The sequence below is a fragment of the Vombatus ursinus genome, unplaced genomic scaffold (assembly GCF_900497805.2).
Source record: "Vombatus ursinus unplaced genomic scaffold, bare-nosed wombat genome assembly UNPS02015255.1, whole genome shotgun sequence".
Classification (NCBI taxonomy): domain Eukaryota; kingdom Metazoa; phylum Chordata; class Mammalia; order Diprotodontia; family Vombatidae; genus Vombatus; species Vombatus ursinus.
In genome coordinates this window covers 22,834,856-22,979,034 of record NW_020955033.1, presented here as the reverse complement: position 1 = coordinate 22,979,034, position 144,179 = coordinate 22,834,856, and the positions used below count along the sequence as shown (strand labels likewise).

The 144,179-nt window shown below is 37.5% G+C and overlaps 1 protein-coding gene across 4 annotated transcripts; it reads left to right on the top strand.

Moving 5' to 3' along the window:
- Positions 1 to 28,232: 28,232 nt before the first annotated feature.
- LOC114031700 (tetratricopeptide repeat protein 39C) lies at positions 28,233 to 140,650 on the top strand. Of its 4 annotated transcripts, none has more exons than XM_027846853.1 (14): positions 28,233 to 28,737; positions 61,691 to 61,739; positions 64,242 to 64,370; positions 73,146 to 73,260; positions 79,925 to 80,273; positions 83,508 to 83,676; positions 118,964 to 119,057; positions 121,217 to 121,324; positions 122,970 to 123,079; positions 125,693 to 125,816; positions 131,759 to 131,856; positions 137,407 to 137,511; positions 138,963 to 139,001; positions 139,899 to 140,650. In XM_027846853.1, the coding sequence occupies exons 1-14, from the start codon at positions 28,571 to 28,573 to the stop codon at positions 139,986 to 139,988; spliced, it is 1,746 nt and encodes a 581-aa protein (XP_027702654.1). In that variant the 5' UTR covers positions 28,233 to 28,570; the 3' UTR covers positions 139,989 to 140,650. The 4 variants fall into 4 exon arrangements, with proteins under 4 accessions (XP_027702654.1, XP_027702655.1, XP_027702656.1 ...); XM_027846854.1 differs by lacking the exon at positions 28,233 to 28,737 and adding an exon at positions 31,757 to 31,791; XM_027846855.1 differs by lacking the exon at positions 28,233 to 28,737 and adding an exon at positions 61,327 to 61,355.
- The last annotated feature ends 3,529 nt before the right edge of the window (positions 140,651 to 144,179 follow it).

Sequence of the window (144,179 nt, the reverse complement as noted above, 5' to 3'; positions counted from 1 at the left end):
TGATAAACAGAAAGCACAACTCCAGTGTAATCCTCAGTGCTCAGTAGATACTCAATAACGGCTGCAAAATGTATTGAAGGCGAGGGGAAGCCTGCCAGACATGAAGCTCAGAATTTCACTATATCTTAGAGCAGCTATTAGAGAAATGACAGCTCGAAGTTCATTGTCCATAAATATTTAATCAGTGCCACAATAAGCAATGACATTCTGGATGGCTGCAGGGTGTCTGAGTGATATTGTAAGGCATGAAACCAAAGGCTGACTAATTATAGAAAAGTAATTACTACAATAATCCACTTAAAATATACCTTTCAGATCATCAGGACTTCAGAGCATGAGCTGGAACAGCCATGGAAGGTTGCTTGACATTCTATGACATCATCAACATCCAACCAGAATGCTTCCTATCCATCTTAAATTCTAATGAGCAGTTATAATTAACAAAGCATTCATGTTTACAGCTCAACTATGGCAGCTACAGAAATTTTGTTCTTTGCATTATTTTTTAAAAGTATTTTAAATTTTACTATTAAATTTTAAAGTGTTAGGGAATACAAATCTCCAAAGAGAAAATCCAATACTCAGAAACAAATGAAGGCTATGGTATAAAAAAGTAGGATACTGAATTAAGTTTTAAAAAGTAGTGTCAACATGGCTAATATGGAAATATGTTTTGCCTGGTTTCATGCATATAACTGATACATTGCTTGCCTTCTCAATGGGTAAGACAGAAATGGGAAGGAGGGAGAGAATTTGGAACTCAAAATTTTCAAAACCGAACATTTAAGCTTTTTTTACATGTAATTGGGAAATATTTAGTGAAATAAATAAAAATATATATTAAAAAGAGCAAGTAACAAAGATACTCAAAAAAGAGCAGGAGACACACATAAGCAAGGCAATGTTGGAACTGCCATGTGAAATTTAATACATCCTTTTTTAAAAAATCTATAAATAATAGAGTTTTGGGTTTTGTATAAATCTTTTTCTGTCTTTCGTATATGGAAATGTTCATGTCTTTTTTATGTTAAGTTCATCATAAAAAGAAAATAAAAATTAAAAATAAATAAAATGAGAGTTGTGCCATTCATTGGCTTTCTTTGGAATGCTGAGCAGCAGGATCCTGTCAAAGCAATCTAAAAAACATCCGCTATGTTAACTAAACACAACAACATGAAAAAGAACCAAATTTTTTGTTACTCTTGTTTTTGCCATAATCTCTTTTTATTCCCATCAGTCTTCAACTGGTTCAAATAAAAATGTTGTTTTTTAGTCACGTCCAGTTCTTCCTGACCCTAGCTGAGGTTTTCGTGGCAAAGATACTGGAATGGTTTGCCATTTCCTCCTCCAGCTCATTTTACAGATGAGGAAACTGAGGCAAAAGGGTTGAGTGTCCAGGGTCACACAACTAGTAAGTGTCTGAGGCCAGGTTTGAACTCAATAAGATGAGTTTTCCTTAGTCCAGACCCGACTCTCCATCCACTGTGCCACCTAGCTGCCCTCAAATAAAGATTACTGAGGAAAAATAATAGTGATGATAAAGGACATTACATTGAAATGATAAAAATCCTGGTCTTCAAGCCCTCAGGATCTTTTTGACAGGCGCCTTACAGATATTTATGTTGATAAGTTATAGATGAGTTGTCATCTGTCTTTATGACTTCATACATAGAACAGTGAGAGGTTTTGATTTTTTGTGGGGGGATGGGAATAAAAATGGGGACCTTTCTTACCCTGGTTTAAAACTAAATGCTCTTCCCCCCATACCCTTGCTGCCTCATCTCCAAAGCTCTGTTTTACACACTAACTGCGATTGCTAGCTTCTGTTTTCACATCTTAATTTCTGAATGGAACCCTCCCCATCTGCCACCCAAGAAGTATCCCTTGTCCCAGAAAATAAAAGTGAAAGAGAAAAAAGGCAATTCAGCAAAACTAACAAACATATGGATCAAGGGTGGCAGGATATGCCAAGTTCCACACCCACTCAAGGTGCGCTCCCTCCGCGTGTTCTCAGCTCTTCTTGAAGGCCAGGCTTGACCATTTTACTTATATAGTATTCAGTTTAGATGCTATATTTTTTTTCTTTCTTTCTCATTTACATTGTTGTTACATTAATTTATTTAACGATTCTCAAACCTCCATTAACATTGTGTGTTCGAGTTATCTGTTACAGAGGCAGTGGAATGTAATGCAAACACGGTTGGATCTGGATTCAGTGCCTAGGTTTGACTTCTTTCTCCAACACTTAGGATCATAGGAGAGTGTTGGAAGAGAGTTTAAAGATCATCTAGTACAATCTTCATTTTTCTCTTTTTTCTCCCCCTCCATTTTTTATTTGAGAAAATTGAGGCCTAGAAAGCTCAAGTGATTTATCTAAGGTCACACAGGTAGTAAGAAGTGGAATTATGTGATTATGGGTGAGTTATTGACCTTTCTGAGTTTCAGTTTCCTCATCTGTAAAATGAGGATGGGCAGCTATGTCTGGCATTGGATAGAGTGCTGGGCTTGGAATCAGGAAGACTTATCTTCCTGAGTTCAAATTCGGCTTCAGATACTTACTGGTGGTGTGACCCTGGGCAAGTCACTTAACCCTGTTTGTCTTAGTTTCCTCTGGAAAAGGAAGGAAACTGGAGAAGCTGGAGAAGGAAATGGCAAACCATTCCAGTGTCTTTGCCAAGAATGCCCCAAAAGGGGACCACGACAAGTTGGACACAACTGAAACGACTGAACGACAACACACAAAATGAGGGAAGTAGTATTAAATGGACCCTGGAGCCTCAAAGCTGCGTATGACTTTATGACTCTATGAAATGCAGATAAATTATTGAGAAGCAGTGTGGCGTAGCGGGTAAAGCTCTGGCCTTGGAAGTATGGAGGAATTGGATTTAAGTGCTCTCTTACACATGCTAGCTGTGTGACTGTAAGCAAATCATTTAACCTCTCAGCACCCCTATCAATTCTCTATGGCTATATTACAGACAGACTGAAAACCTGCAATGGTGGAGGGACATGAATGGAATCATTTCTATCTCACAGGGTTGTTTTGAGGCTCAAAGGAGAATGATGGGTGGGAAGTACTTTGCAAACCTTAAAGCACATTTCAAAGATTAGTTATTGTCCATGTTTCTGTCTTAAATCCTTGGTAGACTCTCAGCTCAAGAAGGATAGAACTATCCAAACTTTGTATTTCACCCAACACCTACCCTTATGTTGTCTATGCCATAGATGCTTAAGAAATGTTTTGTTGAATGAGTGAATAAAGGAATAAGTCAGTGAATGAAGAAATGCCTATTAAATCTAATACTGGTCTACTTTCAAATATGTATTTATTAATTGTTACTTTGCAACAGATACTAGAGATCAACGTATTGCTGCACTTCAAGACATGCTTGTTGTTTACTTTCCTACAGAGATGAAAGGTAGCAGAATCTGTGGATAAAACGACCAATTATAACAATCCTTCTAGATGGCTGTAAATAAGTTGCTGTACCCATGCTGACATTCAAATGTTGATTTAAATGTTCTGCAAATTAAATAAGACCTGAGATTTTTTTAATGTAGAAATTTGCAAATATGTTTTTATAGCATTGGATGAGCTGTTATTTTTTATTTGTGCCAATGAAATTAATGACTAAGCACTACTTTTAAACTACATTCATTTGATGCCCACTGATTGTGGAATGGCTGGATTGCGGTACATTAATTTAATGGGGAGGAAAAGAATAAGCATTTATATAGCACCTACTGCATGACAGACACTATGCTAAATGTTCTACATGTATTGTATCATTCTATCCTCCAAGCAACCCTAGAAGGGTGCTACTGTTAGCCTCATTTTACAGTTAAGGAAACTGAGGCAATCAGAGGTTAAGTGACTTCCCCAGAGTTACACAGCTATTGTGTCCAAGGCCAGATATGAATTCAGGTCTTCCTGACTCTGGGCCCAGTGCTCTATCCACTGAGCCACTTAGTTGTCTGAATAAAGGAATGCAATGAAATATTACTGTGGTGTAAAAAATGATATATGAAGAATATAGAGAAGCACAGAAAACTCTACTTGAACCAATGCAAAGTGAAGTAAGCAGAACCAAGAAAATATACAGAATGACTACAACAATATAAATGCAAAGAACCACCACGTATCAAAAAATAAAAAAATGAATGAAACAATTATAAAGATCAAGAAGGACTCAAATGAAGAAATATGAAAAGACATCCCTAATCCACTCCTTTGTGTTGGTGGGAAATCCACAGATGTTACACATTGCACATGTTTTCGATGTATTCATCAGTTGTTGCTGATTTTTTTCCTTTTTTTGTCTTTAAAAAATACTATTTTTTATATGGGGATGGCTCTCTGGGAGTAAGGGGACGGATACTGGGGTTAACTATGTTGTGGTAAAAAACAAAAGCCACCAATAAAAACTCATTTTTTAAAAATAAAAAATAAAAGCAGGAAAATATTCATTCATACATTCATTCATTCCTTCACAAATATTTATTGGGCACAGTCTAGAAATGCTCCAGATGTTCCAGATGCTCCTATTTGCAGAATATATTGCACTTACTGCATCAACCCTAGAATACTATAGAAAAGGGTTTAGCTAGAAGGTCATACAAAAACAGGCAGTGGGCTGTAGTTTACTAACCCCTTCTATAGATTCTCCTCAGAGAGCTCTACAACCATCGAAAAGATAACAGTCTTCATAGGAAAAATCAAGTACCTAGTAAGAAAAGTGCCTATTGTTTAGCCTATGGTATGCAATGGAATAGGCAACCCAGTGGGTTAGTCCATCAATACATGGTCCTTGGACAGATACTGAAGATTCAGCTCATTTTCAATTCCACAAACATTTATTGAGCACCTATACAAAGGAATGGGAGAAGATAGAATGTCACATATAGGGAACAAGAAATCAGACTCTATGGCTAGATTGTAGTATATATGAAGTGAAATAATGTGTGATTCCTCTAAAAACATAGTTTAGAGTTAGACTGTGAAGGCTTTTAAGTGCTAGACAGAGAAACTTGTATTACATCCCAGAAGAAATAGGGAGCCTTTGAAGATTGTTGAGCATGAGGATGACATGATCAGATTTTCAGAGGAAGTGGGCTCAGAATTGAATAGAAGAATGAAGGCAAACAAAATTGATTTAGAAAACTGCATAGTGATTTTAATGGTCCCAAGCTGCTCTCTAACCAAAAAAAACCTGCAGACATATAACCCCCAAAACATCCTATATATACAGATGTAAATATATGTATATGCATATATATAAATATGATTTTTTTTGTCAGGGAGCAGCTTGTGATTTTAATGGTCCCAAGCTGCTCCCTGCCCAAAAAACCCAAACAAATAATATATGCATATAGATGTACATTTGTATATGTGTATTACATATATATACATTTTTGTTTGTGTGTATATATATATATATCATATATATATGATTTTTTTTGTCAGGGAGCAGCTTGGGACCACTACACATACACACACACACACACATACACACACACACACACATACACACACACACACACATATATGCCAATAAATCAACACACCCACCCACACATACATATGACAATACTCTATTGTCATGGAGCACTATAATCCCTGAAGAATAAAAATTGTGGGTTTTAAAAGAGCAATAAATGGGTGGACAGGTGGCCTAATAGACTGTAGCAATTTACCAGTGATGACGTGTACACAAAAAAATGGACAGAAAATGAATAATTGGGAAAGAAGGCAGACTCATCATGTAATATACACAAAGGATAATGGATGGACAGCCTTCACACTGCAATGGTCCCCATGGCGTGTTAAAAGACCTAGAAAAAACTTCAATGTATTGGTTAAAACGTTCATGGAAGATGGGGCAGAGGGATACAAATGAGACCTCAAGGTGGTTAAGAAGGGATAGATGATTAGAAGGATTAAAAGAAATGTATACAAAGCACCCTACTTTCTGCATCTCTAATTATTGCTCCATTTGAATTTTGCAAACCTGATCAATTCCCTTCCATTTTACTCTACTTTATCTCATTCAATAAATATTGATACGTACCTAATGTATGTACACTATTATGATATGTCTGGGTAGAAAAGAAAAAGGTATAAGATCCAGATGCTACCTCAAGGAGCTTACCATATGTAATGGGAGAAGGGAGTGGAAGGAAGAAAGTTACATTGATAAGCTATGTGAATAAGTAAGAATGGTGCAAGGCACAATGTGGTGTAGGTAAAAGAGAGGCAGAAAAGTTACTACGAGAAATGAGAGGAGGAAGAGGTTTCTTCTGGAGAGGGATCAGAGATGAGGGAGGCTTCTTTTGAGCTGAGTTTTGTGGGGGGGTTTTGGGAGGTTTTTTTGAGCTGAGTTTTGAAAGAAGGGAGAGATTTCAGTCAGTGGATATAGTGGAAAGACAGCAGTAGTGGTAGTGAGGAGCCCGTTTTAGGCAAGGTAGATGATGTGAGCCAACCCAGGAGATGGAGGAAGGTTGTCCAACAACCGAAGACAATGATTAGCCCACTAATGGTAATCCCATTCTAAGCAGCACTGGGAGAGCTTCTTAGTAGTTCTGCACTGGATGGTTTAAAAATAATTTACTTTTTTAATTGCTACTGAGGAACTTGCAAGTATGGAGAAGAAAAGTCCACATACTTTAAACAAAACCCTGTGTCTCAGAGGTCCACAGAACAAAGCTGCCACTTTTACACAGACATTCAGGTGAAATCCCTTTTGTTTTCTAGACTATTTTTTTTTAGGCAATTAGGGTTAAGGGACTTGCCCAGGGTCACACAGCTAGTAAGTGTCAAGTGTTTGGTCTGAGACCGGATTTGAACTCAGGTCCTCCTGACTTCAGGGCCAGTGCTCTATCCACTGCACCACCTAGCTGCCCCTAGACTATTTCTTGCTAGTAACTGAAGCAGGATTTGAATCTAGGTCCTCCTGACTCCAGGACCCTTATCCATGGTATCAAACTCAAAGAGAAATACATCCCAACAGGCCTCATATTGACTTAGAAAATCACAAATTAAGATTACCTATGTTGTATTGTACTTTTATTTATTTTGTTAAACATTTCCCAACTTCATTTTAATTTGACTCCAGATTTTTGCAGTCCAGGCCTCAGTTTGGCACATTGGCCTACACCATCCTGCCTGACTTAAATTTCCTCAGAACATAAAGCAGTTTAATTTAATTAGGCATTTCACATTTCACCTGGAACCTGCAGTGTCCAAACAACTCCTGGTACATGTCTGATGGTAAGATGGCTAGGCTTAAACAAATCTTCTTCTAGGTAGCCAACCTTTCCAAGAGGTCTGGAGTCATTTTTGGGACTGCACCCCTGTGCCATCATTCATCTCTCCGTCAATGGGATCCATGATCTCTGACTCTCCTCTCACTCATAAAGTCACTTCCAAGCCTGGACAATCTAACTTGAGATAGATGCTTATTCACCTTAAGTCAGTGAAGGACAAACAGAAAAACAGGAAAAGTAGTCTGGGGCCAGGCATGAGTTCATCTATTCGCTGTTGTGGGTATGGTTGTCAGGATGTTAAAGGGATGGGGAAAAGCGACCCCTCTTCATCCCTCACTAGAAGTCTTGGCTACATTTTGTCCCCTGGAGAGTTGAAGGAAGACAGAGTCAGTCAGTTTGTCTCCTCTTTTGCCGGTCACAGTGCCCTGTCAACTGTTATGGGAGAGAGGAGGACCGAGGGAACATTCAGGATTTGTCACATCATAATGAAAAGCAGTCCTTTCAGTGCTGGGTCACCATATATAGCTGGAAGCAGCCTTCAGGAGCTCTTGCATACTTGACTGGAATGGGAAAGGACCACTCAGAACATATTCCATGGAATGGCCAATCTGACCTCTGCTACACCACAATTCACCTATTCTGATCACCCACGAGTAGCAACCACATACCATTTTGTACTTTAATATCACAATTATGGTAGGATGCTCCCAAACAGAAGGCTCCTTACATGGATTCCTGTTGCTGCTTGCTGTGGGTAACTCACAGAGCAGAATTGATGATGGTGGCTGTGGAGTTTCTTTTTAAAGACTGATGTTTTAAGGTCATAGTTTACCCTTCACTTTTCTTTCTTCATTGCTACCACTCTTCCACTGCATCTGCCACAGTAAAACATAGATTTCATCCAACTGTACAACTGAACATTCATTACAATGTGTAGGACACTAAGGGTAAACACCCTACATAGCTGAGGAGAATCATAAGTCAGTATTTCAAAGAGCCAAGATTTTGGCATGAACAAATATAGTAACCCATGAATAAAGATAGTAACCCTTCTATTATCTAGCAAATAGTCTTGGAGGGTTGCTGTGTCCAAACTATTCATCAACCTGAAAATGATACTTGGGAAAATTACAAGTACATAATCCTACATTACTCAATTATCTTGGCATAGATTTACAATTGTAAGAAAATGTTCCCAGGCATTTTCTATTGTCACTCATTTTGCAATAGAAAAGCCCCTTTCTTAGGTTTAACCCTAAGGGTCACTAATCTGTCTTCCTAATAAAAATGACCACCAGAAGGAAGATTCTAGCCTATCTAAATCTCAAGCCTACTCTGCTTTGGTCTCAAGTTGAAATGCTTCAATCTCCTGACCAGTTAATTGGGCTAGTGACTCCTAGGCTGGCCTAAAGACATTATTTTATTAGCCTCTTTCTTTGTTCTGGGCACTCAGTTTCTTGCTAAGCTATCTATCTTTAGCATGTTCAAGTTCATGTCTTTCCATCATCCTCCACACCCAGTTTTGTCTTCTCTTCCTTATTCTTGTTTTTCATTCTTTTCTAATGGGATGAATACTTTTGAATTCTTCACTCATCCTGGGTTCTCTCCCCAACCCTGAATCCACATTTATTCCAAAGCCCCCTTCACAATAACTCTTTGCAACTTGCCCCCATTATTGCCAGTCTGCTTCAATGGCTGGGAAGCCAGCTAAGTCATTAATATGTCAAAAACACCTTTACGGTTAATTAATAGTTCAAGCTCTCTGACTTCAGCCAAGCTGCTGATTTTCTAAATCCATTTGTCACAGGGTAGAGCAATGGGCAAATATAGGATGAAATTTCTTTTTATATGTTTATATTTTTACATAGTAGGTACTCATTGTCATTGAATTAGAGAATCTTAAGAACTGGAAAATTCCCTATAAAGGCTTCCTAATTATTTACTTTTTTTTTCTTTTAACAGATGAGGCCACTAAAGTTTAGACTGGGTATATGTTCTATTACAGAGTCCAGCGGGTCATATCTTAAGGACACATGACTAATACATGGAGAACCAGGACCCAAATCCCAACTCCAGCTTTTCCCCCTCACTGTGCTGTGCTCCTTCCCTAAATATTGTGGAAGAAAATACATCCTTTACCAACTAACCTTGTTTAAGGCAGCGATAAAGTTTCAACATCCCTGGGGGTTTGTTTTCATTTCCAGACTAGCAGAAGAAATGAAATTGCTCTGAGTTCAGCCATGCATTGTTCCTCCACTAGCTCTTGTGAATGAAAAAACAAGTCCCTAAGGTCCCAGGGTATTACGTTTCTCCTTCTGTGGATATAAAGTTCTTCCTCATTTCTCCCATCACACAACATTCTATAATTTCACAGTTTGTTTCCCAAAAGAGGTCACAGAATGGAGTGACTGAGGAGACATGAAGAAAGATGTTTCATTTTTTAGCTATAATATGGCTTTCCACTCTGTTCTTTATTTTACAAGTACCTATTTAATTAAATTCTCAGGGTTAGGGTTTAAATGAATTCTAAGGGCATGCTTCTCAGACTTCCTTATTTAATGAAGGCCTATTCCTTAGCCAGTGAGCAAATTCAATGTTTGAGTCACCAATGAAGAGTGAATATATCCTAAAATAGAACAGTTTGACCTTACTCCAAAATAGTGTAATGTATAAACCACTAATGAGTAAAATGCATTACTGGATGACCATTTGTTAGGAATATTATAGTGAGAATTCTATTTGGTTATGGGTATGATGGTACCCACTTAGGTCATAGAGAGGCTCCTCCAAAATCTAAAATTCTTTGATTCTGTGGTGTTCTTAAGATGTTGTATGATATATCTTTGTTTTGAAAGTCACAATAATATACATGCTGAAAATATACACAACATACACAAAAATATACATGCTGACTTTTTGTGTTCTAATTTTAAGTGATACCCTAACTTTTTATGCCAAAAGATAGTCCAATGAATCATGAATCATTTCCATTAATTCTTTTTTCTTTTATTTAAATTTATAATTGATACCTAGATCCTTCCCCTTCTTCTATCCAGAGAACTTTTCCTTGTAGGATTCAAAAAGAGAGAGAAAAAGCAGTTCAGCAAAACCCACCAACATATTTAGTACATCTGACAATACATGCAATATTCTAAACTCATAGACACCCACATCTTCATGGCAGGGAGGGAATTGCTTTTTATCAACTTTTCTCTGGGGCCAGACTCAGTCATTATAATTACACAGTATGAATATTCATTTTATTATGCCATGATATAATGATACTTTTAGACCCTGTGAGGGCAGATGTACAGAACTACTTTTTCTTTAAATTTTTTTTCAATTAACAAAAATGTATTTTCTCTCCCTCTCACTTCACTAGAAAAAAAAAACCAAAATTCTTTTAATAAATATTCAAGGTCAAAAAACCTCACAAATTTCTGCATTGCCATGTCTAAACAATATATATGTCTCGATTTACACCCTGAGTTCTTTATCCTGTCAAGAGGTATGTACCAGGTTTCACCCTAGGTCCTCTGTAATTATTTTTTTGTAGTTGTATTAGTAAGAGTTCTTAAGTAGCTGCTTGTCTTTTCAATGTTGTTGTTATTGTATGAATTGTTCTCCTGGTTTTGCTCACTTCACTCTACCTCAGTTCATATAAGTGTAATGAGACCCAGTGTTTGTAGTAAGGCCCCACATGTTGTGAGGACTGACCACCACCTGTAGCATGGGGCCATTGTGTAGCTCAAAAGGAAGCAGAATAGACATCTCTAGCCTTTTCTCCAAAGCAGATTTTCATTCTTCCCAGTAAGGGAAGCAGGAGGTGGGAGGCAGAGGCCATTGTACTCTCCTCCCCAGGCTAGAGTTAGATCTATCTGCTTCCTTAGATTTTGTTAGTTTTGGGGGTATGATTAAGTTCAATCCAACTTCTGAGTCATTATTGTGGTGGGATGAGAACCCCAACTCTATATTCAAGACTTTCCCAACAACTACCAGTTCCACAATGAAAAAACATATAACAGGTAGCCAAGAAACCCATTCATCCAAATCATTAGCATAATAGAAATCAGATGAGGTATATATAGGATGATATCTACCAGACAATACAGAGTGAAGGAGCTCTCCCATTGGGAATGAGGTAACAGTTCCACCAAGAGAGGGAGCCTCAGATGTTACCCAGGGGGAAACTCCCCACAGTCTCTACTGTAGCAATCTGGGGATAGGGACATGATGGAGCTTCCTTCACATCTTCCCACAGTCTTTTCCTTCAGCAACCTGAAGTAGGGTTGGCTTCTTCCAGCTTCCTTCTTGAATCTGTAAAATGAAAGCACCTGAATGATTCAAAGTTTAAAGAAGATTGGACGAGAATGGGGGTTTCTTGAGCTCTCTCACTCTCACCAACTCCTCCCCTCCCTAACTTGGGGCAAGGCATTCATGCCCACCAGTCAGGAGAAAGTCCCCTACCAATGGTCTTTGGGACTAGGGTTACACAAGTGTTCCTTCATTTCTCTAAAATCATTCCCTTCATCATTTCTTATGGCAGGATAGTATTCTATTACCTTTACATACTATAATTTGTTCATCCATTACTCAATTGATGGGCACCCCCTTAATTTCTAGTTTTTGTCACCACAAAAAAGATGATACAAATATATTTTACATCATGGGTCTTTTTTCCTTTTTTATCTTTTTGTGGTGCTGACCTAGTAGTGGCATTACTGGATCAAAGATTATGGACAGTTGAGTAACTTTTTGGCCACGATTTGGCTTGCTTTCCACAGTGACTGGATCAAATTCACAGCTCTACCAACAATGTATTAAGGTACTTGCTTTCCCACAGCCCAACTAATATTTGTTATTTTCTCTTTTTTTCAACTTTGCCAATCTGAAAAGTGTGATTTGGAACCTTAGGGTTGCTTTAATTTGCTTTAATTGTTAATAAGTTGCTTTAATTTCTCTAGTTATTAGTGATTTGGAGCATTTTGCATAGATAATTGATAGCTTGAATGTCTTCCTTTGAAAACTGCCTGTTCATATCCTTCATTTATCAATTGGGGATTGGCTCTTATTCTTACAAATTTGAATCAGTTCCCAATATATGTATGTATGTGTATATATGCATATGTGTATGTATATATCAATATCTATATATAAATATATCCATGCTTAATTGTAGCCTAGGTGGGTAGGAGGGAGGAAGGGGGAAAAAATAACAAAGTTGGGGCAGCTAGGTGACACAGTGGATAGAGCACCGACCCTGAAGTCAGGAGGACCTGACTTCAAATCTGGTCTCAGACCAGACCCTTGATACTTACTAGCTGTGTGACCTTGGGCAACACTTGATACCAATTACCTCCCCACCCAAAAAAAAAAAAAAAGAAGAAAAAAGAACAAAATAAAAAGTGTACAGCAGAGAACAAAAGAAAATCTACAGGGAAGCAAAGAAAAGATGGACAGTTTTCAACATAATATGTAGTGTTATAATGTTATATATAGGCTTTCTTGAAATGGAAAGTTATTGCTATATATTCTGAATCCTGTCCTATGTTCTGCTGCACATATGACATGTTTTCTTTTCTTTTCTTATTTTATATTTGTTAAATATTTAAGTTTATAATATGTTTCTTTTTTTCTTGTATATTTAAGTTTTAGTATTTGTCTAAAATAAAAAAAGAATAGGTATGATGTAGGAAATAATAGCAGTAGAGATACTTGGAAATTTATAGGAGACAATCCAATAAAGAAGACAGAAATAAAACTCATTGCTTTAGATATCAATTACTCTCTGGCCTACCTCTCCCAGAGTGAGGAAGGTTACCTTCTAGGGGTATCCCAAGGTGTTAGAATGAAATAAGCATTTATATAATGCCAGGCACCGTGCTAAACATTTATTAAAATATCTCATTTGATCTTTACAAGAACCCTGAGAGGTAGGTGCTATTTTACAGTTGAGGAAAATGAGGCTGAGAGAGGACAAGTGATTTGCCCAGGGTCACACAGCTGGTAACTGTCTGAGGCCAGAGTTGAACTCAGGCCTTCCTGACTCCAGGCCCAACACTCTATCCACTGTGCCACCAGCTATCTCAGTTGGGAGTTGGATTGGGAGTATTTTCCTCTACTGGAATTAGCTTGACCCCCAATTCCAGTGTGCCTCCCCAAATGTTAACCACTAGTTATTAATGTCCAAGTTCATTTAACCAATTCACATCAATTAGCTTTTACAAAAGTATGTTTGCTTTGAGGATATAACAAGAATAGGAGTATCAACATTTTCCCCTGACACCTGGTAGGGGAAAAGAGAGGGTGGGGCACACAGTCTCCCAGATATCACTTTGGTCCCTGGGGAAAGAATGCTCAGACTTAATAAGGTTGGTGCCTAGTACTAGGCCCACCAAGTTTCCACCCAAATATGGCACAGCCTGTGGTTGAGTTAATGTCTCAGTGACTATTGGGCCAGAGTCTGAAGGTCACTCCTTGCTCCTTGGAGCCCTGATGTTGAAACTAGTTGGGTGTAAAACTCTGCATGGAGTTTACTCCTAGACCTCCTGGTGACTCATTCTTCTGACCTCTCAAAGTTCACAAAATCATAGCCATCTTCAAACTCCTTCACCTAAAACAGGAAAGAACAAATGTCAAAGCAAAACCTGAGCTCCATATTCTCAGGCCATATTTTAGCATCAGATGGAAAGCCAAATGCCTCTCCTCTCACTGAAGAATAGCCAGGCTAGAAGGAGTCAGACCAAAGTACTGGTTCTGGCTGAGTAGGGCCTTTTTTACACATCACAATTCCGGCTACGTGGTCCCTAAGAAAGTGTTTCGTCACAAGGTTAGCATACTAGGAACCAGTAACAGAATGTTGATGCATGCTTCAGATCTCTCCAAGGTACTTCTATTATATCTCAGCATGCCTCTTTGGAAGCAGGGTCCCAACCCTCTTCCAGAGAATAGGATTACATCAGCTGAGCATATTGATGCCTGCTCACCAGCTCCCCGTTATATGTATAACAAGCACAATGTATTTGAGATTCTAATTCAAGGAGGCAAATTTAACCTCACAGGTACCCATAAAATTTAGCAGAATGAGACTCATGCCTAGAATATGACTTTGAGAGCTCATCCTATCACAAAAGGAAAACAATAGTAAAAAAGGGGGGGATGGAAAAGTCTTGTATAATAAAATTATGCATTCATATGAGGATATCCATAAGCTACCAGAAGAAGCATTGCAGAGAGCATTTGGGTAAAAATCAGGAGAGGTAGAAAAAGAAATGACATGACTGGGGGTGGGGAACCTGTGGCTTCTTAATAAAAGGATTCATTCTGTGAAGTTTGAATTCAGTCAAAGGGCTGCACTTGAGGACCTAGAGGGCCACATGTGGCCTTGAGGCTGCAGGTTCCCCACCCCTGGACATGACTATTAAAGCACAATACAGACGAGTTTGGAAACAGATCTCAAATCTAGTATAGAGGCATAATATAGATACAATGGAAGACTAAATTATTCAGATATCTGTTCAAATTCTCCCAATAATTTCTTGACTTGCATTAATGATAAATTTATCCTTCAAAAGGAAGAATAATTAGAATAGAAATTCTGGGATTGATTCTCACTAACTAACTAGGTTTTTATTTTGTTTTATTTGTTTGTTTTTGCTAGGCAATGGGATTAGGTGACTGGCTTAGGGTCACACAGCTAAGTGTTATTTGTCTGAGGCTGGATTTGAACTCAGGTCCTCCTGACTCCAGGGCCAGTGCTCTATCCACTGTGCCACCTAGCTGCCCCTGTTTTGTTTTGTTCTATTTTAGAGTGAAAATGACGGAAACCTTGGCAGGGAATGGCTACTCTATTTTAGAATTTGAAGAAACCCTTAATACTCCACCATTATCCTTGATCAGTACCTTCTTTTTGTCTGGGAAAGTCTCAATCAAGAACTCTTCTCTCTTGCCAAATGGGTAAGGCAACTGTGGGCAAAAAAAAAATGAAAATCCCATATGTTCCCTTGCGTAACTCTCTAGTACACAGTAGGTGCTTAATAAATGCTTATTGATTCATTGATGTGCCTGTGCCTCAAGGCTGCCATTAGGTTACTGTGGGTAGGTAACTGTGTATAAACAAGTACCCTGTCTACCCTCCTTCCCTACTCCCCATCTCCATCCTAGTCTGTGTTGCTATGCTCTGATTGATGCGCTAAACAAAGAACTAGTACACACTGAAAAGAGGCTGAGCAGCTCCTTCACTTTTATAGGCCTTCAGAAAGAGATAGTTCCTCCCACAGAGTCCATCTCTCAATCAGAAGAACGTTGTACATAGTAACAGCAACATTGTGCGATGACCAACCGTGATAGACTTAGCTCTTCTCGGCAATACAACGATCCAAGACAACTCCAAAAGACTCATGATGGAAAACACTATCCACATCCAGAGAAAGAACTATGAAGTCTGAATGCAGATCGAAGCATACTATTTTCACTTTTTTTTTTCATGGTTTTTCCCTTTTTTTTCTGTTTCTTCTTTTATAACATGACTAATGTGAAAATATGTGTAACATGCCTGCATATGTATAACCTATATCAGATTGTTTGCTGTCTTGGGGAGGGAGAGAGAAAAATTTGGAACTCAAAATCTTACAAAAATGAGTGTCAAAAACTATCTTTACATGTAATTGGGGGAAAAATAAAATACTATCTACTGCCCCCCCCCAAAAAGTCCATCTTTCCAAGACTCTCAGCTAACTTATTATGACCTTTGGGGTAGATGCAACTAGTCATTGAAAGCCAATCAGGGGTTGTCTTATCCTCTAAATAACTACCAAGAGGCATAGCCCTGATTCTAGAGCAGGGAAAGATATGCTAAGTAAATTGATCAGGGAACTCCCCTGATTATCCCCATTTACAGCAAACTAATTGCATGCTAAATTAAGCTATTAGGTTTAAGCTGTTTTAAAATACTTGAAGGGGTAAGAGAAATAAGATTTGTTTGGCTTGGTCTCAGTGGACAAAACTAGTAGTGATGGGTGGAAGCTTCAAAGAGGCAAAATTTATGCTTGATATTAGAAGGAAAAACTTCCTAATAAATAGAGCTATGCTATAATGGAATGTACTGTTGTCTCAGTCCTAACCAGCAGTTAAGGGACGTTGAAGATATTTCATGGATGAATCAGATGGACTGACAATGCATAAAGCAGTAAGTATTTATTATTGTTCATTTTAAGTCTCTCAAGCAGAGCTTTGTGTTCTAAGAGAAACATGGGGAGGTAGAAACATGGGGAATTGGAAGGAAATTAGGAACTATTTAGGCAAAGGAATGTCTCGGTAAGTTGCCAGAGGAGGAGTCAGTTGCCTCAGCAGGAGGAAAAAGGAGGTCAGTGATAGTTCTGAGACACCTCCTTCAGAATTGGTCCACCCAGTTCCACCAAGCTCACTGTCTGGTTGTTTCCCATGAGTGATGTCACAATCAGGGAGACACTATTGGTTGGGGTCAGGGATGGGCTGGTATAACTTTATAAATAGTACAAACATAAGTAGAACAATATAAGTAGTGAAAGGACATTTATAGAAGATGACAGGGTCAGGGAACATGTTAGGATAAGAGGGCATATCCAATGTCTAGAGCAGAGGCAGCTTGCCACAAATGAGTTTTATTGGTCTCAGAGAGGTTTATGGGGTTCCCGGTATTTGTGCTGTCTTAGCTATTTGGGGAAGAATTCTCACTAGAGGTCTTCAAGAAAGCATAAAATGGAGGTTCTTGACTTGAAGGTCTATGGGGAGATTTCAGAGAATTTGGATAAGAAAAAAAAATACATCTTTGTTTTCATTAATCTCTAGCTGAAATTTAGTATTTCCTTCCATTCTAAACGTAAGCCACAAACCACAGCAGCATTAGTAATACCAGCAACTTTAGCACCAACACAAATTATGGTTATTTTCATATGGCATTATGGTTGAAAATTCATTAGATGTCCAACATGACATGTATCGTTGCCTTATCAAGGACCACCCTACAGTTTAATGTTCTTTTTCAAGTTAAGCAACAATTTTCATATTGTTTATTTAAAAATAAAAATTTAACTTTAACATACCTATAATTTAAATGCATTATCTTGTTATTTAATGCATTAGTAAAGAAGCATATATATAATACTACATAGCAATTTTTAAAAATACTTTAACTGTATTTCAATACAGTTGGTTTCCTTTTGTAATCTTATGTACTTTATACCTTTAAAATATTATTTTGAGAAGGGGTTTATAGGCTTCAAGAGATAGCCAAAAAGGGCCACAGCATAAAAAAAAGTGAAGAACATCTGTCCCAGATTAATCTCATTTTGGGTACGTTGTTGAGGAAATTCTTGTTCATAGTCAGACCATACTAGATGTCCTCTGAAGTCTTTCCAACTCTTGAGTTCTGTGTCTATACTCAGCATCTGAATTTTAATTAGAATTGCTTCACCACTTTTTGGTAGATATTTGGAGAGTATAATATTGATAGGTAAATTATGTTTTTAATAGCAAAGTGCTTTTTGAAGCAGTATCGCTAATTGATTAGAGCACTGGCCCAGGAGTTAGGAAAACCTGACTCCATCTTTGAATCCCACTTCTGACACTTACTAGCTGTGAGACTTCGTTTTTCATTACTATAAGGAATGAATTTCCTGGTTTCATTTTATTTATTTAACCTTTTTTGTGTTTTTAAATAATATTTTAATTTTTCCCAATTACATGTTAAATCAACTTTTAACATTCATTTTTAAAAATTTTACATTCCAAATTCTTTCTCCCTTCATCTCTCCCCAAGATGGTAAGCAATTTTATATGGGTTATACATGTGCAATTATGAAAAACATAGTTTCACATTCACGTTGTAAAAGAAAAAAAAGACCAAAAAAAATCCATGAAAAAACTGAAGTAAAAAATAGTATGCTTTGAACAGCATTCAGACTCCATCAGTACTTCGGAGATGGATAGCATTTTTCATTCTGAGTTTCTTTGACATTGTCTTTGATCATTGCATTGCTGAGAATAGCTAAGTTTACTATATGTAAGACTTTTAATAAGTCATAATCTCAGTTTCTTCATTTACAAAAGGGAGACAGTGGTACCTAGCTCATAGAGCTACTGTGATACTCAAATGTATATAAAGTGCTATATAAAATCATGGTATTATTTGAATAGTTTCAAATAGTAACCTTTTTGTTCACTTATATACTATCCAAAGTCATTTTTTTTCACATTTAGAATCAAGTCCATTGGAGAATTTGAAATGCAGCATTAATGTTGATGTTGCTTCTGCACAACATCTGAATTCTATATCCCATGTGCCATGAGATCAGTTCTATTAAACTAAAACTTGCCAAATTTTAACTTCTATATATTCAGAAGCCTGAATCTGTTTCATCAAAACAGAACAGTATAAGAAGCAACTTCCACCCTCTTCTTTCTTGCAATTCTAAACATTTGCGATTCCATTCATTCAGGAACATTCAGTCATTCAGTTAACAATTCTACAATCTTTTTCTAGTCTTCGTTCTTTATGATACTTTTGCAGCTCTTGGTGTTGTTGAACAAGTCCTTCTTTAAGACATTCTCAATCCTTGGGCTTCAGTGATACTATATTGTTTTGGTTCTCTGGCTTTTTTAAGCATCCCTTCTCTGTCTTCTTTTTTTCTTGTTCCTCATCATCTTCCTTACCTCTTACAATATAGGTATCTATCAAAAGTCTCTTTTTTGTCCTTTTCTTTTCTCTTCTTCTTGTGTGTGTGTGTGTGTGTGTGTGTGTGTGTGTATCTAGCTATTTATTTATGTATATGTATATCTCACATATCTCTTCTATATCATATTCTTTGTAAGTTTCATTCATTCCCATGGATTCAATTATGACTTCTAGGCAGATAAAAACCAAATTTTTGCCCCAAGTCTTGAGTTCTCTTTCGATTTCCACAATTGTATCATCAGCTGCTTAAATGCTAATTCTACTTGAACTGGTAATACTTCAAATCACTATGTTATCTTCCTCTCTCAACCTGCTCTTCTTTCTTACTTGACTCTTTCTATTTGTGGCATCATTGTCACCTAGTCTCTCATGTTCAAAACCTTAGGGGTAACTTTGTTTCCTCTTTTTCATTTTTAACACCCAGTTACCAAATCCTATGAATTCCATCTCTACAATATCATTTGCATTCATCTTCTCCTCTCTATTTACACCACTACCAGCCTAGTACCATCTTTCAGACAGCTGGGAGAATAGTATAAAAGTTTTTCATAACACTTCACCCCCTTTTTCATTCTTCTTTTACCTTATATTCCCTCTCTATGCACTCTGAGGCCCAGAGTCACTGGCCTCTTTGCTGTTCCTCACACAAAACACTCCATTTCTCAACTCCAGGAATTTTTATTGACTGGTCTTTACCGGAATGCTCTTTCTCCCATCTCTACCTCCTGCTTTCCCTGGCTTTCTTCAAGTTGAAGCTAAAATCCCATCTTCTAATGGAAACTTTTCCTGTTTTCTCCTTAATTCTAGTGTTTTCCTTCTGTTGGTTATTTCCAATTTTTCCTGTGTATTATAGCCTATTTGCAGAAAGTTCTTTGCACATTTTCTCCCCCATTAGATTGCGAACTCCTTGAGAGCAAGGACTATCTTTTTACCTTTTGTTGTAAATACAACACTTACCTGTCTGGCACATAGTAAGTGTTTATTAAATGTTCATTGACTAACTGACCGATATAGAAATAGTCATGTCACTCCTTTGATCAACATCTTCAGTAGCTTCCTATGGCAATATCAAGTAAAGTTATATTTCATCTGACATTCAGATTCCCACATAACCTGGTGCTGTCCTATCTTTTCAGCTTATCTTATATCAACTTTCCCTATACTATGTTCTCTAGCCAAATTGGACTCTTTGCCCTGCCCCTAAATTCTGTTTCCTGTGTCTGAATCTTCTCCCTCACCATTTTTGCCCATAGAATTCCTATACATCTTAAAGTCTAACTGAAATATCATATCCTACACAAAGCCTTCCCTGATTTCCCTGGTTGATAACAATTCTTTTTGATCCTTACATATTGCTTTTCTTTAAAAAAAAAAACTTAATAGATATATCATATCACAATGAGTAGTATAAGAGCAGAGAGATAAGGGAGAGAAAGCAGACTGATATATTCTGAAGGAATGTGGGAAGAAGGTCACAGAGTTTTTTCAGAATTCTTTAGGCTAAAGAATAGTTGCTATTTCCCTAAAACAGAGAGGGGCTGCTTAAAATGAGGTTTACACAGTTTTCCTACTAGAGTGTTTTATAAAATCTTTTGTGTCTGAGAAAGTAGAGTACTGGGAAGTTTTACTTTAGTGAGAGATTTAAGAACTACTGTATAATGGGTTTCTGACAAGTTAAATGACATTTGAATCAAGAGACCCAAGAAGCAGTAGTACAAAGTTCAGAGGAAGAAAGTTGAAGATTAGCTTGAGAGTTCTAAAAGAGAAGCAATTAAGGGCAGAATACTTGAAAGAGTTCAAAGGGCACACTTGAACTTTGTCTTTATACTTTCTGGTGCAGCTAGGCTGAGAGGGCATTCCTCTTAGCCACTGGCTGAGAATGCTGAGTGAGAATAGCTGAGATTAATCTTCAGTCTGTTGTGTTTACCTCTTATATTTACATTGTTATCTACATGTTGTTATCCCCTTTTAGGAGGTGAAGTCCTTGGTGACAAAGCCAGACACTTACCCAAATATCTGGCACATAGAAATAATTTAATAAATGTATGCTGACTCACTGTAGTCTTCCCTTCAGAAGACAGTCTATTAATTACACCACCTACAAGTGAATGACGGAAGTGGCCCAAACAGCTGTCACCATAGTTTCTCTCTGTTGTACTGGGTATTAGGTGATCCTGAAAATAGCTAGAGTTGACAACCATGGGGAATGAAGAGCAATGCCTGGTGGGGAATAAAAGCAGAGACCAATGTCTGGCAGAGAGTAGATCTAGCATAAAACAGCTTTGTAATACGGGAAGTGTAAGCTGACCCTCTATGTATGTGCCCTGGTCACATGTATGCCTCCTTGAATGTACATCCCTTCACACAGGAGTCCTGTTCAACATGTTTTTCCTAGGTGTGGATTCCCTACCCCCTATCTCTATAAAGGTGCCTGTTCCCTCTTAGTTTATTTGTGGGAGAATAACTCAAGGTTTTTTTGGGGGAGATGGGGAAGGGGTTACCTTGCTAATTAATGAAAATCCTTTAGTTATGAACTAAATATAGCAATCTAACTGACTGGTTAAAAGTAAAATGTACACTGGAGGATCATGAGCTATTTAAGAGAATTCTTACCTACAAAAATATCTAGAACCTAGGTTAGCTAAATGGAGGGCTCAGAGTGAGACACTAAAGCTCCATAACTATCTTCATTGGTGTTTTATTTTCCTGCTAGTCTGTGAACTCCATGTATCTTCCTTAATAGTGCCTAGCACAGTGCTCCGCATATGAGATGCTTAATAAATGTCCAAAGCTCAGTTGTAATTATTCATTCAAATATTTGTATTTCTTCTATGTATAATGCATATGCAAGGTGCTGGGGGAGATAAATAGCCTGACACTATTCCTTGCCCTCAAGGGGCTTGCAACCTAATATCAACATTTGTGGTTGAAAGTCAGCATTTTAAGGGAACTATAAGCAATATGCAATGTGGGCCTACTGCCTTGCTAGTGTCTTTAAATGAGAAATTTTGTTATTCAGTTGTTTCAGTTGTGTCTGACTCTTCATGATCCCATTTGGGGTTTTCTTGGCAGAGATACTGGAGCGGTCTGCCATTTCCTCCTCCAGCTCATTTTACAGATGAGGAAACTGAGGCAAACAGGGTTAAGAGATTTGCCCAGGGTCACATAACTAGTAAATAGCTGAGGCCAGATTTGAACTCAGGAAGGTGAGCCTTCCTGACTCCAGGCCTTGTGTATCTAGCTGCCCCTTAAATGAGATAGAGAAATCATGCATTATTTTTGATCATAGGGACTGGGGAATATGGCTAGGCTGGTACATCTATTTTCACCTCTTTACCGTTGATGGGCCTTAAAGGTGCGTCTCATTTTAAGTGTACTTAATAGATGACGATGCAGATTTATGCAAAAGGTAAGTAAAGTGTGGTTATAATTTGTATAAAAACATTCTTTACTTTGCCAAAGAACATACATTGAGATTCTTTAACTCTCAAACTCCCCTTTTGTGTTTCCAATATGAATCAATTTACACCCAACTTTTTCCAAGAATATACCTCTACTGTGTAAATGGAAATCCTCATGTGTAGAAATAATTCACTTCTGACCCAGGTTTATGTTTCATTTTTATAATTAAAGCCCATGAGCATATATTAATATGCTGAAGAGAGCCTAAAAGAAATAGATTCTTTCCTATTGTGAGAGGCAGTGTACATAGCGAATAAAGAAGAGTCTCAAAGCCAGGAGGACTTACCTTCTAATCCTACTTCTGATATAAATTTATATCGTGTAACTTCTCAATCTCGATGCTCTAGGGTCAGTCCCTGAAACTGCAGTTGCAAGTTGCCGAGAAGGTACATGTTGACTTGTCCTGGTAGAAACGGTGTCTTCATTTCAGAATTCCTATTTTAATGAAGTCACAAATCCAGTTCCTACCATTAGTGTTGTGATCAAAGATTCAGATCTCGCAAAAAACTTCCTAGTTTTTTGGTAGGTCCTATTCTGTCAAAGTCAGTTTTCCTAAGTATTGCATTAACTCTTTAGTTAAGTGCTGGTCCAGGCCAAATCTTCAAGTTTCCTGGAAAACTAGCAGAGATCTGGAAATATATACATTAGTAAATTCCTTGATTTATTCCTTTCTTCACTTATAGTTGTGACCCTAAGAAAGGCACTTAAATATCTGTCTGCCTCAGTTTCTTCACTTGTAAAATGGGGATAATAATAGTACCTAGCCTCCCAGAGTCAGGATAAATTGAGATAATTTTTGTAAAGTATTCTTGCAAATCTTTTTTGTTGTTGTTCTAACTCTTTGTGACCCCACTTGGGGGTTTTCTTGGCAGAGATACAGGAGTGATTTGCCATTTCCTTCTCCAGCTCATTTTACAGATGGAGGACTGAGGCAAAAAGGGTTAAGTGATTTGCCCAGGGTCACATAACTAGTATGTGTCTGAGGTCACATTTGAACTTAGGTCATCCTGACTCTAGGACTAGCAATGCTATATCCACTGCACCAGATAGCTGCCCCCTTCACAAACCTCTAAAGCAATTATATGAATACTAGCAATGGGAAAACAATTTTTATACCCCTACTCAATTTAATCAGTATTTACCCAATTCATTGTGATTTAATGGGTATCAGTGATTGTATTAGCAAGTTAAATAGAATTAAGTTTAATTTAGTTGTGTTAATTAATGCTGTAAGAATAGCAACCATAATTAATTCACCATGTATTGATCATAATGTTACTTCTAATTGATTCATAGGATAGATTTATACTTTGTTCAGTCTGATATTAACTTGTATTAGGAGTTTGCTGTGCTAGCACTGCCTCCCTCTCCTACTTCAAAGAGTACTGTGAGAGAATTAAGCTTGTAAACCATAGTTTACTTTCCCCATTCATTATTATAAATGTTCTTACAAGTCTTGCTGCCTGTGGAAAACCTCAGAATGCTGCTGACAATGTGAAAAGCTCCTGAATATTGCTGACAAAGTTTTGACAAAGTCCTAGTGGTTGATGGATATTTCCCTTAGCCAATCAAAGGAGTTCCCAACTTCTGAAGATGACCAATCATGCATTTTAACTCCCTATTCTACTTTTAGAGACCTTCCAAGGTCTATAAAACCCCCTTGCTGATGAGCAGAAGCATCCTTGGCTGTGAGAAATGTCTTGAATCTAATTGCTTAAGGACTACCAGTCTCCCTAATAAATTGATTGTGCTCAAAACTCTGCCTTAGTTACCCTTTGTTGTGGATTAGATTTCTTTTTTTTTTTGTGGCCCACACTATTAGAGAAGAGGCTATTGCACAATATAATATGCACTTGACTGTCTCCTACCAGAAGTAACCATTGGAAATAGTAATAGTGAGAACCAACTCTAGCTGCTCCGTACATCTTGTATGTCTCTATGGCTGGTCTTCCCAAACTATATGTCTCTGTAGCACAGGGACTATGTTTGGATCTCTAGGTTCTCAAGGGCAGTCCTTTGATTGAATCCAAACTTCACGGAACAAATCCCCCCTTAAAGGATTTGTTCTGTGAAGTTTGGAATCAGTCAAAGGGCAGCCCTTGAGAACCTAGAGGGCCACATGTGGCCTCGAAGTCAAAGGTTCCCTACCTCTGGCTAGTACATGGCAGGATCTCAGGAGGGTGATTGATAATTATAGGAGCTTATACCACAAGATCATAGATTTAGAGCTGGAAGGGAATCTCAAAAGTCATACAGTCTAACCCCTGCTTTAAAAAAAAAACATTAGGATAGTCAGGTTTAGAGAGGTTGTGACTTGCCCAAGATTACATGGGAGGAAAGGGCAAACTTGGGATTCCACCCCAGGTGTTCCACACACCCATGATGATATCATCCCAGGTGTTTGGGCATTTATAGCTATCACCTGTAAAATCAGGATAATACTTGCACAACCCAGCCCACCAAGGAACAATTCCATTAGCTAAGTGCTAGGCATTGGATCAAATGACCTAATGTAGGGAAAAGTATTTTGTATCCTGAAAGTCAGAGGTTTACTACAATTGTTAAAATTTCAGAGTGAGCATACTTGGGAATCTACAAATTAGGGCATGGTTTATTTTGTTGATTGTCTAAATTTAAGAAAGTGATGATGAAAATGTTAATAATATAGATTAAACCCCCTCCCCCAAGTGTCTATAGTACTTTTCATCCTCCACCCTCACTCCACCTCCAATCTGGTTGTCCAACCAGCATTATGCAGCTTAAAGCCCTGTCAGCTATCATCATTCCAAGTAACCCAGCCTTTCCTATCCCTGTCTTGTTTCAATTGCGTATTTCTTGTGCCCACAGGATATTCTTGGGGAGGAGAGTGACATGGTCAGATCTATGCTTTTAGGAAGAATATCTTGGCAGCTGTGTGGAGACAGACTAGAATTAGTAAGTTATTGCAATAGTTCAAGTGAGAGATGATAACAGTTGAAAATAGGGTGAGAAGGGGATAGATAACTAAGATTTTATAGAAGTAGAATTCACAAGACTAAGTGACTGATTTTATATGGAAGGTGAGTCATAGGGAAAAGTCAAAGATGAGACTATGAGAGCTGATCAAATCAAGAGAGGAGATAGAGAGATTAGAAGAGTGCCCAAGACAGAGCCTTAGGAGGAAAGAATATTCAGGAACAGAGGATTAGTTTCAGAAGCTACAAGAAGTGTCTGAGGTCAGATTTGCCAAGAAAACTCAGGAAGAGTAGACATGGCTGAAACAACTGAACACCAATAAGAGAGACAAGTATGGCAGAGGGGAAAGATTGCTCAGTAGTCAGAAAGACCTAGATTCAGATCCTGCCCCTGACATAAACAGGCTGGAGGACCATGGGCAAGTTACAGCCTTTCAGTATACAACACAGTAGAGTGGAAAGATTCCTGGGTCTGGAGTCAGGACCTGAGCTCAAATGCTACTTCTGATCTTTCATTTGCCACCAGCTACTCTGCTTGATTTTGATTCAATCATCATCTTCATGATGCCCCACACAGGATAAACTCGTCACCAGAAAACTGGAGAGTCTTCAGTTTTTCAATCCATACTTCTTTGGTACTCTGAGTTGCTTCTGCCTATTTGATTGGAAGGCTGAAGGCTGGAGCAGAAACCTCCTCCTATAGTCTCCCTTGAAAGAGGATTTAAAATGCCCAACATCTCTTTTGCCACCAACTGCTCTGTTTCGTTTTGACTCCATTTTATCCTATCATACCCTTGTACTATACCTCTCCCTCCTCCTTTCCAGCTTCCTTTTGCACATTGTCTATCCCGATAGATTATAAGCTCCTATTCTTTCTTATTTGTATTGCCAGCGCTTAGCACAGTGCCTGGCACATAGTAGGCTCTCGATGTTTCTTTTACACTTACTCCACATGAGACCTGTGTCTCTTAAGTCACTTAACTTCATTGGGCCTCAGTTTCCTCATCCATAAAATGAAAGGGTTGAACTGAATTTCTTCTAAGGTACTTTCCCGTTCTTTTCCTTGGATTTTGTGAAATTATAGCTGGATTACTGATCTGGATTGGTACAGGCAGTTTCTCTAAAGACATGAAATCATAGCTTCTGACAAAAACATACACATGCACAAGCCCAAGCCAGAAACCAATACCTTAAAAGACTTGCAAAGCACGGTATGGCACAAATTAAATTCTTAGAAGACTTGAAAATAGAAGAGGAAATAGGCTACCAGTCATTTGGGAAGGCTGCAACAGGACTGTGGAACTGTGGAAACAGGCCTCGGTTCAGATCTCACTCTAGACCTTACTGCCTGAGTGACCATGGGCAACTAATTTAACCTCTTTAGATCTCAGTTTCCTTATCAGTAAAATGAGGCGATTGGACTAGACTCTGAGGTCTCTTTGGGCTCTACATCTGAGCCTACAAACTAATTGGCAAATCATGAATAGAGGAATACGGGAGTACATGGAATATGGTCAAGGGCAAAACCTCGGTGCCTCTTGAACCGTTGACCCACTTTGGTGGGTAGCCTATTCCCAACTTGTCTTCCTCACTGAGTGAACAGCCTCTTCCAAAAGCACCAGGGTAAATTCATGACTAGAAGTGGACCTAGGGAAGGGGAGTGTTGTGGGGGGGACGGAGGGGTGAAGCTGTGTAGGCAGGATGACTATCTTTCCCTTCTGCTGCCTACTTTTATTTTTTTCCAGAGCAGTAAGAGAAGTTTCTGGTGTTTGGAGCTGTCAACTCTAATTTTCAAGACATCCTAAAATGAATAAAGAAAAAAAAAAACAGGCAGGATCTACATGCTTCTAAAAGCCAGTTCGAGGAAGAAGAACCCTCCCGGGTCGTGACACTTTGGGGCACTTCCAGGAAGTAAACGGGGCCTCGGGGCTGGAGAGAGCTGAGAGTTCCCCCTCAATACTAGGGCGGCGAGCCTTCGCCTCTGCAGCAAGCCCCCACGTGTCCAAGCAATTTGCCCCTCCCCTTTCTTCCCTCCTCTCTAGGGATTGGCTACCGTAGAGAGAGGGAGGAGCCTAGCCGTCAGAATGAAGAAAGAGGCTTGCTGGGGGGAAGGGGTGTGTGTGAACCAAGAAGCACTAGGGGGAAAGAGCTTGCGCCTATGAGCCACTTGGGGTCTAGGAACGTGACATAAGCCCTGAGGGTAGAGGGGAGGAGCAGGTGGAGGTTGTCTCTGCTGTACCCCATCCTTCTTCGAGTCTCTTGGTTTATAGCCAAGTTCTTTTGCTGACTCGATATTCATACTCGTCTTCCTTCTCTCCCTTCGCCTTCTTTTCTCCAATCGACTCTTCCTCCTCTCACTCCCTACACACTCACCCCGCATTTTACCAGGATGGTTCAGCCCGGGATAAGGGGGCGGTGTGCTCGGTCTTCGCTGGTGCCGCTCAGGAGCTGCCGGGCTTGCACGAGGCTCAAGGAAACCCAGAGCTGGCGCGGGAGAGAGCGGGGGCCCTCTGCCGGAGCTGCGTGCGGGGTGCACCTCGCAGCCCGGCAGCGGCTCGCGGCGGGCAGTGGCGCGGCTCTGGGGCTAGGGGGCTGAGACGCCCGGGCCGCTGCAGCTTCGCTCCGTGCGGGGAGGAGGGCCGAGTGGGCCGGCCCCGCGTGGGAGCCCCGGGGGCGGGCAGTTCATCTCCTCGCCTTCCACAGGCTCACGGTCAACCTTCCACAGGGGCTGGCGGGCCCGGGAGAGTGGGAGCAGGCGGGGGGGAAGGGGGAGGGCTGAGCCTGGAGCGTGGACTTCAGAAGGGGAGAGCGCTGCAGGAAGTGGGGGTGGCGCCGCAGCCCCTCTGGGGACCGGCGGAGAGGGGTCGGAGGCACCCCGGAAACGGATTTCGCTTCAGTGCCACCGCGATCTGGGAGCGAGGGGCGAGCAGAGAGATCTGGCGGCCCGGAGCGGCTGCTGAGTAATTGCCGCCGCCGCGCGAGGGCTAGGCTTCCACGTCCTATCGACGAACTGCAGGCACGGGAGTTGCTGCAATAGCAGCGCCAGCTCCTCCTCCCGGCTCTCCCCCAGCAGCTGCCACCCCTTAGGCTCTTCCCGCGGCCAGTGCCACTTGTCCCTGGGGCGTATCAGAGCCCTCCTCCCCTTTCCCCGCTCGCTTCCTCCTCCTCCTCTTTCTCCATGGCTGGGTCCGAGCGGCAGCAGCCGCCTCGGCGGGGTGAGGAAGAGGGCGGGCAGGACTCGGCGGCCGCGGCGCCCCTGCACGATGCCGAGCTGGCCCTGGCCGGCATCAACATGCTGCTCAACAACGGCTTCCGAGAGTCGGACCAGCTCTTCAAACAATACAGGTGACACCCCCCCCCCCCATCCTCCGGCCCGCTGTCCTTCCTCCTCCTCCACTGCTCATGAAACCCTCTTGTTCCATTTTCCTCCCCTGGGTCTGGCCGCAGCCCCTGCAGCTGGACACCGAGTCTTTCTGGCTCTCTTTGCCCAGCCCTGCCCTGTCCCGCTCCCGGATTGTTGCCCGTCCCTGCGCCCACCGCACCTGATCTACGCCCTCCCCTTCCAGCAAGAAGACGCGCTCTAGTTAGCCTTGATTCCTTCCTCCCTTTTTGTATTTAGCCTTGGCTTGCTCTCTCCCTTCTCCCCCTGAGTCCTTTTCTGCAGCTGCTCTCATGGATGGATATCTCATTCCCTCTCCAAGGAGGTGTGCCTGTATGTGTTTTTTACGTGTTCGTTTCCCGCTCTCTCACCACGGTGCCCCCCTTCATCTCTTCTTGTTTGGAGATCATTTTGTGTTTGGACCAGATACTTTTTGAGGGAGGAACCTGAGTCGGAATTGCCTTGTTGTGATCTTAGGCTATGGAGAGAGAACATTTCCTTGTGCATGTTTTGCAAGGATTTGTAGAAGGCTTGCGGATTCCCTCTGATAGTTAACTATTTAGTGGGTCCTTCTAGCTTCTCTAGGAGCGTTATCTTCGTGGGCTGACACATCTGCTCTTTGAAGATAGATACATAATTGCCATTTGAGACTGAAAGCAGACTAAACTCAGTATTTTATCTCTCCCCAGTCTTCTGAAAACGCCCTAAAATATGATCTCCAGAAGGATTTGGAAAGCATTAGAAATATGTGTTTCTCCTCAGATACATAACGTAAGAGGAGAGGAGGAAGAAATAGAAGTATATATATTAAGCAGAACACTGCCCTCCACCTGAAGGACTTATCGGTCTGCATCCATGTAAATAGCTTGGCAGATACTCACTGAACTTCTGCAGTAGTGTTTTGTCCACAGTAGGTGCTTAACAAGTGTTGGATTTTTATGATGAATAAGAAGAATGAGAAAAAGAAGCAGGTTTTCGTGGTTTGGGCTTTTGTAGAGAGAATATAGCTAAAAGTCAGCCACATTGTAGACATATGCTTGAAGATTTCGGGAGAACATATTATAAGTATCTTTTTTTTTTTTCAGGCTAAGCAAGTAGACATAGGCTTTAAAGGATGACAAGACCTAATAGTCTTTTGCTCACATTTGCTGTTAAATATCTTTCCTGAAAAGTTTTAGCTGTCATCCATTTTGCATATTAAAATATGATTTGGTTAAAGTGATAGTACATGAGAGACTGTTGCTACGAGATCTTCAAGAATAACAAAAAATTACAAATGATTCCATTCAAAGAATGTTATTTCAGTATAATGCTATTAAATATGTTAGATCTCCCAAAGTGCTAACAATTACTTCAATTAAGTTGGAATTGGTACATTGTTTTCACCTGGCAAGGAATGAGTCTTTTAGGCAAGTGAATTTTATGGGTAAGCATGTCACATTTTTAGTTTTTTTTTTCCTCTTTAAATAACACAGAGCTCATTTTCATCCAGGTTTAAGTTTACTGAGTTATTTTCAAAAGCAATGAAAGATGACAGTTTTAAAGGATTCATTTGTTTATAGTCTTTCTTGTTAAATATTTAATTGCCAACATGCTATATTTTATAGTACTATACTATGACTTGTTGCAGAACAGTGGGAGAATTAATGATGTTTGGTTTTTACCCTTGCAAGGTTTGGGTTACTGGGCTGTTAGAGTACTTTTCGAGGTTCAGGCATTAGTCAAAACCCCACATATGCCAATTTTAGTAGTTATCTCCTCTGCCATGGCATTGATAGCCCCTTTCTCAACAATATGTTGTATAATGTGCAAACTCTGGTCATTTTTAAATTATTGATATATTTGTTATCCACATTATACTTACTTGGTCCAGAGAGTTGTGTAAACAAATGTTATTTGAGGAGAATGGTGTGAAGTGAAGAAAACTCTTCTGGTGGAAATAACATGCAGATAGGTAGTCTTTGTTTGAAGTAAAAATTAAAGCTATTAACATGATTTAATAATTTGATGCCTGCTTCCTTGTCCTTTTCCTCTCTACCCATGCTTCCCCAAACAGTATTTTAAAAGTTTGAAAAAGATTGTCACCATGTTACACATCCTGTTGCTTATATATATGTATATATATATAGATATATATAGATATAGATATCAGATTTGTGATGTTGAAAGCTACAGTGCTCTTCATAATTCCTAACAATGCTTCTTTTCTGACTCTTTTGCTTAAAATCCATTTTGGTTAGCTCGGTTATTGGGTTTTCATTTTATCTGGCTTACCTAACAGTAGGAAACAAAGTGTCTTTAAAGCTGTTTTAATTATTACAATTTGGATGCTGAATTTAGAAAATTCCAGATTTCAATTTACATTGGCACCTCACCTTCTTGAGTTGCTGTCCATCCCCTAGCCACCACTTGCTTCTCTGGAAAAAAGCACAAGTGTAGGGTAGACAGTATTGGACTTGGATTCAGAAAAACCTGGCATTTCAGTCCTTAAAGTCCCATTCTGCCCTAAGTCCTATGATCTCTTTTTTTTTTTCTTACTACCTGTGTGACCATGGGCCAGTCATTTCACTTTTCTGTACCTCAGTTTCTTTTTCTGTAAAACAGGGACAATGATACCTATAGTAATTACCTCATAATTTTCTTGTGAAGTGTAAATGAGGTAATGTACATGAAAGGCTTTGCAGACTTAAAAATGAATGCTACTTTAAATGACAGTTGTTATTATCTTCTTTTTTTGCCAGCAACTCATAGTATTAGAATAAGAAAAAAAAAAAAAAACAACCCACCTATGAATAGTTATTTATAGAAGTAGATTCTCATGGAAATGAAGAAAAGGAAATAGTTTAAAGTAGGTAGTTAACTTCACTCACATAGAGCCATTAGGATAAAAGCTTTTTTTGAATCATTCTATGTATTTATTTCTACAAATAGATTGGTTTGGTAACTTCTGGTGAGGAAATTCCTTCCACCTGTGCCAGTCAAATATATGGTCTTAGAAAGTCGCCTGGAGGTGCTGAGAGGTAAGGGACTCGTCTCCTGTCACACTGACATTATGTGTCAGAGGCAGGATTTGAATCTAGGTCTTTATCCACTATGCCACAATATGTATTTTTTAAAGAGATTTTATTATTTGGAAGTACACTACATGCACCAGCCTAAACACTATTAGTCAACAACAGCATAATAGACTATCTTCTACAGAGAGAGAAGAGGCTACTTGTCCATTGAGGGCTTTTTGATTAGTGGTGACAGATTTTTGTGATCCATGTCTTGTGTCCTTGGTTGTCTTAGAGCATAATATATGGTCATCAAACAGAGCAAAGCTAACTGGGCCCATTGGACTCAAACCCCAGGACCTTGTGTTTGTTATTTACTTAGTGCACTAACCATAGTGAGCTCACCAGGCATAGGCATATTGCAGGCATATTTGTGTTTAAATGGATGTTTTGAAAGTGCTTGAAAAATATGTTCTTTTAAGTAGACAAACATTAGCCTGGAAATCTTTTTATTTATACTACTGATTTGCTTGTCATACATAATCTCTTTTCATACATAGAATTTAGTTCCAGTCAACAAATATTTATTAAGCTACCAACTATGTGGAAAGACAAAGGTAAACTTTAACCTAATCCCTGCCCATAATCATGGCAGATGACAAATTAGTGATAGCCAAACTAATGCCTTTTTTTCTATGTATTTTCCCCTAACATCATTGAGCTTTCCAACTCTCTTGGAAAAAAAATCAACTTCTTTTTAGGTTGATTGGTGTGTGAGTTAGGGGTTAGGATTTGGGAGTGGTAAGTGCTAAGAAAGACTATAAAGATGGGGGTGGAGTGCAGGTTATGAAGGGTTTTGAATGCCAAGCAAAGGATTTGTATTTGATCTTGGAAGTAAAAAGGAGCCATTGGAATTTGTTGGATGTAGGAGAATAACATGATTAGACTTGCACTTGAGGAAATCGTTTTGACAGGTCAGTGTAGGATGGATTGTAGAGGGGAGAGACCAATTACAGTCTATTGCAGTAGTCCATGAGGTGATAACACTTCACTGGACTGGTGGTGGTGTCAGAAGAGAGAAGGGAGCATGTACAAGAGAAGTTATGAAGGTAAAATTGACAGCCTTGACTATAGATTGGATATGGGGGGACAAGGAGAGGTGAAAGAATGAGGAATCTAGGATGACACCTAAGCTGTGAGTCTGGGTTCCTGGGAAGATGGTGATACCTTCGACAGTAATCCAAAAGTTAGGAATGGGGGAGGGTTTCTGGGGAAGATAATGAATTTTGTTTGGGATATGTTGAGTTTAAGATGTCTACAGGTATCTGAATGGTCAGAGATGTCTAAAAGATAGTTGGAGATTGGGAGAGAGGTTAGGACTGGACAAGTAGATAGATATCTTACAAAAGTCTGTCAGTTGCTAGTAACTAGAAATATTTTTCCTAGACTAGCCCACAAAAACTCTTAAAACTTGTGTCTGAACCATAGTACTATCAGCATGTACTAATTGCACTAGCCTAACAAACATTGGGTTCTGGAACCAAGAGAAGTAAGACATGAGGAAGTAGAAGATTTTTTCCCTCCTTTCCTGGCTTAGGGACAAACCTAAATAAAACTTAAAAAGGTTGTCTTTGACACATGTCTTTTCTCTTTCCTTTTCTGTATGCCTGTCTCACTTCATGATACTGTTCTCCATAAACACCATCTTGTTCTGAGTTTCCCACTGTAAACACTTACTTTGAGGTAAAGGACACAATAGGCCTGACTTACACTCCTAGGTACTCCATGTTCCAACACTACTTAGCCTATAGATACTCTAAGATTTTCAAGTATTTTGTTATTGTTGTTTTTATGGAGCCTCACCTGTCAACAAGAAGGACCTTCACCCAGAGAGGAAGGGGGATATTTTAAAGTTGTGGACACTCCACAGAACACCAAGCAGTGATGGGCATACAACAAGCACTCAAATACCTATTCTGTTTGATATGCCTTTGGTATGGTTTCTCCAAGAGAAGTTATGTTTTGCTCTGAGCAATCGGTAATCTTTTACTAACCCCCTAAATCCAACATCCTTCTAACTTTGTTATTATTGTTGAGGCTACCACCCCATCCCTTTCCTCTATCAGATTTATAACCTTGAAGTCAACCTTGATTCTCAGTCAGTTAATAAATATTTATAAGTGCTTATAATATGCCAGGCACTGTGCTTTTCATGTGATTCTTTCCCTTATATCTAGTCAGTTGCAAGTCTTGCTGATTTTGCTACCATAACATGTCTTATCAATCCCTTTCTGACAACTCACATGGCCACCACCCTAATTCAGACTCTCATCACCTCTTCTTGGATTATTAGAGTAGCCTCCTAATCGGTCTTCTTGCCTGCTTTCTTTCTCTTTTTTAATCTATTTTCCATCCTGCTGCCAATTTTATATCCCTAAAGCGCAGAGAACAGACAGTGTTTAAGAAACTCCATTTATGCCTCTAGGATAAAATACAAACTCTTCATTTTGGCCTTAAAAACCTTGACAGTCTGTCCACAAGTTACCTTTTCAGACTAATCTCACATTACTTCCCTTCATGCAAGTCCCATATCAGCCAAGTTGGCCTACTTGCTCCTCTCTTTACATGATATTCAACAATCCACGTCTTGTCTTCTTGCTATTGTACTGGGCTTGCCCTCCCTACCTGGAACATTCTTCTTTACTTCTTTTGTTAAAATAATATTTTCTTCCCCCCACCACCAATCATATATTAAAACAGTTTTTAACTTTTTAAAAAAAGTTTTGAGATCCAAATTCTATCTCTCCCCTTATCCGTCCCTGAGATGCAAAGCAGCTTGACATAAGTTATACATGTGCAATCATGTAAACATTTCGATGTTATCCATTTTATACAAGAAGACTCGAAAAAAAGAACAAAGAAAGAAGGTGAAAAATAGTATGCTTTAATCTGTATTCAGACATCAGTCTTTTTTCTGGAGGCGGATAGCATTTTTCATCATGAGTCCATTGGGATTGTCTTGGATGATTGTGTTGTTGAGAATAGCTGTCATTTACAATTGCTGTTACTGTGTACAACATTCTCCTGGTTCTGCTCATTTCACTTTGCATAAGTTGATGTAAGTCTTTGCAGGTTTTTCCGAAATCATCTTGCTTATCATTTCTTATAGCACAGGTGATGTGTTCCATCACAATCACATACCACAACTTGTCCAGCCATTCTCCATTTGATAAGTAATTGATGAGATTGATTTCTAATTCTTAGCCACCACAAAAAAGCTGCTATAAATATTTTTGTACAAGCAGGTCCTTTCCCCCTTTTTTTGATTTCTTTGGGATACAGATGTAGCAGTGGTATTGCTGGGTCAAAGGTCTTCTTTACTTCTTAGAACTCACAACTTCTCTCAAGGCTCAGCCTAATCACCTCCTACAAGACGCCTTGTCTGATTTTCCTTGGTTATTACTGCTTCTCCCCAATCCTAAAGTTGCTTTCTATTTATTGCACATATATTTTATATTTACTTCTGCATAAATGTTGTCCCCCTGTAGATTGTAATCTTGAAGGCAGGAACGCTCATTGTGACCTTTGCATCTTTAATGGCATAATCAGTGCCAAATAAGGATTGATTGAATTGAAGATCTTTAAGTACTAATCTGCTGCCTCATGAGGCAGCCCCTTCCATTTTTTTTAACAACTCTAAATTTTAGGAAGTTTTTTCCTTATATTAAACCTAAATACTTTCCTTGTAACTTTGAGCTGTTGCTTTTAGTGTATCTGTCTAGGGCCAAGCAGAACAGTCCTGCTTGTCCCTTCAAATATTTTGTAGGATCATAGAATTTAGAGTTGAAAGTCAGTCAGTCAATGAACATTTATTAAGTGCCTAGTGCCAGGTACTGTAGTAAGTGCTGGGGATACAAAGGAAGGCAAAAGACAGTTCCCGCCCTTGAGGAGCTCACAATCTAATTAGAGAGACACCATGCAAATAATAACTATATACAAATAAGATATGTACAGGATAAATTGAAAATAATAAACATAGGGAAGGCACTAGCATTAAGGGAGCCTGGGAAAGGCTTCTTGTAAAAGGTGAGATTTTAGCTGGGACTTGAAGGAAGCCAGGGGAGCCCAGAGTTGGAGATGGAGAGGGAGAGCATTCCAAGCATGAAGGATAACTAGAGAAAATGTCTGGAGCTAAGAGATGGAGTGTCTTGTTTGTGGAATAGCCAGGAGGCCAATGTCACTGGGTCAAAGAGTTGTAGTTTGACCTTCATTCTCAGAGAGGACCATGATATCAGGGAGATATTGACATGACTTGCAATTGACTTTGATTTGAGTGAGAGAGGGCTGTGCAAAGTCACCAGCCTCACTTTTCTCCTCCAGAGTCAACTGGGTCCACTGGCCTGAAATCGATCAGGATGTCTGGAGGGTCAAAGAGTACTTGGGAAGAGATGGGAATGGGGGGAAGTGGTAGATTGGTTTTGAAGGGCTTTGAACACTAATATAGTTGAACCTGGAGGTGATAGGGAGCCAATAGACTTTATTGAATTGGGGAATAATATGGTCAAATCTGCTCTTTAGGAGAATCACTTTGGCAGCTGAATAGAGAATAGATTGGAGTGGATAGAGATTTTTTTTAATAATTAATTTATTTTTAGCTTTCAACATTGACTTCCACAAGATTTTGAGTTCCAAATTTTCTCCCCATCTCTCCCCTCCCCCCACCCCAAGACAGCACGCATTCTGAATACTTCTTCCCCTCATGTACTTTACCTTCTATCACCCTTCTTCTTTTATCCCCTTCCCCTTCTATTTTCCTGTAGGACAGGATAGATTTCTATACCCCATTGCCTATATATCTTATTTCCCAGTTGCATGTAAAAACAATTTTTTAATATTTGTTTTTAAAATTTTGGGTTCCAAATTCTCAGGGAGAGACTTTTGACAGGCAGACCAACCAGCAGGCTATTTCAGTAGTCCAGGTATGAGAAGATGAGAGTAGTAGCAGTATTTGAGGAGCGAAGAAAGCTTATTTGAGAGATTTTTCAAAAGTGAAATGGATAGACCTTGGCCACAAATTGGATATGTGGGGCTGAGAGAGGGTAGGGATTAAGGATAACACCTAGGTTTTGAGCCTGGGGGACTGGGAGGTTGGTGATATCCTTGACAGTAATAGGGAAGTTACATATGGGGGAGGGTTTGGGGGAAAAGATGAGTTCAATTTTGGACATGTTGAGTTTTAGATATCTACAGGACATCCACTTCAAGATGTCTGAGAAGCAGTTGGAGATGCAGGACTGGAGGTCAGCAAAGAGGAATATTAGAGATCATTTGGTCCAGCCTCCCTTGCTGGTAAATTTATATCTCAGTACTTTTAACAGATTAGAGGAGAAGTGATTTGAAATAATAAATTAAGCATTTATTACATACTTAATATGTGCCGAGCACTTTGCTAAGTACTTGGATGCAAAGACAAAAATGAGAGTGCCTGCTTTCAAAGAGATTATATTCTATCAGGAAAGACAACCTTTACATATGTAAGTATGTGCAGAATAAATGCAAAACAAATATATGATAGTTAAATACAAGTTGGTGAAAGAGGGCACTAGCATTTGTGAAGATCTGGGAGGTGTGATATAGAAGATGGTGCTTAAAAACTGCAACTTGAAGGAAAATAGGAACTCTGTGAGAAAGTAGTGCATTCCAGGCATTGGAGACAGCCAGTGCAAAGGCATGGAGATTGTATATGAGAGTGCTCTGTATAAAGAACAGAGAGGTCCAGGCTTTTTGGACTTAAAGTGTGGAAAGGGGAACAATGTATAATGAGGTTGGAAAAATAGGTTGGGGTCAAGTTGTGAAGGGCTTTAAAAGTCAAACATGAATTTACATTTGATCCTTGAAGCAGCAGGAATTCATGAAGCTTATTAAACAGAGGAGTAACATAAATCTGTGCTTAAGGAAAATTATGTTGGTCGCCACGTGGAAGAAGGATTGGGATGGGATAGACTTGAGGCTAGGAAGTCATTGCAATTATCTAGACCAAGGGTGGGGAACCTGCGACCTGGAGGCCACATGTAGCCCTCTAGGTCCTCAAGTGCTGCCCTTTGACTGAATCTAAACTTCACAGAACAAATCCCCTTAATAAGAAGATTTAGGCTTGTTCTATGTGGCCCCAAAGGATAGAACCAGGAGAAATGGGGTGGAAGTTGCAAAGAGGCTAGTTTAGGCTTGGTGTGAAGAAAAACTTCCTGACAATTAGTGCTGTCTGTGAGTGAAATGGATTGCCTCAGAGGTGGTAGGTTCCCCCTTTCTTGAAGGTATTCAAGCAGTCACATGGCCACTGGATGGTTACATTATAGTGAGAATTCCTTTCCAGTTCACCCTGGACTAGATGGCTGCAGAGGTGGCTTTCCACTCAAATTCAGTTTGTTTTTTAATGTATGGGAAAAAACTGAATTTAAAATTTAATCTGGGCTGCATAGGATTACTTTTAGTCTGGTGAATCACTGTCTTTGCTTTGAATTTGTTTCATTTTCTTTGAATTTCAAATCTCAAAAGCTTTTCCTGTGTAATGTTAGGAGCTTGAGGTCCTTGTCTCCTTTAAAGTAAGCGTGTATTTGTTTACTATTTTTATTTAGATCTGGGATAAAGAAGTGGACTGAAGTCATAGCTGCACATTTGTCTGGTGCTGTGAGAGAGTGCTAATCTAAGCCTAGAATTGTCAGTGGAATATTAGTGTTCCAGACTTTCTTCCCATTATTACTAAAATCTACACGTTCTGTAAAAGGCTCAGTTTACATAGGAACGCTCTTTGCTTCAGATATTCCGTGTCAGATTGCACTTTGGGCATGTATGCTTCCATGATCCAGTCATTTTGGAATTAATCAGATTTTCCAGTAGTGCTAGAATTTGTTGCTGAGGTAACAAAGAGAAGGCTAAGAAGGAACATTGGTGTTATAGTCAATAATTATTAAGCACCTTTTGTGTCCAGTTCACTGTGCCAGGCATTGGGAAAGGAAAAAAATTAGCTAAGACCTAGTCTCTACCTTCTTGCAGCTTACTGTCTAGGAGCAGAATAAGGGCCATCTATTGCATAGACAATGATGATAATAGGTGCTGAGTTGATTAGAGGGTTGCAAAGTGAAGTGCTTGGTCTGAGTTGGATGGTTCTCGGGGGAGGGGGGTTTGGGGGAGCAAGTGACTTTTGGGTTCGACTCTTAACAGTTGCATAAGGTTTCAACAATTGGACAATGATCTTTACAGTCAATGTTGAACTATGCCTGTTTGTACAGCATCCATGAACACAAATGTTAATGGGAGGTTACTTGAAGCCTAATTAGATCTTGTTCTTCGAGAGACATTGCCAAAGTAAAATTGGCAAGACATGAGAGGTAGATTGAACATTCATGGGCAGGTTTTACCATTGGTCTGAGATGATTCTCTGTAGTTTACAAAAACTGAGACTAAAAGAGTTTTGGATGTTTGTCTTGATACAGAGTTGAAGTGTAATTGTTCCAGATAGTTGTAACAGGCAATTAAGGCAATGGCAAGTTCTGAACTCTTCTTTGGCATTAATAAAACCTTAATGAATAATAAAGTCAAATGAATGGAACCATGATAGTTAAGGACAGCCCAAACTAAAGGAAGGCAAATTGCTTGCTATTTCATTATTCAGGAAAGGAAATTCAGTTCCTAGTTACAAAGCTCTTTGGTGAAATACTTTTAAAATTGCAAAAGAATGCATTTTCCTGAAAGTAATAGTATGGTCTACTATGTGTCTTATATAAATGAAACCATTTCTATTCTTGCTGATTTTAATAAATCAATGAATTTCAGTTTTTTAAGTAGTCTTTTCAAGTTGTGGATTATTGTACTTTGTTGTATTGTTGGTTATCCCTTTGAGTTTGTAGGAGAGATAGCAAAGGAATGAAAATTCAGCTTCGTTTTCCTTCTTTTTTTAGTTGCACTGGTGAAAAGTTTGGGAAGCAGCTTAAAGCATATCTTATTTGTTTTGGTATTTTCTTTTAAGGCTTAGTATTTTTTTTGTATTGAATTGTAAATGAAGTTTAAGGATACTCTGGATTTCACTTTCTCATGTTAGCCTGGTCTTCAATAGCAAAGATAACTGAAAATGACAGTGAATTGTATTCATTCTAAAGAGGAGAGCAGAAGAGAAGGAAATGAGTGTTTCTTTAGTGCCTATTATGTGCCAGGCACTGTGCTAAGTGCTTTAAAAATGCTGTCTAACTTGATAGTGCAGTAGAACTAAAGCAGGTCCTGGCATACCCTACCAGATTGGGCCCAACAACAAAGTTTTACAACAGTATCTTCATTAAGACATTTATAATCACACCGCACCAAAGTGCTAGGAAATGCTTTTGTATAGCTTGTATACATTTTACAGTAGACTCACCCATTTGGCTTAGCTCTTATTCCTTCCCATTTGTCATGTTTCTGTCCTGCCTGCTCAGCTCAGTTTTGAAGTAACTTCCCCTTGTAATGTATGAGGCATTTTAGTAGGGCCAACTAATGGTGGTAGGTGAGGCATATCTGTAGATCAGAATGATGTTGTTGCATTATTGACCTAATTAGAAGTGCTAAAAGAGGAAAAGTGAACCTAGTTTAACTAATCTTGACCTGAAGAATATGCTTCAGGTTATATCACTTAACTTCAATGACTGAAGCTTAGGTAAAGTTCTCAGTGGGAAATGCAAATAGTAAAATAAGGTAAACTTAGAAACAGCTATTAAAAAACACTGTTTAGTATTACAGTATTTGGATGTACAGTGAGATTATCTCTTCTAAATAATTTCAACACATAAAGCAAAAGCTTTGCCTGCTGCTAGTGCCTTCCCTTTCAAACTTTTTATTTAATTACTTTGTTTTTATTTGTATTGTCTATATTTATTCTTTATATACTCATATTTGTACTTGTCTTTCCTATTACCAAATTCATAAGGTCCTTGTGAGTAGGGATTGTTTAATTCACTATATTTGTATTCTCAGCACCTAGCACATTGCCTGGTACGTAGTAGGTACTTAATAAAGACTTGGTTTTGGTGAGGACATTTTTGGCCTATGATATAGGTCTTACTCTCAAACATCAGCTTATAAAGGGATTCTGTTGTGTTTGCTTTATAATCTTCCCTCTAATCTTTTGAATGTCCAGTTCATTTCATTATAGTTCCCAGTTGCCTGGGCTTGAAATTCTGAAATCATCTTTATCTCTTTTGTGTTCTTTGACCCTCACTTCCAATCAGTCATGAAGTTCTGCAATACTTACCCCTTTCCTCCTTCCCTCTCTCCCAGGCCCTCATTACCTTTGTCTGGATCATTAGATGATCATATACCTCTCATCACCTGTTTGATCTCCCTTCAATCCTACTATACTCTAGAAGGATTAATTCATCAGTAATTAATAGATTAGTTTGGAGTCTTCTCAGTGTACTCCCTAAAGTATGCATTGTTCCCAAAGAAAAGTCATCATTTCACCCCCTCTGTTCCTTAGGTAATAGATAGGCATTGAAGTTTTTTGAGTGAAGTTCAAATTCCTTAGTTATTCAAAGTCGTCCATGTTGGGGCTGCAAATTACTTTTAAAACCTAATCTCTTAACTATTCTCCTTTGTGTAACCTGTACTGCAACTACCTTAGAATTACTCTGTTTTCAGACTTCCTGCCTTGGGTTAGGCTATCTCCTTTACTTGTTGACTTGACTCTGTCCTTTTCCTCTTTTTCTACAATACTCCATTCCCTGTCCACATCTTACACATTTTTAAAAGGTTGGGTATGTCTTCCATCATTTAGCCTTCTGTGGTTTTTTTTCTCCCAACCCCTCAAGAAAAAAAAAAGAAAAAACTGGAAATTTTCTCTTCTTCCTCTATGTGTTCATTACATCTTGTTAATTGTCAATATATCACATTTGTTCTACTTTGTATTATAATTATTTTATGCATGTTTTATCTCCCCTACCTGTTTGTAAACTCCTGATGGCAACGACTGAGTCTTTTTTGCAACTGTATCCACCTTATTGCTTTGTACACAGTAAGAACTCAATGTTTGCTGACTAAGGTGGCAGACTCAACTGAGTTGCTCAGTGTTGTGTCCCAGTGCCTTAGCAGGAATGAGCTTGGCTGGAACTGTGAGACATGCTCTAGAGGGTGAATCATTGGCTCTTCTTGCCTTCCCCAACAGCATAGTGATACAATGGCTTGGGCTACACCTGACAGTTGTGTGCAATGAAGTCCAGGAAAGATACACGTTACTTGTACTTGAGTATCTTCAGAAAGGAGAAGGAAGACACAGGATCCATAAGCTACTTTGATGCTGCCTCTTCCTCACTTTCATGAATCTTATCCAATTCTTATTCCTGCAGCATGCCTGTGCGGCTCATATTCTAGCTCACCAGAATCATCACCAGAATCATTTAGTATCGCATCATAATATACATCAGGCGATGGCATATTGACCAGTTTAAAGAGTACATCAGTGCTATTTCCAGACCTTACTCGGTTTAAATAGTCTCCCTGCTACAGCCTTGTGTAGACAAAAAAAGACCTGGGACCACTGCCAGTGTTAAGTTCCACTTTCATTTCAGTCAGTCAGTAAACATTTGTTAAGTACCTACTATATGCCAAGCACTGTGGTAAGTGCTGGGGATGCAAAGAGAGGCACAAGACATTCCTTGCTCTCGAGGAGCTCATGGGGGAGACATCATGCAACCAACTCTGTACAAACAAGCTATATACGATATAAATTAGAGCTAATCAATAGAGGGATGACATTGACATGAAGGAGATCAGGAAGAACTTCTTATAGAAGATAGGATTTAGATGGGACTTGAAGAAGTCAGCATAGCAAGGAGACAGGGATGAGGAGGAAGAGAATTTCAGGTAAGGAAGACAACCCGTGAAAATACTCATTCAGGAAAGGGACTATCTTGTGGGAGGATCAACAAGGAGGCCGGTGTTGGGACTGCCCAGTGTGGCAGGAAAGGGCATGTGGATGGTATGAGGGATAAGAAAGACTGGAAAGGTGGAGAGGGGACCAAGGTATAGAGGGTTTGAGTGCTGAACAGAAGATTTTACATTTGGTCCTAGAGGGGATTGGGAGCCACTGTAATGTATTTAGTGAAAAGGTGACCTGGTCGAACCTGTGCTTCAGGAAAATCACTTTTGCTGCTGAATGGAGGAGGATGGACTGAAGTGAGGAAACACTTAGGGCAGGAAGACATTCAGAAGTCTATTGTAAGAGGCTAGGCACAAGGTGACAAGGGCTTGCACCGGGCCGGTAGCAGTCTTAGAGATGAGGGGGCATATACAGACATGTTATATGAGGTAAAATCAATAGGCCTTAGCAACAGATTGGATATGGTGGCGGGGGGAGTGAGAATTCAAAGATTACACCTATGTTGTCAGCCTGGGTGACTTGGAGAGTAGTGGTAACCTGGATAGTAAAAGGGGAATTTGGGATGAAAGAAGGGTGGGATAGGTGGGGAATGGTAATGAGCTCAGTTTTGTGTATGTTGAGTTTAGGGTAGATGATCTTGACCAGTGAGTTGAGGGAAATGAGTTAAAATACAGCCAGTGCTGAAACAAGGTTGCCAAGATGGCTGTCTCTTTAAGAGGGATCCAGGTCTCAGTGAGAGGTAGAAGATGGAAGGAATGGGAGAGGAAAAGATTTAAAATGGAAGCAAGTTTGTTGCTTATGGAGCAAACATTCCAGAGAACACAGTGCGTGAAGTATGCAGCTTTAGTGGAGCGTGGGAGTGGAGTGGGAGAAGATTTGGGTTGAGGAGGATTGGATTAGGGAATTGGTCAGATCAGGATTTAAATAATGACAGCTGGTGAGATGGTGGCAGTTCAGAATCACTGAGATGGAGACTGTATGACCTGGCCCGAATTTATTAATCATTTGATGAATAAGTTCAGGTGAGTTATCGACATCAGTAGGGTTTTGGTTATAGTTCTCTGACCTCTTTATTTATTTTGTTAAACATTTCCCAATTACATTTATAATCTGGTTTTGGCAGCACTGGCGGCATTTGGGAATTTGACATTCTGACACCTGTCCTCTAGCCCAACTCTCTGCTTTTACGTATGAAGAAACCAAGGTGCAAAAAACTCTGATGACTTGCCCAAGGTCACATAGGCAGTAACACAACTTGAGAATAAAAGTATGAGCATACATCCCATAGGAGGGTAATATTCATTTTTAATCCTTTGAATTAAGTAATCCATTCTTTTCAAATTTATCATCATTTGAACCATGTGAAATAAGGCATATGAGGTCTTTTGGAAAAGGCACTAATATTGAACTATGTTTAACCAAAACAATTTTTTATATTATAGGTGTTTAATCTTGAAATGGTAATGATGCATATTTTCACAGTCTACATGCTAATATATTTCCTTTTTAGTGTAAAAATCAGTGAATGTTAAAATGTACATTTGATTACCCATTATGTTCCTTTTAAAATTTTTAACTCATGACTGTTTCTTATGGTGATTCATATGGTTCACATGTAGACTTTCATTATGAACATTTGACAGTACCAAGAAAAATAGAGTTGGTATTTGTTACAGACTAAAAAAAGCTGAGAACTACATACATTTCACTATGTGAACTATAGCAAACACCATTGAGACAGTTGAGAATAGCAAATGTAGGTTGTTTAAAAGGTATTATACAGTAAAGATACCAAAGGCATGGGAAAAAATGTCAGATCTTCTTACTGACCAATACTACTTTCCTATCTGTACAAAAATTTTATGAGAATGATTGAAATACAAATACAAAGGTATGAAAAACATATGATGTGATAATTCTTTAAAACAGTGCAGAAAGCCAGAGAATGGCAGAATTTTTCGACAGTTATGAAACTGCTGAAAGAATGTTGGATTACAAAAAGAGCTAATAAATGGAACTATTTTCTTTTGTAGTTTTTGTTCAGCTGAGAATATAAGCTCTTAGGCCACTAATAAAATTATTTAAAATGATCAGTTTTGTAAATTGTCCCACATGCTTTATTGCCCCTGCTGAAAGCTTAGTTGATTTAAAGAGACTCTAAACAATGCTTTACACTCCATTTCTTCAGGTTGATAGGATCGTCATTAATTGGTTAACAAGGAAATAGAAACCAATTGGGTCATTAAGTATGATGATATCCTGCCTTTGCCTTAAAAGGACCAGGGCTAAGGAAGTTGAGATTGGGAGCTACACAAATATGCAGTACTTCGTTTCCATTCAGTAGCTATTCATTCACTATATCATTCAGCAAGCATTTATTAAGCACTTACTGTATAGAGATCCCTGTGCTAGGCACTGGAGTAGATAAAAATTTAGATTAGGTTTGTGCCCTAAGGAAGCTTCTGTTTGAGTAGGAAAAGAGGACTATTAGCATTGCAGTATTAACATTTGCCAAAGCATTTTGTGAGGTTTGAGGGGGGCAATCTGGGAAGGCTTCTTGGAGGAGATAACATTTGCATTAGGCCTTAAAGCATGGGGAGGAATTCAAAAAGACTATTGATTTTCTTGTTAACAGTAACAAAAGCAAGATTTAAGTTTATCCCAATATAGTGTGTAGATTTTATTTGTGAAATTTCAAATGGTATCAAATAAGCTCTAATGATATTTTGTATTTACAGCCTGAAAGCTCTCTCAGACTGTGCTGATGCATTGTAAATGATAATTAACTGTTTTTTTACTCTCTTAGTTCTGTGTACATTATTTCTCTTATTTAAAATAATTCTGCTCACAGGAAGCAGAAAATAGAAGCACTTGAACATTTTATTAGAGTTTTCTTCACTGAAGTAGAGCCAGCAGCTATCTGAGAAATAATTTAATTTTAAATATTTAAAAAACAGAGGAATATAAAAATATTTATACAAGTTAATAAGGTGTGTTGAAAAATTGACCATTACCAGCAAAACCACTTCTCAAATTACCTTCTTTACTTATTTGTTTACATTGTCTATCCCACTAGAATATAATCTTCTCAAGGGCAGGGCCTGTTCTGTTTTTGCCTTGTATTACCACCACCTAGCACAGAGCATTTTACATACATAGTTAAGTTTTTAATAAGTTGAATTGAATTACTATTCAGAGCCATGGTATTTTCATCAGTTAAATATTTTAGTGAGATGCTGTGGGAGTATAGAAAAGAAATGAGATGGCCTCAGCTCTCCAGAAGGTTACAATTTGATTGAAATTATGCAATATGTACATATTAAAAAGACTTGGTAATTCTTAAAAAGCAATCTATAAGTGCAGATTAATTTAAACAGTGCCTTGCCCTGTACATGTTGCACATGTTTTCTTTTGCCTGGAATTTCCTCTGTCATCAACTGCCATCGAATCCCTACCAGTCTAGCTCATGCCACCCTTTGGGAACCGTTCTTGATTTTCTTTACACCCATGACTTCCCTTCCCAAATCAGTGATTATCAATAGCTTTCCCTGCCTTTGACCTATCACGATATTTTGCCTGCATCTCTATGATGAATTTTGTACGTAAATATGTAACATACACATTATGTGTGTTTATGTCTATATCTTGTCATTTCTCTGCACTAGACTGGAAGTTCTGTGAGACTTTTCCATATCTAAATCACTGATCTAATAGGGAGAGCCTTCTGAATGGCAGCAATTATACAGTATCTGGGAAGTATAAGAGCAAGCTAAGTCTTAGCTAAACTTTTATTTTGTACATCAGTGCTTTGTGTACTTTGTTGTTCAGTCATTTCAGTCATGTCTGACTCTGTGATCCCATTTGGGGTTTTCTTGGCAAAGATCCTGGAGTAGTTTGACATTTCTTTCTCCAGCTCAATTTTTTACAGATGAGGAAACTGAGGCAAACAGGGTTAAGTGACTTGCCTAGGGTCACATAGCCAGTGTCTGAGCCTGGATTTAACTCAGGAAGATGAGTCTGGCACATTTATTCACTGTGCCATTTAACTGCCATGCTCTGCACACAGTAGGTGCTTAATAAATATTTGGATTGAATTGGTGTTTTAAAAAGTAGATATAGCATATGCTGTACCTCCTTTAAAAAGGAGACCAGAAATCAGGCCAGATATCCTCTTCCCCACCCAGTTTTTTAGCTTTAGAGAATTAATTGATAAAGCAGAGTTTTGTTTTTTGTTTCTCTACATAGCACATATAGGTATGAAGCCTCAAACTTAAGAACTTACTGGTGTTACTTACCTAGTAACACCAGCTGGAGGATATTACAACACAACTGACTTATAAATTCTCTGACCAAAGCAACATAAAATTGCAGATGTAGGACCCGGGAGTTCCTGTGAAAATTAATATTGATTTTATATTAACTAATATTGATTTCATTCTATAACTATATTCTGTATTCTAAGGCTCTTTTCTATCTCTGAGCAAAGAAAGCTGTGAGTCCAAAGGTTCAGTCTTACTCTCTGGTGCTGTGTACATTATTTCCCTCATTTAAAATAATTCTGCTCACAGGAAACAGAAAATAGAAGCACTTGAACATTTTAATTCCCACAATCACTGTTAAAAGAAAAAAAACCTCAATATTCTCATAAAGCATTATCTCAGCATTTCTTGTAAGGTTTGTGTGTTATCCTTGAGAAATTGAATTAATTGAACTTGTCCCATCTTCCAAAAAGATGATCTTGTCTAATCCCTGAGTCGCCAGTAAGTATATATACCTGGTCCTTTATCGGTAACCTCAGGATGCAACTTGAACCCACAAAAATAATAAAAGCATTTCATAGAGAGAGGTGGTCTTCATCCCATGTGGGGGCTATGCCCACTTAACTTAAGGTAACCAATCATAATCTCTCACCTCTGCAATGCTGGCCAGTTAAATTGTTTTTTGTTTTGTTCTTTGTTTATAAAAATGAGTTACATTTTCAATTCTGGGTCTTTGACAATAAATGAAGGCAATCTGCTGACCTTTTATTATCAGGTTGCATGCCTCTGTTATAAATGACATCTTGCTTAGAGAAAACTGTCTCAGTTTACCTCTTTGTTAAATTTCACACACAAAATTTCCTAGGCATGGGCTGTAAAGTTTTGTGGCAGAATGGGTGAGTTAAGGTTTTGTTAAGGAGATAAAATGTGTTGGAGGGAACACTCCAGAATTGGAGAAATGATTGGTACACTCTTCAGTAAGGATAATGCTGCTGTGCTATAGGACATCTAATCTCCATGACAGAACTCCAATTTTAAACTCCAATTTACAGGGAAATTTTTCTGTAGGAATATATTTCATTTTTCATAACATCAGTCAACAGAAAGGTCAGATTTGCTTTATAGCTGGTTTTACTGAGGACATATTCCTACTCTCTTGCCTTGTTTTGGTGAGGTGATACTGAATTCTGAAGGGCCATGCCGTGAAGCTTCAGCTCTGTCAGGGCCCTCCAAGACATAAAGGCTTTGAACATTGTCCCAGACACAGACTAGGTATACTTTCCAAAGACCAACCTCATTCTGTTGAGAGAGTCATTATCACTAGATTGTGATTGCTTTAGCCAAACAACTGGTGAAACATATTTCATAAAAAACAAGGCATACCTTTTACATTAGTATTGAGGAATTGCAGATTAAAGGAATGTTTGTAAATTGCAGGGGAGAGAGAGATGTTTTGAAAAGGGTGAATTGTTTTTAACTCAAGTTTTGAAAGAGGGGAGGAACATGAATTTACCCTATCATATATGTTTAGAAAGTTAAGGCTCCCTAATATTATACCTCTGGCTTGTATCATCATTATCCTCCTCACCTTTTGGTGATTTATAGAAAATTCTGGTGATAAAAATACCATTTCTCTTTCTCCTTAAGTTGACCTATACTACTTCTTGGCCTCTACTGGGTCTTGAATGTCCTCACGTGAGTTTGCTGTTCTATCCACATTGTAGTATGCAAGGACTGTTCTATTTAGACTCAGAATCCTTGAATTTGAATCTAAACCTTGCTATTTACTGCTTCTGTGACCATGAACAAATCACTCAACTTCTCATCTATAAATAGAGATTGGAATTCTAAGGTCTTTCCATCTCTAAATCTCCAATATAGTGGGAAGGGCATTCTAAATGGCAGCAATTATAATATACACTCTCTGGGAAGTATAAAAGCAAACAGATCAGCATGAAGGCTGGAAGAGGAGTGAAGTCAGAGATGTGCTTAGCTGCAGCAGGGAATCTTGATTCAGGGAGGAGCTATAAATAAAGTCAGTGAGATGTAGAGGTACATTGTTGGAGGACCTTCAAGGTCAGGACTTGTAGTTATATTTGTTAAGCTGATCTCTAGAAAGCCTTTGGTAGCTTTTAGCAAAGGAGTGACATGATGAAAACTATATTTAGGAAGGATGGTTTGAGCAGCTGCTTAGAGTGGAATGGAGAGAAGCAGCAGAGAGATCTGCTAGAAGCTGTTACAGCAGCCCAGTTATGAGGTAATAACAACCTGGACAAGGGAAGTGACTAGAAATTTAAAAAAAAAAAAAAAGAAGGGAAGCAGATTGCAAAGAAGAAGCAGAACAACTTGGTGATGAATTGAATATGGAAAAAAAGGAAACAGAGGAGCCTCAGATTCCAAGGATCTAAGCTTGGGAGAGAGTGATGGTGGTTGATCGTGGGAAAGAGTGACTTTTAGGGGGTAAGATTTTAAAGTTTAAGGCAAATTAAAGTAGTTGCATGACAAATATTTGGTATTTGATTTTCTTGTTTCTGTTTCCAGGTGGGAAAACAGGAGACATCTTCCTATTTTCCTCCCTTTGTCATAAGTGATAGTCTAAATTATAAATTATTTATAGCTGCCCTCATTTATTCTTTATCTGCATTACTCATTTTCTTCTAATAAAAATTCAAATTCATGCCCCAATAAGACTCCCAACTTGATTTATTATGGTAATGATCTTATGACTTCTTTTTTAAAAAGACTTATTATTTAACTCATCTTACTTTATTGAAAAAGTTATTGTTCTTAGACTTAGTAATATCATTAGCATGATCATGAGAATCAATAACAAGTATTCACATCTGCTATTTTGAAATTTGAATGCATTTGTAGTTTTGGGGAATGTGTCTTTATTTAAAGTATGTAAATAATGTATTCACAAATTTATTATGAAAATCACTTGTTTTGAGGGGAATATTTACTTTCAGATTTTAAAACAAAAATTTAGATAATCATAATTATGTTGCTGTCTCTAGATATCATTAGTGACAACTGGTTTAGAAACATTCTCCCAGAAAAGAACATTTTTAGCATTCAATCCAAACTACTCTACTATAAAAGCCTGTTTTCATAGAGCTTAGTATTTCTTTAATTGATTTTTTCCTTGCAGTGACATTTTTACTTCATATTATTTTTGGAAGTAATATTTAAAAACAGAAGTGTTTTTAAATGAATTGTTCTTTTTGTGGGTATGCAGCATCCTACCTGTTCAATCTAAACAGCTTTATAATACTTGTCAGTGAATGACAGCCACTTTAATCTTCAACTGCAGTATAATATTGTCTTATCTATGTTTTCAGGGAAGAGAGGAGTGGTGGATCAGTCAGAATTAACCTTAGATTACATCATCAATAACAATAATAATAATTGCTTATTAAAATTCCTTTCTAGCTTTATTTGTGTGTCCTTGAGTGAAACCTGCTTCTATTCACCTCTTAGCCCCAAACTCCAAACTCTTAGTACTTTTCACTTCCTTTGATCCTTGACCATATCTTACTATGCATTGTATTTATTTTGGATATCTCTCCTTTTCCTGTGTAAATTATAAACTTTTTGGGAAGAAAGATAAATAAAACACTCTGTCTATCCTTGGTACCTAACTGCTACCTTACAGCATAGTAGCAAATAATTGACTGTTGTATAAAGTTTTCATTAAGATAGAGATGTTGAAGAAGGAAGTAACTCAGATTTCAAATAAATAACTGACAGTATGGTGTGTGTATTGTTCTGTCTACTTGGGGTAGAGCTACATGGTTTGGTAAAGGTTTATAGAAGGCCCATTACTATTTCCTATTCATTAAACCTTGAAAGATTTAAGCGAAAATAATTTCAGCCATCATTCTTCTGACAAAAGATTTCAATGTGCCATTGAACAGACCCTATTTTCAGTGGATTTTAAAAAGTAGGAGTGGAAACAACTGAGCTTAGTGGTATCTTTCATAATAAATAAAGGTGTTGAATACAAGATTCTGTAGTTTTCTGTTATGTGAAGCCACCAACTAATAGAAATGCAATTCAAAGACAGAAGTGTGCTTACAATACTGTGAGAGAGGTAAGCTTTGGGTTGCATCTTTAAGCAAAATGCAGAGATAATAAAACTTGTCTAAAAAGTAAATAAGTGCTATGGAGAAAACTATAACTGGTTTTACTATTACTAACTGTAATAGAAATATAACTGGTTTCACTCTATTTAAATAAAGTACCATATTTTAAACCTGTAATAGACTGAAGGCAGTTAGTAGTCACACATAGCGTATTTAGAAAACTTTATTCTTTTGAGGGTCTTTTGCTTGTTGATTAGCAAGAATGGTAAATGCCTGAACTACCTGGTCTTTGACTGTAAGGAAGAAAAAGTAACCAAACCATCCCCTACCAACCACCACTCTTCTTTGGTGGAACCTGCTTAGAATGAATTTTCTTTTGAGCAAGTGATGGGATGGGAGAGAAAGGGAGGAGGAGAATAGGAATTTTTGTAGGAAATACAATTTTTAAAAATCCTGTTCATAAGAAAAAAATGAATTATGATCAAAATGTGTTTTATCTTTTTAAATTGAAATTTCATCCATGGTTTTAATGGGGTGTGTGTGTGTGTGTGTGTGTGTGTGTGTGTTTGTGTTTGCATCCAAGTGATTTTTAGAAGACTTTTCAAATATTGGTTCTGTCAGTTGTTCACCAGTGACTGTAAAAGTGAAACAAAGGATACAGTTGTTATAATTTATTAAGCGGCTACACATTAGTAGTCCTTTCTCCTCCTCACCCCTTCCTGAGTCATTTACTTTATTGCCTGTGTGACCTTGTAGATGTCACTTTACTTTCCTAGGTCTCAGTAGCCTTATCTGTGAAATTAGTGGGGTTGGACTGGGTGATTTCTAAGGTACTTTCTATCACTGACATTCTTTCATCCCCTGAAATTCAGTTTTTCATGGAAAATGCTTTTTGTTAGAACTTAACAAAATTTTAATTTTCAGATGTTAAAACTCAAAGCTATCAATAGTGAATGGGATTATCATACCTAAATTACATCTATAATTTAGGCATATGTACTTTTAAAGGTATATATACTTTAAGTATTTTATATATGTATGTGTATACATATGTATACACAAATATTTTCTTAAAGCATATATACAAATACACATACACTCTTTAAAAGAAAAATTCACTTAGGCTACCATAGGACCTCCTTCCCATGAGATTGCCAGTAGAATGGGATTTAAATTGATTTGATTTGAAACCCATTTCCTTCTGGTTAGTTCCTTGTAATAGAAATAACACAGTATCATAAAAAATACACAGTGTCTATCTTCAGACAACTGACTTAGGAATAGCTTTTACTTTACCCATCCCATTGTTTCTTTCCATGGGCTCTATCCCTCTCCCTTTAACTCCCAGTTGATCATCCCTAAGGGGCTCTTTTCTTCACCTTTCCTCTATTATTAGGAATTGTTCTCTTCTCTTGTTACAGATTGTTTGCTGCAGTTTCATGCTAGCTGACTGATTGTTGCGTCATTTTCATTCCTTGTTAGTCTACCCTTCCACTCTCAAGTCCATCTCTTTTAACTTCCTTGATTGTTAAGTTCTCTTTGCCTATTAGGGACAAGACACTAAGTTGTGAGGTATAGTATTTGCCACCCAGTTGCCCTCCTTTATAGGGGTGGGAATAACCGTGATTTCATCATTGTAGGGAATTCCTGGTATAGAATACCAGAGCAGATCTCTAACTTGGGTGGGTCCTGCATGACCTCCAGCCACTGGAGGGAAGAGGAGAGAAGAGAAGAAGAGGCCATTAGACCATTATGCCTGGCTTATCTTCTGCCTTATCTTTATGAGTCTTTTTCCAGCTTGGTTCCCAGCCTCCAGTGAGTGTGGGAGGGGGAGAGATAGATGCATTACTATTGTAGCTTCTCCTTTCTGACATCTAGCCTTTGGGGGAAGAGGAGAAGCACCATTCTATCATCCAGTCTTCCAAGGGTGAGATGAGGGGAAAGAGCATCCTTTTATCAAGTTTCCAGCATGGTCTCTTACTGCAGGTTTAGAGAACATCACTGATCTTATACAGCTCCAAGTTCTTGGTTCTTCACCTGAAGTGCTCAAGACTCTTAAAGGACTCTTCTTTGAGATCACAATGCTGTTGATCTTGAAAATATCACAAAAATGTCCCCTTAATGATTAACAAACTGTCTCCCGTCCAGTCATACCCTCCTCATCCCAGTGATTCTGAAACCCCATAGATCATCACCCAAACGTCATTCCCCATCCTTCACTGCCTGATTCCTTATTCCCTTCCTCTCCAACCCCCTAGCCCTCCAAAAAGTCTCAACCAAAAGCTACACACTTCTTTTATTGTGCCCTGTAGCATGTGCGCTCCATAAGACAATAAACTTATTTTCATCTTGAATCTTTTCCTTTCCTACTCCTTCTTTCGTTTGGCTCTCACTGAGACCTGGCTTCTTCCTGATGACACAGACTCCCTGGCCACAGTCTGCAGCACTAGCTGCACTTTGATTCATTATCCCCCAATCACTAGTCAAGGTGGGGGAGCTGGAATACTTATTGCTCCCTATGGCTACTTCCAGGTTCTCTCCCTACTACCACCACACATATTCACATTTCCATCCAATCAAAATTGGTCTGTTATCTCCAGGATAATCTCTTTTCTTCTCCAATGAATTTGGTACATGGCTCACAGACTTTATTTCCTCAACTCCAGCCCTCAATATACCCATTAATACTTCCTCAAAAACTCTAAAAATCTCTTAGTTCATCAACCACTCATTCCCCATAACTTACTCTTCTACTTCACCTTAGCTACACACAGAAACAATCATAGCCTTGATATTGCCACCCAGAAATGTTCTACCTCCAGGTTCATGAACTCTAAAATTCCCTTATGTGATCACAATCTCTCCCTCTGCCCTTCCAGCACTAAACTCTGATCTTTATTTACATTGTGATCTCCAATCCCTGGACCCCTCAGTTCTCTCCCAGGCTGTCCCTGCTTACACTAGTCTCTCTCTCTTCCTTTCCTCATCTTGTCCACTTGGTGAGCCAGTTCAACTCTATGTGTACTTTTCTTTTTACTCCCTTGTCCCTCTTATCATATAGTTGATTGTACTTCCAGGCAGCGTTGGATGACCCCTCACCATCTTTTGCCTTTACTCCAACACATGTGCTACTAAACACAGCTGGAGAAAATCATGCAATCATTCTGACTAGCTCCACTACAAATTTGTTACATAACATCAATGGGGCCCTCATTGCTGCCAGTCCTAATCCTTCACTATCCTACTTACCGCTGTGGCTCTTTAAGCTTTTTCATCTCTCCTTAGGCCTTCTATGCCCCCCCCCACTTTCTCAGCTGAGAACCTTTCCTCGTATTTTACTGAAAATACTGAAGCCATTCACTAAGAGCTCCTTCTTCTGTCCTCCTCATCTCCCATCACTTGGATGGCTTCTATAAATCTCTCCTTCAACTCTTTCTCACATGATGAGGTGGCACGTGGCCTTGCCAAGTATTTCCATTCCATCCTGTCTTCTTCAAGAGATTGCCCCCCACTGCCACCTCTGTTCTCTCATTCATTCTCTCTCTATCTACCTGATCCTTCCCTACTGCCTACAAGTATGCCCATGTCTACCCCAGGTTCAAAAAGCTCTTGCTTGATGCTTCTAGACTTATTAACTATCATCCCATATCTCTCCTGCCTTTTGTGGCAGGTCATCTACTTCTCTCATGTTCTGCTTAGCTTACAGTCTGGCTTCTGACTTCACCATTCAACCAAAATTGCTCTCTTAACCCTATGGCCAAATCCAATGGCCTTTTTCTCAGTCCTCATCCTTCTTGACCTCTCTGTAGGCCTTGACATTTTCTTCATATTCTCTTCTCTCTAGGTTCTTTTGACAGTACTCTCCTGATTCTCCTCCTGCATAACTGACCACTCCTCCTCAGTCTTCTTTTCTGGATCTTCATCCGGGTCATGTCCATTACCATGGATGTCCGATAGGATTCCGTCCTGGGCCCTCTTCTCCTCTATACTATTTTATTTGGTGATCTCATTGACTGCCCATCAATTAAGTCATCATCTCTATGCTGATGATTCTCAGATCTACTTACCTAACCTTTCTGCTGACCTCTAGTCTTACTTCTCCAACTTCCTGTTAGACATCTTGAACTGGATGTCCTGTAGATATTTTAAATTCAACATGTCTAAAGCTAAACTCATTATCTTTTTTCCTCCAAAACTTTGCTTTCCCCTGCAAACTTTCCTATTATTGTGGAAAGAACTACTGTCCTCCCATTCACCCAGGCTCACAACTTAAAGAGTCATCCTCACCCCCCATAATCAGTCTGTTAACAAGGTCTGTCCCCTTTGCTCAGTATGCCCCCTTCTCTCCTCTGATACTGCCACCAGCCTGGTACACGTCCTTATTTCCTCATTCCTAGACTATAGTAGTAGCCTGCTGGTTGATCTGCCTGCCACTGGTGTTTTCCTACTACTGCATTCATTCTATTAACTGTTACATTCTCCACTTAGCTGCCAAAGTAATTTTTCTAAAGTGAGAGTCCAGCCATGTCACTCCCCTACTCTGTAAACTGCAGTGGCTCCCTATCACCTCTAGGATCAAATACAAAATCCCTGTTTGGTATTTAAAGCCCTTTAACCTGCACCGCGACCCCAGACTCCTCATTTCTTATACCTTATCCCCCTGCTGTTCCTCAAACAAGACACTCCATCTACAAGTTTCCCAGGCATCTTCTCTGACTGTCTCCCCTGCCTGGAAGGCTCTCCTTCCTCATCTCCACCACCTGGCCTCCTCGGCTTCCTTCAAGTCCCAGCTTAAATCTCACTTTCTACAAGATGCCTTTTCCATTCTCCCTGAATTTTAGTGCCTTCTCTCTATTGATTTATTTCCTATTTATTCTGTACATAGCTATTTACATGTTGTCTCCATTAGATTGTGAGCTTCTCAAGGGTAAGGGCTGTCTTTTGCCTTCTTTGTATCTCCAGTGCTTAGCATGGTGCTTGACACATAGTAGGTGCTTAATAATGTTTATTGATTGCCTTATTGCAATTTATAGTCTTGGTTGCCAAAGGCATTTGAAAAATTAGGTGCCTAGTTCTCAGATGAAGAAATTAAAACCATCTACAGTCACATGAAAAAATGCTCTAAATCACTATTGATTAGAGAAATGCAAATCAGAACAACTGTGAGGTACCACATCATCCCTATCAGATTGGCCAACATGACAAAACAGGAAAATGATAAATGTTGGAGAAAATATGGGAAAATTAGTACACTAATGCATTGTTGGTGGAGTTGTAAAATGATCCAGCCATTTTGGAGATTAATTTGGAACTATGTCCAAAGAGCTATAAAAATGTCCATACCCTTGGACCCAGCAATAGCACTTCTAGGGCTATATCCCAAAGAGATCATACAAATGGGAAAAGGACCCATATGTACAAAAATATTCATAGCAGCTCTTTATGTGGTGGCAAAGAATTGGAAATTGAGAGGATGCCCATCAGTTGGGGGAATGGCTGAACAAGTTGTGATATGTGAATGTAGTGGAATACTATTGTGCTATAAGAAATGATGAACAGGCTAACTTCAGAAAAACCTGGAAAGACTTGTATGGTCTGATGCTGAGTGAAGTGAGCAGAATCAGGAGAACATTGTACACAGTAACAGCCACATTGTATGATGACTAATATTGATAGACTTAACCCTTCTCAGCAATACAAGGATCTAAGAGATCTCCGGAAGTCTCATGATGGGAAATACTATCCACATCCAAAGAAAGAACTATGGAGATACTATTTGCTATTTTTTTTCCTTCTGTTGTGTTTTGTTTCCTCTTTCTGGTGGTTCCTCCTGTTGGTTCTAATTCTTCCTTACAACATCACTAATATAAAAATATGTTTAATAGAATGTATATGTGTAGCCTATATCAAATCGCACAACATCTTGGGAAGGGAGGTGGGGAGGGAGGGGGAGAAAAATTTAAAACTCAAAAGCTTATGGAAGCGATTGTTGATAATTCAAAATAAATTAATTAAAAAAACTAAATAAAAAGAAAAATTAGGTGTCTAATTGAAACCTGCTGCCTAACCTAACCAAAAGAAGAAGAAAGTTTAGGAAGGATGTCATTGGATTATAGATTTGTAGCTAGAAAGGATCTTAGAATATCTAGTCCAAACTCCACATTTTGTTACGCAGCAGAATTTGAATACGGGCCTTCCTGACTTTAAGGCCAGCCTTTAATCCACTACTGCATGCTGCCTGTCTGTCTTATTTTTCAGACTTCTTATGCAGCCAAACTAAGAGTGGGTTCAAGTAACTTACTATGATAACTAGGACAATCTGGACTTTCAGTTTTTAGGTGTCCTTGAGAAGTATAATCGAGAAAACCAGTATTGAGTTCAATCCAGAGTGTCCAAATGAAGTATTCTTTTTGAATTGAGAATACTCTGTATCTAAAATAACTTGAAATTTAGGGCAGTAAAAAAAAAATAAGAAAACAGTTTGAATACTAAAATATCAATAGTGAATAGCAATCCTAATGAGATGTTCTCCAGGCCTTCCAGTTTCCTATCTATGAATCTTCCCCCTTATGCCTGGAAGTTACTGGACACACATTTCCTGCTTTGGCTCTTTATTGTAAATGTTATTATTGCTATTGTTATTTTTAAACTCCTTCATTTATGTATTTTTGAAGTGATAAGAGACAAGAGGGAGGGGAAGGGAAAGGAAAGCTGTTGAAAAGGTAATCTTATTTCAGGTATAAGAATGCTAGTTGAATAGTCCATGTAGTAGGAAAGTACATAAACTTAGCTAAAAATTGCACTTTTTAAAATTTCTGTTAAGAAGATTTAGGGGATATAGTTAGTGATGAGGTCAGAAGCCAGATTTCAGAGGATTAGAAGAGAGTAAGAAGAGACAGTTTTCTTAAGAAATATAGCAAGTTAGGGAAACAAGTGAGCATGGTAGGATCAGATCCGGTTGTTGTAAAAATCTAATGAGTTAATGTAGGTAAAACAGTCAGTAAACCTTAAAGTTTGTAAAAACCCTACTGTATGTAAATACAACCTCATTTACTATTTATAAATACAGGCTATTATTATCTAGAATAGTTAGGGCCAAAATGTCAGAATACTTGAATTGATTTTGAGTGTTTTATTTTTTAAAAATTACTTTAGCTAAATCACAAGTAATTAACATTTTGAGCTCTTTTTAACTGTTCAAGCCATGAAATGACCCTCTCCCCAAAATGGACCAAATAGAAAAGGAGAATAACTGAGAGGGTGGGTTTACTTCTAAGATACTCAGTCCTGTTTGGAGCTGCACAAAACACTAGCACCTAGCTCAGTAGCTTGCTTAGAGAAGGAAAATTAATAAATATTTGTTGAATGAATGAAAATCATTGCCCTTTTCCTTTTGTCCCTGAACTATGAATATTAATACATCTATTGAAAATTTAGTAAATAGAGGAGAAAGACTTTTTATAATAAAGTAGACTATAGTTATGTGCATTTAAGGACCAGGTACAGTTTGGTTTTACTCTTTGTATCTTTGGATGCACTCTTGTAAATTATTTTCTAGTTAGTTCATAAACACTTATTAAGTACCTACTACATGCCAGGGGCTGTACTAAGCTCTTGGGATACAAATAAGGAAAAAGAAAGACAGTTCTTGCCCTATAAGGAACTTATAATTTAATGGAGGAAGACCCCATGCAAGAGGAAGCTGAGGAGGAGGTAGCTGACCCTGGGGCATGACGGAGAAATCAGAGGAATGGGGCCAGGTGGGAAGTGAAGAGATGGCTAGCCTGTGCTCCTCCTTAAGTGGAGGTTTTGGAACCCACTGGTCCACCCTGCAATTACAGGGGGAGAGGGGACTGGTGGACTGAAATTTTTGCCTACCACTTCTTGTTTTTTTTTCTTGAGATGAGATTCTGGGTTTGATATTTCGTCTTAGACCATAAAATAATGAGTGTTTTTGGGCATCTTTAAATTGATTTAATTTGTATTTGATTTAGACTTTTGGTATACATCTGGAAATATGATAATAGTAATAGTGGATAGATATAGGTAATAGTAATAAGTAGTTTAAATGAGTAATTTCAGGGATCACTTTAATTCTTCATGTTATTTCATTTATAGCTATAAGAAGTATATTTCACTGGCTCATAAGTGCTTAGGTATAGAGCTGGAAAAGGGCTTAGAGGTCATGTAATTTACTCTCCCCTCTCCCCTGCAGATGAGAGACCTAAAGCCCAGAGAAGCTGCATAAACTCTTGCTTAAACTCATATAAGTAATAACTGAAGATCCAGGATATGAATCCAGGTCTTATGCCTCCAAGCTCATTTTTTCTGTTATAGATTACTCTATTCTTTAATTCCCCTCCACTCAGTAGCCTTTATTGCTGTATAGTTGTTTTAGTTGTGTCTTCCTAACCCCTTTTGGGGTTTTCTTGGCAGGGATACTGGAGTGGTTTGCCATTTCCTTTTCCAGCTCATTTTACAGATGAGGAAACTGAGGCAAGTAGGGTTAAGTGACTTACCCAGGGTCACATAGCTAGTAAGTGTTTGAGACCAGATTTGAACTCAGGAAGGTGAGTCTTCCTGACTCCTGGTCTCTCCACTGTACCACCTAGCTGCCCCACCCAGGAGCTTTAAAAACCCCTTTATGTTATCCTTAGCATCCTTCACCAGCCTCAGTTCATTAGGTTTGAATCCTGATTGAGATGTTCTAGATATGTATTTTCCTAGGCAAGTCACTTAACCCTCTCTGAGCTTCAGGTCTTCCTCGTCTGTAAAATGTGGAGTTTGGACTAGGTATTCTAAGATCCTTTCTAGCTACAAATCTATAATCCAATGACATCTTTCCTATAGTTTTCTTCTTCTTTTGGTCTGTAGATCCCTTGTATTTAAAGGGTTGGACAAAATTTGGTTCGATTGCCTTTGTTTTATCGGTAACCTTTTTCTGTATGTACAATTCTTAAAGATGTCAGATGTCACCTTTACATTCCATTTTAAATCTTTAATGACTGACTGACTGAATGAATGAATGAAGCCTTTATTAGCCTGTCAATAAACAGTTATTAAACACCTAGTCTGTGCCAGGCACAGTGCTGAGTGCTGGAAATACAAAGAAAGGCAGGACATCCCTGCTCTTCAGGAACTCACAGTCTAATGGGGCAGAAAACATGCAAACAAGTATGTACAAAAAAGCTGTTTGCAGAATAATTTGGAAGTAATCATCAACAGAGGGAAAGCATTAGATTTTGGTGGATGATTGGAGGTGGGGAAGGGAGGGAGTTGGGAAAGGCTTCCTGTAAAAAGTGAGATTTTAGCTGGGACTTGAGAAGCCTACTTCCACCTGGAGGGAAGGAGAAAGAGAGAGTATTCCATGTATGAAGGTAGCCAGTGAAAATACCAGGAGTCAGAATCAGGAGATACAGACTGTCTAGTTTGAGGAGCAGGCTGAGGCCTATATCACAAGATCACAGATGGGGGGGGGGGTGCACGGTAACTGGAAGGTTGGGGAGGAGGTCTGATAATCTTTGCAAAGCACTGTGTTAAGTAGGCACTGGAGATAAAATTAGAAAAGTATTCCAGCCTCTGGGGAGCTCACAGTCTAATGGGAAAGACATTGCATATGGAAAGTTCTGGCTTCAAGTCAAATGGAAAGGTCCTTTGGTCCTTACCGTATAGCAGCAAAACAGATGGAAATGCCTAGCATAAATAATAACTATTTATGTTATCATGCAGTTGGAAGGCATGGACAGAACTGACTGACCACGTCACCATTCAATGTCATTTCCACTGAAAAAGTCATATCAGTTTTTTGAGGTTGTACCATGTGACATTGCCAAGGTTTTTGGTGACAAGAACTTTATTTTCTGTAACTTCAGTAGATATATCTGTAGGAGCACTGGACTAAAAGCATTGGTGTTTAATACTCTCAGCCAGGTGAAGCCCACCCCTCAAAATGCAGAGGAGTCCAATCTGGGTTGAAAGCAGAAAAGTTTTATTAGGAGGAAAATCAGACACTAGTGCTGAGGCTTCCTGTTTACAAGGTACAGAAGAGCCCACAGCCCAGGAGAGGCAAGGGAGATTTGTGCCTGAAAACCACAAAGGGAGATGTTGGGTAAAAGAATGGACAGTCTATCTCAGGAACAGGGAGACACAGAAGTAGAACATTTTGCAGAAACAGTTGACCACAAAACTGGTTTGGGCCAGTTTAGGGGGCACAGCTCAGCAAGATTAGCCAGTGAACCCCTACAAAAGTGTCTGGGAGCGAGCAAGACATTGGCTCACCGTAGGCTCCTGATTGGCTCCTTTCAACAAACAGGCTTACTTTGTGTCCAGTGCATCTGCCTGGTAAGGTAACTCATAGAAAACAGACGTTAATCTCAGGGGCACTTCTATAATACCTATATTGAACACTATATAGAAGACAATCTGTTTTTATAAATCTTACACTATTGGCTTTGGTCTTTCTGGAAATATGTAAATGAATGCACTTACTGTATGGCTTCCCCTCCAGAGAAGCCTCTTGATTTCTTGGTCAGTGTTTGAGGGAATTTCATCTGCCTGAGGTACTGAAGAATTTTTATCTTTCCATTGCCAAGGTTTTACTATCATAATAATTTATCATGCTTTTAAAAAGGGGCACCAACATTAACACAGGAATAATTTTTGTGTTTCCTTGACAGAAATCACAGCCCATTAATGAGTTTTGGAGCCAGCTTTGTCAGTTTTTTGGTAAGTTGATCTGGGAATAGAATAAAGGGAGAAGAGAATAGATAGGTTCTATAAGTCTGTTCTTTCCCTACTGTTTGGAAAAGATCATAGAGAGTTTGAAATCAAAAGTAAGCCTGAATTATTAAACAATGTCTACTGGGTCATTTTCCTTCCTTATTTTAAAACTAAGATGTTTATGAATTTTCTACTTTTGGATTTTTATATTTTCTTTATTTAAAAAAATCAATTGTTAAAACACAGATACAATTGAAAAGGCTGCCCAAGAGAGAAAATTCCCTCTAGGATTATTAAAAGGGATGAGATTTGAGTTTAAGCAATAAAATTATACTCTAATATAATTGTGAATGTGAGTCAGGATAGTCAAACCAAAGTTTGCCAATTATTGTCACATTAGAAGCCCAGCTATAGGAAATTAGGGAAGAAGGATGGAGCTTGCTTATACAATAAATTGAATAGTGTTTAAGAGTTCATAATTTGGGTACTTTTTATTAACTCATACTTAGAAAAGTACAAGATATCATGCAAACAACATTTAAACCAAGTATATTCTTAAAAATGTTAACAGTAGATGGATTTTTACAAATCATTCCTTACCTCCAGTTATAAATTGGTAAGTAGAGGCATAAACAACAGGAAAGAAAAAAAAATAGACCAGCCTGCAGAAGGAGGAGGAGTAGTAGTAGTAGTAATAATAATAATAATAACAAAAGTAAAAGCAGCTGTGATATTTATATAGCATTTGCTATGTACCAGGCATTATACTAAGTGTTTTAAAACTGTTTTCTCATTTAATCCTCACAATACTGTGGGATATAGGTGTTATTATTATCTCTATTTTACAGATAAGGAAACTGAGTCAAATGGACGGTAAGTGACTTGTTCAGGGTCACATAACCAATAAGTGTCCGAAGCCTAGCCTAATTTTTAACTCAGGTCTTCCTGACTACAGGCCCTATACTATATCTACTGCACCACCTAGCTACCTCAATTAGCGTTAGCATTACCTCATTAGTATTAGCAAAAAGTGGAGAAACAGGAAATGGTATAAACCAGAAAAGCAAATAAGATGGTCAGTGTTACTACTTTGGCTACTCTATTGAAGAAGAATCTTGCTGCATAAGAAAATCATTAGATACTAGGATTCAGAGAACCTTTTTTTTTTCTCATCTTTTTTTTTTTTCTACGCACTTACTAGCCAAGTGACCTTAGATAAAGTACTTAATCTCTTAGCTTCGCTTTTCTCATATGTAAAATGGATGTGCTGCCCTGTCTTACCTCACAGAGTTATGGTAAAGGTTAATGGAGATGGGTGGTGGTTTGGGTCTTTTGTTTGTTTGTTCATTTGTTCATGTGTGAAAGTACTAAAGGATGTGAAGGAGTATTAGAGATGGTGATAGTATTGATAAAGATTATTATTATTGCCTTTTCTTCTTGCCCCTGTCTGGAACTAGTTGAGCAGGAAAACATGACTGGAAGTGAGATCTCACTGTACCTTTTTACTAAAGACAGCATAATTTTTGGAGTTTTCAATAAAACTACTCTGTTAGTAGCCATCTAAAATCATTGTTATTTGAAAAGACTCTCCAAGGTTAGATTAGATGATTTCTGAGATCATATCTTTTTTTTTTTTTTAAGGCAATTGGGGTTAAGTGACTTACCCAGGGTCACACATCTAGTAAGTGTCAAGTGTTTAGTCTGAGGCCAGATTTGAACTCGGGTCCTCCTGACTTCAGAGCCGGTGCTCTATCCACTGCACCACCTAGCTGCCCCTGAGATCATGTCTAGTTCCGACACTTTGTGAGTCTCATTGTCATAGTACGGTAGAAAATCCACAGGCTTAGGAGTCCATAGTACTGGATTTCAGTCTCAGTTTTTTAGCTAAATAGTTGTGACTTCAAATGAGTCACGTTATAGTTCTCTCATCTGTAAAATGAAGAAATTGAACTGGATGATTGACTAGTAACATTCTAGGAGAGTGTTCTAAAAGAATTTATGCTTTGTATTTGTTACACTTGAACTTCTTTGAAACATTTTATAGAGCCAGGGATCTTCTGGGCAGGCAGAATAAATTTAGGACTGTGAACCCAGGGTAAAAACTGCTGCCATAAGTATGCTAATCAGAAAGTAAAAGATCTTTGTTACTCCTTATAGAATAAAACACTCAAATTTAATGTAGCAAAGATTGTTTCAATCAGTAATTGCATACATATTTATTACTATAAATTTTTCTTTGCAGATCTCATATGGTAGCTTTTTATATTAGAGTTTATTGGTAAGAAATTGGAATACAAGGTCAATTCTGATTCTGGAAAATATAAGCCTTTATTAATTTTTTTTCTTTTGTAAGAACTGATTGAAGGAGAATAACTTTTTTTCCATTTTTGGGTTAGTGTAACTTTGTGTACATTCATTATTTTTTCCTGTCAAAATTTAGATATAATAAACTGTCTTATATTTTCTGACAGTTTATGATTTAATCTTTCACATTTTTATTTTTGGAAGAATGCCATGATGACATTTGAAGAAGAAAAAATGCAGTTGGCATGTGATGACTTAAAAACGACAGAAAAACTATGTGAAAGTGAAGAAGCTGGGGTTATTGAAACAATCAAGAATAAGATCAAGAAGAACGTAAGTACAACATCATTTAAATGATGAATTTGGCGCATTTGGGAAGATGGCTGCTTGGTTCTGACATTAATTACTACTGTGCCATGCTTTTGGCAGTTAGAACACAAATTTCATATTATTAAAAAGAATAAGAAAATAATTTACATATTTATCAACTGGAACTGTTTTCTGATTAATAGAACTTTTAAAAGGCACTACTGTCACTCAGCATGTTGTATTCAGTAATATGGAGATTCTGTAGGTGCAAGGTGATGACTTGGCTTAAGAAGTAAGCTTCATATTTAGAGATATCTGTTCCACTTTTCCTTGTACAGTCTTCTCGATGACCCCTAAGTTTCCTTCCACCTTTCTTGTGAGTTACTTACCAAGGACGTTTAGATATTTCTCGAAGTCAGCAATTTGGCATTTATGCATTTGGAAATTAGGGTGAGAGAGATGGGAAGGTTTAATGTTAATTTCTCTCTCATGAATGCATTTTTAATATTTAGATGGTCTTTATTCTCCAATTGTCATCCTTTGACTTTGATACTTGAAGAGTATCTTTAATTAATTACTATTAAATGAACAAAACCTTTTCCCTATCTAATATTGCTCCTGAGATTTTACTTAGTAGATAACTTATAGTTTCAAGTGTATAAGGAAAAAATATGGGAAAACTTTGACAGGATTATTTCAGTCCATTTGTATTGGTGTATTTCAAAACAAAAATTACTATAACATCATTTAAGCACTGAAATATTTTCTTAAGCACGCATTAGTAATGTGGTCATAATATGGTTCTTGTGTTCTTTTAAAGGTAAGTAAAAAGGTAAAGTAAAAAAAAAATATGAACTACCGTACTTTGTAAATTTGTCCAGTAGTGTTTCTTCAGCATCTACATAGGTTGTTTTAAAAGAAGTCTCATTTATTTTCCAGTGCCAAGTATAGTGACTTGCACAAAATAGGTAATTAACATTTGTCAAATTGAATTTTCAGCATGCGTTTGGATTTTTTTGTTTTCTTATTGCTATTTTAAATGTTCTTATAGGATATGAGTTGAAGTGTTGACATATTTTAAAAAGATATTGTGGAATCCTTAGCATATATTACTAAATTTCATTTAGCCTTTTCTCTAAAATTATATTCTAGAAATATTTTCACTATATATTTTTTCTGTGAAAAGTTTGGAAATGTTATCATGACTCTAGTTGTCAATTTTAATCATAGTAGCTAAGATCTAACAGTTATTTGTGGATACTTTGAAACTCTTATGTCCCTTTTTCTTACATGCTTAGAATTTTTTTTATAAATTTATTATTTTTAGTTTTCAGCATTCACTTTTATATGATTTTGAGTTCTAAATCCCCCCCATGGCATTGCATAGCATTTTTAAAAGTTTATTTTCAACTAAACTAAAATTAATAGTAATTTTTACTATAATCGTGATGTTTTTCACTAGTCATTTCTGTAACTATTAGATAAGCTCTATTTCATCTTCTTAGAATGACTTTTATAGGGTCCAGTGAGACAAATCATTTAATGAAGACACTCATATTATCGTTTTATGCTTTCTTCGCAATCTGCAGAAACTCTTTGTCATAGTCATTATGTTAAACCCGTGACAAACCATTAGTCAAATTCACTCTTCTTATTATTCAACCTCAAGATAGTTTTATCTGAGTTAGAGCACTGAGTAATTTTTCTCTAAGGAGGTTAAAATTTTTTTAAATAGTCCCCTTCTGTTTTAGTTTTGTTTCTTATTTATATCCTCTGTTCTTGAAGCTTCAAATTCAATCCACTCTAAGGCAGAGTTTCTTAACCTGTGTCTGTGAACCTGCTTGATAGATACGTAGATAAATAGCTGTATTTCGGTATAATTGATTTCCTTTGTAATCCTGTATATTTTGTTTTATGCATTTAAAAACACTATTCTGAGAAGGGGTCCATATCCATAGGTTTCATCAGCTTGCCAAAGGTATCCCTGACACAAAAATGGTACATAACTCTAATGGATTAGACTTCTTGAGAAATGTTGCTGTTGTTGTTGTTGTTTAAGAGGTATGGTTCAAGGATGTTGTGGTGGAAATTAATTGCTTTGTAGCCAAGATTTTGCCTTTTTTAGAAAAAATTGAAAAGAATCCCCATGACAATGAAATAATTTAAAAAAATCACACCAGATTGCCATTTAGTACATTTGAGTACAGAAGAGATAAATATCAAGATGAAATTGCCCTCATTGCTGTGAATGAAGCTTAGCTTAGCTTCCCTTTTTTCTCCCTGCATTTTCTTTATAGACCCTCCTCTTCTGAAGGTACTCAATGGCCTTCCCAGTATTTAGGATAGAAATCTGTGAGCTTTCAATTTTGTGACTTTAGTTGGCATCTCAGTTCTGTTACCTTCCTTACCGAATTATTGTAAGGATGACATTGAGATAGATGACAAAGGTAAAACACTATTCAGATTTGATTCATTGTTATTATGATCATTAGGATTTTTGATTTCATTCGTGTGGGTACTTCTAACACCTTTGCAGGTTTCAACCCTCCCATGCCTTTGTTGATGGTTTGAAGTGGCATGGCCAAAAAAACTGATCACATGGTAATTGAGCCTTGCCTGTCTTAACTAGGTTGATTTACTGATTAATGAACACTCTAGATCAGGGGTTCTTAACCTGGGTTTTGTGAACTTGTTTTTTTAAATATTTTGGTAAATGAGATTGTTTACTGTCTCAGAGAGGGAGGAAAGGATGGAACTTGGAACTCAAAACTTAAACAAAAAACAATGAATGTTAAAAATTATTTGTATACATAACTATTTTAAAATAAAGTTTTTTAAAAAAATTTTGACAAATGCAATTCAATATAATTTATAAGCCTATGTATTTTATTTATATATTTTAAAACATGATACAAAAAAGGTCTAGAGAGACTATAAGCAAGCCTTTACAACTTGGTGTAATAACTAGTTGGGCTTTGTTAGGTTAATGCTTAACTATCTTTCCCCTCATGACATAATGAAGCATAGGAGTGGGAATTTATTTCTATGCATATACAAAGATAATGTTTTACATAGCTTTAAAAGCCAAGTTTAACTTGATACATGGAGGACAGGTGTTACTCTTTAATTCAAATGTATATTGCCCACCATATTCAAAACGTTGTGAACGTTGATACGGGGATACAAAATCAAAATGGCAATGGCCCCTGCCCTTAAGGAACTTACATTCTACTGGAGGAACAAGATGTTGAATAGGAAAATGACACTTTGATATTTAGGATCTGTCATTTTGTTGGTGTCTGTATTCCTTCCTGGATAATTCTTGTCCGTGTTTTCTATAAATTTTCCATAATGGAAAGCCACAGAGCAACACTTGGAGAATAGTTCAAGAGATGGACTTTTGTTGCAGCAAGCAGGGATCATTGTGTAATAATATAATTGTATAAAACCACTCAGTAATTTCTCAAATATAATCCATTCCAAACTCCTTCCCCCAATTCTGAGGCTCAGCTCACTGTCCATCTGTGTCATCTTTCCAAAATACGTATCACAGAATTATAAAATCTGAGAATTGGTAAGGACTCTGTCACCTAGCTCACTCTGCTTACTCCATTACATTCCTGACAAATATAATACTCCTGGCTTGAAGGCTTCTAATAATGGGAGAAGTTAGCTACATCCCAAGATCATCTATTCAGCTTTTTAGGAATTTTTTTCCTTACATAACAACATGTGCTTTTGTGTAACTTTAGTAATTGCTCCTACTTCTATTATCAGGGAAAGTAAAGCAAATCTAATTCCTCTTCTACTTGCCAGTCATTCAAGCACTTAATTCATTTATATTCAACAAATATTTATTACTTGCAAAGCAAAATGCTAGGTCCCAAGAATACATAAAGATAAAAACCCAAGACAGAGACTACTCTCGAGGAACTTGAATTTTTGTACCAAGTACATTGATCCAAAGATCTTTCTACTGAAACGGTATTTAGGGATTCTGTTCCTAGGGCTATCCTGTTTCAAAAACACTGATTTTAATTTCATTTGCTATACTCGTTAAGAAGTCTTTTCCAGCAGTGCTCCACAAGTGGGTAGGGCTAGAATTATACTGCTGCCACCTTTTCACGGAATTGGCATTGCATGAGAATGTGAAATTCAGTTGTGCATGAGGAGGGAAATAGCCATCATCCCCCTGGACTCAGCATTTCTTTACAGTTAATTTCGTTAGGTTCTTCATCTTATTATCTGAGAACACACGTAGTTTCCATTTTCCTCACAGTTCTTGTGGCCTTCTTTTGAACACTCCCCAAACTGTCAGTGTTCTTCCCAAAATTCTACAGGCAGAACTTAAAATCAGTATTCCCTATATGATCTCACTAGGGCAGACCACAACAAGATTTTTCCTCCCTTTACCAGTCCATCAAAACTCCTTCCTGTCTTTCACATGATGACTGTTATGTAGCTGTACTTTCCCTATCCTGTGTCTGTATAGTTGATTTTTTTGAACCAGAGTATAGTCTTTACATTTATTTAGATTACACATTTATTAAGTAACTACTATATGAAAAACAATATGCTGGGCACTGTGATACAAAGACAAAAATTAAATAAGTCTTTACCCTCAAAGTATTTACATTCTGCTGGGGCCATATGACATCTACACTGTATACATGAAAGTGTAATACATAGTTTGAGAAGGGAAAAAAACACCAGCAGGTGGGCTAATATCAGGAAAGACTCCATAGAGGTGGGGCACCTCATCTAGTAAAAAGACAATTTTGTAAGACACAGATGAGGAAGTACTACATACCAAAGATAGGTGACAGTTTGTATGAATGCATGCAGACAGGAGATGAAATGTTGAGTTGGGTAAATAGTTAATAGTCTAGTTTTCCTGAAATGTAGAGAGCATGAAGGGGAGCAGTAATATAAGATATACTAATAAAGTTTAGATAGGAGCTAGATTGTATAATGGGCAATTAGGTGTTGCAGTAGATAGAGCGCAGGGCCAAGAGTCAGGAAACTCATCTCCTGAGTTTAAATCCAACCTCAGAAACTTACTAGCTGTGTGACCATAGGCAAGTCAATTAACCCTGTTTATCTCAATTCCTCATTTGTAAAATAAGCTAGAGAAGGAAAGGCCAAAGCACTCCAGTATCTTTGCTGAGAATCCCTGAATGGGGTCATGAAGAGTCGGACACAACTGAACAAGACTGTATGAAGCATTAAATGCCAGTCTGTATTTTATCCTAGAGGTAGTAGGGAACTATTAACATTTTTTGAGCAGGAAAGTGATATCATCAGATCTGTGAGTTAGAATATTTTTGCCAAATCTGTGTCATGGATTAGATAGGAAAGAGACCAAAAACAGGGAGACTCCTTAGGAGACTTATAGTAGTCTAGGCAAGAGATGTGAGTGGCAATCAAAGAGAAGAGAGATGTTGTGTGGGTAGAACTGATCAGATTTATTTAGTGAGTGATTTGAATATCAAGGCTAAAAGAGAAGGAAGAGTGGAGGATGATTTCCAGTTATGAATAGGTGAATAGGAGGGTGCTAATAATCTCAGTACAAACAAGGAGGTTTGGAGAAAGTGTTTGAGGGGCAGGAACATAAGTTTAGTTTTTGACACGTTCAGCTTGATTCCCCAATAGAAGTATCCAGAAAACATATAAAGTGAAGGGATAGAACCTAGGATTTAGGACAGGATCACCATGGTGTAGAGGAAGAAAAAAAAAGCATGGTCCAGGGCAGCACTTGGAGGATGGAAATTAGATGGAGATTTTTTAGCAAAGGAGACCAAAGAAAGCTCAATCATACAGATAGATGGAGAACCCCATAAAGAGCAGTATCATGGAAGCCAAGGGAAGAAAGGATTTCCAGGATTAGATGGTGGTCAGTGGTATAAAAAAATTGCACAAGATAAGGACTGAGAAAAAATAATCAAATTTAGCAGTTGAAATTATTGGTAATCTTTGAAAGAGCTGTTATTTCTATTAAATTTCATTTTCTTCGATTCTATAGATAATTTGAGTGTATCAAAGCTTGAATTTATGAAGTGCTTTACAGTTTTACAAACTGCTTTCTCTTCGTAACCCTGTGAACTAGGTAATATGAGTATTTTTATTCCCATTTTATAGATGCAGATACTGAGGCTCAGAATTTGTGACTTGCCTCAAATCACATTGACAGAGTCAAGACTTGAAGCCAGGTCATCTGATTCCAGTGCTCTTTCCATTATACCAGTCTTCGGTAGTGTGGCAGCTTGTTCATTGTTGAATAAAGGTCACTCCTTGAGAACAGCAACAATTTAATGTTTTCTGACAGTTTAAGAAGTGTGTCATTTTTAGCACCTTTATACCACTGTTCTGCTGTACATCACTACAGAAACACAAGAGTACCATAAGGTTGAGAAGCATTATTTTTTCACTTTTGTCCATTTCATGAGTTGCTGTAGCCAACATAAACAAATAAATTATCACTTACGTAGCGGCTAGTGTTCTGGTAATGAGCCTTACTTAGCCAAGATGGTTCTGAGAACCAGCGGGGCTCATGTTCAAAAGCTTTTTCAGTACCATAAATCTACTACAACTTGCACTCCTGCATTCTCCTGACATAAACCTTCAAGAACCCAGGTCAATACCACAACGAAAGGGTTATCAGAACAGGATTATCTTTGTGGAGAAGCTAATCTCCATGCCTTTTAAAATTCAGTGTCTGATCACTAACTTTTATTTTTGTCAGACAGACTCCTCATATCTTGTCTTATGACATCTGAGAAACCATAGATAGAAGAACATTTGCCCTTAAAACTGCAGCAGGAATTAGTAACAATTTTTTTTCCCACATTAGAGGGTGGGTGACAATGAGAGGACTATTACCTCCACTCTTTTTTCTTTTTGTTACAGAGCAGTTTTGAGGGGTGCTGGGCAGAACCCAAATGTCCACAGACAGTGAAGTGTTGTTTTTTTGTTTGCTTGTTTGTTTTACAAAACAGCTTGTTAAAAATTAGTTTGCTTCTATAGAACTTTGTGGCCACTGTGGCCCAAGCCTTTTTCTCCTGCTTTCCCAGTACAGTCAGTATGGTTAAAGGTATGGGACAGTATCTCCAAGAACCAAATTAAGCTTAAAGCTTGAGTTTCTTCTAAACTGGCCCTCAGGCCAGCTCCTTCTTTCATTTGGGAAACAGACCCTTCTGTGTCGAAGCTTAGAGAGGGAGGATTAATTAAAGAAGAAGAAAGGAGAGAGACAGAGTCTGGGAATAGAAGGACAAGAAGGTAATGTTAGTCATACCAGCCATTTTTATCATCTCTATAGCATCCCTATCCTTCTTGTCCTATCAAAGAAGCCCAATAAGATGATGCTTGTTAGGAGGATCAGATGAGATACTATTCATAAAGCTCTTAGCACAGTGGCTGCCACATGGTGCTATATAAATTCTACCTCTTATTACTGTTATTATTACTATTACTATTATTATGGTGGCTAATATACAGGCATTTATATAGTGCCTTAAGGTTTGCAAAACACTTAATGTATTTATCATTTGATCCTCACAGCAACCTGGAGAGGTAGATGCGATTATTATTCCCATTTTACAGATGAGGAAACAGGCTGAGAGTGGTTAAATGACTTGCTCACATTCACACGGCTCTTACATGTCTTAGGCAGGATTTGAACTCAGTTCTTCCTCGCTGCAGTTTCACCACTTTGTCTACTATACTACTCTGCTGTCTTCTGCCCACAGGTCCTCATAATCTCTTTCAGCGTTAGTTGACCTGCTGGGAGCTTTTGTTCCACTGGCAGAACCTTCAAAAACATCAAGTCCTTCCCCTCTGCACCATGATGAATAGACAGCGGAGTAGGACTTTGTGGAGGGGGAGGTATTTGTATAGTAAGTAGATCTAAGTTGTAGGGGCCACTTTTGCTCCTCCCTGACTTCCTAAAAGTACGTAGTAGGGAGAGGGTGAATTTTACTTGCAACTAAGCATTCATTTCCCTTTGTGAGTTCTCCAGTTTTAAGGCTAGGCTGGTTTTGTTTTGTTTTTTTTTTTTTTTTAATCAATCATCCATTAGATTCCTAGGTATTTCCACTCCAACTATACATACTCTCCAACCTCTTAGCTACCATGAGCCAGATTACTGTGGGATCATAAACTGACTTTATTATAAGCCTAAAGAAAACATAATTAGGATGGCAAATATTTCAAATTAACTTTTAGGTTCTTTACTCTTTATATTAATTTGTGCCATCATTTCCCTCTATTAACTTTGCATAAACGAGAATTGACTGTTCAACAAAAAGGTAAAGAAACTGAAAACTGCAACATTAAAACAATCAAGCTTGACTCCAAAGAAGACATATATAAAGTAACCCCGTTCCCCCTCTTTAAGAGGTGGGGGACTGTGGGTTTGGAACATGGGGAAAATAATAAAAAAACAAACATTAATAAAAATTTATTCTTATAAACAAGGTAAAGAAAGATATGCAGACTTGAATAGGTTCTTAAAATTCACTTTTAGTTACATAATGTTTTGAGATACTTCATTCAAATTTTATAAATTTGGCTAAATATTCCATAGGCAACACTCTTAAAATAACAAGTCACGTCAATGAAGCTGTAAAATGTAAAACACTGTTAAATTATGACACATGTTTGAGCAATTAAGTTTCACAATCCTAATTTTAGAATTGTTTCATTCAGTAAAAAGAAAAGATATCTCAAACGGGTAGCGCATAAGATTGCTATTTTTATGTTTTATTATGACATTTCCTTTCCTTTTTTGCATTATTCAAACAGGTTGATGCTCGAAAATCTGCACCATCTATGGTTGATCGACTTCAGAGACAAATAATTATAGCTGACTGTCAGGTTTACTTGGCTGTACTTTCTTTTGTGAAACAAGAGTTGTCAGGTAATGCTGAAACATTTTTAACGTTTTACTCCATTTCAGTGGGTAAATTACCAATAGGACTCTTTTTTTTAGAAGGCCACCTATTTCAGCCTCTGAAAATATAGGGTACCAAATGCTTCTTATTATCACTTACTACTTAAGAAAGGTAAACCAAACACACAAGCAAATACTTGGCAATGGGAGTAGTAGTAGTAGTATGTCTCTGCTTCATCCTCTTGTCTCAGCAGTGTTTGCCAGAGGTGGGGAACCTGTGGCCTCGAGGCCCTTAAGTTTGGCCCTTTGACTAAATCCAAACTTCACAGAGCTATCCTTTTATTAAGGATTAATTAGTTAAGTTAAAAGATTTATTAGTCCTTTATTAAGACAGTCACTTCATGTTGGTGATGAAAGTGGAGATGACCATTGTCTTCTAGTTCACCATCATCTTCTATTTCATACTTCGTTTCTGTGTGGCAACCAGTCTGGCGTTATGAACCTTAAAATGAGAAATTACTGGTTAGAGCTCTATCTTTCGAATATAGATTTTGAAGGCTGAAAAAAGAAATTACTAATAATCTAGTTTCCTTGAATGAATAACATTTTAATCTTCATTTTAAAAATGTAAACACATCCCTTTTTTGTTTGGTCATAGAAAAGTTCTATTGCTTCTTCCCTTTACCCATCCAATAGAATCTGATTTCCTAACCAGAAAGTAATGTCTAAATTTAGCAAAATAAATTACTTTTTCAGATATTCATTGTAAGGGCCTGTCCAGTACTACTAGTAAAAACTTATCTTATGAATAGGCAAAAACTCTTTGAGAAGAAAAATCTAAAATTAGATTTTACTTTAAAATTGTGTAAGATATTTTGCTACTTAGTTGAGATACAAACTTTCCTCATCATACAACATTCTGAAGTCATTTCATTCATTATTGGAAAAATCAAAGATGTTTGGTTGCTAATTGGGTCAAGTTAAAATTAAATTTGACTTTTACTTGAGTTCTGATATGTTAATACAATAAGACTTTGGTATTTCACTAACATGGATACAACCTGTCCATGTTAGATCTTTTCCTTTTCATCATCCCAAATCTCTTCCAGTAACTTACTGGTCTGGACACTGAATACTTGTCTGATGAAAGGCCTATAAATCAGAAGACATGGACGCTGCACTGGGCTGCAAAAAAGGAATAGTACAACACTATTTTTAAAAATTAATCATTTTCCTTTACCCATTATAGTGCATCAGAAATGAAAGAATAATAGAGTTTATCTAGAATTCTTTGTTCAAAAACAGGACAGTAAAGTCTACTTCTGTAGGGATCTCAAACTAAGGTTGTAAGCCTTCCTTATTTTTCCTTCTGACTTAAAAACTCCTTGGAAAGAAAGCTACTTTTAGACAGAAGTTGAGGCATGAGTTAATTTTTATTTCATCAATCCTGGTTTTTTGCAGGATCAGTTCATTTGAGTTATATTTAGTCTTTGCTGTTTTGACAATGTACCTACCTGGTTCTTTCTGCAGCTAAACAACCTTGTATGGATGTTGAAATGAAATTGTGACAGACAAGACGCTCTCAGATTCCAACAAAAATAGCTTTCTGCTGAATAGCTTCACATATATTTCAAAGCAACAGTATGCAAAATAAAAATGTGCTTAACTTGCCTGTCAGTGGCCCACTGGCTTACCATTTATTGTCTTCTATGTTGATTTTGCATTTGGGGATCTTTTTCTTAGGTGTTTTTTGAATGGACATTTTTCCTATGAGAAGTAGTCCTCCTGGGCATGAAAGTATTCAGGTGTTTGTTATAGGTGTTCCTCTCCTCTCTGGAGGGGTATGCAAGCTAGGGAGGTGTAGAAACATGTTCCCAGCCTTCCTGGATAAGGCGGCGTGGCCACCAGGCAAGGAGATGAGCAGTAGGTAGTGGGATAAGAGGACCATATGGCCAGAGTAGTAGTAATAATATCCACTCAAATTTTTGTACCTTATATTTTTTTTAAAATATTTTTTGACAATCATGAGAAGTAATATATTGTTATCCTTATTGCTCAAGATCACACAGCTTAGTTGTTTTTGTTTATTGTTGTTATTTTTCATCCAGGAGAGGTGGAAATAACAAATACAAAATGAATACAAAACAGAAATATAAAACCTGTGGGTGACCTCTGAGTGAGTAGCTTTACATCCAGGGTTGCATTCCATTCTTTATGGTTCCTTGGCCCTTGTGAGAGGAGTCAGTCTCTGGGTTGTGAGGACAGTTATGGGACATGGGGTGTGAGGATGGTTTCACAACCTGGAGTCAAATTGTTAGGAAACCCAAGCCCTACCTGGGAAGGGGGGTAGGTGTGGGGACAATATGACCAGAGGAGGGTGTGATGGACTGGGACTTAAGTGGAAGAATAAAGAGGACAGAGCTCAACAACTATGCTACTTCCGCTGTGGTAAGTATACTAGGACACAAATACACATAGTATTTGTAGTGTAGGCAGCTAAATGTCTTTCTGGAGACAGAAAGACCTGAGTTTGAATCCTGCCTCAGACACTTAGTAGCTGTGTGACCCTGGGCAAGTGACTTAATCTCTCTTAGCCTCAGTTTCCTCATCTGTAAAATGAGGTTAATAATAGCATCTTCCCCACATGGTTGTTGTTTATCTCAAATGAGACAGCATATGTAAAGTGCTTTGCAAACCCTTGAAACATTATGTAAATTATTAATCAATCGATAAATATTTATTAAATGCCTACTATGTGCCAAGGACTGAGGTTATTATTCATAGTAGTGGAAGCAGTAGTATACCTATTCACCAATGGAAATGCATCGTGCTGCCCCCTTCTTTCCTACTCCCCACCTTCCATCTCACTCAGTCACCATAAAAATTTAGTTTTGGGAAATGTTAGTGTATCTTGATAGGTTCTTTTCACAACTAAACCCTCTACCCATTATCACGAAAGAGTTAAAGGGTCAAAGATCCGTTTGTGGGGACAGAGACCCCAGTTCTGCTGCCTAGCTAGTTTGGGCCATGACTTTATTCCAACTTGACAGATTGTCTGTGGTTTTCTGTTTGTACCAATGAGTCATTCCACTGGTACAGACTTTCAGGAGCTGAGTGACTGATTGATTGAATGTGACATTTCAGAGGGACATCTCATCATTAAGAGATGAGAACAGAATGTGTGTGTGTGTGTGTGTGTGTGTGTGTGTGTAGGAGACAGATTATTGCCGTTCCCTCGCTGCTGCGTTGTGAGTGTGACATCATTGACTGCATTGCTGCAGACGACTGGCCTAATAAGTTTTACTCTGTAAGCTGCAGTACTATTGAATATGTAGTACAAACTGAGACTGGTCTGAAGTTCCCTCAGTCTCCATCTGGCTGAGCTTTGCTGTGTTTAGAATTTTATAGAACCATAATTATGGAAATAGTGCAGTGAGAGGGTTATCTTAGCCCCAAATTGTACTTAGGTACTACCATAAATAGTAAGAATAAAATGTTCCTTTAAATGAAAAAAAAATTATTTTGAATTTCATTGCAACCAGTTCTTTGTTTTAAATTGCTTAGATCTAAATTTAGGATTCTGTTTAGTAGCATGCAGTTGAGAGCAGCAAAATTTGTGGAATTTTATTATTTTTATGTGTTTTAAAGTAACAAAAAATTATGATGTCAGATTCTATAATAAGCTGTATTCATTTCATTTTTATTTTAAAGTGAACTTTACTTTTTTTTTAAGGAGAGCTCTGTGAAATATGCACAAAGATGAGGTTTCCTTTTTTGGGGTGGGGCAGAATAGTATTCCTACTGCTTCTACCCTTGTCTGGGCTCTTATTACTTCCAGATAGAATTATTTTAGCGAACCTCCTATCTGATGTCTTTTGTCCCCTTCCATTCTGTCTTGCATACTGCTGTGAAAATAATTGTCTTTAAACATTCTTTTTATTATGTCCCTTTTCTGTTTAGAGGCCAATGTTGGCTTTTTCCTACTATATCAAGAACATACTCTTCTGCCTGGCTTTCAAAATTCTCTATACTCTGGACCCACCCTTTCTCTAACCTAATTTTGTACTACTTTCCAACATGTACCCTCTAAACACCTGGGAGCACTCCATGTTAGCCTGGTAACATCGTTTATTAGCTCCACGAAAACATAACGTTAAAGTTAGTAATATTACAGTGGGTCAGGTGGTCCTATGAGAATGGTAATGAGCTGTGGTCCTCTGCAGGCTGCCCTCTGGACCAAGCTTTTCACCCTGAAGTCTCAACTTCAGCCATGGAATTCTCACTTTGGAAGTATCCTCTCCCCAGAGGCCTCTCCCTCTGATGTTTCCTCCCAGAACTTCTAATGAGATAATATTTGTAAAGCACTTCCCACAGTGCCTGTCACATAGTAGGTACTTAATAAATGCTTATTCCTGTTCACTTCCTTTTCCATTTAAGGCATCCAGGCCAACCATGACTCCTTCCTCTACAGGCTGCACTTCAGACTTTTCATACCGCACCCTCTCACCGGGCTCCTGTGTATCCCAGTCTCTGTCACCTCCTCTGCTTTTCAGCTCCCTTTGAGGTTTTAGATGTTATCTTCCCCCATTAGAATGTAAGCTCCTTGAAGGCAGAGCCTTGTTCTTTCTACTTATATTTGCATTCTCAGCTCTTAGCAGTGTTTAGCACATAGTAAGCACTTAATAAATGCTTGTTGACTGTTGATTTACTGGTAGGCTTGGGAGTGGAGAACAGGAACTGGAGCTCTTAATAGGGAGCAAGAACCAGGGAAGGCCAAGGAGCCTGAAGATGTCAGGATGGTTTATGGAAAGGGGCAGTTATGTCATTACGTTATTGCAAAATGACACTGGTTGGGACAGTGTCACAAGTATGCCAGTGTTTGTTGGCAATTTTTGCAATCCAGTGTAATTAGCAGTTAATTAGTTACTGTTTTGCATTGTTCAATTTTAGTTTCCCATGCATTTGTGTCTTCTTAATTGTTAACTCTTTGAGGGCACAAAACTTCTTTACAACCTCAGTGCTAAATGCACTTTGCATAGTTCTCACTCAGCAAATAATTGTTTGTCTAACAATTGTAGGTTTTTACAAATTCTCAGGTTCAGCCATTTTATTTGAAGCTCATCCTTTCACATTTTCAAGTGTGTTTTTTTAATTTCAGATTTGTTTCTTGTTTGCTAATCTTTTGCCACCTTTTAATCATCTTTTTTATCTGTATGTACTTGTGATAACTGCTAGCATTTTGCTTAGGGTTGCAGAAGTGTTACATTTTGTCCATGCTTTTTATGTTTATTTTTATTTGATGCTTTCATTAAGAAGGAAAAAAATAAACTAATGCTTTGTGAGCCCATTTATCTCTTTTCCTGCCTCTTTCCGACGCACAGTAGTGGTAAAAAAGAGCATTAGGGTTAGAATCAAGAGACCTAGATTTGTATCCCAGTCCCACCACTTATTCACTGTGTGACCATGGGCAAGTCATTGGACTTATTTTCCTCTCCTGCAAAGTGGGAGTAATAATACTTGCATTATGTGCTTCACAGTGTTGTGAGGAAAGTGCACAGTGAACCTTAAAATGTTGTATCAATTTGAAGTATTTTTTGGTAAATTTTGTTCTACAAAGACCATCATCCATCAATAACCTATAACTTTTAGACTAGATATATTGTTAATATTGACCCCCACAGGAGACATGATAATCATTGGTTAGTGAACATTGATATATTAAATATAACCCCAGTTCTCTCATCCACTCTTGGTCACCTGAATTCTTAAAAAAAAAAAAAAAAAAACTTCCTGAAACTTGAAAGTATTTTTTTGTCTCTCCTTGCATAGAACATTGCTTTCATCCTTCTTCCTGTGTTTTCAAGTAATCACAAATCTGTAATGTGTACATTTTTGCTAGTTACAACTTTGCAGATGAGGAAAGTATATACATTTGCTCCACAACTACCACTGACATTCCTTACAAAGATATCCTCTTCCTTGAATTTGTGTTATAGAAGTGATCATAATAGTCAAACTTTAAAAGCCAAATTGTCTTCTTTAATCTACTTGTAAAAATGTTGTTGGGGAAGGGCCCAGGCCAAAAGCACACCTCTGGGTGATGTGATGTGTTTTGCACCTGTTGTTTTTTTTTTTGTTGCCTTCTTGGTGGCCCATGTTTTGAGCTACATTCTGGTAAAGTAAAGGATGTAGCAAAAAAAAATAATGGGGGAACCTTGAAAATAATGGTAGGAGAAGAGCTTTTTCCTAGGACCCTCTTGTCACTGGACATCTTTTTTTGGATGGGAGCTCTGTGTGTGACATACATATAGTGAATAGGGGTGTGTGAAAAGGCAGTAATATTATAGACTGAAAAAAAGCATCAAACCAACAACGTAGATTGTTCACCAACAATTAAATGATCACATATGGAATTTTGACTGTATTTTAATATTTAAAGTGAAAAACTTAGGATAATCTTCATATGAAATTTGGAATCCACTGTATTTTAATATTTAAAATGAAAATCTCTGGATAGTCTTCATATGAAATTTGGAATCCATGCCGTTCCCTCTTAAAAATTGGCCTGGTTTTCATGTTGGCTGTAAATATGCAATACTGAAAAATCTCATAACTGCTCTTATATTCAGAATATGGTAATTTATACTCCAAAAACCCATTTTTTTTCCTTTTTTCTCTTTTTTTTCCCTAGCATACATAAAAGGTGGATGGATCCTTAGAAAAGCCTGGAAAATCTACAACAAGTGCTACATAGACATCAATGCCCTACAGGAACTGTATCAGAAAAAACTAACTGAAGAACCCTCAGATGCTGCAAATGATAATCACGTTGCTGTGGAGGGAGTGTCAGAGGAATCTCTAAATAGACTGAAAGGGGCTGTTAGCTTTGGATATGGACTATTTCATCTTTGTATATCCATGGTGCCACCAAACCTTCTCAAAATCATCAACCTGCTGGGTTTTCCTGGAGACCGAATGCAGGGCCTTTCTTCATTGATGTATGCAAGTGAAAGTAAGGACATGAAGGCTCCTTTAGCTACGTGAGTAGCTATATTGCAATGCTTTGGTAGATATTATAGTGTTGAAAGTAAGTAAACTACAATCAAAGATGAGACTTTAAAGGAAACAGCAGGTAAAACAATCCGTTGCTTGACACAATGTGATGCCTTATAAAACTTGTTGCATCATTGGTGGCTTTTATTCTGTTGGAGGATGATACTGTAATGTAGAATTTTAGGTAGACCATCTATTGTCTTAACATTCTAATGAGAATTTTAATTGCACTTTAATCTTGTTAAGTGAAGGAATCATAAAATCAGAGACGTAGAGCTGGAAAGGCACCACCACCCCAGAGGCCATCTAGAACAACCTTTCATTTTACAATTTCAAATGCTTTTTGAAGTTGTACAAATACTGATTTGGGTTTGAAATTGTGAAAGTTCATTATACATTTTTATACTTTCCTAAGAATTCTGTACTTACAGAGACTTTAAATGTTCGAAATCTAGTTCTGTGTCACATTAATCACTGAGCTGGTGTCATAAGTATGAACTACATTTTACACATCAGTCAAACTCAGCCATATTATTTTGTTCTGTCGGTGCAATAAATGGAAACATGAGTACTTGAACAGGTGGGCAGAGGAGATGCTTCTCTCCAGCTAGAGCAAAGGGTTATTAGGCAAGTCTCTTAATTCCATGGTAGTCACCAGTGACATCATTGAAGGTTATCTTTGGGAAATTGACTGTCAATTGACATAAAATAATGATACAAGAGAACTTCTTTCTAGAGTTACACTTTACCCCTACCTGTAAAATCCTTCAGATAAGGCGATGCTATCAAAGGAGACCTTTCGGAATTTTTGGTGTAAGTACAGTGCCTGGCACTTAGTAAGTGCTTAATAATGCTTGTTCACTGACTGACATGCAAGAGAATTTGCTCTCTAATTCAAGATTCATATTTATTTACGTGTTGCAGTGATTAGAACTGGCCTTGGAGCCAAGTAGATCTGAGTTCAAGACTTGCCTCTGATATATAACTATATGTGTGACTCCAGGCAAATCATTTGTCCTATGTGCTATGCAACACAGTGTTACACTATTCCATCTATGCAACTCTCTGAGACTAGAAGTTGAGAGAAAGGGCCAGACCTGTGTTGGTAAAAGGAGCTTCTGCACGTGCTAGTGAAATCATCTTTATTTTATAATTTGGAAAAGTATCTACCAATACAGTCCTGTGAAAATAGTAGAAACCATAGACTTTCATTCCCTAAATTTGAGTTGGAAGGAACCTTAGCAGTCTCTTAGCCCAGGCAATACCTGAGAAGATTTCCTGCTATCATTTGTCCTACAAGTGGTTATCCTGTCTCTGCAACAGAACCTCCAGTGAGGAGGAACCCCCCACCTCTGAGAGAGCCCAGTCGACTTTTGAATAACTTTAATGGTTCCATTTTTGCTGACATTGAGACTGGATCTTCTTTGTAGCTTCCAACCATTGCTTCTGGTTCTTACCTCCAGGCTTAACTAGAGAAAGTGTGATCTCTTTTCCACTTGACAGATGCTTGAATAGAGCTATCACATCCCTCAAACTTTTTGTTCTCTAGGTTAACATCCCCAATTCTTTCACCTGGTCCTTATGTGACTGAACTGAAGGCCCTTCACCATCCAGTTGCTCTCTTCTCCAACGTGACGGTGTCCTCCTAAACTGAGGTGCCTAGAATTGAGCACAGTATTCCAAATATGACCTAATATGGGTAGAACCCAGCAGTACCTTCTTATTCCTGGAAGCTAGGCATCTCAAAATGGCACTTGCTGTTTTTGCTTGTCTCGTTATTCATGTGGACCCCACTGATTTTGAAGATTTAATGAACTCATCCTATCCCATGTCTGAATAGTCCTTTGCAATGGTTGAATAAACAAACTAATAGTGTAAAAACAATTGTCAGAGAAATACTTGTTCTTCTTAAGAGAACAGACCAAAACTTCTAGAATTTTGTGGAAGGTGGAAGGCTCAGTGGACTTGGAGTGAGAATACTTGAATCAAGTCCCAACCTTGCCATTCAAGTAACAAATATTACTCTCGCTGTGCCTTTGTTTCTCTATGGGTTCAGTGGGGATACTAATACTTGCACTACTTACTTCCCACTATTGTTGTGAGGAAAGTGTTTTACATATGTAAAGTGTTATAAAAATGTGACCAGTTACTGGACATGCTCATTTACCTGTGATCGCCATGCCAGTTATTCATCACTTTTATTTATTCTTTCAAACAGGTATTTTGTTAGATTATATTAAATGATGATAATTCCTTATAAGCAATAGAATAACTGTTCTTTTAACATTATATAAGTCATATTGGCTTTATCAGTGTCAGGTAATGATTTTACTGAATTTTTAAAAGCTTATTGTATTATAATCATCCATTCCAACCAATAGCTAGGTGTAATTTGCGATTAAGTTTTATAATAGTGAGGTTCTATCTTTTTTTTTCCCCAGATCATTTTATGTACTTTAATCCAGTCATTGTAATTTGAGACTGTAGCTTGTAATTTTCAATTATCAATGTCAAGTTCCGAGGTCTATACCACTAAGCTTTGTTAGTTATATCTATTAACATCTATTACTATTTGTATAAAAATGTATTTATTTATTATACCATAAGTATAATTAACTGTCTTTGTTGTGAAAAAGGCAAATTATATGCCCACTGGAAAAAGTGGAAAGGACATGGTAATTCTCTTATTTCAAGGGGCCAAAAGTACATAGGATCTCAAATTTAGAGTTGGAAAGGACCACAGTGTACAGATATGGAAACTAAGGCCTCTGGTTGAAGGGTTAAGATTTTTAATTTGTGCATTGATTTCATTTGCATTGTACTTCTGTTTGCATTCAATTTACAAGTAAATAATTGTTTGAATTTTGACTAGCTGTTTGTTTGACTTGACTCTCTACCTGCCATTTTTAAATGACTCAGGAAATAGAAATGTTTCTATTACCTTTTTTAAAAATTAGTCATCTAATTGCAAAGAGTAGACTGCTTTTTATCTTGCACGTAACGCTTTGAGATTTTCAAAGAGTATTGACATAGCTCAAATATATCAGAAGATAGTCTTTTTATTTCTAGAGGCTATACAAATCCAGATCTGGGTAAGAATTATGTTTAAAATGTACTAATTGAAAGGTGTTTGGGGGATGCGGGATATGTGTCCTTAAAAATGAAGACTAAAAAGACCAGTGAAATTGTTTACTTAACTTCACTGTCCTAATTTTCTTTAGATTAGCTCTACTATGGTATCACACTGTAGTTCGTCCTTTCTTTGCCTTGGATGGCAGCGATAACAAGGCAGGCTTGGATGAAGCTAAGGAGATTCTTCTGAAGAAAGAAGCAGCTTATCCAAATTCTTCCCTGTTTATGTTCTTCAAGGGACGAATACAGAGATTAGAGGTACAATATATCTGATTTTTTAAAAGAAAAATATTCATCATGTCTTATACTGATTTTAATAAGGACATTAAAAAATAATGTCAACTTGAATTACATGCATTTTTATTGAAATTCCTACAGAATATTTTTTTCATCATTGTCTATCGGTAAGTTTTCAGATAATATTCTATATTCTGCAAAGTGACCGAAGTATCGTGGAGGGTTATCTTGTTCTTTGTCCTCTTGTGGCGTTATTGTCAGTAAAGAAAATGGCAGGAAATTCAGTTATTTCCTTTTTAGATGAAGGAGGGCTAATACAAGATAAATGCACTTTAAGCTTAAGAGAAAGAGAAAATTTGTGATTTGGGAGTGCCTTCTCAAACCCTCAGTTTCCTCACTCACTCAGTCAACAGATATTTATTAAAGAATTATGTAATAATTTGTTAATAATTTATTAAACAACTGTTTAAACAGTCAGGCATTGTGCCAGGCTGGAGATATAGAAAGTGGAACAATCCATGCTTTCGAGGAGTGCTTACGTTCCTTCCAGGTCCCCCAGCTCCAAATCCAACACTGTAGCAGATCTGCACAGCCAGACTCCTACTTCCAGAGCATTACATCAAAAGCCTTGCTTTTGATCTAGAGACAGCATCTATTTTAGATCTCTCTTTAGAAATTCAGTAGAATTCTCATTCGCCTACCTTTTTTTTTTTAAACCACTCTGATGGTAAATGCTGCTGGTTCGAGGAAGCATTTTACTTCTTGATAGTTTGGAAAATGACAGAAATGCTAATTATAGAGTTGGGTACATAAACAAAAAGCTATGTAATCTAAATGCAGGTGGCTATTGATAGAGCAAATGTGGACTGACCCACGGTACAGTTGAGTAGTTGAGAAGGTTAGTAGCAGCTATCTGCCATCCATCTGATTAATCTGCTGCTGTAGTCCAGTAAAGGTTTTTAGCCAGCTATAGTCTTTCATGAGAGCCATGATGATTCACTCCCTGTGTTAAAAGCTTTATTTTACCTTCTTATTAGTTGATTAATATATGAGACTTCCTTAATGTTGCTTTTCTTTTAGGGGGAAAATCATTCTGTTAACTACATGCATTCCCTCCTTAATACAATTATTGTTCCTCTATAAATACCACATTAGCAAAAGATAATTTAAAGTGGCACTTAGTTCTATATGATACTAAATAACCAAAGAGCTATCTATTTTCATAGCAGCATTATTTATAATTGCAAAAAAATCTGAAAGCAGTCTGAATGTTCAACAGTGGGGAAATGATTAAATAAATTGTGGTACATTCATGCAGTGGAATATTATAATTCCGTTAAGACAGAGAAGTATGAGGAATATTAGGAAATATGGGAAGCTTTTATAAAACAAGACAAGCAGAAAAAAATAGAATCCAAAGAACGGGGTTCATATTGATTTATGAACATACCAGAGAAAAGGTAACTATGAACAAATGTACAAAAAATATTGTTCAGGACTAAACTGAAAACTTATGACATTTTATAATTTGAATTTTATTTATTTAAATGTAAATTGGTGCCAGGTTTAATCTGTTGTATTTATGTTTATTATTATATAAAATATTTCTTAAAAACTAAATGTGACAGTAAGCAGACTGACTAAAATCAGTCAATTAGTAAACATTGATTAAGTTCCTACTGCGTGCCAGGTCCTGGGTCAAGTACGAGGATACAAAGAAAGGCAAAGCATAGTCCCTAATCTTGAGGCGTTCAAAGTCTAATGGATAAGACGAGATGCTCACACAAATATGTACAAAAGAGAATTAATCTTTCTGAGTCTCAAATACTAGCTTATATTATCACCGGCCCATTTGAGTTGTGACTTGGGCCACTGGCCAACAATCATTATATCAAGGTTCAGTTATATTCAGATAGATCTATGATCTCATTAATGTGAGTTTTCCCTCATGCCGCAACCCATCATTTAACTGCTCATCCTAGGAGACTCTGGTCCGTGTCCTCCTATCACTTCACCCCAGGATGTCTCTCCAGCTTACTGAGGGCTTTCTTTGCATTCTTTTGACATTGCAAGACTACCAAGGAAGCCTGTGTGCTGTCCGTCAGTATTTCTTGTTCTCTATGAGACCAGCCCACCTTTTTTTTTTTTTTTAAGTGTGCACATTTCTTTGATTTCCTTTACACCACTTATTCTTTATGGTCTCTTGTTTGTGATATGTTGTCACCTGCTTACACCCACCATGCATTTTTGGTGATTTGCAATTTCAGTTCTTCAGAGACTATAGTATTTGATGACTTACTGCCATTCAGACACTCTTGGGAGTACGTTGATGATAAGTGATGGTCTTTTTGTTGGTTTTGGGTGAGAAGCTTGGCATATTAAAAGGATTTTGCTATTTTCAAAAGGCATTCCATGTTTTACTTACTTTTATTTATACACAACCTCCATAGGTTCATTCAACTTCATCCCATCATCTGGACAATAGACTTTCCACATTTACTTGGTTTTACCTATGTGGATAGTTAGGCCAAATTCATTGGATTATGGATCTTTTTTAGGATGTTCTTTAATGTTCCAGGTGTTAATGCAAATATCTGTAAACACGAGCATCTGGAGGACGTCATTATCCATAGAAAAGCCTTCCTTGACTCAGACTCTACACTGGATCTTCTCTCTGATGGTGTTGAACACCTTCATTGCAAAACAATTCTTGAATTTTTTTTTTCTTGGCAGTGGCAATCAGAATTTAGGATCGATTGGTTTTTGGTTACCTTCTCCCTTTTTCCTCTTGTTTTCATCAGTAGTATTAAGTAACTAGCCTGGGGTTTATCCAGAAAATTTTTCAGAATTCTTTCTTCTAGAGTTTAGGGTTATCTAGTTTGAGGTATTATATCCTAAATCTAATGGCTTTCAAGGTATTTTATAAAATGCACTTACTCTCAGGGAATGTCATATATAAATATGGAAATTTTTAATTGATTTCAGCCTTTGCATCTTGAGAATTATTTCAGACACTAAAGCTGGTCTAGTAGACAGTAACCCCTTTTTAAAAATATAAGTTCCGAGAGGGCTGTTTAAAAGAGACACTTAAAAAAAAAACACCAAAAAACTGGTAATACTGTTGTGCCTTTCAAGTAGGAGTTTAATAAATATTAATTATTGTTAGCTGTGAAGGTTAAAATAATATTCTATAGAGTAAAGAAATAAAGGATTCTTTTTGTTTAACTAGTTGACTACATTATATTAACAATGTATTGATTAGGAAAGAACTATGTATATCCATATTATATCTCTTTCAAGATTTCCTTGAAAGCAACTGAACAACTATGTAGAATAAGCATTTATTTTCCTTCTGTTTCTACTTTATGGTTATAACCAAACAATTTTGAGCTAACATTTCCTTTTTTAACTGCTTGATCTGGTTGTGAATTGTGGTTCCAATTGTAGACCATTTTCTCACTTTAAAACAAAATGAATTTTTCTACCTCTATTAGTTTCTGGGAAGAAGGCTGACAAGCAAGTGGACTCTGTTATTAATATAACTCTAGAAATAAACCAAAACATCACAGAAAGTAATACCTATGGCTTAATTATAAAATCAAGGCTCATTAGAGTTTTCTAATAGTTGTAATCTGACATTCTCATACTTGCTGAATTTGTGCTCCATATAATTAAATTAGTACTCTCTTCTCTTGCTATGATGTTATTTACCAAATAGTGGAAATCAGAATTTGGCATTCAAGGTTAGTTATTCAAAGTTCCAAAATGATCTAGTTATGGAGGGTTCCATAGAATGAATGTCCAATAACAACATTATGACTCCTTTACATATGTGTATTTATCGATATCTAATCCAGTAATCAAGTAAACATTATTGTATGCCTACTACTTTCCAGGAACTGTGCTAAGTACTGAAGATACAATTAATCAAAAGAAAAACAGTCTCTGTCCTCAAAGAGTTTACACTCTTAAGCGGGAGACAGTATACAACAGGATGCAGGAAATTGGCAAGGGGACATCAGGGGCTAACTGATGCAGGAACATCTTGTTCCTTAAAGTTGAAGCCAGTCACAATAGCAGATGCAATGTGGAGTGAGCTGAGCATCCATTTTCTGCCTTCTCTAAAAGAAGTAATTGGGATGAGTTTGGTATTCTGCCCTTCAGCCCTTCAGTCACAGGGGAGAGGTGACTGAGAGAGGTAATGTCAGTCAAAGCTTGAGTTAACAGCATGGTGTTGAGTTTAAAAGTGATGAGCTTATTCTGGAGAGTCATCTTGTTCTGTGTAGTTGAAACCTCTGGGTATGTGGGTATATGTATGTATATGTGTGTATAGATGTATGTACACACACATCTATACACACATATATACATATATACATATATATATACACACACACACACACTTGCACACACCTAAAAATGTTATCTGTGTTAAGAGTTGGCTTAACTCAAGAAAAACATATTTAAGAACATCTCTCCTACATAAACTCAAATACTATAAAGATACTTTCAGCTTTTAGAAAAGACAATTTAGAGACAGATGATACTACAGAACATAAATTTAAGAGATTCTTTTTCAGTTTTTCTGTTTTTTATGTAAGAACTTCCCTATTTTACCCAAGTATTCATTTACAGATCACTGAATACTTGACAGACTAGGGCACAGAGGAACTTTCAGATAAACTGTTAGAAGCTATTCCTGTTGAAAATTATTCCAAAATGAAGATAAAGTATTGCCAAAATCTAAGTGAGTTGGAAAAAAGTATGGTTTATTTGAACAGATTTTCAAGAGCACAATTCCTGTGTAAAATGAAGTATCGCCACAGTCAACTCTTGATCATTCATCACATGTTTAATCTTGGCCTTTGTAAGTCTGTGATCTGCTTGAAGACTAATGACTGATTCAGAAATGATTCAGCAACCACAATAGGTCATTTCTTGTCTGTTAAAATAAAATCATTTTTATATTTTGGTATATTATTTAGGGCCTTCTATGTTGAATACCTTCTAATTATTTTCTTTTAAAAAGTATTCATTCTGTAGAGGTGTGAGGTTTCTGCATAGCCTACAAGTGTTTGATATCTCTCATTCTTTACTCCTGAACTGTATTTTCCAACGTATCATTTGCTGTCATCATTTATGCCTACCTTCGAATTAAAATGACTGAGAATCTAAGTATATGTAACCTTAATTTCAAGGCTCTTAATTGAGTTCTTTACAGAAATTCTTTATATGATCATTCTTTGTAACAGATTCTGACACATAAATTACAATTTTATCATGTTTTTTTTTTGCAGATACCATGACCTCTGCAACATGGGAAGACCCAAATACACCATTAAATTATGTTTTGCCTTTGAATGCATAGTAAAACCAACTCTACCAATTTTTTTTGCCTCTCCAAGGAGAACCTATGAACACTATTTACATTTAACTTCTCCCTTCTAGCTCTAAATTTATGAGCTTATGAGCTTCCTTCTTCTTTTGATCTCATTTCTAGCATGAATGTTCATATGTCAGCATTCTAGTTCCTCTTCTACTCTGGCCTCTTTTTGCTTATTGGACAAGAATCTCACATTTATAATACCAATTGCTAAATTAAAATTCATGCAAGGTCTAAAAACTGTATGATTCCTAACACCCTTTGCCATTTTTTTCTTGTTCTACCACTATCATTGTAGAAGCAGAAAATACAGAACTAAAGACCATTTTGCATTTTTCTTTGTTTTATGGGTATCTGTGGCCAAAGAATTGATCACCAAGTGACATACCTTCTAGTGATGGGCCTCTCTGTACTTAGCTAGGCTAGTCCTAAGAAATTTGATATGATGATATATGACATAAGTGATGTGGACATCGTAGGCTTATAGGAGCTCAGAGAAGGGAACGACAGTTTCTGACTAGGGGGTCAACAAAGGTTTCAAGTGGGATTTGAGCTAGGTCTAGTATTTAGATAGATAGAGCATAAGGGGAAGGGTATGAGCAAGAACGTAGTTATGAGAATAAGAGAAGAAATGTTCAGGGGATGGTAAATAGAATGCCTTGGTTGCATTAAATTTGTGTAGGGGAGTTGGAAAGATATATTGGAGCTAGATTATAAAAGACCTTGAATACTAAGCTAAGGAATTTGGATTATATTCTATAGACAATTGTGAGACCACTGGAAAGCTTTTAAGCTAGGGAATGATATGACATAAATGGTATTATAGGAAGACTAATCTGTCATTCCCTCATCCACAATATCTTTCAGTGGCCAGATACTCTTGATTCCTACCTTTACAGCATCTCTTGCATCTGCTCATCACAGCCACCCAAGTTCAGGATCGTATCTTGAAATAGCTATTTGTTTGGTCTCCTTGCTTCCAGTCTTTCCCTTCTTAAAGCATAACCATGACCATGTCACTCTTCTTCTCAAGAAACTTTAGAATAGTTCTCTTTTACTTTTAGGATAAAGATATAAACTTTGCCATCTAAAGCCATTCACAATTACTTAGTACTTCCCTTCATACATTTGCTTCAGCCATACTGGTTTACATATTGTTATCCATCCATGACATTCCATGTCTACCTTTCTGCATTTTCACAGTGTGTCTTATGTCTCCCTCCTCACCTTTGCCTCTTGGAATCCCTAATTCAAGTGCCACTTCCTACAAGAGGCCTATTTTCTGATTCTCCTAATTGTTGGTACCCCTTATCCCTCCCAATACCCTCCATATAATTTTGTTTCATGGTCTATCCTCCTCCTCAGCCCAATTCAACATACAGAATATAGGCATCTTAAGGCAATGATTATTGAGTTTCATTTTGCCTTGGTATCTCTAACACCATCAGTTGGCACATAGTACATGTCTAATACACATTTGTTGAATTTAATTTAATTTAATTTAATTTGGCAGTGAGCATGACAAATTTAGATCAGCCTTTAATTTTTTTTAAAGAACTTTCTGGATTAAATGTGTTCCTTATAAACATAATATTGTTTACTTTTGCATTTTTAAATCTATTTGGTGACTTGCATTTTAGTGGGGAGTTTGGCCCATCTACATTTAGAGTTAGATTTGTGAATTGTCTTTTCTTCAGAAGGAAATATACACTTTCTTATTCTTATAATTTTATTCTTATATATCAAAACTTAATAGAATAACTCTAAACAAAATTTTTTTATTTAACATCAGTATCTGGGTTATTTGAACTTGTTCTTTATCAAAATTGGAGCATTACTTTGAGATTTTCCTATCTTCCTCTCTCATTTTCCCCCTGTTCTTTGAAACATTCTTCTGAAACAGTCAATGATTTAGCCAGTGTGGTGCTCTGACACATTTTGTTAGAAGCTAGCTAACAATTTTGTTTGTTTTAAACTTATCATTTTGGCTGGAAGGTTTGTTTGTTGTTTCAAGACCACCTTGAAATGACTTCTTTAAAGAAATAGTTTCTTTTTCTATTTCTGTTACTTCATAGGATTTTCTACTGATTCAGTTTCTCTACAGTGTTTTAAAATTGTATTAGCACTCATTTTTGCTTGACTGTTCTTTGATTTTGTTTGTTTTTTATTTTCTTGTTTGATTTTTAATCCATTTTGTTTTTTGATATTTCTTTGTTGTTTTTTTGGTGGGGTGTGTGGGGAGCTGTCCATTTGCTTCTCTGATTTGAATTTTTTTTTATTTTCATGGAGCATGACCGAGTTTTGTTAGGTAGATAATTATTGACCATGTTTCACAGACCATGCTTCTCGTTGTTCGTCCTTTGTTCTTGAAGAGGACTGATGACATCACGAGGGGGATGTCTTGACTTGCACATGAACTGGATTTGGGTAAGGCAGAGCTGTGAAAAGTTGTCAGCCTCATTCTCTCTTCCAGTCATCAGAGTCCAGTGGCAAGACAAAACGTCAAGATCAAGATGACTGGCAATGGCCCAGGATGCAGTGAGTGACCCTGGCCTTTCTAAATTAAGGTCTTTCCCAGGTTTCAGTTTATCTGAGGCCATGTGTATTCAATGACTAAGGGCTAGGTAAGAATTGAGACAGAAGATGGCCCAGTTTACCATCCAAAGATGCCTGTCTGGGAGGGGAAGATCCTCAGAGTTTCTGACCGAACAGAAAACAATTGCTATTTACATTCATTCTAAGCCACCAGAACCTAAACAGTGAGTCACAGAGGCTTGGACTGGGCTTGTTATTGGCCATTCAATGAGAGCCAGAGTGATTTCAGTCAGTCAGTATCATTTATTAAGAGCCTATGTGTGCCAGGTGTTATTCTAGCCACTGGTTTTCTATAATCTCCTTTTTGTCCTTGAAAATCCATTGTGATAATAATTACTATTCTTTGATAAGTGCTTTCTGCACTACTTCTGGGAACTCATGGGAGGCAACATGATATAATGGAAAGAACACAGGATTTGAAGTCAGAGGACCTAGGTTCAAATCCTAAATCCCTTAACAACTCCAGCCTTCAGTCTCCTCATCCGTAAAATTAAGAACTGGATTAGATAACCTTAGAATTCTATTTAAGCTTTAAATATATGATAAATTTACATTTTAATGATGGTTTGTGTAGGTATATTAAATCTTAGTTTCTTCCTTGTTACTGGTCTTCTGGATTCTTTCTCTTTTTATTCTACCAGTTTTTACCAATACTGGAAATTTTTCTTTGTCAGTTTCCTGGGGGAAAGGTATCCAGATCCTTTTGTTTTTCTAAGGTCTGTGGGATATCATTAATTCTATTGTTGTACTGTGATCCTTCAGTCCTTCAGTCAATAAACATGTATCGAGTGCCTACTGTGTGCCAGACACTCACTGCACAAAGTGCTAGAGATACAAAAAAGATGAGTCCTTCCTCTCGCTGAGCTCATGGTCTGTTGGTGTCTGGATGTTTTCAAATAGATTAGATAATTCAGTGTTGGATGTTTGTGAGTTTATAGTTCTAATATTTCCAACTGCCCTGCATTGTGTGCAATTCTCTTTTTAGCTATTCATTGCTTTTGGATTTTTTTGAGGTTTTCTGTTATGTTTTCCATGTTGGTTTTATCGTCACTGTTTCTTCACATTCATTTTTTTCTGTCTTTTAATTTTTGCTTAATTTTCTCTTGTGATTTTTAAGCTTCCTTCCAGCTCTTACTTGGTTTCATGAAGTCCTTAGCATTATCATTTCAGAAATGTTTTATTTCTTTAAAGGTGGTAGCTATTCATTCAAGGACTTCTTTCAAGAAATAGTTTCTTTTTCTATTTCTGTTACTTCATAGGATTTTCTACTGATTCAGTTTCTCTACAGTGTTTTAAAATTGTATTAGCACTCATTTTTGCTTGACTATTCTTTGATTTTGTTTTTTATTTTCTTGTTTGATTTTTAATCTGTTTTGTTTTGATATTTTTGGTTGTTTTTTTGGTGGGGTGTGTGGGGAGCTGACACTTTTCAATCTAATCACTCCAATATTTTGTATCAGTCTTCTCTCCCAAGGTTGTTATGTAGTTCAAACAATAATGAATGAGATGTGAAAATTGTGAAGTACTGTAAAAATACAAGTAATTGTTACAATAGTAGTCATTATGGATGACCTTGAACAGTACTGTTTTATTGACATGGTAGGTGCAGATGCCGAGGAACTGCCAATAGAGAGTGGGAAAAAAAAACCAAGGTACTAAGGAGATAGTATGGCAAGGAAATAAAAGCAATAAGAATTTTGTGCTTTATGCCTTAATTATCTATTAAAGTGAGACACAAATGTTGTGAAGCTAGAGATACAGTTTTTGTATAACTATAAAAAATATTTGAACTTAGATTTTTACTAGCACTAGAATAAACCAGAATCTTGAAGAGTAGTACTGTCTGGAATTTCATAATTTTGTTCAGTCATTTTTCAGTTGTGTCTGACTCTTTGTGACCCCACCTGGGGTTTTCTTGGCAAAGATACTGGAGTGATTTGCCATTTCCTTCTCCACCTCATTTTACAGATGAGGAAATTGAGGCAAACAGGGTTAGGTGTCTTGCCCAGGGTCACACAGCTATTAAGTGTCTGAGGCCACATTTCAACTCAGTAAGATGAATCTGTCTTCCTGACTTCAAGCCTGGCACTCCATACACTATGGTACCACCTAATTGCCCATCAGTATGATGATTGGCAACTCTGCCTAACTAACTCCTATCACTTTTTCTCACTCCTCATACTTCTTGACCATTCTGGAAAGTGGCAGTCAAGACATTCAACACTGCCTGGCTGCTTCTAAGTCTCCTTGGCTGGCCCTCAAATTGCAGGGGACTTCTAAGGTTCTGTCCCGAGTGATCTTTTTTTCTCTCTGTACTCCCTTACTTACTACTCCTATAGTTTGAGTCTCATCATCTCTACTCTGTGATTTCCAGGATCCAGCCCTTTTCTTTTTCTCGAACTCCAATTCCACGTCACCAGCTACCTCTCTGATGTCTCCAAACGTATGTCTTAAAAGTACCTCAAACTTAGCATATCGGAAGTGGAACTCATCATCTTTCCCCTTAAATCCATTCTGCCTCCAAACTCCCCCATCTTTGTTGGGGGTGCCACCATCCTTCTGGGTACCCAAGTCCCCAGTGTGAGAGTCATCTGTAACTTGCGTATGAAATCCACCATCAAATTATGTCATTCAACCTTCCTAAGATCTGCTGCATATATCCCCAAAAAGCATTTATTACGTGCCTACTGCATGATAGGTAACTGTGCTGGACGTGGTAGTGCAAAGATGACACAGAAACATAGGTGTTTCATTCTATTCTGTCAGGGGAAATAGCCATATACAAGATATAAGTAAATACACAGGATATACAAACTAAATACAAAGTATTTCCTGGGAAGGTTCTGTTAGCTAAGCAGATCAGGAAAGGTCTCAGGTAGGAAGTGGCCCTGGAGCTGGGCTTTGAAGGGAGATGGAGATTCTAAAAGGAAAAGACAAGAAATGAATACATTCCAGTCATAAGACACTGCTTCTTTTCACTCACACCACTTCCACCCCACAGCCCTTACTACCTCTCAACTACAGTATGACAAGAGCCTTCTAATCCATCTCCCTGACTCCAGTTTCTCCCCTCATCGGGCCATCTTCTATGTAGCTGTCAAATCGATATTCTTAAAGCACAGGTCTGACCATGTCACTTTTGTTCAAGAACGTTGAGATGGTTCCCTATTATCTGTAGGGTAAAATACATACCCCCCAATTTGTCATTTTAAGTCCTTCACAATCTTTCTCCAACCAAGCTTTCTTTCCAATTGATTTCACATTATTCTCTTCACTCTCATGCATTCTCTGTTACAAGCAGACTAGATTATTTGCTGTTCCTGATATGTGACATTCCATTTTCCACCTCTGCAGCTTTGCTCAGGTTCTCACTCCTCCCTGGAACAAACCCCTTTCTCACCTTGTCTCTTGGAATAATCCCTAGCTTCCTTCAAATCTCAGCTCAGTTGACAGATACCTCCTATATGAATCATTTCCTGAGCCTCCCCCAGCTGTTTTCTTCCCTCCCAAATATATATATTTTTGTATATGTTATGTCTATATCTTATATTTACTTATCTGTGTAAATGTTGTTTCTCCTAAGTAGGAAAAATTGAAGGCACCTCAACGGCAAGAATTGTCTTGTTTTTGTCTTTGTCTTCTAATCCCCTAACGGAGTGCCTTGGATGCGGTAGATACTTACATAAATGCTAGTTGAATGAACATAAAGGAGTATTGCTCACTATTTCAAGGTTGTTTGGGTATGGGCTTACTCTGAATCCTACAGATTCTTCATTATCAGGAGATAATGACACTGGTTGTGGTGGTACATTCGTGGTCCCTGCTACTAGGTAGGCTGAGCCTGGTGGATCTCTTGAACTTGGGAATTCTGAGATCAGTAGGGCTAAAGTTGTTCACACTGAATCTAGTCTAATATGAGGAGCCCCCAGGAACGAGGAGCCGCCAAGCTACCCGAGGAAGGGCAGACCGTCCCAGGTCAAAAAATAGAGAAGGTCAAAGCTTCTGTGCTAATCAGCTGCAGAATTGGGCCCATGAGTGGCCACTGCACTTCCAACCTGGGTGAAATGTGAAGACACAGTCTCCAAAAAAAGATGATGATACTTCTGACTTAACACCAGACTAACACGGTTCACCTTCTCTATAATATTTTAATTTGAACACAATTCCACACCCAACCAGGATTAGAAATGACAGCTTAAATATTATTATGAGAGTGAAGCTTGCATGATGGGACAACTTTCTTAGGAGTTTTTTCCTGTAATAACCTGTCATTCTGAATAACACTCTGATCTAGAGGTTGAATCATCCAGGTAGATGGTAAAAATATTCCCCGTCATTAATTGTTACCTCAGAGGGAGCTTTGTACTTGGTCAGCAGTAGAATAGCTTGCACGTGTAAGCCTGTGGATTTGAAATGTTGTTATTTGTCCTTCTTTCTTAAAGAGGGTGATGTCACATTGAAATGATCTTTCACCGAAGGTACAGAAAGGTTATAGAACTAATCAGAAGGAATTATTTTGACTATTCATTCATTAGTTTTTATCTTTGAAGCAACAGGAAAATGTTTAACACCATTGTAAGCCCTGGGACAGTGACAGAAATTTGGTGTTGTGTGAACCTGCAGAATGAGCATACATAAAAACTGTTATCCATACTTCTTCTGCTTAAATCTAGGGAAGTTGGATGGACTGGTATTAACACATTGGCTAGCACCCATAAAGGTGACTGATTTTTATCAGAATTTTAAAATGTGTTCAAGGGATAGACTTCAGAAATGAATTTTTAGGAAGGCATCACACAATTCTGTACCATCGTGGTTTATTTCTTTAAGTTATTCGTGAATTGGTTTTTCAGAGGGGTTTTTTTGTTGTTTTGTTTTGTTTTTTGGGTGAGGCAATTGGGGTTAGGGGACTTGCCCAGGGTCACACAGCTAGTAAGTGTTATGTGTCTGAGGCCGGATTTGAACTCAGGTCCTCTTGACTCCAAGGCCAGTACTCTATCCATTGTGCCATCTAGCTGCTCCTTTTCAGTGGTTTTTGCTAGCCTTCTGCTGTCACTATTTCATCTTGAACTACCAAAGCCTCCAGTGTGAAAATATGCATGATTCAGTTAACTGTATAGGCTCATAAAAATATTTTGCCTTTTCATTGAATATTGGACCAAAACTAAGGATACATTCTAGTCTTTCCTCTTTTTCTAGCCAACAAAAATTCACATAGAATTTGATATAGTTTCTCTTATTTGAATGGGTATATTACATATAACAGTAATGATAATTATTAATATAGCTGGCATTTATGTATCACTTAAAGATTTGCAAAGCACTTTACAGATATTATCTCATTTTAATCTGACAGCAACCTTGGGAGTTAGGTTCTATTATTATCCTCATTTTATAGGTAAGGAAACAGACAGAGGTTAAGGGACTTGCCCAGAGTCACATAGCTATTAAGTGTCCGAAACTGGATTTGAACTAGGTGATCTAGTGCTCTATCCACTGTGCCACCTAGATGGCCATCCCACCCCAAATAATAGCTCTTTGTTCTCCTAACTCTTTATTTTTGCTCATGCTGTTTCCTAGGCTTTAACACCTTCTTCCCTGACCACCACCTCAGGTGCTCAGTTCTTACCTGTCTTTTTAAAACCAACTCATTAAAAAAAAACCCAACTCATATGCTGCCATGTGCATGAAGGCTTCCTCATTTTCCGCTTTGTTGCCTTCTCTCTTGGACCTCATATGTAATACATTATTTTTCACCTTATATAGTATTGCATATTATATTTGCATGTGTTGATGTCTCCAATAAGTGCCTGATATCTACCACGGACAAAATAGAAATTTAATGAACATATGGTGCATTGGATTTATTTCATATGTTGCTGCTTCACAGTTGTAGTTCATACAGTGTCTCCAAAGAATTTTAATAGCAGAGCCCTGATAATAGATGGGTTAATATTGTACTTGACCTATTAGTATTTTACTGTTGACCTTTTCAAGTCACATATTGATGTATATCTTTTCTCTTAAGCTTGTTCCCTTTTCCTTTGGATCTGAGTATTTTCCAGGTAGGTTAGATAATTGAATGATTTTTTTTGAGCCTGTATTTCCAATATTTGCAACTGTTCTACATTGTGTACAATTCTGGTTTGTGTTTTCCATAGGTAAAAGGTAGGAGAGAGGGAAATGTGAATTGCATTGTGATTAAAGAAAATATACTGATATTAAAATGCAGGAACCAGAATGGGGAACATTTGGGGGAAAGATAACCGAGAGACAGAAACCGGAAAGATATTGTCATTGGAGTATATTCAAACACCCTAGACAGAAAGAAAAAATGGATGAAGACTTTGGGAAAGCCTAACACAAAGGCAGCCATGATAGTGAAAGGTATTGCATTCAGGCTCTGTAGGGATTGGCTGAAGGAACTAGGGATGTTTTTCAGTAGTTCAGTAAGCATTCATTAAATGCCCACTATATTTCAGGCAATATACTAAGTGCTGGTGATACCCGGAAAGGCAAAAGATGGTTCCTGCTTTCAAAGAGTTCACGGTCTTGTTGAGGAGACAACATGAAAACAATTATGTACAAAAAACAATGTACAGAAAAAGTGGAAGTGATCAACAGAGGAAAGGTACTAGCAATGAAGGGTGATTGGGAAAGGATCCTCATAGAAAATTGGATTTTAGCTTGGACTTGAAGGAAACCAGGAGGTGGTGATGAGTAGAATGTTCTAGGGATAGGGGACAGCCAGTGAAAATGCCCAGAATATAGGTATGGAGATGGAGAGTCTTGTGGGAAGAAAATCAAGAATTATGAGGAAAATGATAGCCCCTTGATTTAAGGAAGAATTTCCTAATGATGAAAGTTGTCTAAAAGGTGAACTGACTGCCTTGAGAGGTGATGAGTTCCCCCACTGGAGGTGTGCAGGCAAAGCCAGGGTGACCACCAGGGTGATATATGAGGTTCTAGTTCAGAAGTGGATTGAACTAGTAAGCTGCCTAAGTCTTTGCCTGCTCCCAGATTTTGATGTTATAGTTTTGTTTGACACTATAGAGATATGCTTTACCTTGAAACCCTGTGTTGTCAAGGTTCAGGTACATGATCTAGTAAAGATACTGTATTCCTAGGTCCCCTTGGAGATTTGAAGTATAGATGATGTTTTCCTCTCGCTTCATTGTGGGCTTTTTCTTCTGTTAATGTCTAATACTTGTTGGAACTGTTAACTCTATTTTTCAACAATGTTATAGCTTTTTGGGACTGTAATTATCCTTCCTGAGGGCTCAAGTATTATTTCTTTACCCCCTCAGAGCATCAAGTAGACCTCCTTTGGAAGATCTCTAGAGAGGTGGACTGGAGTCACCTCATAGTCAGCCAAAACTAATCCCCACAGTAAGAGAAGGCTTAATTTTTTCAGTGAATTAGGAGAAGGAGATAAGCTTAGGAAAGGATGAAAAGGTCTGGAAAAGGTCTGCTGTGGTGAATGGGGCAGCAGACTTAGGGAGGTATAAAAAGACTGTCTTGCTATAGTGAGGGTCTAGGAGAGATTCTGTAATAGAAATTTGGACTCAGTTGGTATGGTTTGATGACTTTCTCTAGTCACCAAGCACCATGTGATTAAGCACCAGCAGCATGTGATTAGGAGCAATAAGGATGGCCAAAGGAAACAAAGGATTTTAGACTAAAGGATAATGTAGAATTGAGCTGTGGGGTGGCAAAAGATGGGAAATGAGGGAAAGTAGGGTTTTGTTGTTGTTGTTGTTTTCGTTTTTATAGGGCAGCTAGGTGGAACCAGTGGATAGAATGCCTGGCCTGGAGTCAGGAAAACTCATCTTCATGAGTTGAAGTCTGGCCTCAGACACTTACTGGCTGAGTGACGCTGGGCAAGTCACTTAACCCTCTTTGCCTCGGTTACCTCACCTGTAAAATGAGCTGGAGAAGGAAATGGCAAACCACTCCATTATCTTTGCTAAGGAAACTCCAAATGGGGTCACCAAGAATTGGACATGACAGGAAAGACCGAACAACAAGTTCTTTTGGTTAATAACACATCCCTATAAACCCTCACTTGATCCCCGCCATCCCCACCAACTATCATCCTATAGTTCTCCTTGCTTTTGTGACTAAACTTGAGAAGCGTCTGTCCTAGGTGCATCCACTTCCTCTTCTCTTACTCTCTTCTAAAAATTCCTCTGCAGCCTGACTTGAGACCTTATCATTCAATTGAAACTGCTCTCTGCAAAATTGCTGGTGATGTCTTAACTGCCAAATATACCAGCTTCTTTTCAGTCCTCATCCTTTGTAACCTCTCTGTGCAGTCTTTGATACTGTCAGTCACCTTCTGGATACTCTCCTCTCTAGGTTTTGGTGACACTGCTCTCTCTTGGTTCTCCTCTTTATTGGCCAGTCCTTCTCAGTTTCTTTTGTTGGATTGTCATCAAAATGTTCTAGTATTCTTTCTCCTTGGAAATCCCTGTCTGTAAGTAAAATACCCATTCTTGATGCCGTCTAGGAAAGATCAAGTCATATAATTTTTTAATACCTGTTAAATATCAGGTTGGGTGGTCAAAGGTTTGAATAGGCAGTTCTTAAGGGAAGAAATCCAAGCTGTCTGTAGCCACATAAAAATTCTCCATATCTCTAAGAATCAGGGAAAGGCAAATTAAAGGAACTCTAATGTTCTGCCTTATACCCATCATATTGGTAATGTTGACAAAAAAGAAAAATGACAAATGTTGGAGGGCCATAAGAAAACAAGTATATTAATCCACTTAATGGAGTTGTGAGTTGGTCCCACCATTCTGAAAAGCACTTTGGAACTATGCTCTCAAATTAACTAGTCTCTGTGTACCCTTTTACCCAAGGATACTGCTACTAGACCTATATACTCTAAAGAGATCAAAGGAGGGGGAAAAATGTCCTATAAATATGAAAATATCTATAGCAGTCTTTTTGTGGTGGTAAAGGACTGGAAATGAGGGATGTTCATCAATTGGGGATGGCTGTACAGATTATTTGTTATGGTATATAAATGTATTGGAATACAATTGTGCCATAATCAAATGAGATAATATTTGTGAAGTGCTTCACACAGTTCTCTTTCCTTCTCTTCTTTCCCCCTCCTTCCTTCTCTTCCTTCTTTGCTTCCTTACTTCCTATTTTCCTTCTTTCCTTCCTTTCTTCCTTCCTTCCTTCTTTCCTTTTTTCCTTACTCCTTCTTTTCGTCTTTCTCTCCCTCCCTCCCAACCAAATTGTGTGGTCAGGTGCAGAGTTAAGTGAGCAGGAGAACAATTTATAGTAAAACAGCAACACTGTGCAAATGGATAACTTTGAAAGAATAAAAAACAGTCAAGAGGCAGTGGACTAAAAATGCAGAATGAGATGTACGTGCTTGAACAGAGCCAATATGAGAGTATATTTTGCTTGGACATGCCTGTTTATTACAAGGGTTTTCTTTTTCTTTTTCCTTCCAGTGGTGGGAAGGGAGAGAGAGAGAGAGAGAGAATGAGTAAGTGCTTGTTAATTAGGGAAAAAAACAATTTTTTTTAAAAATACCAGTATGGTACAGTGAAAAGAGAGCTGAATTTAAAGTCGTCCGACCTGAGTTTGAATTCTGGTTTGCAGCCTATTACCTTTGTAACATTGGGCAAGTCACCTAACCTTTGTTGACCTCCATTCCCTCTGCCTGCAGACATCGAGGATTAACTGGTTGACCTCTCTGATCCTTCCAGTTCTAAATCTGTGATCATGTTTTTGTGCTTAGAGCAACAACTCAAATTTATGTAATATTTTATGTTAACAAAATATTTTATTTACTCTCTACAGTCTGTCTTTCCCCTCTCATTACACATTACTCCCCTTCCCACATTCTATGTAGTCAAACTGGTGTCCTTGCTGTTCCCTTCACTTTGAGCCGGGGATGTTCTCTGTCCTCACCCTAACCTCTTAGAATTCTGTACTTGTTTAAGAACTTGGTGCATGTATTCCGTAAGAACATTAACAACAACAACAACAACAATAATAGTTAAAATTTATATAGTGTTTCAAGGTGCTCTACAAATACCATTTTCTCCTCACAGCAGCCCTGAGAGTAGGTGGTGTTATTATCCCTCTTTTACACATGAGATAACTGAAGTGAACAGATTAAGTCATTTGCCCAGAGTCCCACAGATAGTACCAGTCTGAGTCTGGATTTGAATTCGTATCTTCTGGACTCCAGGTCCAAAACTCTATTCATTTGCCACCTAGTTCCCTTTTACTTATAATGTTTTCTTCCCTGATAGAACCTAAGCTTGACAACAGGGCATATTTAATTTTTGTCCTCATATCTATCCCCATTGCCTAGCAGGGGGCCTGGCATATCATAGGTATTAAATATCTGCTTGATGCTTGATTGATTGATACTCAATATGATCCTGACAACAAGCCTGAGAATGAGTTATGTGACTTCTTTTAGTCCCCTTTTACAAATACTATAATACTAATAGCTTTCCATAGAGGCAGCCAGGTGACTCAGTAAGAGCACTAGGCCTGGAGTCAGGAAGACCTGAGTTCAAATCCAGCCTTAGACACTTATTAGCTGTGTGACCCTGGCAAGTCACTTAATCTCTGTTTCCCTTAATCCACTGGAGAAGAAAACAGCAAACCGCTGCATTGTCTTTGCCAAGAAAACCCATAGGGTCCTGGAGAGTCGGACATAACTGAACAACAGATATAGTGCTTACTATGCGCCAGATACCGTCCCCATTTTACAAGTTAGAGCAGCTTGTCCAAAGTCACAGGATTAGTGAATGGCAGAGCCAGGGCCCCAGCAGTGCTGCTTCTGACTTCCTGGGCTCTTTCCACTACAGCCTTTCACCACATGCTTTAATGGTGTTTGGAGCTAGCATATTTGCTGCTTAGCTTTTAAGGAAACAGTATTTTCACTCTTGACTATTAAATGACTTCTGTTTCTTCTACTCCCTTCTTTGTCTGATGAGTAGAACACAGGATCATCTATTCAGAGCTGGCAGGGACATTGTAACCACCTAATTTAAACCAGTCATTTTACAAACTGGCTTCCTGGTCTTTCTCTGCCCTGACTCCTGCTCTTAGACCACAGGACTTCACCGTACATATTGATGATCTCTTGAACCCTAGAGAGGTTTAAAAATAAAAAACAACCAAGGTAACACTAAAGAGATCAAAGAAAGAGAGAAAAAGTCTATTTTTTTTCCGTTTTACTTTATTTTTCTTGTGTGTTTTTTTTGTTTTGTTTTGTTTTTGGGTGTGTGCTTGATTTTTTTTTTTTTTTGGCCTGTGTTTCCTTTAGCAACATACCCAATATGGAAATATGTTTTGCATGACTGCACATATCTATATCAAATTGCCTGCCTTCTCAAGGATAGAGGAGGGAGAGACTTAGAGCTCAAAATTATAAAAAAAAAAAAAAGCAAAACAAATGTTAAAAATGAACAAGTGGTAATGCTGACTCCAAATCCAGTACTTTGTTATTGTTGTTCAGTCATGTCTTACGCTTCGTGACCGCATGGACCATAGCACAGCAGTGCTGTCCATGGGGATTTCTTGGCAAAGATACTGGAGTGGTTTGCCATTTGCTTTTCCAGTGATTTAAGGCAAACAAGTTGTGACTTGCCCAAGGTCACACAGCTAGTGTCCGGATTTGAATTCAGATCTTCCTGACTCTCGACCTAGTGCTGTATCCACAGAGCCACCTAGCTACTTCCTAAAATCCTGTACTATCACCACTCCGTCATTGCTTGGATACTTCCCCTTCCTTTCCCCCTTCCCCCTCTCACTGCCTTCCTACAGCATACCCAACCCATGTCTCGTTTTTCTTTATGTAGTTTGCAACCTCTTATGAGCCAATTCCACATAGTCTTGCAACATAAAGGTTTCATTGTAGTGTTCGCTGCAAGATTCCAAACAGTTTTTGTTCCTGCACTGTTCTCCATTAGCTCTTACTTTATTATGGTAAAATGAGGCTTTTTACTCTTCTATTATTTCTTGATTCTTAGGAGAATCGGCTCAGAAGCTCAGTAGAACAAGATACCTCTGTGTTGCTCTAGTATTCAGCAAATCAGTTAAAAAGGTGAAGTGACTAAAAATGAAATCAAAAGAGATTCTGCTAGCATACGGGCAGTTCATTTGTGGGCATTGGCAAGTGTGGAAGCTGAAATCTCAGATGATTAACCTCTCTGCTGTCCCTGTATCCGCGGCATTTGGTGGCAGTGTTTCATTGCATCTGTTGAAAGGCAAGCCTTCCTCCTGTAATTGAACAGCTTGCTGTATCAGCATGATGTAATAGTTTTATTTATAGAATAAAAAAGAGATACAATGAGGGAAATAATTCCCAGAAATCCAGTTAATTGTAATCTTTTCTCTCCTCTTACTACATGATTCCCTTCTTTATTTCAATCAAAAGATGCTGTTTATTAAAAGTATTCAAACAGAAAAAAATGGAATTAATCCTTAGGCAAAGGTGACTAAGAACATACTTTTAGTTTTTATTTGCTGAAAAGGGAAGCTGTGCTCCCTGGCTTAATGACTCCTTTTCATCCTAGCAAACAGGAAGATGACAGAAATGCTTATAAGATAAGACATCTTTGTCTTTTCTGTATCTTAACCCTTTCTACGCAAGCTATCTGGGTGGAGCAGATTTATAGGTCATCTTCATCCATCATTCATACTTCTAAGTGTACTAATTATATGAATAAGAGGATCAGCTTTCATTTATTCTCAAGAGCCCAAATCCTAGGGATGGAGGTAAGATTCATCATCTATTGTTAGAGCCTCCTTGAAAAGCACCTTGTTAGCATATTAATTCTGCTACGTAGCAGAAATTAGTACAGGGTTACATGTGAGCGAAGTACCATTATTCTGATTTCTAGGTAGAAATTAGACATTTTCATTTTCTTTTTTTGGCCAGTTTGCCATATTTTTCTTTAGAAATTTTAAGCAACTATAAATGACAAGAGCCTAATAAAAATAAACTTTTTAATAACACTCCATATTCCCTTTAAATATATATTAAGGTACATGCATTCATGCTTCATGATTGTAATGAGGGCACTATAATTGTATTATTTGTGTTTTCCTTAGAATCAGTTCATCTAAACATTTCTGGGTATTGATAGTAGTTTCATACCATTTTAAAATAGCTAATATGGAATTTTATTAAGTATTGCCTGAGTTGTTCCTCTTCATAGAGATCCTATTCAATATGTTTCTCTTCATAGAATATCAGAGATGCTAGGGATCTTAGGCATCACTTTCATTTTCTAGATGAAGAAAATAAGGTCTGGTAGATGCAAAATGATTTACCAAGAGTACATACTAGTAAGTGGAAAGAATAGTGTTTGAACCAACTAGTTCTTCTGACTCCCAGTGAATTTGAATATGTGTGTGTGTGTGTATACATATACATATATATACACACACACACATATACATACACATATAAGAATAAAGACTGTGTGTATATATATATATAAACAATAAAGACAATTTATAAATATATATTTACAAATTGTCTTTATTCTTTTTTTTTAACCTTTGGATTTTTTCTATGAGTATATTCCCAGAAGTAGAAATAAAAAATAAAATAGCTTTGGTACATTTTGTGAGATGATACTATCAAAACGTTTGAATCAGTTTGTTATGTCATCAGCAGTATGTATCCTTGTCTCCTTATATACTCCTTAATATTGAGCTTTTTATATTAAGCTTTTTTTCCCCTAGTTTTAACAGGTATGTAATGATAACTTGAAGCTGTTCTAATTTTAATTTCTTTAATGCCTGATGAGACTAGACATTTTCCCATGGGATGATTTGCTGTCTGCCTCTTTTTCCTCTGGAAGGCAGTATATTAAAATGGAAAGGGCTCTATCTCTTTCAGAGTCAGAGGACTTGTGTTCAAATCTCACCTCTGGGGTTTGCTATTTGTGTACCTACGGGCAAGTCACTTATTCTCCAGGCCCCTCCTCCACGCCTCAGTTTCCTTATCTCTAAAATGAGGCAATTAGATTAGATAGATGCCCTCTGAGGTCCCTTGTAGCTCCAGAAATATGATCCTATTATCTTTGAGCATAAATTTGCTTCTTTTGACCACTTAATAAATGGAATGTCAGTGTGTCTTTGTACATTTTTGTGAGTAGTAAGTACTGTTTACCATAAAGTTTCCCTAATTCTTTTCCTTTTATGTCATTATTTCATTGTAGTAGCATTTCATTTTGAAAATTTTAATTTTGTAGACTTGATCTTGACCATCTTGTCTGATAACTGTCTTCTACTTTTTTACCTGATATTGGGAAAGATCAAAGGCAAAAGGAAAAGGGGATGGCAGAGAGTGAGATGGGCATATAGTGTCATGGAAGCAACAAACATGAGCTTGGGCAGACTTTGGAGATAGTGAAGGATAGAAGGGCCTGTTGTACTATGGTCCAAGGGGTCACAGAGTTGGACACAACTGAACAAATGAACAACAGCAACTGTTTTCAATAGTCACAAAATTTTCATCCTTCCTTTACTGGGAGAGATGCTATTCTAATGTTCTTTTTTGTTTAACTCTGACTCATCTGGAGTTTATTGAAGTAGATGGCATGAGGTCTGTTCCAATAACAGTCATTAACTAAATAGTAATTCTTGTCTCACATGTATTACTCCTGGTTTATTATTTATCATTCTCCTCAGTTTGAGGATATTTCTGGAATATCTTTCTCCTCTTTTATGTGACTTTCTCTTATAGCTCAGTCCCATAAAGTTAAAATCTAGTATAAGTCCAATGTTTAAGTTGTGTGTGTGTACACACACTTTGTAAATCCATGATTTCATTAGTGTGAATTCGTTCACCACTGGGGGTGTAAGTTTTCCATGCCTTGACAGATGATTTCAGGAGTTACAGTGACCAAAAAATAAAAAACCAAACACTTGATCACAAACCTTCTTTTAATAAACTCCTCTGAATTTAACTAGGCTAGTCCTTAGAGGACAACAGATGTACAATCTTTCTCTGGGCTTACCCTCAGAAATCTTTCCATTTTAGCAAGGTCTGCCAGTGAAATCACAGATCTTTCAAGTATTAAAGCTTGTATACACACACATACACAGTCATCATTATACTTGTCCCAGCTCATCGAAGAAGCATTTAACTCTATTTAATGAAATTGTACCAGTGTAATCCTTGAAGAATTAAGTAATTGGTACAATCAGTAATGCAGATGGTAACCCCTCTGTAATTTAGATATGGTCTTGGCGAGTTGCTCTGACCAAAAAATTTGTCATACTGAAGCCAACTTGATGATATATTTTTAACTATAATCCTTTATCCCATTAAGATTTAAAAATTTCTTCTCCTTTATTTATCCCATTCAGAGTTTAAAATTTCCTCTGACTAGAGCTCTTGTTAACCTTAGTTAAGCTAATATCAAAGTATTGGCCCATGGTTGTTGGAAGTCTTTTTCTTCCTTTTATGGAGTACTCATGGTATTCACTTTAGGCATCATATGGCCTTCTGCTGGGCTCCAGGTAGTGTTGAGGTTAGCTTTACTTGGTGTGTCTTGCCAGTGTCTTGCTGTTCTGGGACAAGGATAGGATGCCATTGAAATGTCAGCATCCTCCTACCCTCCAGAGTCCACAAGGTTGCCCTCTGGTGGAGGTTGGGCATGGGGAGACCAGAACTCGACTCTTCCCCCCCAAAAGCGGTTCCATTTCTGGGGCTCGCCTGAGACTGTTCTCTCCTTTGAATTGCTGGGATTTGAATCTTGGGTTTTAGACTGGTTTGCTGTTTTATGGAAGACCCATGGAAAGTAACAAAGGATTATATTGGTTTAATGCCATTTATTCAGTAAAGCTACTGTTACCTGATGAGCATGGAGTATTTTGTTAGTTACCTTAATTAGGGTGGAGTGATTACTTCAAGGGATTTGCATAAGCGTTGTTCACACCTAATTTAATACCCCAAGAAAAGGAAAAGTCCCAGTAACCCCACTCTTACATAAATACATGTACACAAATACATCTTTTTATAAAGGTCTCTTTAATAGTAAGTACTAGTCTTTGTAATATCTTATTAAATAGGAATTGTAACAAACAACATGCTTGCTCTGTCCTTGTTTTTAAAAGGAATTAACTAATATTTTCTCCATTAAATATAGTATTGATTCATTCTAAAAATATATATTCTTTACCATGCAAACACATCTTCCATTCCACATAAAAATAGACTATATGCAGAATAAGTGCTCCATTTTATCAAACAATTTCTTGGCCTCTATTGAGATAATCATATAATTTTAAAAATTGTCTTACTGTACTGATTTTTGTCAGTATTGATGAATAAGCGCTTATAACATGCTTTCTATATGCCAGATTCTCTACTAATGACTGGGTATGCAAAAAAGATAGACAAACAAGCCCTGCCTTCAAGAAGCTTACATTCTAATAGAAAGACAATACATACATTTATATAAAAAAAAACAAGGTACATACAAAATAAATAGAAGACGACAAAGGCACTAATAAATGGGGGGGCTTGGGAAGCCCTCCTGCTGGTGGTACTCAAGCTAAGTGTTGGAGAAAACTGGGGAAATTCTTTCAACATGAATAAGTTGTCAAAAGTTTTGCTCTTTTCTTTGCTAAGATTTTATTTAAGATTTTTATATTTATAACTGGTCTATAATTTTCCTTCTGATAATGTCCTTTTGGTTTGTAAGTTTTTTTTGGTTTGTAAAAACCTATAAAATCCTGTTTTTTTTTTTTCTTTTAGAGTTTGAAACTCTGTAAGTAGGTGAGGTTTGTGGGGAGGAGTGGGAAAGGAGGAAGATGACGTTGGTCAATCTTTGTGATGTTCATGAATGGAGTTCCATACCAGGTTACTGCTTCCCTTGCTAAGAATACCTAGAACACTTTATTATGTCTTGGATTAGAACTACTGCATTTACGGCCTTTTCTCTTTCCTCAGGGCTTACCGTTGCATATTGCATTTCTTTCATCAGTTTTTTTAGGTATGACAGTTTTTCTCAAGTCATCCTCTGTGTAATTCACCTGTGATTTTTGGACTGCTAAGCAACTGGCTTCTGTGAAACAGGTTCTTAATTTTGTTGAGTCAGATCTGTTCCTTAAAGTTTCCATTGCTATTGTCGGTGCCTTTAAAGAACTTATTTTTAAAACAACAACAACAACAACACACAGTTCTTTACAAATGTAGTATCATTTTTCAGTAAGTTATCCCTTCATTCTAGAAGAATTATGTTCTTCTAGGGGCAGCTAGATGGTGCAGTGGATAGAGCACTGGCCCTGAAGTCAGGAGGACCTGAGTTCAAATGCGGCCTCAGACCAAACACTTGACACGTACTAACTGTGTGACCTTGGGCAAGTCACTTAACCCCGATTGCCTCACAAAAAAAAAAAAAAGAATTATGTTCTTCTGTAATGTCTTTTCATTTATACCTGTCTTTTGGTCTTTTAGCTACCACGAAATTGTTATGAACCTGTTATCCTTTGGAATTGCCATACTTATTAATTAATTGGTTTCCTTATTTAGGATACACTTCCACAAAATCTGATATATCAGGTACCTAAAACTCTCTGTCTAGCCGAGGCCTGCATACCTATGACCTGTGGCCTGCCAAAGGATTTCAGGCAGCCTGCAAAAAAATGTAGAGGAAAATATCCTGTGCTCATTTGAGTTTGGCATCTGTCATATACATCTTGTATTGTTAATTGGGTTAGGGTTAGTTAAATTTGAGTATGCATATCTTACCTCTTCCTAAATTCTAAGATCCTGGATGGACCATCAGGGACTATATCCTACATTTCTTCATAACTCCCTAATAACTATCAAGGTACTTTGCATATTTTGTTGTTGTTTAGTCTAACTCTTTGTGACTCTATTTGGGGTTTTCTTAGCAAAGATATTGGAGTAGTTTGCCATTTCTTTCTCCAGCTCAACTTACAGATGAGGAAACTGAGGCAAACAGGGTGTTTTTTTTTTTTTTTGGCTAGGCAATGGGGTTAAGTGACTTGCCCAGGGTCACACAGCTAGTAAGTGTTATGTGTCTGAGGCCAGATTTGAACTTGGGTCCTCCCGAATCTGGGGCCGGTGCTCTATCCACTGCGCCACCTAGCTGCCCCTAGAGATACCAAACAGGGTTAAGTGACTTGCCTAAGGTCATGTAGCTAGTAAGTGTCCAAGGCCAGATTTGAACTCAGGTCTTCCTTACTCCAGGCCCTGGTGCCCTATCCATTGCACCACCTAGCTGCTGTACCTTGCATGTAGTTAACTGCTTAATAAATACTGGTTGATTAACCTTAACATTCTTCCTGTATCACTGTTGTAAACTTGCACTGCAAATACAGAAGAAAGAGTGGGCTGAATTTATACTGATACCAGAGTTTATACTTCTGAACCTGTTTCTTTCTATGATAAAAAAAAAAGTATCAAAATATCTTTTAAAATTATTTCCTTTTTCCTACTTAAAGTAGAATGCCAAAGAAATTAAGTTAATTGAAATATTATTGTATGTTGAACAGTGGAGCATTAAGTGCTTAGAGAATTTTCTCTAGCATTGAAATAATTTTACATAGTGGCATCTCAGATATCTAAATATCTCAATATGAATTCCTCAGAGAATGGAGATAGCTGCCACAAACTGGCATCTGGCAATCCTTTCAACTGGAATTCCAGCTGCAAATAGCAAAATCATTATAAAAGGTGTGATGGCGAGAAGGTATTACGAATTAAGCCTCTGGAACTGGTCTGACAAGCTGAACACAGAGACCAAAGAAATACTTGAAGCAAAGCAAAGCAGATTATGTACCAACAGCCCTGTCTTTCAGAATCCTGATTAAGGACGTGCCTTAGGATGTATGCATCCTGGTCTATGGTTCTAATTAAGAAGCATGGGCACCATGATGAAATATCATAGTCAAAGAGATCTAGGGTTATATATGTAGCAGGGCCTTGTGGTATAGTAGAAATAACACTGCCTCCAGAATCAGAGAACCTGAGTTCAAATTCTACCTGATGTTTACTGCTTGTGTGATCTTGGACATGTCCTTCCATTTCCTTCAACCTCAGTTTCCTCATCTTGTAAAATAAGGTGTTTGGACGACATGGCCTTTGAGGTTCCTTCTATCCTTAAGTCTATGACACGTTATCAGTGGTATCCCCTCAACCTATCTGATGAAATTAAGGGGTAGGTAAAAGGAAACATTGAGATGTTAAGGTTTTACTAAGATAAATTGCTTGTCAGATTGGCTAATGTGACAGAAAAAGAAAATGATAAATGTTGGAGAGGATGTGGGAAAATTAGAACACTGATACACTATTGGTGGAGTTGTGAACTGATCTAACTATTCTGGAGAGCAATTTGGAACTATACCCAAAGGGCTATAAAAACTGTGCATACCCTTTGACCCAGCAATCCCACTAGCAGGTCTGTATCCCAAAAAAGTTAAAAAAAAGGGACTTATTTGTACAAAAATATTTATAGCAGCACTTTTTGTGGTGGCAAAGAATTGGAAATTGAGGGGATGCCCATCAATTGAGAAATGGCTGAACAAATTGTGGTATATGAATGTAGTGGAGTACTGTTGTGCTATAAGAAATCATGAGCAGGCAGACTGGTGAACTGATGCAAAGTGAAGTGAGCAGAACCAGGAGTAACGGTATCAGCAACATTGTATGATGATCAAATGTGAATGACTTAGCCCTTCTCAGGAATGCAGTGAACCAAGACGATTCCAAAGGACTTAGGATGAAAAGTGCTGTCCGCCTCTAGAGAAAGAACTGATGGTGTCTGAATGCAGATCAAAGCTTTCTATTTTTCGCTTCCTTTTTTTTTTTTTTCATGGTTTCTTCTTTTGGTCTGTGTGTTTTTTGGTTTTGTTTTTTTCCTAAAGCATGACTAATATGGAAATGTTTTGTATGATTTCACATGTATAACCTATATCTGATTGCTTACCATCTCAGGGAGGGGCTAGAGGAGGAAGGGAGAGAAGTTAGAACTCAAAATTTCAAAAAAAAATGTTAAAATTTGTTTTATGTGCAATTGGGAAAAATAAAATATTATTTTTAAAAAAAAGATTTTCAAAGTGGGAGGAATACCTAGAAGGAATAGCTAACATATTAGATGACAGTTACTTAGACATTCTTGATGAGCCAGAACTTTGGGCTGAAATATAATTAAATAAAATTCATAGGGATCAAAGAACTTCACAAATGTAAGATAGAAAAGGCATATTGAGTAATGGCTAGTTTGAAAGAGATCTAGGGGTTTGGAGTGAATTCCAAAGACAGAAGTGGACTGCTTTAGAGTAGTGGATTATCTTGCTAGGACTGGTCAAGTAAAGATTAGATAACCACTTGGGAATGTTGTAGATAGTATCCTTGGTCAGGTATGGGCTAGACCAGGGGTGGGGAACCTGTCGCCTTGAGGCCACATGTGGCCTTCTAGGTCCTCTGGTGTGGCCTTTTGACTGAGTCCAAGTTTTACAGAACAAATCCTTTTCTTAAGAGGATTAAGTTTGGATTCAGTCAAAGGTCAGCACTTGAGGACCTAGAGGGCCACATGTTGCCTCGAGGCTGCAGGTTCCCCATCACTGGGCTAGACGAAAGAGTTCCAGAGGACTCTTCCAACTCTGGCATTCAGTGATTCTGTACAGGTCACTTATGTTCAACATTCTTTAATTACAAAGGCAGGAAATTGAGCTAATATAGGAAGTGTGTTCATTTTCTCCTTTCTGCTGCTGGTGAAATTGTACACACAGTCATTCATGGTAAGTTCATATGACTTTGAAGGCTTAACCATTATTCCAACTGTGATCAAGAAACTTTCCCAACAGGCCAAAAACAAGTTGTTAGAAACTTGTCATTTATTGTCAGTATTTACTTTAAATAAAAAGTAGGTTTATTCATTTTTATTGGCAGATGCTTTATACTGCAATTATTTACTCATACTGTGAATTTTACAGAAAAGAATGACTTCTCTAGGGTCAAATATTATGTTAGTTGTGAAGTAGGGACTGAAAGTACACTTGACTCAAATTATGATACTCAGTCTTTGCTCAAGGAAAAATTTCTATATGAAATTACAGGTCTCTTGCCCCTCCTTACCGTCCTTAAAAAAGAGAAGTAAATATATCCAAAACAACACAAAGCTAACTAAGCTAGGTTGTATTATCTGTCACTATATAAAATATTAGAGCCTAAAATTCACAGCTACCAATTTTGTGGTTATTTGGTGAATGGAAAAATGGGTCCTTAGCTGGTTCAGAAACTAATAATTAAATAGAATCTTAGAAGTCATCTTGTCCAACCCTTTGTCCAAGGTATTAATGTTCTCCATGGCATCCCTGACAGAGTGGTCATTTGGGTTTGCATGAACACTTTCGTTGACTTTGAGGTCAAATCTGCCTTTTTGTAACTTCTGTTTCCTGCTCCTAGATTTCCCCTCTGGAATTGTACAAAACGAGTCTAGAGTTAACAGTTTTTCTTTATCTCAGACACATACGTCAATAAGGCAGATGCTTATCACAGGTGATGATGTTATTGTTATGTTATGCTCTGGTATGTGGGCAAATGCTTTTCCTGGTTTCCAATCTGCCTCTTCTCTTCCTCCCCCTTTGATTCAATAAGTATATATTAAGCAGCCTGCATGTGCTGTAAGTATGTTTTGAAAGAGAGAAGAGGATAAGAGGAGAGAAAGGGGGCATATTCAAGAAATGTTGCAAAGGTGAAATCAGAAGGCCTTGGCAACAACTTAGTTATGGGGGTGGGGGGAAAGATAGGAAGGAGCACAGGATGACTCCTAGGTTGTGAGTTTGAGGGATTGGGAGGATAAGGTTACCCTCTATAGTAATAGGGAAGGTAGGAGGGGTATAGGGTTTAGGGGAAAAGATAATGATTTCTATTTAGGATACGTTGAATTTAATCCTAGACTTCTAGTTTGAAATATCTTAGAGGCAGTTGGAGATGCAAGATTGGAGCTCAGCAGAGATTGGAGAAGAACAGGTAGCCTTGAAAATCATCAGCATAGAGATGCTAATTAAGCCAGGGTAGCTGATGAGATGACCAAATGAAGTAGTATAGAATATGATGAGAAGAGGACCCAGGACAGAATCCTGAGGAACACATATAGTTAGAAGGAATGATCTGGGAGAGGATCCAGCAAAGGAGACAGCAGATTTGATCAGATAGATGGGAGAAGAACCAGCAGAGAAGTAGAGGTGTCTCCAAAACCTAAAGAGGAGAGAGTATCAAAGAAGAGAGCGTGATCAGCCATGTCAAAGGCTGCAGAGAGGTCAAGGAGAATGTGGCCGGAGAAGAGGCCATTGGATTTGGCAACTAAGAGATCACTGATAACTTTGGCAAGAGCAGTTTCAGTGGAATGATTAGGTCAGAAGCTGGATTGTAAGGGGTTAAGAAGAGAGTGGGTGAAGAGAAAGTGGAGGCACCTATTGAGGATGGCCAAAGAGATATAGGACAATAGTTAGCAGGATGGAAAGATCAAGTGAGGGTTTTTTCAGGATAGGGGAGGGACATGGGCAGGTTTGTAGGCAGTAGGAAATTGATCGGTAAGGAGAGATTGAAAATAAGTGACAGAGGAGAACAGTTTGGAACTGTGGCCAAAGGGCTATAAAATTGTGCATATGCTTTGGCTCAGCAGTAATACTGACTAGCTCTGTGTCCCAAAGAGATAAAAGAAAAAGGAAAAAGACTCATATGTACAAAAATATTTATTTGTTGTTCAGTTGTTTTTCAGTCGTGTCCGACTTGTGATCCCATTTGGGGTTTTCTTGGAAAAGATATTGGAGTGGTTTGCCATTTCCTTCTCCAGCTCATTTTACAGAGGAGGAAATTGAGGCAAATAGAGTGAAGTGACTTGCCCAGGGTCACTCAGCTAGTAAGTGTCTAAGACCAGATTTGAACTCAAGAAGAGTTGTCCTTAGTCTGCCCTACAAAAATATTTGTAGCAGCTCTTTTTGTAATGGCATAAAATTGGAAACGAAGGGGATATCCATTATTTGGGGAGTGGTTAAACATGATTATAGTGGAATATTATTGTGCTGTAAGAATGATAGAGAGGATGGTTTCAGAAAAACCTGGAAAGGCTTGTATGAACTGATGCAAAGTGAAGTGAACAGATGCAGGAGAACTTTGTACTTAATGATAGCAATATTGTACAATATTCAACTGTGAATGACTTAACTGCTCTGAGCACTACAGTGATCCATGACAGTTCCAAAGAACTTATGTTGAAAAATACAATCCACCTCCAGAGAGAGAACTGATGGACTTTGGGTACAGATTGAAGCACATTTTTTTCACGTTATTTTTCTTTTTTTCTACCAACATGGCTAATGTGGAATAATTTTTTCATGATTTCATATATATAAGGAGTATTGCATTTCTTACCCCCTCAATGGATAGAGAAGAAGGTGGAGATAGGGTGATAATTTGAAACTGAAAATAAAATGTAAAAAATTTTTTAAAGAAAGTAACAATGAAGATGAAAGAGGGGGCATTCTGTTGGAGGAAGCAGGATAGAATGGGATCGCTTAAACAGGTGGAGGGGTTATCCTTGGTAGGGAGTAAGGCCACTTCATTATGTAAGACAGGAGCAAAGACAGAGTAGTGGCAGAAGGCACCTGAATGATAGGAGAGGAGGAGGAGGGGAGAAGAGGGAGCTGTCATTGAATGGCCTCTATTTTTTTTTCTATAAAATATGAGGTAAAGTTCTCGGCTAAGAGACTGGGAGCAGGGGACCGTGGGAGGTTTGAGGAGGGATAAAAAGGTCTGGAAGAGCTGCTTTGGAGAGGGGACTAGTAAATTGATAAGGGAAGTACAGTAGGATTGCCTCACAGCAGTAAGGGCCTAGTTGAGGTTGTTTAACATAAATTTGTAGCAGACCTAATCAAAATGGTGGCGTGATTTTCTCCATGTTTGTTGAGCAAAACATGGGTAGGAGCAAAGGTGGCAAATGGTGGGAGTGATCCAAGGCTGACACTTGTCAGGGTGTGATTGGTGATATGATAGGGGCCTGGGTAGGGATTCAGGAGAGGAGGACAGTGTACAATTGAATTGGTTCACCAAGGAGTCAAGATGGGGAAAACAGGGATAGAGTTTCTGTCTGCTGTTTGTGCCCAGCCTTGACATTCTGTCATGTTATTATGATTTCGCTCGGAATTAATCTGTTTTAAGTCCAGTAAGGTCTTATTCCAGTACATCTTTGTGGCTTGCAGGGGACCCAGGGTTTTTTAAGGCTATGTCCCCAAAGCACATTTGAAGAAAGGCTTTGATCATGAATCTGGGCTGTGTGCCTATTGTCCAAGGTCCAGGTTAGCCAAGATTAGGAGAGGCGTCACCAAAAAGGTGATCACAAAATGATGAATTCCTCTGGTTATAGAAATTTATGAGGAATAGGTACTAAAGTGTATTGTTGTTCAGTTGTTGAGTCACGTCCTATCCTTTGTGACCCTGTGGACCATCCAGTGGGGTTTTTCTTGGCAAAGATAATGGAGTGATTTGCCATTTCCTTCTCCAACTCATTTTATGAATAAAGAAACTGAAGCAAACAAGGTTAATGACTTAACTGATAAGTGTGTGAGGCTGCATTTGAACTTAGATCTTCCTGACTCTAGGTACAGCACTCTATCCACTGAGCCACCTAGCTGCCTCCACTAAAGTGCATAGGAATTTCAGTTCCTTTTGGTGGAAAATGTACCATTAATATTGACAAAATCATAGATAATTAGAATTTTTAAATTATTGTTTTAACCCTACTGGCTCATCACTTCTGTTTTTTAATAACTTATGGCTTGTTTTAAATATTGTTCTCTCGGTCAGCCAACCAGTAAGTAAATATTTATTTGGCACCTACTATGTGCCAGGCATTCTGCTGAGCCCTGAGGATCCAAAGAAAGGTAAAAGATGGTCCCTGCTCTCCAGGCATTCAGAGTCTAACAGGGGAGAGACAACATGCAAAAACTATTTAGAAACATGATGCATCCAAGATAAATTGGAGATAATTTGCCGAGGGAGAGCATTAGCATTAAGGGGGTTCAGGTAAGATTTCCTGTAAAAGGTGGGATTTTAGTGGGGTCTTAAAGGAAGCCAGCAAGTGGAGATGAGGAGGAGAACAATCCAAGCCTAGGGGAACAGCCTGAGAAAAAATCCAGCCAGGGAATGTGAAATGCCTTGGGTGAGAACCAGCAAGGTCACTGGACCTCAGAGTTCACATTAAAGAAGTATGGTATGAAAAGGAATTTTTTAATATGGAAGGAAAACAAATGTCCATTTTTTCTTTCCATAATCAGTACTTTGATGGATCTGCAGCCTTGAAGGCAGGTGGAGGCAACACGGTGGAAAGGTTAGATTTGGAGTCAAAGATCCTAAGGCCGAACCTTGGCTTTGCCATTTACTTCCCGTGTGTTGACAACTTGCTTTATCTCTTTGGGCCTCAGCTTCCTCATATATAAAATGAGAGAACTGGATTAGAACAAGCAGCTGTCAACCTTTTTTTTATCATGAAACCCCTTTGGCAATCCGGTGAAGCCTATGGACCCTTTCTCAGAGTGGTGATTGTGAAGGAAACCAATTACATTGAAATACAACTATGAAAATATTTTTAAAAACAAGTCAGTGGATCCCAGATTTTAAAGACCTCCACGCTAGATGGTTCTGAGGTGCCTTTTCAGCTCTCTGTCTGTGTGTTCATCAGTGCATGCCCTTCCTTCACAAGTAGTCACAGCTCAGCTTTACTTTCTTGCTTAATGTTTGTCCTTGTCTTTCCATAGGCCCTCCAAGGTTATTTAGTGCTTTGGAAGGCATCTTTGTTTCTTTTTCACATTTCATGAATGCCACTGTTGGATTTGGGCCGTGGATTTTTCCTTCGCTCACACTAGTAATAACTAGCATTTACATAGTACTTTGGGGTTTGCAAAGTTCTGTACATGTTAATTCATTTTTTCCCTTCACTGCAACCCAGGCAGTAGGTTCTATTTTATCCTTCTTTTACAAATGAGGAAACTGAAGCAGATAGAGATTAAATGACCCTTGCTCAGGGTCACACAGTGAGTGTCTGAGGCCATATTTGGACTCAGGTCTTCCTGACTCTTGGTTGTATCACTTAGCTGCCTACGTTACTAATCCACCTCCTTTCCACAACATTTTATGAGCAAATCCTCATCTAAACTGTGCTTCGATCCACTCACACATAACTATGTGTCTTTTTTTCCATTGTCCTTTGGGTCACTTAAAATTTTAATTCCTCTGACATTGAGATATTTCATGGTTTATAATCATATAACATATCCTGAAGAATATTAACTTTAAAAAGATAGGCTTTTGTAGCAGGGAACAATTTTTGGGACCATTGAAAGAGCTACCCAGTTTCCCAGATGCAGTGCAGCCCAGCTTGATTTCTCTTTGTAATTTCTGCCCAGGATATGCAATTATCCCTTCTACATCAAGGGGGTTTGGGACATGGTGCCCCAACAATCTGGAAAATTCACATTAAATTTTTTGGCCCCCCCTTTGTATCAGAGAAGAAGTCTGAATTATGGTATTAAAAGATAAAATACGTTGATACTATATAATGCTTCACATATATTTTATAGATTTCTCAGTTTCTAAACTTTTTCTGTGTCCTCTGCAGGTTCCTCAGAACTCCCCCAAAATTCCCATTTAATTTCTTATGCCAACCCTGTGATATGTCGAGACCACGATGGGGAAAGTCACGATGTTTGCTCACAGACTAGATCAGTGGGGCTTCCCATCTGCCAATCCGGCTAACAATGTGTCATAATCTGAGCAGTAACAGGCTCATCTGCTTCCTTTTTCAGGTGTATATTGGTACCTCAGTCCATTTTTAGTGGTTGTAGCATTCACTGATGAGACCTTATAGTAATCCAGAGCTTGATGTAATTAGCAAAATATCATCCACAATCAGAGCTTCTGGAGAGCCTCATGGCCTTTGGGGAAGCCATCTTCGATTTGGCCTTTGTGCCGGGCAGCGTCCGTGACAATGGCAAACTCCTCTGTAATTGGTCATCATGAGTACCCTAAAACGCTCAGGAAATGGGAAAATCTTTGGGTACTCTAGCAGTAAGAATATGCTTCATGGAGAAGTCAGACTGGAATTATGTTCTGAAATGTATGCAGAATTTAGATGGTAGAGAAGACATTTCAAGAAATTTTACTTTGTCAGTAGTTGATGGCAGCAGCTTTGACAGCTTTGCGTTATGATGATATCTATTTCAGATACGATTTGAGATAGTAGAAGTTAATTCAATTTTGTGGGTTTTGTTTCTGTTTGTTTGTTTTTTCCTTAGTGTCAGATCAACAGTGCCTTGACTTCTTTCCATATGGCTCTGGAACTTGCGGTAGATCAGCGAGAAATTCAACATGTCTGTCTCTATGAAATTGGTAAATATAAAGTTCATGCTTCTTGCTGTCCTAGGATATCTCTGTTGGTGTCTGCATCCTCCTTAATGTATTTCAAGCTGTGTATGTTTCCTATCTTATCTAATAACAAGGGGTATCACAGAGCTAGCAGAAGATGTAATAATAAGGGGCTTTTCTAGCCTGGCTTCATATCACTACTCTAAGATACTGTTGTTTTAATTGTAAAGGTCATGAGAAAATGAGTATTAAAGTAAAAAATCTAATTGTTCAAGGTTCACTTACAACATCTACTTATTTGCTTTAAATGAGTTTATAAAACAAACATTTGAAATAAGTTGTTCATTTGCGTTGCATCCTCCTTCCTTGCCCTTTTTCAATCCTCCAGCACTTTGTAGTTGGTGTGGCTTTTTTTTTTAAAGAAAATATTTGTTTTGCATGACTTCCCATGTATAATGGGTATCGTATAGCTTGCCTTCTCAGTGGGTGGGGGATAGGCTTAAGTGAGAGAGAAAATTTGGAAACTAAAAAACTTTAAAACTTTAAACTTTAAAAAAACTTAAAAAATGAATACTAAAAATAAATAAGACCAAAAAAAATTCAAATTGATTATAATACTAGACAGAAAATTAAAACACTTATCCACTCCATTATATAATTCCTTACCCAAGCACAATTACTTATCAACAGAAAAATAATAAATAAACAAAGCAAACAAATCTTTTCAGCACTTTAACCAAGAATCTTTTCAACTAAAGGTCAATATTTCTCAATAAGATACTCCTAATTGAGGGGGGGGAAGCTTTGATATGGCCTTTTGGTCACTTTTCCTAGAATCCTTTATTGGTGTGCTTTTGGCATAACATTCATTATGTAGCTGCTTTCTCATTCCAAAGTGCAAGTACAAATGATTTCTTGCCTGTGATTAAAAACCAAATTGAGAGTAACCCAGATACTCAAAATTATTCAGTAATTGATATTAAATTTTGAAATGTCCTTGTAATAAAAACCGAAAATGATTAAATATAACAATAAAAAATGTTAAAGTCATCTGCAGTTTTCTGAAATTTAATGTGATATAATCTGCATTTTGCTGAAATTTAAAGGGTATAAAGCAGCACTGAAATGTGAACTAATGAAATTGATTGAAATGACACGTTTCTTTTTTACCCCTACTCAAGATTTTTTTGGATCTAGATCATGCCTTTGTAGTAGCATGAATTAAAACCTCACTGTGCTCTCAGAATTTGGGGGTAATTAGTTGATTCAAGACTTGCTTACAAAATACATAGGCTTCGTATCTAAGCCAATGCGAGAACCTGATGTTGAATTCTACAAGAGCTGAATGCACAAGTCTTTTTATTTGAAGATACCTCTAACCATTCCTATAGCTAACCATTAGGAATAAAATTCCTTTTGTAGGTCTTATTATTAGCATAACAGATATTAATCCTTATCAGGACACTCTAATGGAATTGAGTTCCTTTAGTAGCTCCACAGCTATCTTATTAAAAAAATGTTAAGCAAGTCACTTTAGCCTTTTGCACGTATTTTCTTCATCTATTAAGAAGGTTCTGCCTGGTTGTTCTATTTCATATGATAATTGAAAATTCATACCATGAATCAGAAAAATGCTTTAAGCATCTTTGGAATTGACACTTTGGATAATACTCTTCAAGGTGGTGGCAATATTTGAAAGCCTGCTTTAATTCATTGCATAAAATGTTGTTAATGTAAGCACCAGAACATATATATTGATATGCACATTTGTTTTTATAGTCTTCTATTTATATTAATAGGGAACACTTTGTATTCAGTGAATTGTTCGTATCCTACATTTCTATGAATATATACCTATATATTTGTGCTTTCACTGTTTGACTGATCCAAGTCTGAGAGTGAGACAAGGGAAACTACTATGTTTTCCTAGAAATCTTTAAATCATTCCCTACTATGCTTGATGTGATCCTGAAATCAAGAAGTGCTTTGCCTTATTTATAACTTTCACATTAAATGTTTTTTTGGGGGATAAGGAAGTTATTACTTCAAGTTTTAAGATTGCACACTTCTGATGGCAGAAGATGGAAACAGCAGATCAGTTGTTCAGAGTTCTGTAGTTAAAAAAAGATGGTTCTGTAAAACTCGTTACTTTTCAGTGATAATTAAAAGTATTTCTTTTGTAGGTTGGTGCAGTATGATAGAACTGAACTTTAAAGATGCTTTCAATTCCTTTGAAAGACTCAAAAATGAGTCAAGGTGGTCTCAGTGCTATTATGCGTATTTAACTGCAGGTGAGTAAGGGTCTTTTGTCTGGCATGAGTGAGTTCAGTATTGTGTGGCTTTACAGATAAGCACAAGTAGAGAAATGTTGCCTCCTAGTGGGGGAAAAGCTACAGCTGGCAACTAATCTACCATCTGATACATAATGTTATAATTCTGTAATTTTAAATTAGAAGCGAGCCTAAGAGATTATCTAGTTTTCTGCAAGCTTTCATGCAGATCATTCCAGGCAGATGTCATGAATGTGGTTTAATAAAAAGAATATGTTTAAAAATTAAACTACTGTACATGCTGTAAACCTACAAGTAATAGTCTATTCTGCAAGCTTATCACTTGAGATTAAAATTATGGAGGTTCATTATTATCCCACATAATATAAGGTTACTTTTAACATTGCTTTCAAATATTTCCTTCTATGGTATATTTGACTTTCACAGGATGCCACTTCTCCTTTCCACCCTTAAAAGTGAAATGCAGTTAATTGTGAGATGTAGTTTTGTGTATTATGGATATCTTAATATATAGACAATCTCTCATCAGCCTTGTTGTTGGGAGGGCATTATTCCTTTCTGCAGTTCAAGTGCATTTATGTGTTTGTTTGTTTATTGTTATCCCAAAAGAACAGTCACTTTTATGTACTATTGACTCATGTTTACAAACTATTAACTTGTATAGTTATAATATGGTACATGCTTTAGGCAATATGCAGAATTTGCAGGGGCTCAGAGAAGAAAATTAATCAGCAAGTAATTTAGTGCCTTCCATGTGTCGGCATATTTAAAGGTTGGAAAGTGAGTCTTATTAGTAGAAGTTAAATGAACTGGGTTTGTTTATCCAAGAGAAGGAAATGCTGTAGGGTAATTTGGTAATTTTAAAATTATCCATAGACCAATACAATGTATTTACCATCTTCACTGAGCATAGACCCAGGAAATAAACTCAAATGTAGTGTAAACAGTTTGTGTTTGACAATAGGATATTGCTTCAGCAAGCATTTATTTTGTGCCTCCTATCCAGGTCTATTATCCTGCCTTCCTGAGTCTGTGTTAATACCAGTGGCATCGGAGACATACAGAGGCCCAGGCCCACAGGCTTATGACAAGGCGCTGTGTTAGGTTCTATGAAAAGGAAAGTGTGGAGAACCAGTCCCAGAGCCAGGAAGACCTGGCATCAAATCTTGCCTTTGACATACTAGCTATGTGACCATAGGCAAGTCACATTAACCTCTCAGTGTGCTAGGCAGCTCTCTGAGACTAAAAGTTATGGAGAAAATGCCAGCCTGGATTGGCTGTAGGAGCTGTCTCTTCAGGGAGTTCCCTGTGCCAGTGTGATCACAGGTCCATGTCCTATTCCTATGTAAGATGAAAAAGGTGTACAAGGTGGTCTCTGCCCTCAAAATTTTATAATCTCATGGGGCAAGTAAGGCAAATACACAAATAATAATGAAAAAGCCAAAATATGATAGGATACAATCAGGGAAGATAATTTAGCAGCATTTGAGCTCAGAATGTTGCAGCCCTTTTCTTAAACATTTGTCTTCTCTCTAAAAATATTTGCTTTTGTTTTTTCTTCTATGATGTATGCAGGATGTGATAAATGTTGGCTTCCCTCAGTTACCTCTTCTGATATTCTAAAAAATGTTGTTGTGATTTACAGTTTGCCAGGGAGCCACTGGTGATATGGATGGGGCACAGGTCGTATTCAAAGAAGTACAGAGGCTTTTCAAAAGGAAAAACAACCAAATTGAGCAATTCTCAGTCAAAAAGGTACCTTAAAACTGATATTATATCTGGCATTTGATGGTTATCATCATGTATAACCAATATTACTTTTGGGGAGGCAGTACATAATTATATTGAAAGCTAGTAACATTAGCTGGGCGTGGAGGCCCATGCCTGTAATCCTGCCTACAGGAGAGGCTGAGGATAGTGTATCCCTTGGACTGGAGAATTTTGAGCTTTCATGGGCTAAGCTTATCAGATATGTACACTAAATCCCACATCAATATCGGGAGCCCCAAGGAACAGCGTACCGTCAAGTTGTCTACAGATAATCTATCTAAAGATTGGAGGAAGGGTTGGCAAATGCTGGGAAAGAGGTAACAGGTACATGGTTTTCAAAATTGGAGAGCCCAAAGAACATTCAGATTTTGACTTTAGAGAAATAAGAGTAGGCCAGAATGGCTGACCAAAGAAGGCTGCATTCTAAGGAGCTACCTCCCAAATTAGATATTAATTTAGTTGAATTATCTTGGGTTATGTGATACTTAAAATTTATTTTGTACTTTTTTCTTGTTTTAAATTTATTAGATTTGAAAGAAAGGTAATTTAATGAAATAGTTTAGCATGGATTAGAATTTATATGAGGATATAGCTGCAAATAATGGAATTGAATAAAATTTTAAAATTCAATAAAATCATAAGATCAAAAAAAAATCCAACTTCAAAGATCCCATTAAAAAATCTCATTATCTAGTAGGGTTCTGAATATTTTATGAGTTAATGTTACTTCCTTTTTCATTTACATTCCTAAAATTTCCATATCTTGATAGGGTGTCAGGTATAAATGAGGCAGATTTGCATGCATTTAGGATGTCAAAGCAAAATCCTTTAAAATATTGTAAAGATGCAAATTCATTAGATTTAAAATTATTAGCGTGACTATTACTCGTGCTGAGCATGAATTAAGTACAAGATATCCTGTACAAAGTTACCTTAATGAACATTGATTTATAATAATGTCCTTACTACAGTCAGTCCTCAACATCGCATGTTTAATTTTCACAGCTTCAAGCATTCACGTGATTTTCTTAGTAACCTTATTTTCACTTTCATGTTGGCTACTATGCACATTCCTGACTATGTGCAATGGAGAAAAATGAGAGGCTCAGGTTGGTGGAACAGCTGTTATCATACTAGGTGTTTCACTGGTCCTCGTTTACCCCACTGTTGTAAAGAGCGTCCTCTGCATTCATTGCATATTTTCATTGTTTACCTTTAAAACTCAAGTTTTATGTTGCAATTATGCCTCTAAAGAGTAGTGCAAGTCCTTTGGGCTCTAAGCCCAGGTGTGCAAAGTCAGTGATGAAGCTTAGTGAGAAAATAAAGAGGTTAGGTAAACTTCATGCCAGAATGTGCACAGCTGCTGTCAGCCATGAGTTTGGTGTTAATGAATGGATGATTCATTATATCTGCAAAAAAGAGGAAAGTATTTATGGTACTCTAGATTTCACATGTTATGAAAACTTAATATTGTCTCAAATTAAGGTTTGGTTTTTATTTTTTAGAAGTTAGTACAAATGGTCACAGAATTCTAGGGAATTACTAGTGAGAAAAAAGTTTTTCATGTTACCAGTTTTATTTTGTATACTGTATTTTATGGGTTATTTCATGTGTTAGGAAAAGTACACATTATCAGAATTAATGTTTTGATATAAAGAATTGTATGCAAAAAAGTGTATTTTCAGCAATCTCTAATGAAAGATCACAGTTTTTGGTGGTTGCAGGAACTTAACCCCCTATTTCCTATAGGTTTAATGTATCAACATTTGTGTTGTTTACTTTTTTACCATATACTAGGAATGTGACCTTTGTGAAAGCTGAGAATTGACTGTACATTAAAACCAAATCTCTCCCTAAGTGGGAAACCTACTTTAAAGTATTATAACCATTTTCCCAAAACAGCCCATTTCAGCAGTCCTCTGTTGGTGATCTTTTATTCACTTCTCAGGCTCAGATGCAGGTTGACAATTCCCACTGGTTACCCATTTCCTCTTCCAGGAAAAAAAAAAAGTGGGGGGGGGGAATTTGGTTCCTGGAGCCTGAAGCTTTAATTACTTATCTTTTTCTGTCCACACATTATAATGAGGTTCAGCATTTTTCCATTGTCCCATTCCTCAGGAATGCGTCAGACTCTTCCTAGTAGTGGACATATTTCTTTTGTTGTTGAGGATGAAGCTACTTGGGCAAGCTAATATACCTAAAATATGGAGAATTTCACCCCAAGTCATCAGAGATGCCCCCAGTGTTTAATGGAGCACAATTGAACACTATGGAAAAACCAAACTATTGGTGAATGTATAAAAGGCTAGGAGTAGGTGACTTAGCGGATAGGATATGTTTCAGAGACTGAATGACAGAGCTGCCAGGCATGGGAAAAGAGAGTCTTTCTCCCTAGGGATTCTCTAACCTCTAGTTTAAGATCTGATTACTTAGCCTAAGTCTGCCTCAGTGTCTCTATCTGTAAAATGGATGTTAATAACAGCACCTACCTCTAAGGTTGTTGTGCTTATAAAATCAGATCACATTTGGAAAGCACTTGCAAACCTTGAAGTGCTGTATAAATGCTAGCTATTATGATTCATTATTTACAATTTACAGGCAGAGAGATTTCGTAAGCAAATACCTACCAAAGAGCTCTGTGTGCTAGCATCCATTGAAGTGCTGTATTTGTGGAAAGCCCTTCCAAACTGTTCCTTTCCCAACCTACAGAGAATGAGCCAAGGTAAAAGACTGATTTATTTCTTGCTTTGTTTTTCCAGTGATGGTGTTTTTTTTTGTTATTAACCCAATGTGATTCAGACAGGACAAAGATGTTTTTCTTAGATAAAAGATATGGTTGCTAAGAACATTTAATAACAAGCAGCAGAAGAAATTAGGATATAAAGATAAGACATACATGTATTATCAGAAATACATGGTGGCAAAATAATTTTATTTACTACAGATGTATTCGTAATCAATTATATGGGGATTTGTTATTCATCCATATTTTTCTGTCCATCTATTAAGTAAACAGGACACAGATATGTTATTACATTCAATTACTGGATATCTTAGTATGTAAAATACTTCACATGAATTAAAAAGGAACAGATCAGACTTTAAAATGTAGCATTGTTTTTTTGATGTTTTGTTTTTGTTTGTAAATTAAAAAATGACTTTGAATTATCTTTCTTGTGGGTGGTAGCTCACTTAAATTAGAGCTCCAGAAGTTTTACTGCAAAATGAGATGGATTTGAAAAAAAAGAAATATACTAGAACTTAGACATCCAGATGACAGGTGATCTTCAAAGAACCCTAAAAGGTTCTAGCCTCGGTCCAGTTATGCTGCCACTGTCCATTCTGGAATCTCCTTGTGAGCCTGCGGCTTACTCTTTGGAGTAGCTTCAGCGATGACGCATCTCTGCCTTTGAGGGTGCATTTGATTTTCAGAAGCAGCTCAAAGTCACCTGGGACTAAATCTGATGAATAAAGTCGGTACTCAACCTGGATGAAAATTGTTTTTCATTAAAAAAAAAAAGTGGTGACCAAAAGTATTGAGATTGATTTTCTTATGATGTGGTGCTGGGCCTCAGAGACTTCCTGAATGTGTAACCCTACCTTCTTAAGAAGCAAGGTTGTTGTAAAGACTAAATGAGATAATGTTTGTAAAAAGCTTGGCACATAGCTGCTGCTATATAAATGCTTAGTCCTTTCCCTTATGTGGCTCATGAACTGGCTCTGAAGATATTTCCAAAAATGGGATTCCAAAAATTGTTTCGAGTATTGACAGTATCATTGAAATAAGTTCATAGCTACTCAGGTACAAGTTCTGTATGTTTGTTTAAGAATGTGTCATACTGCTTTATTATAGTCACACCTTATAAAATAAAGAAAACATGGAGTCCTTAAAAATATCCACCCAGTAGAAGCTATCAGTGATTATAAGGACATTTGGTGGTCGTGTTTAAATTTAATTTTATTAGGGAAAAATTGCTGGATAAGTTCACTAAAGGGAAAATGAACAATAAATGTACGAGATGGACATACTTAACTTACAGTTGAAATAATAATTGATATTTAAAGAACACTTTAAGGTTTATAAAGCACATTTATACACAACTCTGTGAGGTTAATACAAGAGATACTATATTATCCCCATTTGAAAGGAAGAAAAGAAGCATTTATTAAGCACCTACTATGTGTCAGGTGCTTTACAAATATCTCATTTGATCCTTACAACAATCCGGCAAGGTGGATTTTATCCCCACTTTACTGTTGGAGGAACTGAGGCAGACAGAAATTAAGTTGGTTGTCCAGGGACGCACAGGAAGTATTAGAGACTGGATTTTGAATTCAGGTCTTCCTGACTCCAGGCCCAGCATTGTCTCCATGGTGCCACCCACCTCGCTACTTAAGTGAAACGAAGACTTAAATTAAGTTCATGTTTGTGGTAAGCATCTTCTTTGAAGTCTAGTATTCTCTTCAATGTGTCATACCTACTATTGTTAGTGAAGTCTTAATCTGAACATGAGTACATGTGATTCAGTAAAGTAATTCTGGCTTAAAAAGTCAGTGTGGTCCAGAGACCTTCTCATAATGTAATAATGTAATATCTAGAACTGATACTGAGAACTGGGCAAACCACATACAATATAACTTCTGGTTTTGAGTTCAATATTTTAAGGAGATTTGGGGGAAACTGGATAAACACCAGAGAAGAGTAACAAAATAATTGAAAGATTATTATAAGAAAATAGTGAAGTGTTAGCATTGTTTAGTCTGGAGAAAAGAAAGCTAAAGGGTAATGATTTTCTGAGATCACTGATGGATCTATATTTTATATCTTTAGTCAAATTAGAGCAAAAGGAGATTGCAAAACAAATTTCTGAGCTACCTAGACAGGTTTGGGAATTTAATTTACTAAAGTTCACTAGAATAACATAATTGACCAACTATCTTAAAGGACACAGAACTTTTTGAAATTTCTTCAGATAGATGCCATAATTGAATTACTTAGTTTACTAAATAATTCTTTTCTTTTAAAAATAAACTTTTTAAAAAATTGGTTATTGCCTATTTTCAAATGGACTGTGTGTTTCTTGAGTCTCATCAAATATAATAATTCTGGGACTCCTATTTTCTCTACAGTGTTAAACTGTGACTACCTGCACTTCTCTTCTCCTTCATTTAATTCTGTCTATAGGGCATTTCTAATTAGATATTTTGCCTTGCCCTAAGCTCAGAAGATAAAGAGAGCCTTGTATCCCGAATCTTTTTTGTAGCATATCCTTCATCACTCACATGCTCTTCAGAAGCTTCCAGTGATCCTCCAGCACTTGTCACATCAGAACTTCATCAGAATTAAGGATGTGATCCTCTCTTTTGATCCCTTCCTTTTTGTAACCCTCAATCTCCCAACATCTATCATCTCTGCCTCTTTCCTGTCCGGTTCCCTCTGCCATACTCCTCTTTCCTTTGCTTCTCTGACAAATTTTTAGTCTCTACCCAAGACCATGAAGAAACCTCCCCATTACCTTTAATTTCATTTCAGTAAACACCTTCAAGTACCTACTACCAAACCTTGAGGATACAAAGGTGAAAAATGGCACAATCTCTGCCATTGTGTAGCCTACAGTTTAACAGGAGATATTGGTTACACAAAATATAATACAACATAGGGTGTTAGTGTGTTGGAGGTAAAGGGTAAAGGAAAGAACTATAGTGTTCTAGCACAATTTCCTAGTATTCAAAGAGAAATCATTTGGGATAGGGAAAAGGTCTAGGAAAGTCTTTATGGATGAGATGGTACCTGAGAATGTCAACACCCCAATTTTCTTCAGCATAGTCTGAAATGTACCTGTTCCAGAAGGTAATTCTTGATAAATTTTAAATGATAGCTGCATTCTCTGCCCAGTTCCTGGTACCCTCCCTTATAATCATTCCAAAGCATCATGTTTAATTACTATGTGTATTAGAAACACCTACTTTTCTATTTGCTTTGAAAATTTATCTAGACTGTGTTATATACAGCACATTTTTGCTTTTTAATGATACTTTGTCTGTATTAGATGATGAGATCCTAAGGGGTAAAGACCATGACCTTTTAATGGTCCTTTGTCTTTTTTAGATGATAGCGATCCTTAGGGTAAAATCTCTTTACAGTGCCTAGAGTTACCCCATCAGTCATCCCTTTATTCTTTGTCCCTTCAGTTTCTTCTTTTGAACTGATTTCTTTCTGACTCCCCTCTCTATATAAACATTCTCATGTTTCTTCTATTAAAAAAATCCTTCCCTATCATCTTGATTTACTTGACCATCTTCTTCCTTTCACTACTAGGTTTTTCAGAGTAGTCTGCACTTAGCTACCTTCCCTTCCTCATCACCCATGTGCTCCTTTATTTCTCAGACTTCTGCTATCACCACTCAACTAAAACTGCTTCTCAGAGATCACAAGTGATTTTCACCTGTCTCTTTGATAAAGTCTTCACTTATTAATTTATCCAGGAATTCATTAAACACCCATTATATGCCAAGTACTATACCAGGAGTTAGAGATACAGCTAAAAACTAAGGAATTCCTGACCTCAAGAAACTTGCATTTTGTTTGGAGGACAAAGGTAAACAACATATATATAGCCAATCAAAAAGTAAATACAAAGTAATTTCCCAGGGACAGAGTATTAGCATCTGGAAGGATTGGGCTTCCTGTTGGAAGCTGCAAGAGCTGAGCTTTTAAGAAAAACTTGGATTTCTCCAAATTGGAAATGAAGAGGAAAGTGTGTTCCAGGCATGGAAGAAAAACTGTACAAGAGTCTGGAAATAGTAGGCCAGTTTGGCTAGAGTGTGAAGTATGCAAAAGATAGTAATAATGTACAATAAGCCTAGAAAGGTAGGATGGAACAAGATTGGAAAGCACTTTAAAAGCCAAATAGAGGTGTTGGCATTTTATTCCTTGGCTTCCATGATGTTATTATTATATGAGTTCTCTTCCTATCTTTCTCCCTACTCTTCTTCTTTATCCTTCTTTAACATTTCATTCTCCTCCTATCCCTAAATGTAGCTGTTCCCTTCAAATCTATCCCTTCCTGTATTGCATCCACTTCCTGACTTCAACTATCATTTCTACATGGTTGACTTCAAAATTTTTATCTCCAGCCCTGACATGGGTTCCATGTTCAGTACCATGTTTCCTTCCAGTTTTTTGCTGGATATTTCCATCTGTGGATACTTTATCAGAACTTCAAAATTAACATGTCCAAAATGAAAGGTGTCCTTCCCAAAAACTTTTTACTTCCCCTGACTTCTCTCTATATATTGATGATAGTACCATTTTCCTAGTCCCTAAGGCTTGGAATCTGAGGTATTTTGGGTTCTTCACCCTTATTCTTTCCATTCATCAGCCATCTCTTGAAGCTGTCCTCACTTCATATCACCACCATCCTCTTTTTAGTTCAGGTTCTTCTTTCCTCTTGCTAGACCAACTATTCTACTAGCCTTCTAAACTGCTCATCCTGCTACCCTACCAGTCTTATTTCCTTCTAGTCCATTTTATACCTGATAACTAGATCCATCTTCCTAATTATACCACTCCAGTACCCTAGAGAAAATGATGAACTAGTCACAAGACCTGAATTTTAATATAGTTTCTGCTGCTTACTGCTTATATTATCTTGCGCAAGTTCCTTAACCTCACTGGGTGTTAGTTTCTCTACCTGTAAAATGGGGAAGATTGGGCTAAATCCTTTCCAGCTTTAAATCCATGATCCTCTGGCTTTGACTTCCCTGTTGAAAAATGTTGATAGATTACCTCCATTTATAGAAAAATTCAAACTCTTTAGCTTGCGAGGCATGCAAGCCTACCTTTACAGCCTTACCTCCCATAAAGCAGGAATTCATGAATTCCTACTTTGTAGCTAGAGTGCACATTATTTCTCAGGTGTGCCTTGCGCCCTTCTGCCATTGTTCACCCTGTCCCTCTGTCTAGAAATTTCTTTTGGTCATCTTTGTCTACTGTAGTCCTGTCCATCTGGCCTTCATCAAGACAGGAGGACTTGAGTTCAGATGCCACCTCAGACACTTCACAGCCCTCACCCTGGGAAAGTCACTTCTTGCACCTTCGCTTTCCTCAACTATAAAATGAAAGGGTAGAATTCAGCAGCCTCTAAGATCCCTTGAGTTTGTAATCTTATGATCCTTCATGGTTCAGCTTAAATGTCACAGCTGCCATGAAACTTCCCTTGCTCTTCCTCTCTGTTCAAGCCAGAAATGTTGTCTCTATCCTCTGAACTCCTGTAAAACTTCATGCATTTCTTATGGAATTTACTACATTTTACATTGTTAATTGTGCACTTGTGTTAACCCCTTTGCTGGACTATAATTCTTTGAAGGTAGGAACCATATCTTTCTCTTTCTATCACCATAGATGCCTCTTGCACATAGTTAAATACTTAACAAATAATTATTGAATGAATGAATTAAAGCTTTATGTTCATCAGGTTAAGTTCAGCAATAGCATTTTTGTTTAACTCTTAAAATATCTATATGTCAAGGGACAAAGTTTGAGGTTCAGAAACATAAGCTTGACAGGCAAGCTGAAAAGATGAAGTATTTGCTTAGAAGTATTGATGATAATTAAGTTCTTCGTTATCCTTCCTCCTGTAATCTCCTTCTCATCTCTCCAAGCTTGCCATGAAGTCGATGATTCGTCTGCTGTTGGATTAAAAAATTTGCTTCTTGGTGCCATACATAAATGCTTGGGAAATTCCGAAGATGCTATTCAGGTAATTTGCGAATGTTTCTGACATAGCTAAAGAAAATAAGTCTTGAAAAACATTTTAATGTGTGCTTAGGAATAGTAGAAAATGAAGTATTTTAAAAAACTATACCACCACTACACAGGCTGTGCGTGCATGTGCATATGCGTGCGTGTGTGTGTGTGTGTATGTGTTTGTGTGTGTGTGTGTATAGAGCCTCTAGTCTTCCTGACATTTATAACTGATGGTAAAAAATGTCCTTCAAATGCTGTAATTTAAGCTTTATTAAAAACAATACCTTATGAGTAACACCTGTACTGGAAGTTCTGGCAACTTTGTTGCCCGCTTTCTAGTTCTGGATTACAGATCTTACGTAGAGAGTACCTGTGGCTTTCCTCCAGAGTAAGCAGGAGATGCTGCAGCTCCATTACCCCAAACCAGCAGAGCTTCTCAGCAGGCTGAGAGGAGCAGAATCCAGCAGCATCTACTCTTGCTCAGAACTAAATTCTTGCTCAGGTCAGGAACATGCAGGCCTCAGACCAGGGGACAGAAATCAGACTTTACCCTGAATCGGGCCACTTTGCAAGCACAGAAAGCTTGCAGGTCCCCAGCCTGAGCTATCCCTAAGATACAAGAACAGCACAACACTCAATACCCCAAGAAACCAGCAATAGGACAAGCCCACACCTTCCGTCCTGAAGTGCACAGCTCCTAGTCTTAACATTAAGTTCAGAGTCAGGAGGTAGGCTGGAAGAATTAGCAAGCAAAAAAAAAATCCCACTATTAAAAACTACTATGGTGACAGGGAAACTCAAGATGCAAACTCAGAAGAGAATGGCTTAAAAACATCTATAAACAAAACCTCAAAGAAAAATACAGCTTGGTCACAGATTCAGCTAGAATTACTAGACCTAGAAGAAATCAAGCAAAAGTTAAAAAAAAAAAGAAGTTAATGTTTTTAGTTAATAAAATGAGAACACCAAATGAAAAAGTTGAAAAACAACAGCTATAGAAGAAAGAATTAGAAAGGGAATTAACAGCTTGGCACAAAAGGTATAATAAACGTTGCCCAAGCAACAAACTCCCTGAAAATTAGAATGCGCCAAAGTAGAAGCCAGTGATTCTGTGAGATAATAAGAAATATTAAAACATAGTAAGAGACTAGAATAATAGAAGAAAATGTAAGTATCTCGTAGCAAAAACAAAAGACCTGGAAAACAGATCAAGGAGAAGAAAAATTTAAGAATCATTAGACTGCCTGAATACCACTACTAAAGCAAGAGCCTTGACATCCCATTTCAAGAAATCTTTTTTTGTTTTGTTTTGTTTTTTGTTTGTTTGTTTGTTTGTTTTTAGGCAATTGAGGTTAAGTGACTCGCCCAGGGTCACACAGCTAGTAAGTGTCGAGTGTTTGGTCCGACGTTGGATTTGAACTCAGGATCTCATGACTTCAGGGCCAGTGCTGTATCCACTGCGCCACCTAGCTGCCCCCCATTTCAAGAAATCTTAAAGAAAGTTTACCAGATCTCTTAGAATCAGACGACAAAATGGAAATAAAAAGAATCCACCTGTCACCTCCTGAAAGAAACCCCAAAAAGAAAACTCCAAGGAATGTTATAGCCAAAATCTAGAGCTTCCAGTCAAAGAAAAAAAAATAGTGCGAGCAGCCAGAAAGAAAAAATTCAAATACTGAGGAGGCACAGTCAGGATCATACTTGATTTAGCAGCCATCACTTTCAAGGGCCAGGGAAGTTAGAATATAGTAGCCCAGAAGGCAAAAGATATTCTTGTAAGCCAAGAATAATTTAGCCAGAAATATCGAGTATAAAACTATAGGGCAAAAGTTACCCTTTCATGAAATAGAAGACTTTCAGCATTCCTAATGAAAAGAGCAGAGCCGTGTAGAAACTCTGAAGTTTGTTCAAGAGAAGAGTCAAGAGAAACATAAAAAGATAAACATGAATGAACAATGATAACAGCATTAAACAAGGATAAACTGCTTACATGCTAATATGGAAGGACGATCCATGTGTACTCTCTGAACATCCCTGGGGCAAAGACGGAGTCTAGTAGACAAGGCCTAGGAGTGGTTCTGTTATGTCTTGATGATCTTAAGAGAAGAAAGGAAAGAGAGAGGAAGAGGAATACACTCGGGGCGGGGAGGGGGGGTAGAGGGGAGAAAAGGAAGGTTAAGAGAAATTATCTCGAATAATCAGGGTGTACAAGTAGACATCTATACAAACAAGGGGGAGCCGACACTTCAGCTTCACTCTAAATCTGAATGGGCTAAAGTATAAGAGAATACACACGCAGTGGATTACAGCAATTCATTTCACTCAGCAAGGAAATAGGAGGAAAGGGGGAGAAGAGGTGAGGAGGAATTAGAGGGAGGGATTATTCCTAGGCAAAACAAACTCTAAGAATGTACAAAAATATTTATAGCACTTTTTGAGGTAGCAAAAAATGAGGATGCCATAAACCAGGGAATGACTGAACAAGTTATAGACTATGTGTGATAGAATGCTGCTGTATTGTAAGAAATGATAAGGAGGGCGGCTAGGTGGTGCAGTGGGTAGAGCACCGGCCCTGGAGTTAGGAGGACCTGAGATCAAATTCGGCCTCAGACACATAACACTCACTAACTGTGTGACTCTGGGCAAGTCACTTAACCCCAATTGCCTCACCAAAAAATTAAAAGAAAGAAATGATAGGGGGTCTGGGTTCAGAGAAACATTGCAAGAAACCTTATCTGATCTTATGCAGAGTGAAGTGAACAGAACCAGGAGAATAATTTATACAAAGACAATAATATGGTAAAGACAAACAGTTTTGAAAGAATTAGGAGTTTTGATCAATGTAATGACCAATCATGATTCCAGAGGACTCATGATGAAACATGCCATCCATCTCCTGATAGAGAGTTGAAGGACTGCAAGGCCTGTTTGAGGATGAGACATTTGTTTTTGGACATGGCCAGTGTGGAAATTTGTTTTGCTTGACTGTACATGTAGAGATTGTAGAGTCATTGTTTGAGATGGGATAGTTGTTGATAAAAGAGAATGTATCGCTGCTATAGATAAACACAACACGTGTTTTTTTAAATAGAGCTATGAAAATATTTTTCAGACTTTATTTTAGTTTTTCTAAGCTATGACTCCTAACATTAAATGAGATCATTCCCAGGTAGAGTTAATGTTCAATGCCATCAGCTTGGACTTTAAATTCTTATCTATTAAACCTATGTAATACACTCTTTAAATTAATCTTAATGTGAGTTTGAGCTGAAATTAATACATGGATTCAAATGGTTATATTTTAGACCAGATAGTAGAGTACTAAAGTTTGTAGCTGTTAAGACTTCGTTTTCTGTGGCAGTCCGGAAAACAGAAAACTACAAAATGGCTGTCAGTATTTTATGGTACCCTTTTGTTTCTACACTGCTGTTAACAGAGAAGACAAAAAGGCAATAGAGGGCGCTAAACTTGCAACGTTTAGATTGTCTGTAAAAACAGGCCTAGTCAGGAAGATTTATGTTCCTGAGTTCAAATCTGGCTTCAGACACTTACTAGCTGCGTGACCCTGGGCAAATCACTTAGCCCTGTTTGCATCAGTTTCCTCATCTACCAAATAAACTGGAGAAGGAAATGGCAAACCACTCCAGTATCTTGGCAAGAAAACATCCAATGGGGTCACAAAGTCAGACACGACTAAAACAACTCAACAGTAACAACAATGAACTAACTTAATTTTTAGTACTCTTAAGTGTGATTTCTTGTACAGTGACCAAGTTGGCATACTGCTGGAGGAAGCGTAATGAGGCCAGAGGCTTTTTATCAGAAACTTCATTCCTATATATTTTGAATTCTTTCTTTAAGAAGGTATATGGAAGTTTCTGGATGAACATCACAAAAAATGAAATTGATTTTTATCATAACAGACAAGAAGGCGATAGTTAGTGATGTAGAAGTCCTTTCTGAATCAGTTGTTTGTTTGCTGTTAGACCAATGATTAGCAAAGGTAGAAGTCAGTATCACATTAGAAAGACAAAAATGATGAGACGTTACATGCAATTATAACAGCTCCATCTCTTTGTACAAACAATAATCATTCAAAGCTGGGGGGAAAACATTGATATAGACTATCACCATGTTGTAAAAAAGTTTAATACTTATAAAGCAGTTGTTAACCATTATGAAATGTAACCTAGAAATTTTCTTCGACAACAAACATTTGTTCTCTATGCCAAATGAAAAGACATATTAGCCAAAGGTAACCCTAGATTCATAATATAAACTTGTTTGCAAAATGTTGGTAGAAGATTATGAACAGTATCACCTCACAAAAAATCAAAAGGCAATGGGCAAAAGAAATGAGTCTGCAGAAATCTTGGTGAGACCCAATAATGTCAGCCCATTTCAAGAGCATTTTTACACAAAGTTGGAGGGAAGGCAACACACATAAATAATGGAACAGATTTTTTAGCAGTTTTGTAACAGAATAACTTTATCATTGATGACAGTGGATTCATCACATTTGCACTCACCTCGGGTCCCGTTGTGTTATAAGAGCAAATTGCAGAAAGGAAAGAGAGGTCAGTTCAAAGTACATATAGTAGAAATACATTCTTGAGGGGATCTAATTCAGGAACATTAAAGGTTTGATATCTGAAAGAAGGGAATATATTAAATGATTTCACAAGTCATGTATTGTCATTATTATCATAAAGAAAGGTGGTCAAGAACTTGTAACTAAGTGAATAAAGTCTGAATTGCATCTGCTGTATGCCAGGCACTATGCTAAGTACTTTACAAATATCATTTCATTTGATCTTCACAACAACTCTCCAAGGTAGATGATGTTATTATTCCCATTTTTGTAGTTGAGGAAACTGAGGCAAACAGAGGTTAAGTGAGTTGCCTAGTGTCACACAGCTCACTAGTAAGTACATGAAGCTGGATTTGAACTTTGGTCTTCCTGACTATAGGTCCAGTGCTCTAATTACTGTGCTACCAATTTGCTTCAATGGTGATTATGTCATGGATACGTTGAAATTTCGAAGTATTTTAATTCTGACAAAGTATTTGATATACCAAGACAGATGATTACTGAGTTGCTCTGTCCTGAGTTGGAAGTAAGTGTGTAACCTACAAAGATAGGAGGAAGATTGATTTAGTGGAAATAACACTCAATTTGGAGTCAGAGAACTTGGTTTCTGGTCCTGGCTCTCTTTTCTACACCTGTATTACCTTGGACAAGTCACAGTCTCTCCAAGCCCTTACACACTTCCATCCCTAAATATTGCAAAACCTGTGAGCAGCCAAGGAATAGGCACTACAGTACGTATATTTTGCATGAAGGAACTTGGTAGAAAAGGAGATGAAAATGTCAAGGCTTTGAAACAAGCATTGAGAAAGAAGGCAGTGGAGAGCTCAAGGTGAGTCAAGCTAGAAGTAAAAGAAATAAGAAGAAATCCAGAAACTCATAGAATGAAGAGAGAAAACCAGATCCAAGGGAAATTTTTGTTTAGCTATAAATGTAAAAATTAATTAACCTAAATAACATTTATTTTACTTACAGTTCTTTCAGAGAGCTGTCAAAGATGAGTTGTGCCGTCAGAATAATTTATATGTTCAACCATATGCATGTTATGAACTTGGCTGTCTCCTATTGGGTAACCCAGAGGTAAGATAATATACTTTGTATAAATTAACGTAAGTGAAAATGTGCAAAGGGACAGAGCTAAAGCAGCCTTTATTTGAAATAAATTAATTTTCTTAAGTTATAAGGGGATACCTATTCCATTTGTTTTCTTGAATTTAGGTACTTATATTTTACTTTAAAATTTACATCAGGGGATCTCTTAATTGCTCCATTAAATTTTAGTTCTCAGTAATGGCTAGTGATTTTCCTTTCTCCAAACTCCCAAGAATCTACTGTTTAGAAATAAGAAATAATTTCTTATTTGCTCATTTCAAACTAGGTATACATCTTCTTTGGAATTACAATGATAAATAACACTCTTTGGACAATGGTAGTCCACTTTGAGGTAGTATCACCTGTGAATTCTAACTCTGTATAGAATTTGGGGGGGGGACAGTTTTAGACCCTGCAAACCCAACTTGTATTACCCTAATTATCTCTATCTTTAGTTGGTACATAACTGGGGTATATTCTTTTAGAAAGTTAATTACATATTAAGTGATTTAATGAATACTTATCTTCAGTAAATTCAGTTGCTTCTTTAATAAGTAGATTCTATAAATTAAACTACGGTAGCACAAAAGCACTGGTCCTCTTTTTCCTAACTTGAATTATAATCCTAACAATTATCTTACTGGAGGGTGTTTCATTTAAGGAAATATTTTAAATGTAAAGTTTAGATAAAAATTCTATAAATTTGGGGAGGTAGAATGAAATCTTACTTCTTTTCTTATTGTTTATAGTCTTTATCACAATGATCTTGACTCCTAATGCTGTTTTCATAAGACCAGTCCTAGCCTATTTAATAATAATGATTTTTCATATCCTCTGATCTGTCTCATTAAAAGAAAGCAATTCCTGAATTTAAAATAGAACTGTTGAGTATTATTAATAATGTTTAGAATGCCTCAGTAGTCACTAGGGCTCTAAGCCATTTGTAGTCAAGTTTTGGGTTTTTTTTTTAATTCAACTATGTCCTTTTAAGCAATAATCTTGGGGAGTATGAAAATTATTTATCAACTGATTTCTTATATTATCATATTAGAAAAGTTTCATTTAATTTGTATGAGCAATCGATCCAACCTCTTTTTACTATGAATTTAGACTAATAGTGATCTTTATATAAAGGTTCTAAATTAAAAATAAACAATAAAACCACCTGAGGGTTAAATAATTGCTGTCAGAGTATGTATAGAAGACTTAAAAAAACTTGTATGCTTACTTGACAATTGCATTTCATTCTTAATGCAATGTATTATTTTTAATAGTTGAAACACTTTTAAGCATCTTATTCTGTGCCATTTGGATCCAAGCATGTTAACTGCTCCACTTTAAGTACATTTTCAGTTAACATGTTTTTTTGCTCTAATTAAAATTTATGTTTTCTCTTTTTCAACTTGAAGGATTATTAATAGCTTTTTTCACTTTTATAGACCATGGCGAGAGGTAGAACTCTGCTTTTACAAGCAAAGGTAAAAACACTAACCCAACTAGTTATTCCCACTCTTTCTTTTTCCTTCCTGAAAGATAAAAATGTATTTTTCAGTTCAAAATTGAGTGTTAAAAGTTTTCAGAAAGTTGTTATTTAAAGGTGGGGGGGGGGAATGATAGAGACTAATACAGTGAGCACTTATCATTCAAGAGCTTCCTGGTACTATTAATGTATTTTTATATACTAATTTTATGTACTTATATATGTACATATGTGTGTGTGAGTGTATACACACACACACACACACACACACACATATATATATACACACATATATATATTTGGTAGTATGTGTATCTTTTTGTTTTGTTTTGTTTTATTTTGGAGGCAGTTGGGGTTAAGTGACTTGCCCAGGGTCACACAGCTAGTTAGTGCCTATAGTCAACATTTGAACTCAGGTCCTCCTGACTCCAGGACCAGTACTGTATCCACTGCACCACCTAGCTGCCCTACTACCAATATATTTTTTAAATAGACAACTTTGTATTTTTTGTCAGTGTGGTGTAGTCTTAATGCTTAAATCTTTAAATGTATCTATTCTTTAAGGTAAAAGAGTATCATTTGGCTTTATAGCTACATTATTTTTGTAACTAACACTTTATAATATTCTTTTACATGGAGCATCACTTAAGACTAATTCTGGGGCCAGTATGGGGGATTTTCATCATAAGTGAACATTCTTAGTATTTACATATGAAATTTGTAAAGTGTGTACTTAATTTGAGTCTTCTGGGTGATAAGTAATGGAATGTTCTTAACATTTTAATTAGTTAAAGAATTGTGCATTTTACTTCTGAGGATACAAAAATCATTGTGACAGACTGTAGCATTTTGTAATATTTTAACTAACATTCAGTAATTATGTTTGTTCTTACAGGAGGAATTCACTGGCTACGATTTTGAAAACAGATTACATGTCCGCATCCACGCAGCCTTAGCCTCTTTGAGGGAAGTGGTACCTCAGTGACAGACCAGAAGTCTTGATTTATCCCACGCCACACAGTTTTCTGCACTTTAAAACCCATGCAGAGGATAGAGCTGTTGGGAAGATCAGCTTCAGCTTTTCTTCTGAAAACCACCTGTGCCAGAGATACATTTTTTGGAGTTGGGCTGACACATTAAAAATCTTCTCTTCTTAAACAAATAATTAAAAAAAAAAGTCAGCTGGTGAGAGGGTTAAGTGACCTTGTTCAAACGATTTAGGTTTTTTCATTTTAATTTTTGTTTGTCAAGCTAAATATAGTTGACCTGTAATTATTCAGGAAAAAATTATTATAAGCACACATTTGACTTGATCATATTAACAATTGTATTATAAAAAGTAAAATGAATAATCATATCACCACCATTTGTATTGTGCTTTCAAACAATAAAAACACTTTCCAATCTTTTTACTTTATCCTTACAATGTTCCTGTGACATATGAAAACAATATTATCCCAGTATTACAGATGACAAGTCACAAGCCCGGGGAGATTTTTGACTTGATCCAGGTTGTACAGTGAGTTAATGATGGAGCAGGGTCTCCTGGTACAATTATCATACCAACCCAATACTCTTTTATTGGGGAAAAAAAGTATATATAACTTAGACCTCTGTGGCTTTTTTTTTAAGGCAATTGGGGTTAAGTGACTTGCCCAGGGTCACACAGCTAGTGTCAGCTATTTTGTCCGAGGCCAGATTTGAACTCGGGTCCTCCTAACTTCAGGGCCAAGGCTCTATCCACTGCGCCATCTAGCTGCCCCATCTGTGTTTTTTCTTTGGAAAAAAAGCCACATACTCTTTTAGCTCAGATGATGTAATTTAAAATAATTATCTCTCCAGATTATTTCAGTATTTTTTAGAATAGCAAGGACCAGAATTTTTTTTTCTCAAGACAACCAAAAAAATGAGGGAAACAGAAATTAATTATTTAGCCAGGACTGTAGCTATTTAGCTAACTTAATTTATTCTAAAAACTGGATATTTAGTATTTAAGTTATAGGATTTTTCAACTTTTCTGTGACAAATTATGAAATTACTTAAATCCTTAGTTTTGGAGTCCTTCAATTAGGTTTCTTATTACAGTTTTTTGTTTTGTTTTGTTTTTTTTGTTTTGTGTTTTAACATGAGTTTGGGGAGAGGAAGGAGGCTAACTTGCAATATTCAATTAAATAATGATTTTCTGGGTTAGATGTTAAGATTGACCTATTTTTCCCCTGTGGCCCTATCTTTAAATTATTAAATATTGTAATAAGGTAGTTCAAAGTCAGGTTTAAGTTCCCTTATTCCTGATTTTTTAATGTTACCCAACTTAACCACCATGCACAGTACATTACACCTATGGTATTAACATATCTAAATTCCTCAGTCAGCTTTACTCATTTTTTTTTTGTTTTGCTCACTTCTACCATGACTACCTTTGATTTGAACAAATCTGAAGTACTTCCTAAGTATGATTTCTCATGACTTAACGCTAGACATCCCTTTAGAGGATTCATTTCCTCATGTAGTCTTTGCGCTGAGAACCAGTAGTCTTGTGCAATAGTAACATTTTTATGTTGCTTTTCAAAGTTCACAAAAGGGGAGAAATTGACCAGAATATTGGTGAACTTTTAATAAACTCTTGAGATTAATTTATGAGGAAATGAAAGTAATGGTAACTTCTTTGAAAATAGTTGTTATTCCTTACTCTGGCTAAGCAATCATCAGATGTTTCCTCATCTGTTACTGGCCACTTTTTAGTGGACTAATTTACCAAAGTGTTTTTCCAGACCTACTTGATTCAGGAAATCCATCCTGCATTGGTCTAGACACCAGGGAAAAAAAGATTGGGCTGTCCCATTTGATAAGTGATTAGATTCAGAAGCTAAATAAATGTTTTCTGAATAGAAATGTTGGGGGACTTCCATCAAGATGGCTGAGTGACCTCTTCTGAAAAATTTAATGGGTTGCACTTGAATTCCCTGGTTTTTCTGGGCTTCATGGAGGGAAAAATTGTGAATCTTTAGAATGTATCATAATGCAGTTTTTGTTCTCTTCTAACCACTAGTATGTGTAGCTATTCAATTTAACATATTAAACATCTCTCTATGTGTTTAAGGATCATTTTGAGTGCAATTCTTGCTTTGGTGTTGAGCTGTACTTAAATTGTCACGTCAGGCAAAAATATTGATAACCCTATTATTCATTATGTAAAGATTATTCATAAGCCCTGTGATTTAGGAGTAGTTTTAAAGGTAGCTGGATTTATTTTTACCTTTTTATTTGCTTTTTGTTCCTTTTAAAATCAAGCACAGTTCACTCTGAGAGACTGTTCACACTCTTCCTCACCTATAGTAACTTTAATATTTCAGGTCTAGGTTTAAAAATGGGCCATTCTTGCCAGTCATCCCAATTTACTCTTTTATGTTAACATTAGGGGAGAGATATGAAAGACACTCATCACTAGAGCACAGTATAAATATGTTGTTCATTTAGAACAACTGAAGGCTGTATTTTCTTCAAGAAGTTGAGTAAGTGCTTTGAATTGATATGATTTAGAACAGGACTTTCTAGCCTGTGTGCTGTGATTTACCCACTGTGTTTACTATGATTGTGATCTGCATTGTAATTCATTTTTGTGTAAATTTGCTTCCCCTTGCCCCTGCTAATTCAGGAAATAATCACTTAAATGGGACAGACTATATATGTGTATTATTTTGGGTTTTTATTGTTTTTTTGTTTCTGCCACCTCTCCCTACTTTGGGAGATTCTTTGGAGCATCTCCAGTTTATAAACGTCAAATATCCTTTTATATTAGATTATGCCTGTGATGAGAACAATATCAAATATATATAATGTAATCTGCATATGTTTTTATAATTTGGAAGACTCGGAGGCATGAGCTAGTAGCAATAATAGAATCTGCATCTTGCTAACCAATATTCTCAAGATTTTATCTTTAATAAAAGATCAGGCATCTTTATTTTTAGCTCACTATGGCTATGTCTCCTACTGAGTTTTAAGAAAAAGAATTTTTAGATGTAACTGAAAATTAGAATATTTATTGTGGTGTATTGTAAAAGTAAATAATTTATAGAACTTGCACTTTTATATTTCTGCCAAGTAAAAAAGAAAAGAAAACACAAACTAGTGGCTTTTTTTTTCAAACTTTGCTGTAAAAACCAAAAAAAAAAAATTTGCTCCCTAAGGCAATCCTGAAGTAAATAATTAAAAATGGCTTTCCTCGTAGCTAAGAATCCATTCCTTTGGAATTACCTGTATTGTGTTCAGTCATCACTATGTGAGTGAGTTTGTGTGTGTCAGTTGAAGGAACTGGGTCGGCCTGGAGGATAGAAAGCACAAGGGGATGATTGCTGTCTTCAGGGATTTGATAAATCTGCCCTTTAGACTTGTTCTGTTTGGCCACAGGGAACAAAAACAGGAGCAGTCTCAGAAGGTGCCAACAGGCCAATTTAGACTTGCTGTCAAGATAACTTCCCTATAAGTTGTTCAGTCATTTCAGTTGTGTCCAACTCTTAGTGAACCCATTTGAGATTTTGTTGGCAAAGATGCTGGAGTGATTTGCCATTTCCTTCTCCAGCTCATTTTACAGATGAGGAAACTGAGGCAAATGGGATTAGGTGTCTTGCCTAGGGTCACACAGCCAGTAAGTGTGTGAGGCCAGATTTGAACTCAGGAAGATGAGTCTCCCCGATTCCTGGCCTGGCACTCTGCACTATGGCACTACCTCGCTGCCCTTCATATCACTTAATACAATGGCTTGCCTTGAGAGGTGGCGACTTCCCAGGAAGCAGAGACTGGATGATTACCTGATAGGTATGTTATGATGGAGATCCCTTGACCATATTAATTGGATGAGGCAGCTTCTGAGGCCCCTTCCAACCCTCAAATTCTATGATTTTGTGAATGAGGTTATGTACTGAAGAATGGTAAAGTGATGAAAGTTCATCTGGTCATGGTGTGAAGAAGAGGGCAGTTCCACCTTGTGGCCTTTAGTTTCTTCATCTGTAAAATAAGGGATTTGGACTCTGACCCTTAAGGTCTTTCTCAGCTTTACATATTTAATTGTATGGCCTATGAACTCATCATCTTGTCAGATGAGTGATTTTAGTTGGCAACTTCTTGATGAGAGATGCTAAGGTGGATATTTATCTGCTTAACAGAGAGGGCTGCT

Coding starts and splice junctions, on each gene's coding strand:
- LOC114031700 (XM_027846853.1), top strand. CDS start 28,571: ATGGCTGGGTCCGAGCGGCAGCAGCCGCCTCGGCGGGGTGAGGAAGAG. Junction 83,677..118,963: donor GACGAATACAGAGATTAGAG/GTACAATATATC, acceptor TTTTTTCCTTAG/TGTCAGATCAACAGTGCCTT. Junction 123,080..125,692: donor AGCAATTCTCAGTCAAAAAG/GTACCTTAAAAC, acceptor TACAATTTACAG/GCAGAGAGATTTCGTAAGCA.